Genomic DNA, 144179 nt, shown 5'->3' with positions numbered 1-144179 from the left:
GGAGAGATGACAGATGATAGATAGATGATAGATAGATAGATAGATAGATAGATAGATAGATAGATAGATAGATAGATAGATAGACAGATTAGATGATAGATGGATAATAGATTCATTTGAGATGCAAAGAGTTGTTTCAGGGAAGAAGAAAAACCAAGGTAAACATTCACTGACAGATTTAGATTTTAGAAGCAGCCTTGTCTATCAAGAAAGTCTTCAACATCTATATCCTGAAATATTTTCTGTACTTAAGCTCAGCACTTTACCATTTTTTCCAATTTGTAGAAACATTACTTAACCATAATGATTTTATTATCACTTAGTGTGATTTGCTAAGATGTGAAAATTGTAAAAGCTACTGAATTTTCACTACATAATTTTATTACTCTGAACTATTCAGGAGAGTCAAGAAGATATACGATATTCAGAGTTGCACCACTTATTTTGAGAAAGAGGCGCTCTCTAGGGGTGCTTTCATTTCCCTTGGCTTTATCTTCTCTGCCAACCCCACAGTCATTAAATAAATCACTTCTTACTGATAAATGGTTTCATCACGCATTTCTTCCTATTTCTACTCACCATCTACACCAGCCTTATGGAATCTGTTTTTACCTCAAAATTTTCCATAGTTCTGACCAAAATACTCAGCCCCTTTCTCAAGCACAAATGTTAGCCCTTTGTATGTAATGTTAAATCACAGCTTCCTAACATCTTCCTTAACCTGTATTATGAATATCTATATTGTGATCTCCCCTTATAAATCAATCTGCTTTAATAAACAGTATAGTTTTTTTTTCAGCTGTATGTTATGACAGGTTCTCAAAATATTTTGAATACATGATTTATTTGAATACATTTTGAAAAATATCTTATATATTATCTTATCTATGTAGTGTGTAGGCAGATAAATATACTTTAGCCAATAAGTTAGGGTTATAAGTTCTTTACTTCTTGAATGCACATTCAGTTAACCAGGGATGTAATCTTAGAGATACTAATAACTATGTACTATCACTGAAAATCACCAAATCAGAAATAAAATTAGCAAGAAATTATAAATATGACAAAATACAAGACCAAAGTAAATAGAAGGGATACATATACATTAGTGACTGTAATATAGAAGGCAATGGAGAGCAAGAGAGATAAATATTAATTTATTATAATAAATTAGCTTATGGAATTATAGAGAGAGAAGTTCTAAGGGTTGCTGTCTGCAAGCTGGAGACCCAGGAAAGCCAACAGTATAAATTCTAGCCTGAGTCCGAAGGCCTGAGAACCAGGAACATTGATGTCATAGGTCCCAGTCTTAGGGCAAAAGAAAACTAATGCCTCAGCTCATAAGTCAGGCAAAAGGAAGAGCAAATTCTCCCTTCCCCCATTTTTTCATTCTATTCAGCTCCTCAATGGCTTGGATGATGCCTACCCACACTGGACAAGGCAATTTACTTTACTCCTCTACTGATTCAAATGCTGATCACATCCTGGAACACTCTTATAGACTTACCCAGAAATAATGTTGAACCACATATCTGGGCACCCTGTGGTCTAGCCAAGTTCACACATAAAATTAGCTATCACATTATCTACATATTGATGTCTCCACAATTTATATCTCAAGACTGGTACATTCAGTAAACTTTTGAACGGCATATCTAGTTTCCTCCTCCATATATCATCACTTAGAAGACTTATCTAAAACCTAGCATGTTCAAAGTTCTCTCTCCAAAATTAAACCCTCACACTGAAGTAGTCCTTCTTCACTTTCCCCCAACTCAATTGATAGATTTTCCTTGAAGAAGTGAAAGAATTAAACATCTTACACTCATCTGGTACTTCTTTTTTTCTTTCATATTCCAAATTTCTTTTGCCTGTGATTTTAAAATATTTTCAGACTCTGACAATTTCTTATTACCTCTACTACTATCACTATGGCCCAAACTACAATCATGACCAGGTTATTGTGAATGTCTAAAAATTGATCTCTTTGCTTCCATCATTTGCCCATTCTGTTCCCAACACAACAGCCCTGAAGACTTTTTAACGTAAGTTAGAACATGTCACTTTTCTGCTCAATATCTTCTGATGGTATCCCATCTCATTCAAAAGCTAAAGTTCTTCTATTGACCCACAAAACTCTCAATGATCCATTAACACCAACCTCTCAAACATTCTCTTTTCCTAATACTTTATGCCTTATTCACTTGGCTGATCCATACTGACCTCCTTGAGCATATACCAACTTGGTGGGCATAGTCTCACAACAAGGACTTTAAATGGCTGCCCCCTCAACCTAGAGCTTTCCCTTACTCTCCCAGCTCAGAAAGCCTCCCACTTATTCCTTTACCTACTATGGGCTTTTCCTCTAATATTTTCTTCTTTGTGAGGTCTCCTGACAATGTCACATAAAACTGTAACCTGTGTTACACTCCTGATCTCCCTAGCTTACTTTTAGCTATTACAGTTATCATCATCAAAAACGCCTGTGTGTGTGTGCGTATGTGCGTGTGTGTATGTGTATGTGTAGAACTAACTAACTGGAATCACTGTCTTATCCCCCATGTAGTCTCCTCTTTGTTTCTTAGATTGGCAAATGGTGATTTCATATGGCAACCATCAAAGTCAGAATCTTCCACTGCCTGATTTTACACTTTCAATTTATTGCAAAACTTTTTCAAACTTATTGTCTGAATACCCCATTCTTTCTATGATTATAGATGCTATCTTTGCCTATGAACTAAAAATTTATTAGCTGTAAAGCTAGAGATCTTTCTGCTTCTAGTCTTACCTGTCACAGATACATTCACCAATCATGGGCCAGAGTAATCTTTCTACTAAATCTTGTCACTCCTTGGTTAAAATTAGTATCCCATTTGTCTTTCTAAACTCCTCAGAATGACAGTCAAAACATTTTACTTTATGTTCTTGGGCTATCTCTGTGTCTCAGTTCTGCTGCTATTGTTCCAGACCTGCTAAATGATTTGCATACAGTTTCCAAAGCATACATTGCACTATCTTGACTCTAGCACATGCTCTTCCTGTGTATCCGATGCCAGTACTCTCTCTTTTCCTGACAAAATTATGTTGTCCATAATCAGCCCACTTACTCCCTTACATTCTTAGAGAAGAAAAAAAAAACTCAGTAAAAATTTCTTGGGTATTACTTTATCTGATCTCCCAAGCCATTTCATGTGAATGTACTCCATAGCACTTGACGCATACATTTATACTATCATGTAGTATGCTAGCTGACACATATCTGTTTGTCTCTTTGCTCTTCACTGCCCTCAAAATGTGAAATTTGTGAACAAAAAAGACCATGTTTTACATCGATGTGTCTCTAAGACACAGCTCAGTGCCTTACGGTAGGTGCTCAGAAATGTTTGCTGATAGAATAAAGGCAATCTGCAAAAATGGTATTATCACTAGGAGACAAAAAGAAAAAAGAAGGTCTTCCCATTTGAATGATGACCATGATCACCATGCTTACAGTTATGTGGACCATGAAGAGTATTATCTGGCCTCAAGTTGTTCAAACTTAACATAAACCTGCTTTGATGCCAGAACTGGCTTACAGATGCAGGTAATCAATTGGGCTGGTCCTGAAGAGCATGTTTCATGATTTATAGAACATATCTTTCAGGCTAAATTTTCCAGAGGCTGTTTTATTTCTTTGTAGAAGTAAGTGAGGTTGAGATAATTAAATCAAGAGAAAAGATAATAAATAAATTCACATATGTACGTCCCCTCCGTCAGTGTCTCACCTAGTTTTAATCCACTGTAAATATATGTTGTCTAAGTTATGTTTTTACAAAGAACTTATACAATAAATAATTGAAGCTCTGAGTTATGTTTTCTCATCTTATTCTTTTTTCTGAACTCATAACAAAAAGAGAAAACATTGCTTCTTAGATTAAAAGCAAACTACCAGACAAAGCAATTCTTTTTTTCCTACTCCTTTATTTTTCTTTAAGTTTACTGTTACATAAATTGAATCATTTCTGTGGATATGAACATGAATTTGATTTAAAATCCTTCTTTGTAAGCTCCTAGGCTACAAGCAGTAAGAACAAGTAGAAACTGTTCGTATAACAATAAAAAAACAGCAATTTTGTTGAAAACTTAAGATAAATTTAATGATTTGAATAAAAACAGAAAGCTTATGTAAAGTAGTAATGTGTCAGTTCCTCAGTGTGTAAATAGCAAAACTGAAATATTATGTATAATTATCCCCATTATATACATAGAAAGACTGAGAAGAGAGATATAATAACTAACTATACAAACATTAAACTTACAAATTTAAATTCACTCAGTGAAAATGAAACATGGCTAATTAAATAATGAGACAGTATTGAAAAGAAATTATTAATATATAAGCATATATGTGTGTATGTACATACGTACTTGTATATATATTATATGCATATATATGAGAGAATCAGAGTCATTCTGAGGAAATATAAGAGCAAATGTTAAAATGCATTTACTATTACTATCTTTTAGTGTATTTAACGCAAATAATTCTTCCACTTAGATCCATTGTCTTTCATTTATCTGCTTAAATAAACATTGGGCAGTTTTATAAATCCTCCAGGTTGCAGGCGTATCTGCATCTGTTAAATCATTTGTGAACTTTCCTCTTAAAGCTCTTTAAACTGCAATTTCTGTAAGTGCTTTTTCTTAATATAACTGGAAAAATACAGGGAGAAAAGCTAAACATAAAACAGAAAGACAACAGATGTAAACGAAATTTATGTTTGCTTACATTTACAACATGGCATTTCTTGGATTCATATATCTCTCAGTTTTGAATTGCAAGGTCTTTGATGTGTGAACTTTATTTGTAGACTATCACATTCATTATTTATGCTTTATAAATAATAAATGAAAGCAATAATAATGAAATAAAAATGTATGAGACTGCTTCTAAGCTGATGAAAAACAAGTTTAAAAATTATTTGACCCAAAAGCAATATTAGCAAGAAAAAAAACCCCAAAAAACTTTAAAGATAACTTCAAGGAATAGAACAAAATTGCAAGATTTATTTATTTATGTATTTATTTTTGTCTAGGCGAAATTCATATATGGTAAGGTGTTGGATCTTAACTTTATAATTCAATGAGTCTTTTTTTAAATGAGTCTTAATAAATACATATATACCTGTATAATTATGGTGGAGGAAAAATAATTTCATTTGACCCTTACAATTCTTCTGCTGGACTAATAATCAAATTAACATGACACAGATTAACAGCAGAAAATGACCAAATTTAATATATATGTACTTACTGAGATGCCATAAGTATATGGAAACTGAGGACAGATCTGGCAGTTATAGCTTATGTGCCATCTTCAGCTAAGGACTAAGGGATTATGGTTTCAGACTTTAGTTAATGAGCATATAATAATCCACTGACAAATAACATCTGTGCTTTTTTTTTTTGAAGACTTAAGCACCTCTCTCAGTGTCAACTCTACTCCCAGTTTTGTCTATGTTTCTCAATACTGGATGCAGGGAGTTTTCATTAAACAGAGACACTAAGCGCAACATGCATTTTCTTCTGTCTTATTAGAGTCGGTCTTTATCTTTTCCTTATTTCTCCAGAATATCTACACGTTTGATACTTGTTTACTGATATCATCAATTAACTTACTGCAGTGAACGTACAAATTTTTTCTTGATGGCATCCACGATATGCTGTATACACAGGAAGAGTTTTGTAAGCTTGTGTTTCCCATAACGAAGGTAGCCAAAAGCATCTCTATGGCTCCAGAGGTGTAAATTAATTAAATTGTTTAAAACAAATGATTGCATTTTCACTGTTTGGATTACTTTATTTGAGTCCTCCGTGTGTGGCAAACACAAATTGAATTCTGCCCAATTTTTTTTTAGAATATTGATGCACAATATATAAAAGGGATATCTGACCTTTTATTTTAATTTATATATACATATTTTGTGGGGGTTTTTTGTATCTATATGAGATGCTGGATGTTAACTAAACTTATTGTGTAATCATTTTGCAAATATATAAGCCAAGTTATAATGTTGTACACCTTAAACTTATACAGGGCTGTATGTCAATTATACCTTAATAAGACTGAAAAATTATATATGTTATAATTGTATATTAAATTATAAAATTGTAATATAATTTACAGAATTTACTCAGACTGAACAAATGCTGGACTTAATGACAAAGTAAGCATGCTGGGTAAACCACATTGATCCAACTTTGTACAAAGCAGAAGACATAAATCACTTCTGAGAAGAAAAAGACAGAGTCAATTGTTTAGAACATTTTGATTACTTAATGTAATCTTGCTAAATCAAAACCAATATTCTACTGTCATGTGGAATTTAACAAGTGAATCTGAATGACAAGGAGACTAAATTTAGATTCTATGAATCTAATTTTTAGATTCCATAATTTGAGATTTTGAAGTTTTCTGATTATCATGAAAACATCTGATTCTTACAGCTGTTACCTGTGAGAAGTAACTCAACCAATGAGATAAAAATAAATTCCTTTGATCCTTAATGCTAAATTGTATAAATGACTGTTCTTACTCGTTCTTTTATATAAAGTAACCAAATCTAGCACTGGTTCAAGAAAAAGACATATATAAGTCCCCTCCAGAAACTATTATAGTTTTCTTACCAGTTAAATGAACTGTGGGAATTCAATTGCTCTACCAGTCACATTTCATGAATGTCATATCAATATTCCTCACTCTGCGATATCTCTACACAGGAGAAAAATTTAGGAATTTAGAGAAAAAGGAAAAAAGAGAGGAAAGTAATAATCAAAGTTGATATCTATCCTATATAGTCATGCCATATATGATAGATAGTATGTATATTTTCTTAAAGACTTTTAGTACAACATGGGTGTATGACTATACCCACCAAATTATATACATTAAACATCTGGGGTTTTTGTATATAAATTACACCTCAACAAAGTTGTTTTAAAAAAGATAAATAGATACAAAACATCATGTAAATCTCAGTATTGTACTGAGTAGTAGTAATATAGTAATAGTAGTAGCAATAATAATGAGTAGTGATTAGAGTATAATTGATAAAAATTTAGAATTCAGGGTTTATAAATTAATCTAATCTCAACTCTGTTATCTTACTCATTCTAGTAAGAGCAAGAAATATATTTCTTGTTTAGTAAGAATGTCCAAACCATAGGCCTAAACAGTAACATACTCAAACTTGAGCAAAGGGCTAAGGAACCCACTCTGGCCCTCCTCTGAAAGTTTAACTCCCCATGGAGCAAAGAGTCTCAAGAGTCAAGGGATATTTCCAACTAGATCCTTGACCACCACCTATAGACAATGGCCTGGGTAACTGAGACCCCTGAAGGCTGTGTGTATATGACTCCATGCCTACTCCGAGGGCCTACCTACTTCCAATGTTCAAATCACTAAACATGAGGTCATACAATGTATACTTGCTTGCATGAGTATTGATGGATCTTGGATTGTAGAAATAAAGTAACTATAGCCATGCATATAAGTATGCAGGTGCACATAGCGATCAAAATGGAGTGAGGGATTGGAAGAGAAGAAGTGCAAATTTAGACCAGGGAACTGGCTCCCCTTGTGCTAGCCCATCCTGATGAGGGAAACTCAGGAATTTGAAATTCTGCGTTTTAACTTGGCCTTCTTCTGGATGTTATAAAGATCTATTTGCCAAGGTCAGAAGATTAGCACTTTTCAGTGTTTGTAAATATGGGATGCAGGTCTTTATTGGCACTCTTGCTTTAGGCCCTACAAAAACAGGTCTGGATTTTGATTATCTGTAATTGGAGGGTCACAATCCAGGCTATAAACATTGAAGTGATAATATTGTTCACACATTGGGAAATCAATGAAAACAGAAACTGGAGGATAGTGAGGTAAAAGACCAGAATCCGTCAAAAGTATTTTCCAGCCAGCAGCAGAAGCTGAGGCATCATACTGATTGGAAAGGCTACACTGAACATCACAAATGTTCTCCAACTTGCCTTCTGCTTCTGAGGAAAATCTGTGTGTTTTTTCTTTTTTAATAAAACATCATATTTTATAATTTTAATAATTTCCATAATGTTATGTATGATCATTTCACAAGTTAAGATACTAATAGTCTATTAGGAAATTAAAATATATTGGAAAAAGTTCAAAATTTGGAAGTGCACATGGGAAAGGGAAAGATAGAGTCAGGGGTATAGTAAACAGAAATTATTTCTGATGGTGACTGAGATTCTGCTCCACAATCACTGTGTGTGGAGATACAGTTTTGTTAGAAACATTTGTTTTCGAAATGTTGTTTTTTTTCTTGTGTTTAAAATATTTATTCAAAAGTTGTTTATCTTCTTTAAAATGTACAGGTTATGACTGTAAATACAAGTTAGTACAGCTATCGTGCTGGAAAAAAACCTGCTGAGATTCTGCCAATGTTCCCTAAATTCAGGTGTTCATAAACGACCTTCTGGCAAATAGGAGATTAATAAATCCAGACATAAGAGACACTAGGATCCCAAGTTATCTTGAGCATAATAAAAATAGTGTGGGCCCGTATTTATTTTGCGTACGTGGCCCTTCTTCAGCTGTTGGCCCTAGCGTGCTCTTGCACCAGGAGGACATATTCCCCAGACATCTCTTTACGCATAATACTGTGGGCCATCTTTCTTTCTCCAAATATGTCTCCAAACATTTGTGTTAATTGCTAAGTATACCTCTTAGAATCATCAAACTCTTTGCTGTTCTCATGAACTTTTCAAGTTTTGAAATTTGGAAAGAGAGGCAGCAGTCTGAGTGAGTTTGCCCTCACATTCAAAATAAGAAATCTCCACCATGTTTCCCCAGCACGTCTCAATAGCTTAATCTCGCCCTGCTGTTACTCCCATAGTCTGTCAGAGTTGCTACCTTCCTTCTTCATTATATTGAGTACTAGGAACATTTATGTAAAAGGTAGGAAGTAATTACTGTCCATTTCATCTCTTTGTATCAAGTTGTACTTCATTTGCTTATCATCAGGGATGGTGGCTGAAATATGCTGCCACCATGAGATCCCCCAAATTTTGCTAAACAATTAAACAGTGTTCCTCTAAGAATTGTTCATGTATATTTAAAAAGTGTAACTGTCTTCATTGCTTTATTTCTTAAATCAACCCCATGTGAATTAGATATACACAGCATGGATTTCTGAAGTGCTATATAGTTGCAGAATGTGAGATGCAAGTTTGGCTCTAAATTTTCTACTAATGAACTGAAGGGGGAAAAGATCATTGTGAATCAAAGATAAAAGTTTTTCCTAAAAAATACCTGACAACCTCTCTCCAGTTTCTGCAATCACATTTTTTAAAAATACCCCAAATAAAATAATAATATCCAGTATTCCACAAATAGTACTATCTCCACTATTTAAGATGACTTGCAAGGCAAGGGTGCAATGGTTAAATTGTTCTGTTAGTGGCTTGTCAAGACTCACTTCTCAGTTTCTTTAAGCCGGTCTAACAACACAGCTTTACTCTTCTTTCCTGCTCCCAAACCTTGGGGTTGTCATGGCCTTCTGCTTCATTTCCCAAGTAGGGAAAGGAAAGTATTCTTAATGCTTAGATACACATGTGATCTTTTCACAGATTAAGAGTGCTTCATTTTTTTTCAGCAATACTCATCTATTAATTGATTTCTTCATTAATTAACTTATTCAATAAATACCCAGTGAGTATCTGCAGGCACTGTTCTAGACACACGGAAACAGAACAAAAAATCTCTGTCCTCATGGAGTTTACATTCTAAATGGATGGTAGACAGAGGAGATGAGGATGAAATGCATAAGACACCCATAAGTGAAATATATAGTTCATCAGGTGGTAGGTAATAATATTGCTCAAAGTATGGTAGAGAAGTATAGAGTACTATGGGGGGTAAGGCTGAAATTTGAAATGCTAGTCTAGGAAGACCTCATGGAAATGGTAACATTTGAGGAAACATATTAAACAGTAAGAACCCAGTTGTTCCTTACTGTGTTTTCCTTCCCTGTGAGTCTCCTCTACTATTCAAATAAAACATTTCATTTCTGATCTCCAAATGTGTGGTGATTTTTCCCCCTACCAAGCAATTTCCTGCAACACCAGCTGGTGCGCTATAATTTAATTAAATTCTGATACTATCTACCTAGAGTTAACGTTAGATCCCACTAGATAAGGGCTCAGCCCCCAAGAATGCACACACACACACACACACACACACACACACACACACACATACATTGCAGATACCAGTAACAAATCCAGGTTGTGACCTGTACTTCTGACCAACTGGCTACAAAATCAGAGGTTCCCTCACTTCTCAGGTTTGATTTATTTTCTAGAGCAGCTCACAGAACTGAGGAAACACTGACTTACATTTGCCAGTTTTTTTAAAGGATATGATGGAAAATAGAGATGAACAGCCAGATGAAAGAGATGCATAGGACAAGGTATGTGGGAAAGGGCACGCATGGAGCTACCATGCCCTCTTTGGGGACCTCACTCTCCCCGCACCTCCATCTGTTCATCACCCTGGAAGCTCTCTGAACCCTCTTCTTTTTTTTTTTCTTTTTTTTTTATGGAGGCTTCATTATGTAGGCATGATTGGCCATTGGTAATAGAACTAAATCTCCAGCCCTTCTCTACTCCCCGAGGTTAGGAGGTGGGACTAGATGTTCCAACCACCTAATTATAAGGTTACTGTGCTGTCAAATAGCCCCTATCTTAGGTGCTTTCCAAAAACACCCCATTAACACAACAAAAGACATTTTTCTTGCTCTCATTATTTGGGAAATTCCAAGGGTTTTAGGATCTCTGTGCCAGACCAAATATATAGGAGAAATCTATTTTGGTCATCTGAATAACCAAATACATATTTCTAATACATCACAATAGTACAGTAAGTAAAGATCAAAAGGCTAGGAATAGAGTGAGTGAAACTTAGAGGCATGGAAGGTAAGGTCACAGAAGTAAGCAGGAGCCCAGTGGTATAAATTATTGTAAAAAATTTGGTAGTCACCTGGATAAGACATCACTGGATGATTTTGAGCAAAGGAGTGGCTTGACTTTATGTGTACACATATTTCAAATGGATCATATGGGTTGCTGCATTGAAAACAGATTGAAGTGGGAGGCAAGGCAGAGCAGGAAGACCAATTAAGATGTTATCACTATAATTAGTGTGAGGGATGCTTGTTCCTTGGACTAGACAATAGAAGTGGAAAAGCAAGAAATAGTCCAGCTGACATGATTTATGGATGAATTGTATTTGGGTTTGGTAGGAAGAAGATAAATTGGGTGGCCCTAGGATTTGAACTAAAGAAGTGGGAGGGAAATGGAGTGTCCATACACCAAGTTGAGGAAAATTGCAGGAGGAGTTGGTGGTACTGGGAGGAAAATATCAGCAATGAATAGTAAGGTTATGTTAAGTTTGAAATGTCTATTAAATATGCAAGTAGCGATGTTAAATAGGCAGCAAAAACCACAGAAGTGGAGTTCAGGAGAAATATCTGAGATAGATTGATAGACAGATAGATGATAGATAGATAATAGCTAGCTAGCTAGATAGATAGATAGCTAGCTAGCTAGATAGATAGACAGATAATTTGGGAGTTCTCATCATGCTGATGGTATATGCTGCTATGAATCTGGATGTGACCAGCAGGAGAGGATTCAAAATGAAATTTCCTTGCTAAAGTCATCAAACAGAAGATTGATAACTATAGTGAGGAAATGAGAATAAACAAATGAAACACTGAAAAAAAAAAGACTAAGAACAACAAAGAGCAGTGTGGGTAAAGGAGAGCAGAGTGTTTGGATGGCTTCAAGATAAAGGGTGATTAATGCTGCTGAAAGGTCAAATAAATGAGGGCTTAAAATTGACCATAGGATTGAATACCACGGAGACTTGTAAACTTGTCAAGAGCAGTTTCAGTGCAGCAATGGAAGCAAAAACTTGATTAAAGTGGCTTCAAGAAGGAACAAAAGGGGGAAAATTAGACCTTGACCTGTTCTGAGAGTTGCTCTTATAAGAAAAAGGAGATAATTGAGGTGTTACCTATGAAAAATATCGTATAAAGAGATGCCCCTGACTAGACAAGAGATGATGTGGTACACAGATGGAGCGCCTGGCTTTTGGTAAGACCACAGCCAGTAATGTCAGCAGCAGGAGTGAAGATAATATACAGATGTTGACAAAGCTAAGTAGATATGATGATGGGAGCTTGTGAAGGCCTTTTAATTATTTTATTTTATGATTATTATTTTTTAAAATTTTTATTGGGGAATATTGTGGAACAGTGTGTTTTTCCAGGACCCATCAGCTCCCTGTCAAGTCGTTGTTTTCAATCTAGTTGTGGAGAGTGCAGCTCACTGGTCTATGTGGGAATTGAACCAGCTACCTTAGTGCTATGAGCACTGCGGTCTAACCACTGAGCCAACTAGCTATCCGTGAAGGCCTATTTAAAAAACTTCTACTGTAATTCCTGAAATAGTCATCCAGGAGAATGGGAGAGTGAATGGACTGAGGCCCATCTGAATTTAATGGTCTTAATATGCATATAAAGAAAGAATAGTTTAAATGGTTGTGTGTGTGTGTGTGTGTGTGTGTGTGTGTGTTCTCAATTACATTCATCTATGACGGTACCGGCTTAAAGTGGGCAAATATTGATTTTTCCCTCCTAAGATTGAGGCTTTGCCAGAGAATTTATAATAAAGGAGAGAATGGCAGTGGACTTGAGAGTGTAGTAATTCAAGCTGACAAAGGATGGAAAGTAAAGACTTGATCAGGATAAAGAGTGATGAAAGAATAAGTTACTTGCCCCGGTGGGGCCAAACAGTTGTTTGAGTCAAAGTGTGACAGGAAGTCAGTTGGTAAGATAATGGATGGAAACCTGTGCGCTAGAAATGGAGATTATGAAAGAGTGCAATTATTGCTAATGACAAATCTGGGATATCATTATAGATAAGACTGAGTAACTCAATGAGAGTATATAACTAGGACAAACCAGAAGGAAAATGACATATCTGGAAATTGAAATAAGAATTATAGTAGGAGAGGTACTAAGATCAACATGGAGGCAACTAGTAAATCTTCAAGGAATGAAGAGAAAGATCTGGGCAAGTAGTCACTTGCTACTGGAGAGCTAGTAGGTGACATAGCCTGATGATATAAGAGTCAAAGAGAGGTGACCTCATTGCCCATCCTGAGAGACAGGATTACAGAAAAGAATTGGAGAGCTGTATGGAGATTTAGATAACTGAGATTTTTTGTAATAACTGAGGTAAATGGAAAACATACTGTGCAATAGCTGAGGTAAAGACGATGACGTCTGGAGTTAGATCAATAAAAGTGAGGATGAAAGGGAGATTTAAAAAGGTATTTAAAAGTACACCTTACACAATTAACTGATAGAATGAATATGGTTGAATAGAGGGTGGGGGATAATCTGTTCAAATGAGGCATGTTGAGTTTGAGATGCCTGTCGTATGTCCACATGGTAGTCAGTGCACAGCCTGGAACATGTTTCTGGAGCTCAAGCAGGTGATACATGCAGGGAATCAGTGGTGGTAACTGAAGCCATAGAAACCCATGGACAATTCTTAAGTGACGCATGGGCTTTGAGGCCTTAGCAGAGATGAGTGGTCCAATAAAAACTTTGTTGAAGTAAGCCTTATTATTAAAATAGTATCAGTAGCAGTAGTGATGGTAGTGATAACATACAGGTAGCTAGTGGTAGCAGTAGAAATAAAAATAAAATATTAATTTTAAGGAGCAGTTAAATCAAGAGCTATTGTATCATAGGTTTACTAAAAATCATGTCTTATTTTTATCAATTGTGTTCACCTTAATATCAAGCACATTGCCTGACTCCATATAGGCATGCGGTAAGAGTATTGAGTGGGAAATAAAATCTGAATATTTTCTCAGAAAGAGCTGACCAAAACTGTGCATAAGTGGAACGGCTTAAATAAAGTCCAAGAATCTTCTACCTTGCCTTTAGTCCCAAAGTTTTGCCACATTATGCTTAGTTTAATGATCTGTGTGCGACTCAGCTCTTTCCTATTTTTTTAAAGCCAATCACTAGGGCAGTCAGAATCAATGTCATGGGAGCTGGACAAGAAGAGCAGCATAAGAACAATGAAGATGTCAAACCCACCATTTTCTGATCGTAACCACTCTGACCATACAAACCCCTGTAGCTAGTGTTCTATGGTTTTCCCTATTCTTTTTTCTCATGTTAATCTTCACACCTATGTAAACCCCAGTGGTGAATATAGTTTAGACTCAGTCTGAAACCCGCAGCATATGGATTTGGCAACTGGAGAAAATAAAAATCAGAAGAGCTGTTACTTGGAAAGAGCCAGGTAGCAGGTAAACTGTACAGCTCTGAGTTTAAGTTCTACTTGCTGATGCCAAAGTCCAAGCATCGTCCATAGAATATGTGTCATTTGGAACTAAATGGTGTTCTTAAAATATACCCAGTTTATAGTGATTTAAACTTTTATTAATTTCTTCTTACACCATATGCCTAACAACCCTGTTGGCAAAAATAGCATTGTATTAAACAATGTAAACTAAAAACAAATTACCTGTGTTCCATGATACCAAGCTACCTTAGAAAGGCTGTGTTATGCAATGGAATTTGTCAATAATTTATGCACACAATAGAATGTAATCAGCTGACATCAATAATTAAGAAAAAATAGAGTTTTGAGTCTTTGGTTCAGGTTTCACTTGTTTATATAATGTTACTGTTACAATTTAAAGAAACATGTAAATAATGTTAAAGTCCTATATAAATTATACTATAAACCTTGACATAAACCTTATATAAAATTAGACATTTGATGTCTTTCGTTCACAAATTGAGTTCCTTACAGAAATGGACAGAATGTTTAGTACCTGGCAAAAGGAATGTTTTTCCTTTATGAACCATTTTCCTTTATGACTACATCTCTTGGTATTTATATATGCTAACATATACTCACGTGTGTCTGTGTGTGTGTGTGTGTGTGTGTGTGTGTGTGTGTGTGGTGATAATTTGTCTTACTATCCATAACATACAACATTTATCAGAGTTTAATCCCTTTTTAAGAAACTATTAAGATCATAGTTAACTGGGACATATTTTAAATTGTTTTTAACTTAGAGACAAATTAGACAAATTAAAAAACAGGAAAAATTCCATTCATTATAACAATTTTAAAATAAGCATGAATAAAAGCACTTTTAAGGTCTAAAATTAAGTTTGTTATCAATTTGGCAGTTGTTTTATAATTATTATTAAAACTCATGAGAAGAATCTCTAAGCCTTTCTATGTATGCAAATTTTGCTCCGAAACATGCTTCTTTGGTTTTGATAAATTATTATGCAGACTCCTAAAACTTGGAGGAAAATTTCCAAAGGGATTAACCAAAGTCAGTAAAGTATGTATTACCTATGTTTAATATCTGGGGGAATAGTAGATGAGTTTCATTTTCTTCATTCACTATTGTTAGGTTAATTTTCTGTTATCATATTTGAAAATGGTGACATTTCTTCTGTGGTTTATATCAGCCCAATCTACACAGTCTAATCTATCATAAAGGTGTTTTAAGGCTAATGGGTGACAACTGGATAGATTATGAGCTAGAATGGGGGGGGAAAAAGGATCTAAAGGGAGCTCTAATTTAATAGATGTTGGAATTAAAAACTTTTTAAACCCTGAAATGTGCAGAGACTTGATGGTTAAATGAAGCTGATTTTATAAATGAGTGTAGTTAATGGTTAAACACAGTGGGGAAGCATTGTATTCTTTTTATTATTGTCCTTATTAAAAGGAAAATAGCAAAGGTTGTTACCTGGTAAAATATATCAAACATACGTGCCTCTGTAAGTTTTGAAACTTTAAGGTGGGGGGAAGAAAAGAATATGTCAGTAATGAAATGAATCTTGAACTTTGGCAATGAAGGTAAATTTGATGCTTTGAATGAACAGACATCTTGTTTGACTAGAAATGATCATGGTTCCAATTTCTTGTCAAACGTGTTAGTTTCTTGCTGTCAGGGAATGCTATTCCATTTCTGATATTTCAACATCAGTCTTTTCCTATTACAAAACCAATGCCGTTGGCTGTCAGGACTTTACAGTTTCAATTGGCAGACTTATCTGTCTTTGGCAGAATTAGACAGAGATATTTCTTATTCAGAGGCTGCTCCAGTGGAAAATGGCAGCAGCCTCAGGAAATTTGAGTACATTAGCTTCAAAGGACCTGTCTGTCACCCTTCTGACAGTAGACTCTGCAAAGTTCCTTCCAATCTCCTGCTCCTTGGGCGGTTTTCTCTGCATCTTAAACATGTATTCATGGCATTACATATAACCTTTAGCAATTTCTATGTTTTAATATTATTTATATAAATACAGGGACAAGCCATAAATTTTCTCTTAATTGGCACTAGTCATTTCTGGGAAATTGCATAAAAAACATGGGGAACAATGATAGACAATGTGTCTCAGATAAAAATATTTTGTGAAAAATCAAAACAATAGGATGAATGAGAATTTAATACCAATGGCCTAAAACTTTAAAATAGTGCTCTCCTTTAAAAAAGTGTTAACTAGTAGTTTTGGTTACTATGTAATATTTACAATACAGAGGAGTTGTCAGAGGAAGTCATGGTGCTTTAGTTATTTGGGGGAAAAGTGGCAATTACTTCTGATCTTCAGAAAAAAACTGCTTCCAAAGATCCCCTCTGTATTTTTCCTTCTTATTTTGTCCTTTCTTCCTCCTCACTCCACTTTCCCCTCCCCCCACCCCAAAAAAAAGACCAACAAAGCTGTTAGAAGTTGAGGGTATATGTGTGCACGCATGTGTGTTTCCTTTTACCAACAGACTACATCTCTTGGTATTTATATGCCTCTAAATTTTTATCAAGTGCTTTATAATCTATTCACTGAATATTTTATTACTCCATAAAATCTGCAAACATCTCAACTCAGAAAATCCCAACCCTTTCTGTAGCATGGGACAATAGCCTCTAACACTGAAAAATGTCAGTGACCACAGTTGGGTTTGACTGTTTATTTTCGTAGAGACAAATAAAATTTAGAGAGAATATTCATTTAATTCTTATTTTTAATGTGTAGTGTTGGTAAATTGTAGGGTCTGGTTTGGTTCATTTATCATTTTTGCTATCATTTTTGTTTGTTTATTTTGTTTGCTTTGGCCACCACACTTTCAGAAGGATACTAATTGATGAGTTAGTCATATAGCTCACTGTTTTAGTCAATGTCTTCGCAAGAAACAATTCAAGGTCTTCCTTCCTCATATGGATAAAATTTAAGTAGACTTTTAAGGCATCACAATAAAACACAGTTCATGAAACAATGATAATCAGAAGCCCCTATAGTGAAAAGAAAATAAAAAAGATAATTTTGCATCCTACCGTATATGCTTTGCTTCAAAGAGAGATAAAAGCTACTCATTTTTAATTAACACACAATTTTAATAACATACGATATACCACGATCTATGGCTTTATAACTCAAAGTAAATGAAAACCTAACAAACAACTGCTTAATCTGATCAATGGAAACAACTGCTTATACTGGATAATTGTTATTTAATACTGATTTATTTCTCACGAGGGCCCAAGAAAATATACAATGCAAACATGTGGCTCTGTCTCTAAGGGGCTTACTTCACATTCACGTATTTGATTATTATTAAGTACCTTGCCCTCATACACATTTGCAGTTACCCCCAGTAAAATACACATACTAATTACATTAGGCTTTTCTCATAGGAATGTTGTTCCCTGTTTTATAATCATCTTTAGTGCTTTTCTCTGGCAAAGTCTTCCATATCTCAGTTAAGCTGTAGAATCTAAATTAAAAACATCCCAGTGATGTCATTAGCTTATTATCCACTATGAAGATTTTACCTCTCTACATTACATAGCATGGATCCAGGTAATTTATTTAGAAAGCATTTATCAAATGTTTAATTTCTGCCAGGTACTAAACATTCTGTCCATTTCTGTAAGGAACTCAATTTGTGAACGAAGGACATCAAATGTCTAATTTTAATAAGGTTTATGTCAAACTACCATTAGGTATTAACCACTATGGGAGCACAGAGAGAGACCAATTCATTCTAAAGAGCTTTGCAAAGTGCTACCATAAAGGGAAAAATATCAAAGAATTTAAAAATTATGAAAGCTTTTCATCTTTGAGTGCAATTCTTTAAAAAGAAGTTTCTCTTTTTCTGAGTGTGTGTGTGTGTGTGTGTGTGTGTGTGTGTGTGTGTGTGTGAACAGAAAGCAGTATTGGATAAGAGATTAAGGAAAATTATTTTTTTTCCTTTATGAACCATAAACTACAGATTATATACTTAGTATTGTAAAAAGAATGATTTTAGACTGAGGCTTTGGCACATCCTTTGTACTCCTAGATAAACAAGGAAGAATCAGTTGCCAATTCAGTAAATGGGGAAGTGTGGCTTAATAGTTCATCAAATATTCTGGAAATTTGACATGGCTAACTATTCATTTGCCCCTGAACCTACAACAAATATGTTTACTCATACTCATCATCAAAAAAAAGAACACAAATTAATTAGAGGTGTTTCATTCTTATGCTTATGTAAATGGTCTATGCTTGACTATACAGAAGTTCTGATTCAAAAAAAAAATTTGAGTATTTATCAGCCTGAAAATAATAATTTGCATATTGCTAAGCTTGTCACTTTTTGTAACTATTGATGCCCATTGCCTTTGCTTTATTTACATAATCCTAATTTCTATATTTTAGAAATCAAAATTGCTATGAAATGAAATCTTTAGGTCAGAGAGAATAAAAGTTGAAAGGGGGCACATTTCTAATATTATCACAGAAAATGATCTATTTTCATTTGCGATGCGATGATCCAATCTTTTTTCCCCTGTAAGTGTCACTCTCGAAAGAGTGAAGCAGCTTATTACCTAATATTTAATGTCTCTCTAAGTCATTTCTTATTATAAATTACATTGCTTAAAACTGACATTTTCCTAATAGTAGTATGTTTTTTCCTATATTTTATGTCATTAAAATTATATATGCCTCAGCAACAGCATATCCCAGTTGAGTCATATCAATGTAAATAAAAATGCAAAGAGGCAAAGTCGATAATATTACCAAAAATTGGTGTTTAGGGTGTACTATGGAGATCCATACTACACAGATGTTCAGCAGAAATGAGATCTGCACCTCAATTGAGTCAGAGTATTACCTGTTTTATTGCTCTGCCTATGTACAGCAGGCAAGGGTAGGAAGACTGTGACCTTGAATGTATCACAGGAGAACAGACTGCTTCACAGGAAAAAAAAAAAAAAAAATCACCACTCCAAGGCAGCACATTCAAACAGGAAGGAAAAAGAAAAAAACTAATAATGAAAAATAGAAAGTTAAAAAATTTAAACTAACAAACATAGTAGCAATATCTAGTGTTTAAATCTAGCTGTGACTGCATACATTTAATCAAGACAAAATAAGTGAAAGACAAGATATTTTATTTCTTCCGTGAGATAGGTGTTCAAAGAACATACCAATCCCTAAAATTTCTGCTATCATCCAATGTGATTATTGTCCATATTGTCTGGGGGGATCACTCAAACTTTCTTGATTTCATGGAGTTTATAGCCAACTTACTTTCTTCTAAATGTGTCTATCTATCTATCATCTTTCTATGATCTATCTACATTTATTTAAAGTTTATATTTCCCAATTCCTGATGCTTTGAAAATAATAGTCAGAAACAATAGTTACCAATTTACTTCAAAAGGGAAAAAGCTAATTTCTAGTAAAATTTGAGCAACATCAACACACACACACACACACACACACACACACCAAGAAAGCTCTGGTATTTCTCTAATTCAAGCAGAGTCACCTTCCTAACCTCCCTCCTTCATTTTGGCTTAACCTTTCTTCCAGCAGCTAGATATCTAAGGAAATTATAGCATTAATTAGGTCTTAAAGAGAAACATTTCCTTCAGCTTGGCATTTCTTCAATTACAGATATAGACTCTGTCACCAATAAGCGTAACCAATATTTTTCTATAGATATATACAGATACATCTTGCCAGGATGAAGACCGGGACCAGTGCCTCCTCAGAAATCAGACTTTTTCTTGCTCAAAAAAAATTTATCTTATATGATCATAGTTGTTCAAGAGAATCTCAACAGACATCTTACACGTTTCTCACACTGGTGAATATAGATACGGAGGGAATTTATAATGTCTGTCACCAGAGTATGCAGAGTTTAGTTGACTAAAACACACCTCAATGTGACCAGTTTCAAAACTTTCCTTGCCCCCCATTCATTCTCATTCAAATGTAAAATGTGAAAGAAGGCCACTCTTCTCCCGGGGGTCCTCTTTTCTTCTTTCCTTTCTGCCATGAAATGTCAGTAAATGAGAACATCATTTTCAATCTCAGGAAAAACAACGTCAGCATTTTCATCAAAGCGTAGACATCAGTTTATTTATCCCATGATTCTAAAGACTTAGTTCCATGTGACAACAAGCTTGTCAAGGCAACTTTTAAAAAAGATGTATGTCTACCTACTATAAGTCCATTTACTGCCTGATAAGAAATGTTTTTTCTGTGTCTTTAGCTTGATAAAATTTTATATAGTTTTAGTTATAAAACAACTATCTCTAAGGTGTTATGGGGGTCACAGAAAAATTATTCAAGGAAGGTTTCATGGAGTAGGCTACACTTAGGTTAAAGATTTAAAAACAAATATGACTTTAATAACTAGACAAGCAGTAGCCAAAAGGCTGCAGTCTATCTGGCATATAATTTATGTAGATGAATCCTAGGAAATATGACTGAATAAAATGCCAGATTTTAAAGAAATTTGAAATGTAAGCCAATAGAGACCTACAGGATAATAATCAGAGAAAATTTGTAGCCAGTATATCTCTATGAAAAGTAATTACATGCTGTTTATGTGTGAGATTTATTAATTGGAAAAATACAAAAATACCAAATAAAAAGCATTCCACAAGGTCTTTCTTTGACAGCTGTAGGACTCTGGACAAGGAAAATGGCTGAAACCCTTCTCCACCCATCTGATGAATCCTTTTTGAGCATGCTTAGCACCAATGTTGCAATAGCTATATGTATTAAAAGTAGTAAATATATGAGGACTCCAATTTGAGGTAGATTTTCTCCATTCTCCCATTCCTCCCATTTGTTCCACAAGAACAAATATCTTCAATGTCTACATCTTTACTTTTAGGATGTGTAAGGCTAGAAATGTTTGTGATGAATATGTGTATGTATATGAATATGTATATATGTGTGCATGTACATTATTTATATATTTTTACATATATATGACGCCCCCCCCCCCCATCCACACACACACATGCACAAAACAAGAGAGAAACAGAGGAAAGAGAGGCTGATTTCTGTTTCTTCTACTTCTGCTTTGGGCCAAGATGGAAAAAGAGAGACTGGATTTATTCTCCCACCAAAAACAAGCAAAAACAGGAGAAAAATATATAAAACACTGATTTTCAACATCAATCATCAAAAAAGTGGTCTCTCAGAGAAGCAATCCAGGTGAAGCTAGTTATTGCTCCAGCTCACTGCCTTCAAGGAGTTTCTAGGCCACAGCACAAGGAGAAATGCATTCATTGGCCCAGTGAACTCCTTGAATTAAGAAGATGGAGCTGCGTGTCTAATAGAGTAAACCAAAGTTAACAGGACAGAGTAATGGAGAGAAGAGAGCTGCACAGAAAGAGGACTCCAGAGATCTACCAAGAGCCCCCCACCCACTGAGGTATTTAGCAGAGTACTGACCAACTCAGACAGGTAAGAATAATACCCAAGTCTGAGGAAAGAACCACCACTACCCATCAAATTGGGTACATTGGATTTTATTCAAATCAAGGCACAATTTGGAGAAGGTGTTGGCAATACTTAAACCTAACAAAATATTTGTATTCAGGATATACATAAAAAGCCTATGCATCAATAGGAACATTTCAGACAACTCAATGTAAAAGTAGGTGAAATAAAATTGAACAGGCACTTTACAAAAGGAATAATCAAATAACCAACAAGCATGCTGAAAACGTCTCAAAATAATTTTTATCAGAGTAATACAAATTAGAACCATAATAAAAAAAGGTGTGATGTATGCACATAATGGAATACTACTCTGCCATAAGAAAAGATGAAATAGTGCCATTTGTGACTACATGGATTGATCTTGAGATTATTATGCTAAACGAAATATGTCAGACAGAAAAAGTCGCGAACCATATAATTTCACTGACATGTGGTATATAAAACTGAAAACAACAAAAGAACAAGACACAAACTCATAGACACAGACAATAGTTTTGTGGTTACCAGAGGGTAAGGGAGGAGAGGGGTGGTAGATGAGGGTAAATGAGATCAAATATATGATGATAAAAGGAGAACTGGCTCTGGGTAGTGAACATACAACATGATATATAGATGATGTATTACAGAATTGTACACTTGAAACCTATGAAACTTGACTAACAATTGTCACTCCAATAAACATTAATTAAAAAATAATGAAACTAAACTAAAAATCCAACAGAATGTCTAAAGTCAAAATGAATGACAATATCAAGTGTTGATCAGAATGTGAAGCTAGCAGAAGTCACATGTTACTAGTTGGAATATAAGTTGTTACAACAACTTAAAAAGATATATTTAAATATTTGGAAGCATCAACTAAAGCTCAACATATGCCTACCTTATGGCCCAGCAATTTGACTACTAAGTACATTCCTAACACAGTTGAATATTATTCTAGTTTTTCTAGATGATTAGCATTTTTAAAAACACTTTAACTCTGGGGATTTTTTTTTCCATAAGAAAAAGAAGCTAATATTTACTTAGCACCTACTGCATGTATTCACACTGATGTTTTAAATGTGCTATCTTGTCGAAATGATAAATTGAAAAAAAAAGTAAGACTAGGTTTTACTCACAGTAGGATGTCTTTTACTTGTAATTTATGTTAGCCAACAGTTCTTTTTTATCTATCTTGCTACTGTGGAATTTATTTACATGTAATAGTTTAAAATCACTTTGCTATACAGTTAAGCAGTTCCAGCAGTCTCCATGATTCTTCATAGATATGTTTAACTTTTTCACTTTTATCATTTTTTTTTGCACTTTCAGATACATTTTATGTATAATTTGCAACAATGTCTATCACAATTTAAACTTATTTTTATAGTTACACTGGGTTTTATATTTTTGTATATCCATATTATAATTCAAATCATTCATGTCATTCATTGTAAGGAACGCAGAAGTCAAAACTGATTACAAGGTGAGGATTATATCAAGGTCACTATATTTGAACCTGTTATGAATTGTTATATAATGCTTTCTTTTTTTAGCATTTGTCATTTCACTTTTTCAATCACTGAAAACCACATTTTCTGCTGTATCACTTGCATCTGCAGTAATCTCTATCTTATATTTGCGTAGTTTGTTCTCGTGATATGCCTTTGCATAAAAAATACAATTTTTCAAATCAGGCAGAAATTAAATTAAGACTTTGGAAATAACACCTGTGACTACACATTTAAAAAGCTTTATTAGACATTTAAAAACATGCTTCCTTTGGAAGTAAAAAACTTAACATGGCTAATTCAGTCACTTTTGCAAGTATCACTACATTATTTTAAACTAATCAAAGACCTTGTTTTTAGATAACAGGAAATTTATAAAAAGAGTGTAAACTGAATTTATTTTTCAAAATGCTTTATAAAACCTATGTTAGATGGCAATAATCATGATTTTTTAATTTAAGCATAACAGTATGATTTAAATAAGTTCAGATACAGCATGATTTTGTAAGTCTATTATTTTCTTTTGTTTTTTTTAAATCCATGTGTATAAGACTTAAACTAATCCCTAAATAAAATCCAGATCTGATTAATCTGCATATGTTTTAAGACTTATTTCACATATGTACACTATAATTTGTATGCACATAAATCAATTGGTGAAAATCCCCACATCCATTTATATGTGGTGTGTGTGGGTGTGTTTATAGGCACATTTGTCCATGTTTGGTATGCATAAACAAAGAGAAAGTCTACGAATATAACCACAAAAGGAAAAATGACTCCATTCCCTCCCCACCATCAGAAACTACAGATCAGGTTGGTCCTTGAGTAATTACTGAATTTGTACAAGCAGTAATATAAAGCTAGGATCTTTGTAACCAAGAAAACAGTTATTAGAAATCAATTTGACTCAATAATAGGTTTGTATTTTCTTCTTTCTGGAACATATTGAAGGGCAAAAATTAAAAGCAAAAGTGGAGGTTCAAAAAAGATAATTAAATAAAAGAGGACTTTTGGTCTGCCCACCTATAATTTCTTTTGAAATCTGCCTTATCTCACAGCCATCCCAATACTACCAAATACTACCATTTAGTGGAGCTGGCCTCATTCCCCCTGCCTCAGGACTGGGAATAAAAAAAAAAAAAAATTGAATTGTCTAAGAAGTCAAGACCTCAGACACAGCAATTGGTTCAGAAATGACATACAATCCAAGTAGGAATAATAAGGAATATTCTTAAGAATATTTCTGGGCTGTAAGAAAACATAATACCGACTCTCTCCTCTCTTTATTCCTGAAGTTTTGTTGTTATTGTTGTTGTTGCTGTTGTATTTTCTTTAAGATTCTGACCTTTAAAGATGATATGGTCTTGGATTCCCAATGACCTTATAACCATGATAAAGGAAGGAACCTAAGAATTAAATTGAACAGAAAGAGAGAGAGAGAGAGAGAGAGAGAGAGAGAGAGAGAAACCATTTCAATGGCAATTTATCTAGAATTGCATCTTGTCATACTGAGTCATATCCATTACTTGAATTTCTCAACTCTGTATACATACATGAAATCATGAAATTAGAGTTGATGATAGCCAGCTAGCTAGCTAGCCAGCTAACTAGATAATAGATATCCTATATGTTTCTTTTAGATCTCTATCATTTACAAAGTCCTAATTAATGGGAAATTAAAAAATTAAGTGAACTACATAAAGAAATGTTCTGTACTGCTCCCACTGTGAAATAGTGGGTTTACAAATACTGGGAAGACTTTTCCTATTTCTTTGGGAATTTAGATTGTATTGTCTCTGAAGTAATATTTGTCCTTGGGAAAAACATAATGTGGGTATCTCCTTAATTTTTTTACGTGGTGGACAATTAGAAAAATAACCAAGCATTCCTACAACTGACAGGGATAGGAAGGTCTAGGAGAGCAATGGACTCGGGATACTTACAGCTGTCTTGATGTGTGTTGCAAGACCTAGAGCCCTAGTGAGCTCTGTAGAACTGGAGGTGCTACAAGTAGCCATGCACTGTCCTACTTAGATCATTATTCTATATTGGATATCTCCCACTATTGGGGGAGGTATATAATTAAGATCATGTTAACACTGTTTGACTCTCCAGAAGGACTTTGGCAATTGGAGGCTCCTCACCCCTCTCTGTCCTTGGAGTGTACATTCCCATCATTCCCACAGTGGGAGCCATTTTCAAGGATGCAGCCTTGAAAGAATAATGTGTTGTTGAAAACATCTGTATGGACTGAATCCCATAAGGGTCTCTGTATAAACTTTTAAGGTTCTGGTGGGGGTGCAGTGATCTACACTTCTGTGGGTGCCCATGACAAACCGCGTATGTAAGTTCCCTTGCTTATTAAAATTACCACCTAGCTGTCTTGAATGGTTTTCCTCTTCCTTTGGTCTCTCCTTGCCCTTGTGTACAGGGGCCAGTTTCAGATTTCACCTGCAAAACTCCTGAGTTTGTGAACCAACAGTTGATGAACCAGTCAGGAAACTGAAGAAACAGATCCTGGGAGAGAGACATTTGAGGGGCAAATCCTGAGTTGGCCACCAACCTCTATGTGGGAAGGGGTGGCCCATATATTAGATGCTTGTATATTGCCCTGTGACTACCAGGATGCCCCCAAAACACTGACGAGTCGGATGCACTAGTTTTCAGAACTGCCCATAGTGCACTGTGACAAAGAAGGAAAGTGAATGTCTGTCACAGTGGGCTACCCTGTACAGTGAGCAATTCAGCTGGTCACCAATGGCCAACAAGAGGCTGACTTAGAAAGTTGAAAGTAGAATTCAGGTTAGAGAAGGATGTTTGGTTGTCCACTACTCTTCTAGCTTTGGGGCTGGCAGACAAGGTAGAAGAGTAGCATAATAAGTTGGAAAACTTAGTGTGCTGTTTTGCAATGCTCAAAGGGTACAGTCTGCCACGGATTAAGATCCAGTGCTTATGACAAAGCCTGAGTGGAACTCTAAGGGTAGAATTCCTGGGAAAGTGCAGTGTGAAACGGAGGGCGTTGTGGTGATTGACAATGAAACAGATGAAATGCTCAGTGCTGTCCAACAACTAATACAAAGGAAAATAAAAGCATAACAACAGGGCCCCAGCAGGGCAGCCTCCAATTCAGGAAATGTTGATGATAAGACAATATTCTTCCCCAGAGCATAGTGATATATCTGTCAAGTTTCAGCAAAAGGACAGGGAAAATATTCTGGAATGGTTAGTGTGACTATAGTATACGGGGGCAATGACATCTCTCTGACTGGGCAAGAGGCATCATCACAGACCCTACCTGCCAAAGTGCCTGCATGGTGCTCAGGGGTTCAAGATGCTCGCTTCCTTATAGATTGGGTTGTTCTAGACTGCAGGGGGCCTGGGCTCAATGCAGAGGATCTCCCTGGGCATGTAGGACTCTGGAAATCTATAGAGGAATTACAACAAATTCTTAGGAAGTTGTGAATGAGACAGGCCATCTATGTTCCTGTCTTTGCCGATGAGGCCACATTCATTGCAGGAAGGAAAGCCAAGGTACTGTAATCCTTCCGTAGAACCTGGTATGGGACACTAATATCCATGCTGTGCCCAGTTGTGAGATAAGACATTTATGATACTGGTCAACCCATTGTCAGTCTAAGGGAAACTGACAAATCCCAGGAATGGGAACAGCCTGTGGGAAAAACCCAAGACAGAGGGGAACTTAAGAAACCATCAGACTATTAAAATTGGTTATAAATGTTTTGCTAAAAGTAACCTGGCAGCAGATGTGGTTTGAGCTCATTGTTGCCGGGACCCCACCTGAAAAGATAGATTGGCAACCCAATGCTGTGTTGGTTGGTCTGTGGACAGCCTTAAACCTAAACAACACTTCCGACCTGCCCTACCTGCCCCGCTAATCCCTGATGTCCTGCCTGCTCCAGTAGAGGCCTCAGGGATCCAGTCCTTTTTGGGATGGGTACCTCTCAAGCTCCTAATATAGAATGCAGGATCAAATTGCCTCCAGGTGAGGCCACTGGAAATGATCGGAGGTCTCATATTGAGTGCACTATTCACTAATCCCCCAGAAACAAAAGGTGACAGCTCTGGTTGATACTGGAGCTGAATATACTCTAATACATGGTAACCCTCAGAAGTTTTCTGGTCCCCTCAGTGTCATTGATGGTTATGGAGGGCAAACAGTTATGGTCAGGAAGATCCCTTTCACACTGCAAATTGGGCATTCTCTCCCACAAGAAGAACATGAGGTTTTATGCCCAACACCAGAGAACATATTGGGCCTCAATATCCTACAAGGTCAAACTTTGCAAACCTCTATCCAAGAATTCTGCCTCAAGGTTAGAGTAATCAAACCACTGTTTAGGAGAAATGACAATTGGGAACAAGTAAGTGTACTGACCCTGTGAAGAGTGTCAACTGTCAAACAATATAAATTGCCTAGGGGCATAAGGAAATCAAAGAAACTCTTCAAAAACTACACCAGTGGATATTGTACTCCCTGCCCATAGTACTTTCAACAACCCAGTATGGCCAATAAAAAAGAAAGATGACTCATGGTGGATGACCATGAACTAAGAATTGAATAAGCTAGTGTATCCTATCCATGCAGGTGTGCCCAAAATTGCCACCGTTTTAGATACGTTGTCTTTGGTCCTAGGAGTGTACCCTGCTGTATTGGACTTAGGAAATGCTTTTTACATTATGCCCTGGCCACCGAGTCACAAGATTAATTTGTCTTCACATGGGAGAGGAAATGATAGACCTTTCAAGTGCTTCCCCAAGGCTACCTGCACAGCCCACAATATGTCATGGAAGGTAGCCCATGACCTGTCCCTGTTCTTTTTCCTGACATCATTAAAATGGGCTCATTACATTGATTATATAAGGTTAACATGTGAAGATTTGCTTTGGATGCAGGACACTCTGCAGACTTTGCTGGAATGTCTCTGAGGGAAAGAATGTGCAGTAAACAACAGAAAATCCAAGACCAAGTTACCACCATAAAGATTTTGGGAGGCCTTTGGTCAGGCAAGACACACATTGTTCCAGAAGCTATGACTGATAAGGTGCAAGCCTACCAACCCTAAGAAATAAAAGAGGTATAAGCCTCTGTAGGAATTTTGAGTTTTTGGAAGACGTTTATTCCCCAACTTGCACAGTGTCTCTGTCCCTCATACCTGATAAAAAAGGACATGTATGGGACTGGGGATCAGAGCATCAAGAAGCCTTTGAGAAGGCAAAAATACTAGTGAAGCAGATTAAAGCTCTGGGCATCTCCCAGGCGGGGATACCATTTGAGTTAGATGCATCTGTGACAGGGAAGGTATGGGTTGAGCACTGTGGCAGAGACAGCAGAAGGAGAGAATATCTCTAGGATTTTGGTCTGGAAGGGGACAGAAACCTGATATACTCCAATAGAGCAACAGCTCTTAGTAACAGGGCTTCTCAAGTACAGCCACTCAAAAAGGAAGAGCGTATCATAGTAAGAACTTCCCTTCCTATCAAAAGGTGGGTTGAGAATATGTGCCATCGTCCTACCTCTGCCACGGTTCAATTCCCATGTTGACTAAGTAGCATGCCTATTTGCAGAAGACAGGAACCCTGTCCTCTATTAACACTGTCTCTAGAAATGTGGGTGCTACTAGGTCCCATAGAGTGTGTGAATCCTCCAAATGTCCACACCCCTTTTCCTGTGACAGCCACTGTAGAGGGACTGGGGAAAATTCCCACTGATGCCTGGTATAAAGATAGGTCTAGTTGGGGCAACCCACCCACCCAGACTACAGCCCAACACTGGCACTGTCTTGACGGAAACAGGAATGAGCCACAGCAGCCCAAGGGCAGAACTCAGAGCAGTTTAGCTGGTGATCACTCATGAGAGCTGCCCATTAACACTGCACTAACCATTGGGCTGTTCTGAAGGGATTAAAACCACGGCTTGGACAATGGAAAATGAAGGGGTGGATGACCATGAATAAGCCGATGTAAGGTCAGGATATGTGGGTTGAGTATTGCCAAGGATGCTGGATTGCCATTGAAATACAATGTCTTGGGTAATACACTAACAATATCCCACGTGTTCTAAACAGTGCCCAAGGCAACTGCCAAAGGAATCTGGGGCCAGTCACTGGAGTTCCCAACGGAGTTATATTGGCCCCGTCTCTCCAAATTAGGGTGCAAAGTATGCCCTGGTTTTGCGGGCACTGCCTCTGTCCTAATCCAAGCTTTCCCCTATCACTGTGAAACCCAGGCTGCCACGATTAGGGGATTAGAGAAGCTGAGTACCATATATGGATCCCCTTGCCCAATAAACAACAGTGGGTGTCACATTTCAAAGGTTATGATGTACAAGACTGAGCAAAAGAACATGACATTGAGTGGAGGTCCCATCTTCCCTGTAACCCACAAGAAGCAGGGTTGGTAGAAAGAAAGAATAGAATATTAAAGCTGCAGATTAAATTACTAATAGGTAAAAGCACCTTGGTCAATGAACTAAAGTACTCTCCTAGGCTTTAATACACTTGAATTATACACCAGTATGTCCTGTTGCCCCATATCCCAGACTGAGGACCACGGCTGAGACACCTAATAACCAATACTATAAAGATATGAAGTCACAAGAAACAGCTGTTGCCCTGACTTTCACTGTGGATGAATGTGCTATGCTGCTGAGAACACCAAGCACCATCACACCTGGGAAAGATGTTGTCTACTAGAATCTGCCAGGAGATGTCCCACTGGAACAGATGAATCACTTTGCTCCCCTGGGTAAGGGGTAACTGCTCATTCCTCACTGGGATCCCATTCTCCTGCTGCAAGCCAAACCTGTTGAAACCTCCTATACCTGGAATGGAGTACTCACCATTGAAAGAGGGAAGAAGGTGGGAATCCTGGTCAGGCATATCCCCCACCCTGTCCATCTCTTCACACCTGACATTGCTGCCTCCCTTGGCCAATATGTATGGTATACACAGCTAGGTCAAGTTCCTGAAGCTGCCAACCTCCTTCTCCTCAAGGCAAGATGTGAATGTTCTGTTTTCCACTGGTATGATCATTTGGCCTCCATCTTTGTCCCCTCCATTTGTCCAGAGGACATTATAGCACACAAAAGCTCTTATTAAATTCATCCAACAAATCGTAAATGATAGCTGGCAAAACTTGTTCTTGCTGAACACTGAAATATCTCGAAGGAGAAAAGCTGTCCTCTAGAGTAAGATGGCATTGTACATTATTACTGCCTTGCAAAGAAATACCTATGCCATTATCCAAACAGAATGTTGTGTGTTCATACCTAAAGAGTCTGCTAGTTATCATACTTATTAAATAACGTGAGGGCACAGTGAACTCCCTGAGTGATCTGATTCCCACCCTAGGGAACTAAATAAATCAATGATTTTTTTCTTGGTTGAAAAAATTGCTACTTATTTAGGAATCATTATTTTAATCTATGTTTTCTCTTGCATATGTCTTTATTGTTCCTGTGGTATCTGCATCCAAGGCAGTCAGATAACCACCAAACAAGTCACCTCCATGCTAGTAAAACCCTTTGCTGACTCTTCATGGCACCTTGTAGAACACAGGGGCATGTAAGATTGTAAAAGCCAGTCATGAGATGTGGAGTATTGGAGGAAGCCGTCGAGAGCATGTGACCTCTGGTTGACCTTCAATCTAGACCAGCGCAACTGAAGGATCTTTACTCCTCTTCTGTCCTTGGAATGCACATTCTGTCCACTGTTCCCAAAGTGAGAGCCATTTTAAAGGACACAGACTTGAGAGAGCAAGGTGTTGTTAAGACCTTCTGGACAGTGGATGGGACTGAATCCCATTAAAACCTCTATATAAACTGAAGATTCTGACGGGTGGGTGTGGAGATCCACTATGGAAAACAGTATGGAAGTGCCTCAAAAAATTACGAATAGTCATATTACTCAGCAATCCCTCTTCTGGATATCTACCAATAAAATCTGAAAACATTTATCTGTAAAGATATATGCATCCCTATGTTCATTGCAGCATTATTCACAGTGGCCAAGACTTGGAATCCCTTGCTTTTTAAAACTAGAAGCTACAAATATGGAGTGGTCTGTTTTTTTCCATTCTGTTTCTCCTTGTCATTTGTGTATGGGGATTAGTTTGCAAACCAACACCTACTTGGAAAAGCACACTTTATTATTGCAAGAAAAACAGAATTGTGTCTAGAATAAATTCACAGATATTAAACAGGATTTTCCAAAAGTGGTTGCAACAGTAAAAACAAAAGTAAGCCTTTTTTGGAAGACTTGAGGACATGAGACAACATAGCAAGGGTAGGATCTAGAATGTACACTTTAGGTATATTCTTTTTGACTTCAAGGGGGAAAATCTTTTACATAAGGAGTTAATTTTTAATGATAAACATTGAAATTCTCTTTAATTATCTAAGCAATTCATTGAATACTGACATATTGGTCTAACACCTGTGATGTTATTGTGTTCAACTGCATAACCCTTCGAACGGATTGCAGTATTTTACCTAAAGAATATGCTGCAATTAGAGGCCGGAATCAGAAATCTATGGCATAAACATGTGAAAAGGTACTTTACTTCACTCATAAAAAGAGAAAAGCAACAAGCACTGAGTGATTACATTGTAAGTATGTATAAAATGTGGAGTCATTTACGTTATAATCTTTAGAACGAAATAATATATGCATATCCTTTAACCCAACAATTTCTGATAGGAAAAGATGTTCAAGATATGTTTATATTATCTATCTATTATCTATCTATCTAGATATACATATGTTTATATACCCACATACACATATATTTTGGATGTATTCAACATTGGATATATCTTGTGACTTGTCAATTTTTAAACTTATATACCTTTTCCTTTTATTGTCTTGTGCAGTTATTATTTCTTTAAAATGAATTAAATTCAAAGGAAAGAAAAACACATAGACATAGGACTGATGTTGTGTTGAAAACTCTAATCACATACACTTTCTCACTTTTTTTTTAAATATTCACTATTATCATTTGTATAGGTATTTTTTCAGGCTTTTTATAAGCATTTGGAAACTCTTGCCACTTGTATTTTAACATTTTTTATGATGTCTTTCTGTGGCAAAGACATTTTCTTTCTTTTTTTTAAATTAAAGTTTATTGGGGTGACAATTGTTAGTAAAGTTACATAGATTCCAGGTGTACAATTCTGTAATACATTATCTGTAGCTCACATTGTGTGTTCACCTCCCAGGGTCTAATATATGGTGATGGAAAAAGTTTTCATTTGATGGAGTATAATAAAGAACTACCTTTCTGTGTCTTCTTTAAAAATAATGAGTCAAAATTTATTCATTGCTTATTGTGTTCCAAGAATCCTTCTGTAATTTTATATGCATTAACTCCCTTAATCTTTGCTATACCATATATTAAAGGATCAATTTACAATCTTATTTGCAGATGAAGAAACTGAGGCACAAAAGGGTGAAATAAATAACTTACCCACTATCCAGGAGATGTTAGCTGTCAGGGCAGAGATTTAAACTCACAAAATATTTTCTTATTTTTCCACCTAATACTTTTTAAGAAAAATCTTTTTATTTAAGCAACTAGGCATTTATTTTTGTGAATGGTTTGAAGAAAAGATTAGACATGTTCTACGACTGAGCACACTTCTACTATGTAGTTTTTTTCACAAAGTCCATTTAAATCATTGTTTTCAAAAATAAGTTTGGAGAGGAGCTTTGCACCAAACATAAATTGGTACGTTCCCTTTCTGTTAATGATTCTTTTTATTTAAGACTTTCAAAATGGTCAAATAATTTAAACTTTGGTTGATCTTGACTACCTGTTATATTTGAAAGTATATTAATGAACATAATCAGACATTTATTTCAGTGAAATTAAGTTAACACTATGATTTGGCAAGAAAAGCATAAGACTTAACTAGATTGAAGCTAGGTTTTTATCTCAGTTCCACCTTGAATTACCTAGCTAACCTGGTATATTATATTAGTTTGGGCCCTCCTAGAAGATTTCAAGACTGAATTAGACTTGCATGGTTATTGGCAAAATCATCTTAAAGGATGAAGGAGAAAGGCAGCAGGAGCAAGGAGAGATTCAGACCATAATAAAACCCTGATGCAAATGATAGAAACGTTTGCTGGTTCTGTGTAGTTTGCCAAATAACCAGTTTGTTATTTCTTTCTGATTGTGAAATCAATACAACCATATTGTGGAAATATGAATATGCAGAGAAAAATATAAATAAGAAAACTAAAATATATTAACGCTATATAGCAATAGGTGATGGTGGTATGTTTTACTTTTTTTTTTCAAAATTGTCAAAATCCTAAATACATATTTCTAACACATTTGTATTGCTTTCCTTTATAATATTATTACATTTATATAGTACATATAATATATTTATAATGAGGTAAACTCAAGTTTACCAAGATTTAGTCACATATTCAGAATATGTTGCCAGTAAAGACCAGGCCGCTTATGTTCTTTATTATATGAAAGACATGACTCCAGGACAAGATTACAAACTATTCTCCTAATTCATGGTATTCTCCTTTCAAATGTTGATAAAATTTAAATGGAGAAAAATTATTTTTGTAGGTTTAAAAATAAAGGACTTCTTTAAAAAGCCTTGTGTCTTTAATGAAAGAATTTCTATAGTTTCAATATTTACAAATCAATATTTGTTGCCACGCAACAGCCTACCCATCTGTCTCCTCATACCTGTCCCTAAAGAAAGGAGAGTTTGTAAGACTAATCCTTTCAGGGACTTTGCTTTACCTTTGTGCTTACACCTTATATCTCTCTGTTTGGCCCCAGGGGATGGCTGGTCAGCCAGTGATGGGTAAGATACCCCACGGGGGGAACAACCTAAGCCAGGCGCAGTCAAGTGGGGACCAACAGGAGAATCCATGGGGTTCATAGAGGTGTGCACAGCCCCCCATCTTCCCCCTGGCTAAGGAGAGCCTCTGCCTCTGTGGCTGCACTCCTTCCCACAGGAAGAGATTCAATGATGTGCTCTCCATCTATTCATATGCATAAAGGTTTTGTCCCTTGGGGGAAGTACATACATCCTGAGACTTACGGTTCTGCTGCCTGCAGGCAAGGGTGATTGGCTTGAATCAGTTTCCTATTATGATGTGTGGGATTCACAGATCTTGAGATTGACAAGCTTTATCTCCTTTACTTCCCCACCTAACTAAGAAAAGTTATGCGGATTAGGGGCTCAGCCCTTGAGGCTGGAGTCCCTTGGCCCAGCTTGCACTATATTCTTGGCTGTCTTTCTTTTTTCTTTTTAAATTTTATTTTAAATTTGTTTTTTAAATTTATTGTGGTGACAATTGCTAGTAAAATTACATAGATTTCAGGTGTACAATTTTGTATTACATCATCTATAAATCCCATTGTGTGTTCACCGCCCAGAGTCAGTTCTCCTTCCATCACCATATATTTGATCCCCCTGACCCTCATCTCCCACCCCCCACCCCTGTACCGCCCTCCTCGCTCCCCACAACACTCGTGATGCAGGACGCAGCAAATATTTATAAGACCTTGACTATATACTCAATTGGCACAGAGTATTTTCCAAGTACTAGTGAATGACATTGGAATTGTTTGATTTTAATTAATTAATACCAAAATAAAAATTATTTACAGAAGCTTAAATGCCATATGTTTGAAAAGGCTGATAATCCCTCAAAAACAAACATTAAGTTATGAAAAGTCATTAAAGGTATTTTCTTGGGAGTGATTCTAGATTTTCTCCTTTTATGCTACATTGATGATTGTTTTTGAATAAACATTTGTTTTTCAGAGTAAACATTAGTTCTCAGATTTACTTTATAAAATATACCTTTTATAACAGTATAAATATCTGAGAGGATCACTGATGTTTTCCCTGCAAAGTTGAAGTTCTTTCTATATGTTTTGGCCATTGGCCTCTGGTACGCTGAGTATGTCACCAAATGTCAAAATAAGCAAGATTGCCATGTCCACTGGTTTGAAAAACACTGGATTGATATTGCTCTTAAGCGTATTATATGGAACCCTAAGAACTTGGAGGAAGGGGAATATAGATGGGAATTTTCAAACATTTATAAAATATTTATGTGGTACATGGTAATGGTATCATTAGTGGTCTCTCTGTATCCTTTTGCAAAGGGACTTTGAGCTCCTCCCCCTACCAGGTGGAGTCTTCTTTGCTAAGGCCTGAATCTGAGGTGCCCTGGTGACTTCCTTTGGCCAATAGAACACAGCAGACATGTTGGTGCGGTATTTCTGAACTTGAGCCTCAAAAGGTTTTGTAGGATTTCACTCTCCTTGGAACTCAGGCTCTGCCATGAGAACAAACCCAAGCTAACCTTTAGAAAAATCAGAGACTTTGTGCAGCACGGACAGTTTGCTCCAGTTATCCCAGTCATGGCCCCAGACATATAAGATAATTTATCCAAGATCAGCAAAACAGCCTTACCTAACCTGTGGCTGACCACAGATACAAATGTTTGTCACCTGATATTAGCGAAGCCCATCTCGCTCTGATTAGCTGAAATGCCCAACCAAGTTATAGATTTTCATAAGATGTTTATTGTTTCAGGCATTTAAGTAAATGCTTATGGCTTTATTGGAGTGGTTTGTTATACATTGTTTGATTGCTAGTATTTTATATAGAATGTTTTATGTTAAAAAATTATTAAATAGAGCCCAGTTTTTAATTATTTTTATAATTGTGATGTCTTCTTGGAAGCACATTTTTAGTGTTCAGAAAATATTTTCAGTGTGACAGTAAAGGTTTGGTAATAATTTTTTATCATTTATGATTAGTTTCTATAGTATCCTAAAGACAACATAACTTGTTTATTGTATGATAGGTACTACAGCCAAGTTTACTTTTAGATCTCCCTTCCAATATTCTTTACCCATCACTCAAGACCTTGCTGGGAAAGAGTAGCCAGCCAGTAACAAGTTATATAAAATAACTGGAAATTAAAATGAATTCAAGAACATGGTGACTGGACACTAATATGGCTTCTAGGTTCCCCTCAATCAGTGATTCTCAAAGGAGAGAAGGGTGATTTTGCCCTCAAGGGGAACTTGTCAAATTTTCTCAGACCTTTTAAGAGGCAATTCCAATTGCCTTGCCCAGGTCAGAGATGAGAGTGGTTTGGAGAAGTGAGGAATCAGCAGAATTAGTAAGAAATGATCAGTTGTATTTTGAATGTAGAGCTATTAGGATTTCCTGACATATCAGACGTAAGGTTGCAAAAAGACAGTAATTAAGAATGACTCCTAGACCACAAAATAAAAGAAAATATAAAGTAACTCCTTGAAATACAATAAACTGAATTTATGTGCAGCATAACAGACATTTATTTATTTATTTTTATTTTCTAGTACATATTTATGTGACAGTCATAAGTAGTAGCTTGGGTGAAAACATAATAAATGCAGATAGAAGCTGAGCAGCACTTGAAGAATTTACCTTAATCTTAGATGGGGGGATTTTTCTTTTTTTCTGTACTCCCCTAGGCAGGCTGGAATTGTAATGATGATAACTGTAATAACAGAGTTAGAGAAATTAATGAATACAACAAACCCTAAAAGGTAATTTTTACTGGGAATCTAGACGTAGAGTAGGGATTGATTTTCATTACCCCTATATTTTTACCTGAATCAATTTTTTTAACCTGTTTGGATCCCTGAGGAGAGCAGCACACTCCTGGTCATGATTATCCTTCACTTCTGATGAATATATTTATTATATTGTACCTCACATTCTCCATCTTTGCACTGGAAACATATTCAAATGCACTCTGATATTCTCAAATTATATTATTTCTATCGATAATTTAATTGCTATACCGATAAGATAGTGTTCTTCCCTTCTTTTTGTATGTGTCTGTTAAATACCCAAAACCATCTCACTAATCAGTGTGACAACTGATGTTCTGTGTTCTGGGCCCACTTAGTTATTTTGTTTAAATGGCATGCTCATAGCACAAGCTGCTTGCCTGAAGAAAGCAAAGCTTTCATTTACCATGTGCTAGTTTAAATGATATGTGTATATGTATTAAATGCTATAATTAATCAAAAAGGTCAGAAATAGAGGACAATATGCCTTTTTTTAAATTCAAACTTATTGAGGTAACAATTGTTAGCAAAGCTACATAAATTTAAGGTGTACAATTCTGTAATACACAACAGAATACTATTCTGCCATAAGAAAAGATGAAATAGTGCCATTTGTAACAACATGGATGGATCTTGAGATTATCATGCTAAGAGAAATAAGTCAGAAAGAAAAGGCAGAGAGCCATATGATTTCACTGATATGTGGAAACTATGCCCTTTATAAAAGTTTATTGTTGCGGAACAAAAGAAAAAATAGTATAGATATTATGGGAAATGCGTAACAATGAAGCATACAAATTCAAATTTCACTTTGAATTTTTCTTAGGATTTGTGTGTAGAACTTAAGTTCATTGCACCCACATCCATGTTGTACATTTAAATGCACTAGTTGGTAGACGCTTTGATTTTAAAATTCACGATGAATAAGAGAATATCAAAGTGACTTTGAACTCAATTATATTTTGGTGGACTACTTACCCTTGGTCAGAGGTAGAACATTCCACTCTGTATTTTCATAACTACAGTGAAGAGCATCCACTCAAGGCTGGCTCCTCCATGTCACTTGCTGCCTCTCACAGAGTCAACTCTGATGTTGCAAGTATTTGCACCAACAAGAAATCACATAGACATCACATACTTTAAACACACATAAGTACTGTATCAATCTAAAATAAAAATGACTGACAGTAAATAAAACTTAAGCAAAATTAAAAAGTGAAAAAAAATTTATTTGAAAAACACTATTCATATAATAGCAGTTTTAAGACTCCTCTGAATAATAACACCTTTTTTTTTTTTTCCCAAATTAGTAATTCTTGATTATCCTGGGTGGTAAGCCAATGAAAAGAAGTCCGTGCTGTGGTAATGTTTCTGCATCAGAACTCAAATGTGGTGCAAGATTAAGTATAGGTTCACTAATTGTAATAAAGACAGCTAATTTTAAGATAAAATATGAGCTAACTTTTGCATTATTTCAAATAATGTTTTAATGTGTCCCTTATTTTGTGTTTTTATATTTGGAAATTCTCTGTATCTATACAACTATCAAGTTGTATATAACTGATATAAATTTTAGTTTCCAACATACTGGAAAACCATCTTCATTATACAAAGTTCATGTAGAAATTTAGAAATTTTGATGTCTTTAGTATATGACTATATTATATTTTACTAACATTCTTCTATGATATGCTATGATAATATTAATATAACTACCACTTATTGAGCATCTTGACACAGTCAATCCCTTACTAGGTAAACACATTATCTCAGCTAGTTAATTTGGAAAATTAAAAAATTGTACATGATAAAAATGGCTCCAAAAAATCACATGAAGAAAATTGAATTGACATAGCTTTGAATGCATGGTATATTATCCAACTCTTGTGTACTATCCAAGATCCAACAAGGTATATTCCTAAAGTTATTAAATAAGCATTTCTTATAGCAGATATTTCGCCTCAGCATGAATGAATACCAACAATATACCTCTCAATGGGTAGGTGTATCAATCACATAGAGTTCACTAACAATGATATAACTATGGAAAGGACATACTATAAGGCATACTACATGGAGATTGATGCAAATTAGAATATTCTGAAGTGACTATAAAAATATTTTATGTATATAGATACTGATAATTTCAGTAAAATTATGAAAGCCAAATTTTTCCACATTTTCTCTCCTTCCACCAGTTGCACACATATGGTATAAAATGGTATGTTACACCCTCAGACTTTGCAAAGTGGGAGTTATGTGTGTGCATCTCATTTTTTTACATATTCATGAAGAATATTAAGCTTTCATTGTCCAAGGACTTTGGAAAAGAGAAAGATAAATTTTTGATTTGTCCAATCTTCCCATGCAAAATGATGCTATTATTTTTAGTCTTCCTTTCAGTAGTTGAGTAAGAATTGCTTGGTGTTAAATTTTCAGTTCAGCTGTAACCCTATAGAGGATAGAAATTTCTGTCATGAAGTTTGGAACTTGCTTACATGACAGACCTGGTTCTGTCCACATATTAACTGCCTTTATTACAGTCACTTTCTCAGGACTCCCCTATTTGATATCATAACCCTCACTGGTTCCATCCCACTTCCTATCTTTAGTTTTCTCCTTAGCATTTATCAATATCTGACATAGTATATGTTTACAGAATATATTTACTGTCTCTCCCTAATCATTAGCATTAAGCTATAAGAGTGGGTGTTTTGTGTGTTTATGTTTAATTTCCTAGAATTGTGCCTGTCACATAGCAATTGCTTGATTAATATTTTAAAAGGTTCACAGCTCAAGTATGTGTATATCACTCCAGCATTTTTTTCTCCTACCTTTTTAAAAAATAAATCCTCCTGGATTATTCCCATCCATATGCAACATGTGCTACTCATATATTAAATTAATACACTCCCAAATAAAGTATGCCTCCCCCCACACACACAAACACACACACACACTTCTGATCTTACATTGGTCTACATCCACCTCCCTAATTCTCCACTCCACTATTCAAAAAATTGTTTAGCACATTTGTCTATTGTGTTATCTACAATTTCTTTCACTATCTTCACTGCTAATACCCTAGTCAAACAGCTATTTTTGATATTCTAGATTACTCTAATAGTCTCTTAACTTTTCTATTTCAGACTCTCCTTCCCTACAGTCTAATCTCTTCACAGCAGCCAAAACAACCATGATATTCTCTTAAAAACAGAAGTCATGTAATGTCTCTACTAGGAAATTTCTAATGTTCTTTTACCTCACTCAACATAAAATGAAACTATCATCCTTTACATGACTGAAAAGGCCATACATATGTTGACCACCCAATTATCTCCATGTCTACTCCTTTCAAGGCTCATTGATGAGCCAGGTCCCCTCCCGCCTCAGGGTACATTCATTTCCCTTTCCCTCTGTCAAGCTCGGTTTCACCTTATCCAGGGCTCTGCTAAAAAATATTACAACTGAAAGGCATCCACATCCTCAGTTTCCTAATTTTTCTTTTTAGATTCAGTGTCCTTTTTATACACTAAACAGATGAATGCTGATTTTTTTCAACCTACAATAAATTTCACTGAATTGGAAAAATAAGATTTTCCCTGAACACCCAATATAACACATATTTTGCTTCCCTAGCACATTGACTGATTTGTTTATGAAAACAGAACAAAATGTTTTCTCCCTTCCTCTCCCTGTCCCCCTTTCTTCCATCCACTGTCCAGTAGCCACGTTCTTCTTCTTCTCCTCCTTCTCCTTCTTCTCCTCTTCTTCCTCCTCCTCCTCCTCCTCCTCCTCCTCTTCTTCTTCTTCTTTTTTTTACTTCTTCTTCTTCTTCTCCTTCTTCTTCTTCTTCTTCTTCTTCTTCTTCTTCTTCTTCTTCTTCTTCTTCTTCTTCTTCTTCTTCTTCTTCTTCTTCCTCCTCCTCCTCCTCCTCCTCCTCCTCCTCCTCCTCCTCTTCTTCTTCTTCTTCTTCTTCTTCTTCTTCTTCTTCTTCTTCTTCTTCTTCTTCTTCTCTCTCTCTGTCTCTCTCTCTCTCTCTGTCTCTCTCTCTCTCTGTCTCTCTCTCTCCTCTTTCATAACAGGCAATCAATAAGTAATAATTAAATGAAAATGTTATCAAAGGATCTGTCTGTTAAATCTCTTTGAACAAATCAGAGAAACATAAATATACAACCCATAGACACTCAAATACATTGATTTGTGTTTCCAGAGATTGAGCATCTCCCTCCTTATCTACAGGCTATCCTTGTTTATCCTTTGTGTTTTTGAAGACTGAATTGATACTTTGGGTTTGGTTTCCTTATGTTCTTTTATTCAGAGTTTCTTTTTCATCACTCTCTACTAATTTTACTCATACCTTTCTGGATAAAATTCTGAGTCTCTTTTCAGATTCCTTTTCAGCTACTTAAAGAATGAACATCATAATTCCTCTAGGCATTGTTTCCTCTTCTAGTCAATGACTGTCGCGTCCAGCGCAACACGGGCAGTGAGAGAACAAGAAGGGGCGGCAAAGGGTTAAGAAAGAAACAGAAATCAAGAAAGTTTTGAAACAGGGGCAAGGGTCTCACAGCCTCAAAGGACTGAGAGCCCCAAATCGGGCCACTTTGTGGCTTTTATTGATGCACATACAAGGAAGTAGCATTGTTTTTTCTAGGGTCTGTGAGTCTCATACACCATACCAGAAAACTGGTTCAAACCAATCACCCTTGTCTGTCGAAAGTCCCATGATGTATAAATAATTATTGTTTGCACCTCCTCAGGGGACAAAACCTTTATGTTGAAAACTTACTGAGATGGAGAACTGATGTTATCACAGAACTAGAATTACTTCCCAAGCAGGTTGTGGGAAGGAATACAGCCACAGAGGCAGTAACTCTCCTTAGACGGGGGGAAGGTGGGGGGCTGTGCCCACCTCTATCAACCCCGTGAATTCTCCTGGTGGCCCCCACTAGACTGTGCCTGTCTTAGGTTGTTCCTTTTTTGAAGAATCTTACCCGTCCTTGGATAGCCAGACATCCTTTGGGGCCAAACAAGGAGATGGCATAAAGTTGAAGCAATGTCCCTGAGAGGAATAGTCTCACAGACTCTTCTTTCTTTATAGGGGTAGGTACGAGGGGACAGATAGGCATGCTGATGTGTGACAACAAGTGGCACTTAAAACAATATTCCTAGCCCAGAGTTCTCCTCTGACTCTAAATCACTGGATCCAACTGTCAAATATTTCAACTCAAATTTATCAAGTCTGCTTCAAAATTAAACAGACTTATAATCACAGCCCCCCCCCAATAAAAAACAAAACAAAAACTGATGCTTCTCCATTATTCAAAATCTCAATAAATAGAATCCATGTAAGAAAATTAGGAGCTACAAATCTTTCAATTTTAATTTTACCTTCTAACAGTATTTCAAGTATGTCTTGTTTTGACATAACATTTGTGGAACGTATTACTGCACGACCTCTAATTGGGACTTCCCACATCCTCTCCTTCTCTCTCTAAACCATCCTTCTGCAACTAGACTTGTTACCTTTTTCTTTCAATAAAGGCCCAGAACTGAAAATGGCCTATATTGCCTTACGTGATCAAGGTCCCGCTCGGAGGTGGAATCCCCACGAGGCAGCTTGTTCGCAGGTGATCATAGAGCATTGGCAGCAAAAATAATTTTTAAAATATTCTCATATTTCAAAAAATGCATCAACCTAGTCTCCTAAGAGAAAATTCAAACTTTGCTAATCTTTTTTTTTTTTTTTTAATTTATGGATTGGTAGATTTTGTAATGGTATTTGAGAAAAATCAAATACTACAATATTTCCAAATCTTACGCCCTCTAAATATCTTAATCTAAATATACATATCCACTTTTATTTTCCTTTTCTCTCTTTCCACCCACACTAGCTTTTTTTCTTCATTACTAAATATCATGCATGCAACATTTACCATAGACCTACGATGCTGTTATTCTCTTTGTCCAAATCCTTTCTCCTCCTTGCCTTCCTTTGATTTATTAGCTTGTAAATTATTTCAATCATCAGTTCTTAGGTAGAGTCATTTCCTTAAGTCACTTTTTTTCTGATCTCCAAAGACTGATTCAATTTCCCCCCTAAATACTCTCGTGATGCACAGCATATACTGGATCTGTAGTTGTGCAATTATTTGTTTATTAATTTGATTAATCTTAATTTCTCCTATTAGATTGTAAACCCCATGAAATCTTATCACATAGCTGGCACTCTGTATTTGCTACACAAATGAATGACCCTTACTGTAAAGAGATAATGAACTTGACATCTATTTCTCCAGTTCTTTTAAACTTTTAAGGTTAACTATTGAGTTAATTAAACCTTTCTTTGTCCTCTGTCAATATGTTAACACAGGTAATGCTCTGCCTCCTTGAACACAGCTGAATTCTCTAGGGCATAATTTATTCCTGCTCTGCCAGCTGAATTACGGATTCTATGACCTTCTCTTTCCCCTAGGGATTTGGACATTTATTTAGTCATTTATGGTTATTTAAGTGTCACATTATATTATTCTCTATATTTGCCCCATAGGACACTGCCAAAGATACCTCAGGATCACGTTACTAAAGGAATGGGAGCAGCATTTACAAAAGCACAAGAAACACAAATGAAAAGCACATTACCAAAATGTAATTTCTACTATAAAACAAAATGACCTCTAAAACCAGATTTGTCTTAGTGAATATATATTTTGATTGAAACAAAAGAAAGCACCTCATTTAAAAAATAGAGAAAACTAATATGTATTTGACCTTCTAATATATATCACACCATTATGAAAGCATCAATAAAATTAATCATAGAATATAAAAATGGCATATAAAACAATTGGAAAATATAATAAAATCTAACAAAAATATGTTCATAAACCTTGGCACTTTTATTTCAGATTAGCCAGATGGCTTAAATTATTCTTAATATTAAAAAAATGAATTTAATAATATGCACAGGATACTTAACTAAATTTGTTTCTGGTCATTGCTAAAATGTGTATGTTTACTAATAACATATCAATGTAATATGGTAATTCCTGAAATAAACTAAGGCAATCCCTTATATGCAATATTTTAAGGATTAATTTTTAAGAATTTCTCTTCATAGGGGTCGGCTTTAGGAATATTCTTTGTGAAAATAGGTGCCAAAATAGCTTCCCAGGAAACTCACAAGGCCTCAGAGGGCTCTCACCAATCATCTAGTGCACCTCATCATGTTAAAAATAAAAGAGGGCTACCTTGAGAAGTTAAAAGGTCACATAGTCTCTGGTCAGTGTTCTCTAATGCCGCAGAGGAAATGAATGGGTGTGGGATAGCAGTAATGAGAGCTAGCACTGCCTGACTCACTCTTGTAGTTTTATAATTCAGTAGAGCAGAGAGAGTTGAAACCAGCCGGCTCTGATTTCTCACTTCATCTAAGTATGATGTTAGTTCCCACCAAAATGGCAAATAATAATGGTAAATCATATATATATGATGCCTATATATATATATATATATATATATATATATATATGATTTTAAAAACCTTCCATGTTTAGTTACACTTCAGTTTGAATAAAAAAGACAACTGCAGGGGCGTTCGGGTTCAGATAGCTCAGTTGGTTAGAGCACGAGCTCAATAAGAAGGTTGCTGGTTCAATTCCTGCATGGGATGGTGGGCTGCGCCCCCTGCAAACTAAAGATTGAAAACAGCGACTGGACTTGGAGCTGAGCTGCGCCCTCCACAACTAGATTGAAGGACAATGACTTGGAGCTGATGAGCCCTGGAGAAACACACTGTTTCCTAATATTCCCCAATAAAAAATTTAAGAAAAGAACACAACTCTGTTATTTGCAAATTTACAGAATTGCTGTATATGCTAGTGAATAATTAATTACTTTATGTAAATAAAGTAATTACTAATAACCATCTTTTGTATTTTATTTTAGCCAATGTATATTGAATCTATACTAAGGGCCACCCTGAGAAAAAAAAAAAAAAATTATAACTATGACCTTGTGGTATGGACCTGACCTATATCACTATCCCAAATTTTCCAGGAGAAATGAGGCTGCTAAAAATTAATCTGGCAAAAGTCACACTGCTAGCAAGCAGCATAAATAATAGAGAAACACAGAATATCTTAAGTGATTATAACGTTCTTTGTATTATACAATAAGTCATCATCAAAATATATTTTTTAAAAAATTCCTACCAAAATTGTTGGAGGCAATCTCTAAATGACCCACAATAATCCCATCCACTTGATATTACCCCCTTTGTTATCTGCTCCTCTTGAGTATGGGATAGATGTATTGACTCTCGTATAATGACTAGAATACAGCTGAAGAAATGAAATAGCACCTTAGAAATTAGGTTATAAAAAGACTGTAGCTTCCATTTTTGTGCTCATCCCCCACTCACTCTTAGAACAGCCAGCTGCTTTGGTGTGACGTCCTCTGTAGAGAGGCTAATGTGGCAGGTTGCTGAGAGAAACTGGCCAAAAGTGAGACACTGAGGTTCTGAGTTCTACAGCCTGAGGTTTGCACTACAGGATTGACGCTCGTGATGCACTAAATCCTTTCACTCCACATGATGTTTGAAGCAGATCATGCCCTGGTAGGACTTCAGAGAGAGGAAACAAACTGACAGCTTGATTGACAGCTAATGAGACCCTGAGCTAGGGGCATCCTGCTAAGCCACATCGACATCCCTGACCTACAGAAACGAAGAGATAATATTTGTTACTGATGTCATTAAGTTTTAGAACAATTAATTAAGCATCAATAGAAAACTATACAATAAATTAACTGCATTCCATATAAATTTCTTAAAATAAATGTATGAGTGTATATAAACTATAAAATATTTTAATTACTTCTAAAATATTATCAAGTAAAATATACTGTTGCCTTACAGCTGCCAAGCCGTTTGTTCCCCGTGCTCTTCCCAGGATTTCACAAGGGAGTGCCTCAGCAAACTGAGGTCCGATGGAGAGATATCGGAAAACCTTCTTTGCGGGGAAGTCTCAGCAAACTGAGACCAGATGGAATTATATCGGTCCCTCCCCTTCAATGGATTCCTTGGAGATGTGCGTGTGTGTGAAGGCAAAGTACAAGCTGGAACACAATGGGAACTTCGGAAAGACAGCCAGCAGGCTACTAACTCACAGATTTTGAGATTAACAATCTTTTACCTCTTTAGAAGTTTACCAATAAAAACTATGCGTTGGCCCGGAGCAAGTCCTTGAGGCTGCAGCCCCTTGGCCCCACTTGCACTCTATTCATGGTTACTGTCTTTTCTTAACCCTGCGCCACCCTTCTCCCTCCCCAAAACCCTTGTTGTGTGGGACGCGACAATGTACCTATTTGTAATTTTTAAAAATATCAAAGGAGTGACATTGCTATGATCTTTACAGATGTTAGAGGATTATCAATTATATATACCTCAGTCAGAGTGACAAAGTCTGGAAGAGCAAGTATAAAGAGGTTTAAATCTTCTAGCATTCAAAAAACAAAAATTGTTTCTTACTAATAAAGACCTTATTTCATAGCCTAATAGTAATGCATTATTAGTGCAACAAGCCATCTGACTTGTCATTCTTTCTTACAACAAAGGTGAAAAAAATAAATAAGACAAGAATAAGGTGGAAATAAATTCTCATACTCTCATAAATGTAAAAATGATCATGAGATTTTGTTCCCAAACATATGGTAGACAAGATCAGAGAAACCTATCCATTAAAGACATTTTGAAAGACTGAACTGGATGCAATGTAAGGGGATTTTTGAAGGCCAGATTCCTTGGGGATAAGCAAATCTTGAAGCCAGCATCTGTCCTAGGGACAAGAGCCTATTCTTGTCCTAGTGCCTAGCATAAAGTTGTGTCCCAATTGTAAATATTTCACTGAAATGATGACCTCTGAAACTATCCCAGGGGAGATAAACATCTGTGCTAGTATGCAATATTCAGGCATTCAACAATTATGGAAAGGAACAATGCTTACAACGACAGTGGCCTAGCTTAGTAAGTAGCATTGATGACCCACAGAAGGATAATAAAAAAACAAGTGTGAGAGACAGAGAAGTGTAAGAGATAAAGGGCCATTTGACAGAGTACCTAGAGGCAGGTATCTCCTGCTGTGGAAGAGGTGTTGCAGCTGAGCAGCAGACTCAGAATCTGGTAGTTATAGCTACAGATCTCCAGAGATTCCAGCCAAGGCAGTCTATTATGCAAACACCCGTGTTCTGATGGGCAAAACCTAGTATCCTAAAATCTGTAATGGATATATTAAATATATTCTGCAAGATAAGCAGATCTATCAGAGGATTGTGTTCCAAAGGAGAGCTCAGAGGACATGTCATCCTCCAACGCCATCAGAGATGGGCTGGTCAAAGGCACGCCAGTAGCACTATAAAGCACATCTCTTCTACAGGCTAGAGATGATAATAGAAGTGGTCACAGACCTGGTTACATTAATATCCATGGAGGCGTGGGACCTCAAAGTAGTAGAGGCCAAATTTTGATACAGAACCTCTAGAAAACAATTACTCTAACAATCTGCAAGGTTCAAGGAGCAGCCAAGGGGCCCTGACCTGCAAGAAATTGCAGAGACTGCTAGTGCATCATGAAGCCGAGTGGTACAGTTTACAAAGGTGCTGGAGAATATCTATAACCAGAAAAAGAGTAAGGATTGAGGTATTAAGGGTGGTTGCTGCCTCCCAAATCATGATCTCTTTCACAGTTCCTAGATATTAGCCAATTTTTAGGTCCAGAATCCATGGACTGAGAAGGTGGTGAAGTTCCTAGGAGAAAGCACCCTGCAACATTCAGCAGATATATACTTTAATGATTCCCTCAGTTCTCTCTCTAAAGACATACAGACATTGCTGGAGTGACTGAACACTGGGTAAGAGATAATACTCAGAATTTTCAAAGGATTGAGCTGGTATTACTATGCATAGAATCAAAGTGTCTTCACAACTGTCCTTCTCTATTAAAATTAAAGTTAAGGAGAAAAAGTGTTAAAGAAGCTTGGTGTTAAAACTTAGCTCACAGAGGGGTGGCCGGTTGGCTCAGTGGTTGGAGCACAGTGCTCATAACACCAAGGTCTCCTGTTGTATTCCCACATGGGCCAGTGAGCTGCACCCTCCAGAACTAGATTGAAAATGACAACTTGACTTGGAGCTGATGGGTCCTGGAAAAACATGCTGTTCCCCAACACTCCCCAAATAAAAAGAAAAACAAACAAAAAACTTAGCTCACAGAGGACTCATCACGTCTATAGACCCACTTATTGGTCATGTCTCCAATCCCAAAGTATAGTTTTATTTGATATACTCAGAGAAATCTCCATATTGGGTTGTTGGCCAATGGGATAAGGACTATCATATATGGAGAAGGCCAAGAGGAAAACTCTGAAACTGCCCCAACCCTTGGCTAAAGTAGTAAATTAAAAACACTACTGCATTCCCAAAGGGATGGTGGAGATTAACCACCATTAAAGACCTAAAGTCTGTAAGGGTGACGGTTCCTTATATCTCTATCATTTCCATCTCCAGTTTAGTCCCTGCAGAAATTACAGAGATAGTGGGGGATGACTGTAGAATATCACAGATTCCCTCAGTTGATGCTAGACTGACAGATGAGTTATCATTGCTAGAATAGATGTCATGTAATACCCTGTTTCCCCGAAAATAAGACCTAGCCGTACAATCAGCTCTAATGCATATTTTGGAGCAAAAATTAATATAAGACCTGGTATTATAGTATATTACATATTATATGACCTGGTCTTATATCATAGTAAAATAAGACCAGGTCTTATATTAATTTTTGTTCCAAAAGATGCATTAGAGCTGATTGTCGAGCTAGGTCTTATTTCTGAGGAAACATGGTAATTAATTTGGCAAATGCATAATTTTTAGTTTCCAATTAGAAAAAGTTTGCATCCACATGGGTGAAAAACATTCACTTCCAGGTTTGCCTCAAGGCCATGTTAAATCTATCACCCTCTGTCACGATGCAGTCTAAAGAGATGTTCATGGCCTGGGCATCTTACTGAATATCACCCTAATCAATTACATAGTAATTGATGACATCATGGTGATTAGACAAGACAAACTAGAGGTGGCTAATATGTTAGAAGCCTTGGGAAAACACATGTGCTCTAGAGGGTGGGAGGTAAATCCTATGAAAAGTCAGGGATATATGATTTTATTTTAGTTTGTAGACATCCAATAGTCAAGGGTGTGCTAGCACATTTCTTGCAAAGTCAAAGACAAATTGCTGCATATTTCATCCCCTACCACAAAGAAAGAAGCACAGCAACTGCTAGGTCTCTTTGGGTTACATCTTGGAATAATGAATTTGACTGATACACTGGATGGTTGGTGGAAGACGGCCAGCACTCAATGGGGCCTCATCAGGAAAGATTTCTACAGCAGGTCCGCATTTCATTGCAAGCATCCCTGCCACATGGGCTATAGAAACTGCAAGTCTATGACATTGGAGATGTCAGTGGTAGCAAAAACTGCAAGGTGAAGTATGAAAACATGCTCCAGTGGGAGAATCATACACAGATTCTTGGGTGTCCCCATTAAAAAATTATGTACTTTTGGATAAACATATACTCCATGTTATGTGGCCCTGGTGAATTCAGAATGCTTGAGCATAGAGTACCACATGAAAATGTGTGCAGAACTGCCTATCATGAACTGGCTCTATTGCTCACACCAAGCCACAGAATAGGATGGGCTCAGAAACAAAACAATCCATTATGAAACGGAAATGGTTCTCCCAGAAAGCATGAGTAGGAACAGAGGGTATAAGTAAGCTAGCTGCATTAACAGGTAGCCCAGACCCCATGTTCCAGTGATAGAGAAAGCCTAAAGTGAGTTCAAGAAAAAATTGGGATAAAAGTGAGGCCATAGTTCACGAGAGATAGGTCCATGCAAAGTAAAAATTAGTCGGTGTATGATATAACGTAGAGTGGGATGGAAGTGTCTTACACATACAGGTGCCGGATAAAAATTCATTTGAATTTGATCTGAACTCTAATACTCACTTACTCAGGTTAAGTGGAAGAAAATAGGCATAGATATAATGCAGAACCAGCTGTTGGAAAATGGTTACAGTAATAGTTAAAAAGAATGCATTTTATCTAGAAAGTGAAGATGAGTATATAGAAATCTCATTATGTTTCATTATTTCATTAGAGACTGTCATCTCCTTCTTTGATATTTCATTCCACCAATATTGAATTATCAATATTTAATGATTTCCATTTAATATATTTTATCACAGAAAATTTCATCTAGGGTTTCTACCCTTTCCTTATTTTAGTGATGTAAAGTATACAATTATACTAGAAAGCAATGCTATAGCAAAAATATATACTCAAATTGGAATATATAAACCATAATGCTATAAAACGTTTTTCTCATGCTCACAGCTTTTCATTTCCTTTAAAAGAATAGCTGTTCATACAGCCGTTTCATGCATTTGCCTCTTTTTTATCTTCCTCATTGGCGGTTACAGGGAATATGTTTGTCCATTTTATATTGTCAGTTAGATTACTAAATCTCTCCCCACATGGCCGATTTGGCATCACATGAAATGTTACACAAGGTCAAAAGGTAAGCCTACAACCAATAAGCATCAGGAAAAGCTGTTGAACTCTACGGTCTCAAATCATGTGGTACATACACATTTATAGATGACCTAGACAAAGGGATTCCAGTTGCTTCTGAAAAGGGGGAGGGAAGGTAGATATTCGAATGTAAGGGATATCATGAGGAGTAAAAGAAATATTGCTTGAAAAATATCGATCACACTCTAGGCTTATGATAGTTCTGGGAGTTTATAGTCAGATTAAATAGCTAAATTCAATTTCCGAAGGAAGAATCCTCAGTGAATAGTTTCTTGTCTCATTATCATTGTCTATATATGACCTGTATATTTTTATGTACTACATTTGTAATAGAATACATAGACTGGACTGGAGTGAATATTATTTAATAACTAGTGGTCTCAATCGTGTATATGTCTAAGAGTCTTTTTGTCATTGAAACCACTAGATAGGTATTAATCAAATAATGGCAGAATTTGTGAAGCAAAAAGATGTAGTACAGACAGTTTAGTTTCAGATCTTCATTTCACAGAGAAAAATACCAGAGTCCAAATAATTTAAGGGAGCTGTACTGGATAGAGAGCATGTATAATCTAAATCTCAGTTCAGTGGTATTTATTGTCTGGCAGTGACATCCTAACTGAGAGTTGAAAAATCTGTTATTGTATGTTCTGATAAACTAGACCACCTAGAATATCACCATGTTAGATGAAAAATAATTTTATATTTAAACGCAGAGTTAACATTGTTCATTTGTGGTTGCTGCAGGTATTTGAGGACCTCCCTTCATTTTGAAATTTTCCCACATTGTGAGTTTTGCACTGCCAAGATCTATGCCTCCCTCACCACGAATGCAGATGCGTGGCCTAGGACTAATCCACAGTCATTCGTAAAAGACCTGAATGTCAAAATGAGCAAAGCAAAGAGTTAGTCATGTTTACCAGAATTTACCATCTGTCAAATACACTGTTGAAAGCACCGGTTTTCTAAGGGGTGAAGGTTGCACAACCCCTGATATAAAATGTCAAGTGCCATTCCAGTGGCAAAGATGACAGTGTTTTCTTACAGAGAAACTTTGAGGTTGTGATTGAGACTTGTTGCTAGTTTTCTGCCTCTCAGGCCCTTTTGGGTTTCCACGAGGTATCCGACGTCACTTAATTCTTTTCTCTGCTTCTTTGCTTTTGGTGACTAAGATCAATGGGCTGTATACTGAGTACTGTTTTTTGAATTTCTACTATAAGATAACAGTGACACATGCTATGGAGAATAAAAGATGTAAAGACAGTTCACAGCTCTTGGGAGCATATGCAGTGATAAAAATACTAGCAACTAGGTAGATCATATCAAAGGTTGTAATGATTGCAGAAAAAATAATGTCTTTAGATTTTAGAGAAGGGAGGTTATATTAACACTAGTGGTGGTGATTAGTGTGCGGCTTATAGTTCTCTGAAATTATCATGTAAAGTACAGACTCCCAGGTCCACTGCCAGAGATCATAATATTACAGCTGTATTTGAATCTCAAGAATTTTCATTTCTATTAAGACTCCAGCTGATATTGATTAAGCTGGTACCCTAACTCCACCTGTTAAAAAACAATACACAGGTTAAAAAACGGGCAAAGGAACTCAATATACCTTTTTCAAAACAAGATATATAAATGCAAATCAAAATTGCAATGATATATCAACTCACACCTGTCAGAATAGCTATCATCAAGAAGACAAGAGATAATAAAGTGCTGGCGAGCATGTGGAGAAAAGAGAACCCTTGTACACTATTAGTGTGAATGTGAATTGGTTCAGCTGCTATGGAAAACAATATGGAGATTCCTCAAAAAATTAAAAATAGATCTACCTTATGATCCAGAAATTCCCCTTTTGGGTATATACCCAAAGTAAATAAAAACAAGATATCGAAGAGACATATGCACTCCCATGTTTATTGCAGCATTATTCAATAGCCAAGCTGTGGAAGAAACCTAAGTGTCCATCAATGGATGAATGAATAAAGAAGTAGCACATATACACAACGGAATATTATTCAGCCATGAGAAAGAAGGAAATCTTGCCAGTTGCAATGTGGATGGACCTTGAGGGCACTATGCTAAGTGAGATAAGTCAGACAGAGAAAGAAAAATGTATCACTTATATGTGGAATCTAAAAAATTAAAGCCGGTGAAAACAGAGTAAAGTGGTGGGTACCAGGGGCTAGAAAGTGGGGAAATAAGACAGATGTTTTTTAAGGGTACAAAATTGCAACTAGCAGTAAATCAGTTCTAGAGCTCTAATGCAAAATATATTGAATATAGATAATAATATTGTTTTATAGTATTCAAAATTGCTAAGAGACTAGATCTTAATTATTCTAAATATAAAAGACATGATAATTACATGATATAGTAGAAGTGATATCTGTCCCTACAATGACAATTACATCACAACACATAAATGTATCAAATCAACATGTTGTACACCTCAGATTAACACAATGCTGTATGTTAAATATATTCCAATAAAAAATTTATATGACAAAGAAAATTTAAATAAAATAAATACAAAACAATAGAAGGTCGGAAAAAATTTTAGGAAGAACATAATCCCTAGAAGTCATGCTTCTCAATTTTTTCCAATTTTTCTTTGATGATCATGAGCTTTATAGACACCTTTGTTTTCTCTCTCTAAATGTTGCCTTATTTATAGTTTCCAACTATGACATAGTATTATTCCAAATAATACTGCATATGTCATGGAAACTTGGGAAGGTCTTAGAGCCAGGTTTTGTAAAATTAAAGAATAACCAGAATCCCAGAGGATGGACTCAAAACAGTCTAGGCAATATCATGTTCATAAAACAACAATGTCATCTCTATTTTTACATTTCTCTTTGCCTAACAATGCTAGCTTATATTCTAGTTACCTTTCACTAGGTCAGTCAGTATAGGCCATGTTACAGAGAAATAATACAACAACCCTAAAATGTCAATGTCTTAATTTTCTTAAAGACTTATTCCTCACTCACGCTTGAGGTCAAGTGCCAGCTACATGATGACACTGATGTGGATGAATGTCATCCTTACTCTACGAGTGATAGTGGTGGGGCAGCTACTGTGTGAAGTGGCAGAGATAATAAGCAGCAAAACATGTCCTGGTTCTAAAATTTTCTACCCATAATTTTTGTTTTGTTATTTTGTTCATAAGGTAAGTAAGTCACATGGCTGCTCAAACTTCACCTGGGCAAGAAAATGGAATCTTACCAAGTGCTCAGAAGGAGAGAGAGTTGGCATATTTGTGAATAGCCTGTCGTCTATCAAATGGAAAATTGCAAAAGCCTCCTAATTGATCTTTCTGACTCTTCCAAGATTCTCCTCCAGAATCCAATCTATAGGCTATGGCCAGATTAATCTACTTAAAGTATGACTTTGACTGCTTTGTTCTTTCCCGGAAAACATCAAACTTCCCTCCTGTATACTTAATAAAATGTAATATCTCTGAGATCCCACACTGCTGCTTCTCACCCGTCTCCAGTCTAATGCCTAAGAATTATCATACATGAACCCTGTGGTCCAAGCATTTGTATTACTGAACATTCCTCAAATTTGGTTTTTCTTTTCTTACTCCATTTCTTCACTTACATTGTCTGGAAACCTGAATTCAGGCTTACTTATCATTCATTAAATGGTGATTATATGTCAGATAAATTTTTTTGTACAGTAATCATTTTGTTCTCATATCTACTTACCAAAGTACTAGCAAGTCTTGAATCTTCATTTTAAAAGATACCTCCTTGGAGAAGACTTCCTTGATAGTCCCAATTAATTGAGATCTTTAGCTGTTTATGACCCCTAAAGTTTTGGATAAAACTTCATTTTCACATAGCATATACTCTGCCTTTTATTATAAATACCTGACAACTATCTAATTTTCAGATGAAAAATACAAACTTTTCTGGTTTAAGAATTGAACTGCTTTTAAGTCATTGTCTGTTCAGCATTGTGTAAATAATGGTATTTATTAAATAAATCTTGATTTACCTTGTTGAATAAATATACATAACAGCACCTGGATATCAACAAATGACATATTTCAAATTGGAAATTATTATTTAAATTTTATCATTTGGGGATTCTTTAAGGCATAGTTACAGGGTTAACATTAACATTTTCCCAGTATAATCAAATACATAAGCTAGTAAATATAATTCTGAGTAGAAATACACACTCATATGCATAATAGCTCTAACAACGTCTAATTTTCATTTTTATTCAGGTTTTTTTAGTTCATTGGGGACAATATAGAACTCAGGATATATTTCACCTACCTCCTCCAAGTTTGGTAAGTAGGACTCTCTTTTGCAGTCCATCTGAAAAATTCTTCATTTGTGTTTCAAAATAGTCATCAGCAGCACTAACAATAAAAGGAAAAGATAGGGCAGTCAGCTACCAGATGGGAAATTGTTTCAACTCAGCGTCACATTTATTCATAATATTCAGGTTATCACATAAAGCAAAAATGGCCACGGGGGATGTTATTTTACTGCCTATAAGAAACTCTTCTGTTTTTTTGAGGATTATATTTTTCCCTTGCTGTATTTTAGGCATACTTTACCACTTAACAGGCTTTCTGTAACTCATTTAAAGTACTTGCCTTTCTCCCTTTTCAGGCACCTATTATTGAGGTTATTACTGCTAACAGCAGTCAGATTAATATATAATTCTCATGTGTGTAATATAACAAATGAGATAGACTCATAGTTTGAGGGTCATGCTGTTCCAGAATTGATGGTGTGATTTATATTTTCTCCCTAAAGTGTGATATCTATATTTACAGAAGGAACATTATTCAGTTTTTATTGAATAAAGCAGTTCTCTTCTCAAGGATACTTGGATGACATCTCAGACCTCATGTGAAATTTTATATTCTCTTAAGAAATAGCATTGTATCTTGATATATGATTTTTCACGTTATCCTAAAACAAAGTGAATTAATAATGACTTGTTTTATATCATATAGATAAGCTTATCATATACAGAAACGATGTTTTGATGATAGACCCAAATAACCAAATTATGCCATCTCTAGCAGTATCCACCATGGGTAAGCAACATTCATTACCAAGCCAAGAACAGCTGTGCTAAAATCAGAGCTGTCGCTATGCTTACAGAGGAGATAAAACAGGGAGAAACAGCAAGGGATGTGAAACATTTACACACGCACACACCCTCCTTTTCTTTCTTTAACCACACTGAATCTGTCTTGTACTTGTACACTGGACATGGTTGCTGGGGTTAGGGGTGGCCACATGTTCCAAACAGTCCTGATTTGTTTAAATTGGAATGGAGAAAAAATACGTAGATCCTCTCTGGGGTTGGAAAATATAAGATAGAACATGTGATAGTTCCCCGTGTTTCCCACCATGTTAACTAAGCCAGTTAGCTGTGAGCAAGAATGAAACCCACAAACAAAGAGAAGCAAAGGGAAGAAACAGGTAAATTTTTTACAGCATCTGAGTTGTTGGATCCCATTGCTTTCTAGGCTCACCTGTACCCTATCCTTCACATAGTTTCTTTGTAAACTATTCTGTAGATTAAATAAGCTAATAAATTTCCTTTTGTCAAGCTAGTTATGTAAAGACCATTACTCACAAGAAAGAGCTTTTGCACAAGATCAAAAAATAGTGAGACTTGAGGAAGCTGGATGGCACTGGGAGTTGAACAAGTAGCACTGCATTTGCACTGATGCTAAAAGCCAACTAGACAAGATGGACTATAATGAGTAATAGAGTAGAAAGAAAGGATAATGGAATTGTTTGGGTTACTGTTTAACGATGCTCTCCCTCTCTTTGAGGGTAAATTATTGATCCCTAGCCTATGCCTTTAGCCAATGTAATGTGAGTGGATATGTTGTGACCACAGATTTTGACTTGTCCTCTTTCACTCCTTAGATCCATGATGAAAAGTTTATGCTCTATTTATCCTACTTCTCCGTGAATAAAGTGGGAACAAGTGCTGCAGATTGAAATCAACCTACAGCTGATGCAGAGCTACCCCAACCAAAACACAGACAATTAGTGAGAAAAATAAATACTGGTTGTAAGCTACTGAGTTTGGGGCTCGTTGGTTACACAGCACCTATTCTGGTAATGGGTAACTAATAAACATGAGTAATTAGTCATAGAAATTACAGGCAAAGCAAGAGTATGAATGAGTAAGAAGACAACAGGAGGTGAAATGAAAAAGAAAGTGAACAAGGGAAACAAGAAAGAATTGCAAATAAATAAAAATGAGGCGAGCTGAAATATGAGAAATAGTGAAGAAGAAAAGATGAAGGTTCAGGCAGTAAATACCAGTGGGCTGACACTTATAAGGTTGAAGAAGCAGACTTATTACAATATACAGGAATGAGAGAAAGTGTAGAGTATGTAGTAAAGATAACAAGATTATTTAAATAGGTGAGAGAAGGGGAGTCAGGGTGGTGCTTGGAGAAAAAGAGCATGCAGTCGGCCGGCTAAAAGCACATTAGAAATAGCATATACTAGATACAGAAGTGAAAGAATGTGGGAAGCGTATGACATGTAAGAGAAAGACAAGAAAGGGAAAATTAGAACAGACTCTTACAAATGAGTTTGATTGCAATTACCTGATTCTTCTTACTTGTTAGGATTTTGATCAATAAAATTATCTTCAACTCACCTACAATGAATACCTTGAGTGTTTTCAGAAAATTTTCTACTCAAATAAAATAGACCAAACAATAATAGAATGTGCAGACTTTATTGAGAACACTCAAGACAATGGCATTGATGGTTTAATGATTATGTAAACTTGAGTGAAATTTTCAAAAATTCATCTTGCAAATGAGATTTCCTCTACTGAAGGTGTTTTTCTATTAAATTAGGAAAGAATTGAGAGAAGAAGAGAGAAGGACAGAAAGGGAAGAAGGAAGGGAAAGAAACCAAGTTCATACTGGTCTTTGGTCAAAGAGCATTTTGTTGACTCATAAATCATATAAATCAAAGTCACTTTATATTGGTTTGCAAAGTCCTGATATATTAGACTCATCTCTGCAAATAGAGAAGTAAAGCTGATACTATTTAGTTCTCCTCTTTTCTGCCTGGGTCTTTAAAGGAAATATCTAATAAGAAATTATTAAGTGCCTAATCCTTATAGGATGGTTTTGAGGAAAGTAATCTGTGAAAAGCTGCTCCCATTTGGATGGACAGGAAGGCAAGTATGCACATAAAAGTGTTAAATGATAGTGATGTTTAATCCAGAGCAAAAATCAGACTCCTGAACATATGTCATAGTCCCTCTGAATGCATGAGGGTCTAAGCAAATTTCAATTATCTTGCCTTTCACAGGATAAAAAGAATGGGACCTAGATAGTTGAACCAGAATGTAGGGAAACCTAACAACATCACACTATATATTACAGCTATCTCAAAAGGAATCATGCCCCCCAATAGAAGACTCTGCTAGGGTAAGTCTAGGGAAATAGCTATTTTTGTCTATGTATCCACTACCTAGGCTACATTTCTTAGTGAAATTTGTTAAAAAGTGCTTCAGTCAAGAAAACCATGTAGATGGTTTAAGAGAATTCAAAGAGCATATAAATTGTGCATTAAAAAAAATTATGTGATATAGCAATCATATTTCCAGATTCATTAGGAAAATAATTGAATATTTTGAACATTTAGGGTATTTTATATAAAAGAGTTTAACATACTGATGTTTTTTTTTCTCTACTTACTGGTAATTTGATAGATATTACATTAAAATTTTTTTCAAAAAAATCTCGAGTAAAATTCAAAGATTTTCATTGAAAATTGTGGAACATCTACTTGAATATTAGATACATTTTCCTTTTAAAAATAGTATAAATTGGAACTTTGTTTTCTTAAAAATGTATATATTTCAGAAGAAATTATAGCCATCACCGTGCCTAACATTGTGATTAAATATTTCGCAAACATATGGCATGATATGTTTGTCAGTCCTGTATATAGAGATTAGCCACAAATAATTAAACTTATTGCATACAATTCAAGTAGCATTCAGAGTATTACTATCTAAATATGTAATAAAAACAAATCAGAAGAAATTCAAAATCGGTTTAGTGTACAACTTATGCTTAGTGAGCACACAACAAATACTTTAAAAATTGCTATCAGATAATGTTGCACATAGTGAAAAAGTGTATTGATGTATTTATAAAGATAATAAAATTCCAAAGCAGAATAAATAAACCCTCATTCAAACAATGATCGGAACATAGAAATATTAGCTAATCCCAATTCTGTTTAAAATAATGTAAAACACCTCATTGGTTAAGTGAAATAAAAAAAAAAGAAACACTTCTCTAATTGAAAAGTAAAATCTTTAAATTAAAAAGAAAAAATCATTGAAATGTTTTTGATTTATTGCCCACAGCACCTACTGTTAGCACATATTTTGATAACTGTGACTAATTGCTGGTCTTTTGTATTTGTACAGTAAGAGGTGTATGCATGAGTCAAAGCCTTGATTGACATCAGAATGCAAATGCATTGGGACATTTCTTCTGGGTCAGCAGATATCTAATTTCTTAATGAATTAAAGTGCTTACAGTGAAAATAACCCTAACATAAAACAGATTCTGATATATGTTTCAGACAACAATAATTAAAATGTAGGAGAGAAGATGTGTTTGTACAGCTTGTCACGTTGATTTGGCCCCTACTTGTGTTGATGTGCATTTGAGTCCGAGAGAGAGAGAGAGAGAGAGAGAGAGAGAGAGGCTTGAAAGTTAAAATTGAGTGACCTCTTCCCACATAACAAGCTTTAACATGTCATGTCTATAAAACAGCAATAATATGTGATCAATACAGGAAAATATAGCACAATTGGGTTGCCAGGGACACTAATATGAGTCAGTGCTGTGGGCCACAGATGTTAATGCTGCTATAGACATAGTGAAATATTCAGTGCTCGCAGGGGGGATCAAGGTGACCCCTATGGCATTTAGCAGAGAAATGTTATGCTGAGAACAGGAGTGAGCACACCACAAAACTGAAAATCCTGAAGATCATAGCTGTCACTGGGGATGTGAGGACTTGTTTCTGATCATTCAGGAGGCATTCGGGATGAGTAGGTATGAGTGGGAGGGACCTTGAAGAGGGATGAGTCAGTAACTATGATGGGCCTGAGATTTTACACTATTTCTAGCTAACGAGCTAGTCATTATGTTCATTTGACCAGGAGAGATGGACACTACCAGCTTCAAGCTTAGTTGATTCTTTGACCTGGGATAGTTATATCAATTATTATCCAAACAAGACACCTTTGAGAGTGAAAAGGATGATACTATAATTATGCTAAGTCAAGAGGTATAAACCAGGTGGGACATTTCTTGGAAATCTGCAAAGCATATTTACCCTATATTATAGTACTGTAGTAAAGGAAGAGAAACCCTCTCTTCTACCACCCTTACTTAGATCAACATTTTGTGAAGCTTGTAATGGGTTAATGTGGATTGTGTGCATATCCTGGGTGGGGACAATGATCCTGGCAAACAGAATGGAGTGTCATGATTAGGCTGTCTGTTTTCTCTTTCTCTCCTTTTCTAACACTATGCCTCTCTCACAGCATCTGACCTCCTTCTAATTAAGAAGACCAACTGCCCCTTATGTCCTAGTTTGTTAAAACCTGTTTCTGGCTCTGTCTTTGAAGGACTGTGGTAGATTTTTATACTTAGAGAAGAAAATGGATGATATATACCCCCTCGTGGAAGAACATAATAAGTTATTATTATGAAAGACCTTCCTACAAGCAGTAAATGTAAGCAGGAATGAAAGGGATGAAAATGTCTGAGTACTCTATTCTGTCACACACACACACACACACACACACACACACACACACACACACACACACACAAACACACATTTGTATTTGGTCTCTTGAGTTCAAACCTTAGTTTGAAATGATTTTATCAGGATGATTTATTTGTATGGATACAGCCAAAAATAAGCATTGATTCTCAAATGATTAACTTTCTAGAAGCCAAAATAATGGATTAAACAAATATACTAACTGAAATAGAGGTTGGTAATATTAGCATTTTGTTAAAGATAAATGAGAGTTGTGATCATAATAATTTATCAATTGCTACCTTCATCCAAAGTAGTAATTAGGTCACTGCAAACACATTTTCATACAATTTGCTTACACATACACATTTTTTCTGCTCTTATTTTTATTATTAAGCAAAAGTTTCTTGTTCAAAGAGCAAACAGTTACCAACCTGCTGTCTAAGAAGGAAAGATACATGCCAGCAAAACTGGAGATCAAGTTGGCCTATAACATTCTGAACATTTTAAGAGTCTGCTATTACAAGACAAAATATATCTATACTACGACAAAATAATTTATTTACTTTCAAAATATTTGGGAAGATCTCTGTTGGTAGAAATAAATATCCTATGAACCTGAATTAGGAAATAGTCTCTCCTCTTCTATTTAATGGAACATTTTGTCAAGAATTGGTATTAATTCTTCATGTTTGGCAGAAGTCACATCTGGTCCTGGCTGCTTTGTGTGTATGTATGTGTGAAATGTTTTGGATTACTTTAAATCAAATTTTTACTTGTTATAGGTCTACAATATTTAAAACAATTTCTTCGTGGGTAAAATTCAGTTTGTGCCTTCCTAGAAATTTATCCAATTCATCTAAGTTATCCAATCTGTTGGCATATAATCCATCATAGTATTCCCTCAATTTTTAAAAAAATCTCTGTAAGGTTCCTAGTAATATCCACTCTTTCATTCTATATTTTTGTAATCTCATTGTCTTTCTTTTTTGCTTGGTCAGTCCAGCTAATGGTTTGTCAATTTTTAAAAATCTTTTTAAGATCTAATTTTTGGTGTTTTGATTTTTTTTCTATTATTTTTCTATTATTTAATTTGTTTCCTCTTTAATGTTTATTATTTTCTTCTGCTTGCTTTGGATTTACTTTGCTCTTCTACTTATAGTTATTTTTTTTTAAGATAAAAGGTTAAGTTACTAATTTGAGATCTTCTTTTACAACACAGGTATTTATAGCTATAAATTTCCTTCTGAGCATTGTTTTAACTGAATTTTCACTAGTGTTGATATGATGTGTTTTTCTTTAGATACATCTCAAAGTATGTTTTTAATTTCTTGAGCTCTTCTTTGACCCATTGGTTATTTAAGTGTGTTGTTTAATTACAAAAAGTGTGAAACTCTCAAATGTCCTTCTGTTATTGATATCTAGATTCATTGTATTGTGGTCTGAGAATAAACTTTATATGAGTTCAATCCTTTTAAATTTATTAATATTTGTTTTATGATCTAACATATGATCTTTATTAAGAATATTTCATGTAGACTGGAGGCACCTTTAGCAATGGGGCATTAGCCCCTGCCCCACTGCCATCTTTCTTGGACAACTTGCAAGAGCATACAGATAATAGGTAGTCAGCAACTGACATTGCTGTGCTGTGAGCTTTTATCTGAGTAGCTCCAGACTCAGTACTGGCACCAAATCTGAATCTACATTAACCTGGTGAAAACTACTCTACCATGGTGATGCCCTAAGACTCCACCTCACTCAACTTATGTACTGTCCAAGGCTCTTTCAGTGGCTGAGTCTTATGGGCAGCTGGCAGGAGGCAGCAGGCCTCAGAGTGCCCTAGATCTTTTGCTGAGCTGTCCCAGGCCTGGTACTGGTGACAGTGGCCTCAGCTCACAGTGTAGTTTCCCCCGTGTGCCTCCAAGTATAGCACAGGCAGTGACTAACTGCAGATTACTCTGTAGCTCTACCTGGTAGCCCCAGAGGTGGTAACAGGCAGTGACTGACCCTGGCATGCACGAAAACCCTCCCAAGAGGTCCCAGAACCAACACACCCAGAGACCTACTTCAGACCACAATGGAGCACCACCTGATTAGTCCCACAAGCGGTACACCCAAACCGTAGTCTCCACAGGTACCAGAGCCTACTGAAGCAAATCTCACTCCAAGGAGTCAGCCCCTGCACAGCAAATCCTAAGCTGTGGTCATGGCCAGTCCTCACAGCCAGTCAGTCTCAGAGTCAATCCCATCCACTGACATGCAAACAGCAATCAAGGCTCAACTACAAGAGGAGAGCAAAAGCAGACACACCCAAAGGCACATGCAAGGGACACTCCTGGAACACCTGGCACAGGTGGTCAGGGAGAATATGCCACTGGGTCTCACAGGACACCTACTATATAAGGCCACCTGGCCAACTCTGGGAGACGTAGCAGATCTACATAATACATAGAAACAAACACAGAGAGACAACCCAAATGAGGAAACAAGGAAATATGTCCCAATAAAAGAACAGGAAAAAACTCCAGAAAGGAATTAAACAAAATGGAGGCAGGAAACCTACATGATACAGATTTTAAAATAATGGTTATAAAAATACTCAAGGGACTTAGTAAGAACTTCAACAAAGAGATAGGAAGCATAAAAAAGGGACAGAGAAACCATAAAAAAGAACCAGTCAGAAAGGATGAATACAAAAACCAAAATGAAGTATATACTAGAAGGAATCAACAGCATATTAGATGAAGCAGAACATCAACTCAGATATTTGGAAGACAAGGTAGCAAAAACCACTGAATTGGAATAGCAAAAAGAAACGAGAATTAAAAAAATGAGGACAACTTAAGGGACCTCTGGGACAACATCAAGCATAACAACATACGCGTCATAGAGGTATGAGAAAGAGAAGAGAAAGAGTGAGGAATTGAAAACGTATTAGAAGAAATAATGACAGAAAACTTCCCTAACCTGATGAAGGAAATAGACATATAAGTCCAGGAAGTGCAGAGAGTCCCAAAGAAGATGAACCCAAATAGGCTCACACCAAGATACATCATAATTAAAATGCCAAAACTTGAGACATCATCAAAATGGCGGCATGAGGTGAGCCTCTGTAAAGCTTCTCTGGAATTTAAAACTAATCAAACAACAAAAACTCCACAAAGGACTCCCTGCACAGCAGACAGGCAAGACGAAGAAGCCCACTACTGAATTCACCTAAAGGTGGGCGAATCCTACGAGCTGGGGAGGAGGAAGGGAGAAGTGCGGAGACAGAGCCACGTGGGCGCAGGACGCAAACCTAGCTCAGTGCTCTGAGCTTGCTGCATCCCAGAACTACCGCAGCTGCAGGAGAGGGAAGAACTTGGACTGCTAGGGCTCTGCTTATGGCCCGCAGGGCTGAGAGGGCAGCAATTAACATGGCTGAACCCAACGCTCACGGCAGAGACCTTGGAGAAAAGACTGAGGGAAGAAGGCTGAAAACGATGGTTTAAGCCCTCACTGCTGAGCAGAGAACGGAAGCCTTAGGTACTGAGACTAGCCGTACCCTCCCTACCTTCCCAGAGCTCGCCCTGCCCCCACCAGTCCGGTGCTGGAGGCGGAACAGCGGCAGTGTCAGATCAGAAGAGCAGAATATTTGCTGTTCTGAGAACTGTGGACCACAGACACAAATTCACAGCCCAACTAGTTCTGGCAAAGGGGAGGGAGCTGTGGAAACAGGAATGGCTGTGGTGGTGGTCCCCGCCATTGCTCTGGGCCACCTCTCACAACTCACCCTGCCCCTGGCCCCACCTATCTGGGCGGATCTCTGCAGGAGTAAACAGAACTGCTGAAACATATGGGCTCTGAATCTGGTGCAGGAAGAGCTTTGGAACATCAGAAGCTCTCCGCATACCCACACGGACACTGTGCCCTGTGACCCAGGCGACTATTAAAAGAGGAGAAGCCCATCTCCCAGGGAATCACTCCACTGTGTGAGAAGCTGGATTAGTGCAGAGAAATCATAGCACTACCGTGTGAGAGAGAAAAAGGCTGCAGTTGGAGAGAAAATAATACATTCTACCAACAAGTACTGGAAAACAAAAGAAAGACCTCTTCCTATCAACCTGTTGCAGAAGCCACTCCTGTAGATGTCTAGGAAGAGAAATAATAAATCAGTAATTGCCATGAATAACCTAGGCAACAACACAGCTCAGAAAGAAAGTGAAAAGTCTCCAGAAAAGGAACTTAAAGATATGGAAATATGTGACTTAAATGACAGAGAATTCAAGATTGCAGTTCTGAAAAAACTCAACGAGATGCAAGAAAACACAGAAAGGCAGTTTAATGAACTCAGAAACACAATCAAAGAACAACATGAGCATTTTACGAAAGAGATTGAAATTTTTAAAAAGAACCAAATAGAATTTCTGGAGATTAAGAACTCAATAGAAGAAATTAAGAATGAAATAACCAGCTTAGGTAGTAGAGTTGACCAGATGGAGGAAAGAATCAGTGACATCGAAGATAGAAACCTGGAAATTACACAGATGGAAGAAGAAAGAGACTTGAGACTTAAAAGAAATGAAAGAACTCTACAAGAACTTTCTGACTCCATCAGAAAGAGCAATATAAGAATAATGGGCATACCAGAAGGAGAAGAAAGAGAGAAGGGAACAGAGAATATATTCAAACAAGTTGTTAATGAGAACTTCCCAAACTTGTGGACAGAACTGGATCCTCGAATCCAAGAAGCAAATAGAACACCTAATTACCTCAATCCCAACAGGTCTTCTCCAAGGCACATTGTATTGAAGCTGTCTAAAATCAACGACAAAGAAAGAATCCTCAAGGCAGCCAGGGAAAAGAAGATAGTAACCTACAAAGGAAAGCACATTAGATTATCATCAGATTTTTCAGCTGAAACTCTACAAACCAGGAGGGAGTGGAACCAAATATTCAAACTATTGAAAGAGAGAAATTATGATCCAAGAATAATATATCCAGCAAAGGTATCCTTTAGATATGAAGGAGGAATAACGACATTTCCAGACATATAGAAGCTGAGGGAATTTTCTAATACATGCCCTGCACTACAAGAAATACTAAAGAAGGCTATTCGACCACCATTAACAGGGACAATTTGTGCCAACCAAAACATAAAAGGGGGAGAGTAAAGGCCTGAACTGGAATATGGGAATGGAGAAAGTAAGCGTGCTCAAGAAAATGGCATACTCTAAATATCAAACTTTCTTTTACATAAACTTAAAGGTAACCACTCAAAAAAAATCCAGAACTGAAATATATACTGTAATAAAAGAAGAAACGGAGGGAAACATCATAGAATACCACTACACAGAAATAATAGACAACAACAAATAGGCAGAGAAACAATGGAGATACAGCATTACCAGAAAACTAAAGATAGAATGACAGGAAATCCTCACATATCAATAACCACCCTAAATGTAAATGGACTGAACTCACCAATAAAAAGGCACAGAGTAGCAGATTGGATCAAAAAACTAAACCCAACGATATGCTGTCTCCAAGAGACATATCTCAGCTACAAGGACAAGCATAGACTCAAAGTGAAAGGGTGGAAATTGACACTCCAAGCAAATGGTACACAGAGAAAATCAGGTGTAGCCATAATGATATCAGATGAAACAGACTTCAGAGTGAAAAAGATGAGACAAAGATGGGCATTTCATAATGGTAAAGGGGACTATACAACAAGAAGACATAACAGTCATCAATATTTATGCCCCCAATTAGGGAGCCCCGAAATATACCAAGACACATGTGTTCCAATGTTCACTGCAGTTTTGTTTACGGTGGCCAAGACATGGAAACAACCAAAATGTCCTTCGATAGATTAATGGATAAATAAGTTGTGGTATATATACACAATGGAATACTACTCGGCAGTAAGGAAAGATGATATAGGAACATTTGTGACAACATGGATGGATCTTGAGAGTATGATGCTAAGTGAAATAAGTCAGACAGAAAAAGCAAAGAACCATATGATTTCACTGATATGTGGTATATAAACCAAAAACAACAAAAGAACAAGACAAACAAATGAGAAACAAAAACTCATAGACACAGACAATAGTTTAGTGGTTACCAGAGGGTAAGGGGCTAGGGGGTGGGAGATGAGGGTAAGGGGGATCAAATATATGGTGATGGAAGGAGAACTGACTCTGGGTGGTGAACATACAATGGGATTTATATATGATGTAATATAGAATTGTACACCTGAAATCTATGTAATTTTACTAACAATTGTCACCCCAATAAATTTAAAATAAATAAATAAATAAATACTTTTTTTAAAAAAGCCAAAGTTTAAAGACAAAGAGAGAATCTTAAAAGCAACAAGAGAAAGGCTGCTACTTATTTACAAGAAAGCTCCCATACGCATAAGACTGTCAGTTGATTTCTCAACAGAAACTTTGCAGACCAGAAGGGAGTGGCAGAAAATATTTAAAGTTATGAAATACAAAGACCTACAACCAATACTACTCTACCTACCAAAGCTTTCATTTAAAATTAAAACAGAGATACAGAGCTTCCCAGATAAGAAAAAGCTAAAGGAGTTGATCACTACCAAGCCAGTGTTATAAGAAATGTTAAAGGGACTTTTTTAAGGAGAAAAAAGGAGGCAGGGGAAGAACATAAATATGAATAATAAAATTGCAATAACTCTGTACCTATCAATAATCACTTTACATTTAAATAGATTAAATACTCCAGTAAAAAATAGTTTAGCTGAATGAATAAGAAAACAAGACCCACCCATATGAAGGACGGACAATTAAGTTTGCAACCTTTCCACAGTGGAAAGTTCGCAACAGTGGAAAGGTCGCAACAGTGGAAAGGTCGCAAACTTAATTGTCTGACCTCGTATGCTGTCTACAACAGACCCACTTCAGATCAAAAGACACACACAGAGTGAAAGTACAGGAATGAAAAAAGATATTTCATGAAAATATAAAACAAAAAGCTGGGGTAGAAAAACTTATATCAGACAAGTGGACTTTAAAACAATGACTATAAGAAATACGTAAAGACATTACATATGATAAATGGATCAATCCAACAAGAGGATATAATCCTAGTAAACATCTATGCACCTAACACAGGAGGACCTAAATATACAAACAAATATTCACCCAAATAAAAGAAGAGATCAACAGTAATATAGTCATAGTAGGGGAATTTAACACCCCATTGACACCAATGAACAAATCTTCCAGACAGAAAACCAACAAGGGAACAGCAACCGTAGGCCAGATCTATTTAATTGATATATTTAGAGCATTTCACCCTAAAGCAGCAGAATATGCATTCTATTCAAGTGCACATGGAACATTTTCTAAATTTGACCGTGTTAGCCCACAAAACAAGTCTTGATGCATCTAAGAATATTAAAATCATATTAAGCATCTTCTCTGACTACAGTGGTCTGAGACTAGAAATCAGTTACAAGATAAAAACTGAAAAACACACAAACACAAGGACGGTTAATAATATGCTACTAAACAATGAATGGGTCAACAATGAGATCAACGAAGATATCAAAAAAATACCTTGAGACAAATGAAAACGAAAACATAATGGTCCAAAATCTATCAGACACAGCAAATCAATCCTTCGAGGGAAATTCATAACATTACAGGCCTAACTCAAGAAATAAGAAAAATTTCAAATAAACAATCTAAACTTACACTTAAAGGAACTAGAGAAAGAATATCAAACAAAGTCTAAAGTGAATAGAAGGAAGGAAATATTAAAGATCAGAGTGGAAATATACAAAATAATGTCTGAAAAAGAAAATACAGAAGATCAATGAAACCAAGAGCTGGTTCTTTGAAAAGATGAACAAAATTGACACACCTTTTACCAGACCCATCAATAAAAAAAGAGAGAGGACCGAAATAAATTAGAAATGAAAGAGGAGAAGTGACAATGGACACAACAGAAATACAAAGAATTATAAGAAAATACTACAATAATTATGTCCCAACAAATTGGATAATCTGGAAGAAATGGATAAATACAATTTTCCAAGGCTGAATAAAAAATAAACAGAAAATCTGAGCTGACTGATTACTACTAAAAAAATCGAATCGGTAATTAAAAAACTCCCAACAAATGAAAGTCCTGTACCTGATGTCTTCACAGGTGAATTTCAGCAAGCGTTCAAAGAAGAATTAACATCCACACTTCTCAAACCATTTCAAAAAATTCAAGAAGAGATAAGGCTCCCAAGCTCATTCTATGATGCCACCAAAAACATGATTCCAAAACCAGAAAAAGATATTACACAAAAATGAAAATTGTAGGCCAATATCTCTGATGAACGTAGATGCAAAAATTGTCAACAAAATATTTTTGCGTCTACGTTTGTCAGAGATATTGGCCTACAATTAAAAAGATCATACACCACAATCAAGTGGGATTCATTCCCAGGATGCAAGTTTGGTCAATATCTGCAAAAAAAGAGTAATGTATGCACCATGTAAAAAATGAAAATTGAAAATTAAATGATCATATCAATAGGTTCAGAAAAAGCATTTGACAAAATCCAGCATTGATTTATGATAAAAAACTTTCCATAAAGTGGGAATAGTGGGAACATACTTCAACATAATAAAGAGCATATATGACAAGCCCACAGCTAGCATTATGCTCAACAAGTAAAACTAAAAGCGTTTTCCTTAAGATCAGTAACAAGACAAGGATGTCCATTTTCACCATTTTTATTCAACATGGTTTTGGAAGTCATAGCCACAGCAATCATACAAGAAAAATAATAAAAGTCACCCAAATTGGAAAGGAAGAAGTAAAACTAAAAAAATTATTTGCAAATGACAGATACTACATATTGAGAGCACTGAAGTTTCCACCAAAAAACTATTAGAACTCATAAATGAATTTAGTAAAGTAGCAGGATGCAAACTAATATTCAGAAATCTATTGCATTTGTAAACACTAATAACAAAGTATCAGAAAGAGAAATACAGAAAGTAATCCCACTTACAAATGCATTAAAAATTACCATGGAATAAATTTAATCAAGAAAGTAAAAGATCTGTACTTGGAAAATTGTAAGATATTGAAGAAAAAAATTGAAGATACTAATAAATGGAAGAATGTACTCTGCTCGTGGATAGGAAGAATTAACACCATTAAAATGTCCATACTTCACAAAGCAATCTATAGATTCAAAACAATGCCTATCAATATACCAATGACGTTTTTCACAGAACTGGAACAAGTAATCCTAAAATTCATATGAAACCGCAAAAGATCCCGAATAGCCACAGCAATCTTGAGAAGGAAGAACAAAGTTGTAGGTATCACACTACCTGATATCAAACTATACTACAAGACAACAGTAGTCAAAAGAGCATAGTACTGGCATAAAAACAAACACATAGATCAATGGAACAGAATAGAGAGCCCAGAAATAAACTCATACCTATATGGTTTTTTAATCTATGACAAAGGAGCCAAGGATATACAATGGGATAAAGACAGTATATTCAATAAATGGCATTGCAAAAACTGTACAGATACATGAAAAAAAAAAAAAAAGAAACTGGACCACTTTCTTGCACCATACGTGTATACAAGAATAAACTCAAAATGGATTAAAGACTTAAATGTAAAATTTCTAGAAGAAAAGATAAGCAGTAAACTCTCTTAGTACTATTTTTTTCTGATATATCTCCTCAGGAAAGGAAAAAAACAACAAAACATATGATAAACAAATGGGATTACAACAAACTAAAACCTTTTCACACAACAAAGGGAACCATCAACAAAATGAAAAGACATCCTACTGAATGGGAGAAGATATTCACCAATGATACATTTGATAAGGGGTTAATATCCAAAATTTATAAAGAACTCATACATATTAACACCAAAAAAAGAAACAATCCAGTTCAAAAATGGACAGAGGATCTGTACAGAAACTTCTCCAGAGAGGACATATAGATGTTCAATCGATATGTGAAAAGATGCTTAAAGTCACCAATCATCAGAAAAATGCAAATTAAAACCACAATGAGATATCACCTCACACCTGTCAGAATGGCTATCATCAATGAGTCAGCAAACAATAAGTGTAGGTGAGGATGTGGAGAAAAGTTGGGAACCCTTGTGTACTGTTGGTGGGATTGCAAATTGGTGTAGCCACTATGGAAAACAGTATGACAATTCCTCAAAAAAATTAAAAATAGAGCTACCTTATGATCCAGCAATTCCATTTCTGAGTATTTATCTGAAGAAACCCAAAACACTAATTCAAAAAGATATATGCACCCCTATATTCACTGCAGCATTATTTACAATAGGCAAGACATGGGAACAACCAAAAAACCCATCAATAGACAATTGGAAAAGAAGTATTTATATATATGTATACATATATGTATATGTATATGTGTGTATATATATATATATATACACACACATATATGTGTGTGTGTGTGTGTGTATATGTATATATCTATATCTCTATATATAGATAGATATAGATATAGATATAGATATAGATCTATATATAGATAGATCTAGATATAGATATATACATAATTTGACCATAAAAAAATGAAATCTTACAATTTGCAATGACATGCATGGGCCTCAAGGGTATTATGCTATGCAAATTAAGTCAGACAGAGAAAGATAAATACCATATGCTCTCACTTATATGTGGAATCTAAAGAAAAAAATAAATGAACAAACAAAATTGAAATAGACTCATAGATACAGAGAACAATCTGATGATGGCCAAATGATAAGCTGGTTGGGAGCTGGGTGAAAAAAGGTGAAGGGATTAAGAAATACAAATGGGTATTTACAAAATGGTCATGAGGATGTAAAGTACAGCACAGGGAATATAGTCAATAATATTGTAATAACTACTAGTATGTATAGTGCCAGATGGGTACTAGACCAATCGGGGGATCACTTTGTAAATTATATAAATGTATAACCACTACGTTGTACACTTAAAAGTAGTATAAAATAATATTGAATGTCAACTGTAGTTGCAAAATAAAAATAATAATAAAAAAGCTATCATTGAAAAGAATGTGTATTCTGCTATTGTTGGTGTAATGTTCTATTGAAAGCTCTCATGTTTAGTTGTTTTATAGTGTTGTCAAAGTTTATTTCCCTGCTGAACTTCTGCTCAGGTATTCCATCCATTATTGAGAGTGGGAGATTGAAGTTTCCAGGAATCATTGTTGAATTATCTTTTTCTTCCTTTTGTATTTTGTCAGTATTTGCATTTTGTATTTTGGGGCTTACTCAGTAGTTGAACATGAATTTACATTGTTATATCTTATTGATGTATTGACATTTTCATTATTGTAAAATGTCCATCTTTGTAGTAATTTTTGCCTTAAAGTCTATTTTGTCTGATATAAGTATAGATACTCCAGCTTTATTTTGGTTGCTGTTTGCACTGTACATGTTTTTCTATCCTTATACTTTCAGTTTCTGTGTATCTTTGTATATAAAACGATTTTTATTATATACAGCATATAGATGGGTCATTTTGAAATCTATTTTTTATCACTGCCTTGTGGTTTGAGAGTTTAATCTGTTTATATTTAATGTAATTATTAATAAAGTAGATCGATTAGTTTTTCAGGGCTGCTACAACAAGTTACCACAAACAATGGCTCACAACAGCACGAACGCATTCTTTTATAATCCTGAAGGACAGAAGTCTAAAATCAAGGTGTCAATAGGTTTGGTGCATTCTTGAGGCTTTCTGAGGGAGAATTCATTCCATACCTCTTTCCTAGCTTCTGGTGGCTATAGACAATCCTTGACATTCCTTGGATTCTGGATTCATCATTCCAATTTCTGTCTCCAGGTTTACATAGCTTTCTTCCCTGTGTCTTCCTTCTGTCTCTTGTAAGGACATCACCCACCATTGGATTTAGGTCCCATCCTAATCCAGTATGAGCTCATCTGGAAATTCTTACCTTAACTATATCTGCAAAGAACCTTATTCCAAATAAGCTTACATTTTTATCTTCCATGTAGATATATCTGTCGGAAGACACCATTCAACACACTATAGCAGGATTTATTTACATTTATCATTTTATTGTTTTCTGTATATTTTTTGTTACTCAATTCTCCCACTACTATCTTCTTTTGTGTTAAGTAGATATTTTCTAGTGTACCATTTTAATTCCTTTTTGTTTCTTTTATTATATTTAAGTTGTTATTTTAGTGGTTTCCCTGGGGATTAAAACTAACATCTTAAGTTATAGCAATTTGATTCATATTAATATTAACTTTCTTTCAATAGTGTATACAACTTTGCTTTCATAGTGCTAATCTTCACTTTTTTCTATGTTATTATAGTCACAAATTTTAACTTTATAGTCATAAATTATAATTTTATTCATTTAGTTTCCATCAATATAGATTTATAAATATTGCTTTATGTGGTTGCATTTTAAATCAGGGATCCCTTTAGTTTTTCTGGTAGAGCTGATCTGCTAGTGGCAAACTCTGTCAGATTTTGTTTATCTGCTAATGAATTATTTCTCTCATTTATGAAGGAAAATTTTGCTGAATATATAGTTCTTTGTTAAAATAATCAATAATTTTTTGGATATGACATCTAAAGCACAAGCAACAATCAAAAATAAAGAAATGGGACGATATCAAAGTAAAAAGTTCTGCACAGCCATATAAATGATTAAAACAAAGAAAAGACAACTTACAGAATGGGTGAAAATATTTGCAAACCACACATGTGATAAGGAGTTCATATCTAGAACATATAAGAATTCATATAACTCAACAGTAATAAAAACATGCAAATAATCAAAAACATCCATGCTTAGTAAATATTTCTGGGTTCAGAAAGCCCATAACATTTATTTATGACTTATGGATTACAGAATTAATACATAAAAATATTTGTATGTTTTATTGGTCCAATAATTGTGTTGTGACAAACATTGCCAATAATAACCCTTCTTGTCTCGGTAGCCTCGCTGGCATGGCACATGGGGTTAGGTAGATGGATTGGAATGGACAAAATGTCAAAGTTATTCTTCTCAGCCTTTCAGCTGCACTATCAAAGGGCAAATTTCACAGGTGAAAAATGGTGTAAAATATCAGGCTGAGTTCTTATTTTTTAATTCCCTCAGAGTCTTAGACCCACAGGTTCTTCCTAACTTGGTAGTTTGACAATGCTTTTAAATAGATTTTGAAAAATATTTTTTCCTGATTTTCTGGTTGTTCTCTGTGGAAGATTTAGTTGAGAGAGATACTATGCCATTGCTGGAAGCTGTTTTGTTGTTGTTCTTGTTGTATTTAAATATACAGAAGAGATACACTTTCATTCACCAAATTGTGTATTGGGGCTTCACATAAGTATGTAACCTTTTTAAAGTCATTTGAGTTTATTATTCTTGAAAGAGCAAAATCATTAAATTAAATATGGTGGGCACTTAAGTGGAGCTTTGTGAAATAGCTATACAAGAGCTAATGTTGGGAATAAGAAGAAAACAGAAGCTTGCATGCAGAAGCTGTACACTGCAATGGTCAACTTGTGATTTAAAGGTTTCTTCTTAATGAAAAGTGGCTTTTATAGGATCATATACAAGGCATTTTCATGATAAGTACATGGGCACTAACACACTTCTTAGTGCGGCGTAAAACCTAGGACATCTCACCAGCATCCATGGAGTGAATCAGAAATGGGGATCAGAAAGTCTGAAGCCACCGTGAGCTCTGTCAGACATGATTCTGAAAACCAAGAAACCAGGGATCCATTTGATGGTCAGAGAAGAGAAGTTGAATACTGCAGGCAACAGTTTAAATTGAAAGCCAAGTGGGCTATAGCAAAAAAAAAAAAAAGGATTTTTCTGGGACAGAAAGTAGGAAGACCAGATTCAGGCATTGTAAATAAGGCTGGGAGAAACTAATCCAAGTGCTGGGAATTTTTTTTAGGGTTGAGTATTTATGTAGGGAACATCAGTGATTCTAACAAAGAGGATTTAAATGATGGGAGAGCAAGTGAAAGTATTGAATCTGAACATTAACAACTAGTGTTTTAAAAATATAATAAAATAAACATAATAAAATCCCTAGAAAGGTGGTATTTTCCCCTAGACTGAAGCAGAGTAAAGTGGGAAAATGTGCAAAGCAGGCTGATCAAGCATTAGGTAAACATGGTGAGAAAAAGAAGCCATTGTTTGCAGAAAAACCAGTGGGAAAGGGCAGAGAGAGACACTGAGAATCAACATCCAGATTCCAGGATGACAAAAACTGGTCTATCAGGAATGGTTATAGTAGTTTTCAACTTCTTTCCTATGTTTTCACTATCCCTCGATATTTTAGACTCTGTATCTGCCATGTTCATATCACTAAATGAACTAATTTAGTTCATTTAGAACATTTAATTCCATTAAAATGCCTTGAGTAAGCTTTACTGTCTAGAAATGTAACCAGGGTCCATATCATAACAATGCCCTGGCCCAGTGCACTTCCACTTTCCTACTTCTCTTACAGCCCGCCATGCACTACAGATTATTGTTTGTATCCATAACAGAAGGATGTGACTGTCTTGTTCATTTCTACATACGCACACCTCTTTTCATAGCACTGGATACAGAGGCAGTGCTCAAGAGTTGTTTATTAATAAATAATTCAGTCATTGCATATCAATTCACCTGTGGATAGGCTTAAGCAGATCTTCCCAAGATGGAACAAGAGAAATTGGACAGATTATTACTCCAAAAAGAAAATAATTAAATGTAGTAATACATTGTGAACCTCCAGTGAAAAGAAACACTGTTATGTGTCTACTCTTGTCTATAGAATGATCCTGTTCTACAGAGGAAAATTCTTCTTTATCTCACCTAATAATCCAGACCATGCAAATGAATACTGGCAATCAATGGAAACAGATATTACAGCCAGATGGTCAATAACTTGGAAGTTGTTAACTTGTACTCAGGTGGTTATATTTCTTTAAAAGTGTTCTACAGTCAGTTATTTTTTTTCCCTCAGTAATGAGTGGGCAGTTAAATATTTTATGCTGTTATTTTAATTAAGGGTGTATTTTAATGAAGACTAAAGAGAAATGATTAGAGTTCTGATGCCCTGGTGTAATTAAAACAACTTAATCAAAGCCTTCAAACCTTAATCCTATCACTGACCTTGCAAAACCAAATTTATTAAGAAATAGTATATATTGATTACTGAGAATCTCAACAAAACATTTTTATTTGATACATTCTCTGTTGCAGAATGTAAGAAAATTTTAAATATGAAATGGACAGGTAAATTTGGGAATTAAAATCAAGGTTATTACATAAAAATGGAAGCTCCAGCGATACTAAGAATGAATCCTACAATAGAAACCTAAAGTTACTTTCCCAATGTGTCTTTTACTTTCTCTGTCTGTCTTTTGCACCTTGAAGCACTATTTCAACAAACATAACATTATCAGTAGAGAAAAAATAATAGCAGGTCACAATGGTACAATAATCAGAGATGGTCTTTCAATTTGAAGAAACAGAAAGCCAAACCCAAGGCTAGAAAGGAAGGTAGCCCTGCTGGCTACAGCTACTAACTTTGTACCTTTTATTAATGTAACTGTCACTCAAACATTGGTAAGAACATCCATATTTTGAATATGTGAAATAAAGACTGAAAAAATGGCAGCTGTGAATACATTCTGTGGGTGTATCAATCTATAAAGTGATCTATATGGAGTTTTTAAAAAATTTGGTCTTCATAGACATCATTTTATTATCACTTCACAAGAATATAAATTCAAGTAAATGCTTTCCAAAAGACAGCAGGCTTATTTTATTTTTAATTATTTTATTTGGCCAAAGTCTTAGCTTTTTACATCCAAGATAGCGCAACAGTATGGTAGAAGAGCAACAGTCTTCAAATTAAGATTCCAGGCACGGTTCAGCAATTACTAACCAGGTTTTATTATGTATATTTTATGAATGAGGAAAAAGAATTCCAAAGTCCTTTCCTGGAAAAAAAGAAAAGTGGGTGTGGGTTAGGTGGGAACAAGACGGTCTTTTAATTACTGGGTTGTTCTGATTGTCTTATATTAATCAATGTTATATAATCCATGGCCTAAAGACAAAGGATCCTATATTGTCTGGCTTTTTCACCTAATGATCCAAATCAACTATCCTTGCCAAAAACAAGTTCTTTATGACTAAACCCAAATGATCCATTTAGTCCTTATTTTACATTATATTCTAGAGTTTATTTTCTTCTAGAATAAACTTCTTCTTGAGTTTATTTTCAATTGTTAGTAATTTTTTTTAATGGTCTCTTGGTAAAGTTTTTCTGTCATATCACACTCTTGGTTTTCTTCCTTTTCCCACTAAGTGCTTCCTTTTAGGCAGGTTGCTGTATAATGATCAAGACAAGCATTATAAAGAAGATAAAATTTGAGCAAAGCCGTCAAGATAAGGATGCTAGCTAGCTAAGCAGATATCTATAGGAAGAACAAGATTTTAGGAAGAAAAAACAATTAGAGCAAAGTCTCTAAGATAGGAGTATAGCTATATTTTCAATTGATAGCAAATACATAAGTGTTATTGGAGCTGAATCAAGGAACAGAAGAATTGTAGAAGATGAAGGCAGAGAGGTCCTAGGGTTACCATATTGCGTAGAGCTTTGCTTGCTACGTAAGGTCTTTAACTCTAAGTGAAATAAGGAGCCAACAAAGTTTTGATTAGAGGAGTGTGGTGACTGACTTACTTTATTTAAAGGTTTACTTTGGCTTTCTTTTTTTTCAGGAGATTTTTACAGGGCAGAATAAAAGAAGGAATTTCAGTTGGGATGGAATTGCAATAATGCAGATGAGAGATGAAGATCTTTCCATCGCAAATGAGAGGGTGGAGAGGGTAAAAAAGACAGAATTCTAGAAATACCTTGAAGATAGAAATAACAGGATTTCCTGATGCCTTGGATGTGAGGTATGAGAGAAAGGATTCAAAAATGATTTCAAGATTTCTGATCCGGGCCCCTGGAAAACTGAACTGACATCAACTGAGGTGAGGAAGGCTATATAACTGAAGCAGACTGAAGCAGTAGTGGGTGTTTGGGGTACAGGACAGATCAGGAACTACATTTTGAACATTTTGAATTACATATGGCTATTAAACATGTATGTGGAGATACTGAGGCAGTTCAATACGTGTCTGGAGTTCAGAAAAGAAGTTTGGATTGAATATATTGAGAGTAAACAGCATATGGAAGAAACTTAATGCCATGAGCCTCGATGAATTAATCAGGGGCGTGAATATAAATTGAGAAAAGGACAAAGAACCAGCCTTGAGCAACATCAGTAATAGGACGTTGAAAAGAGAAAAACAATCGATAAAGGAGATGAGAAAGAGTAGACAATGAGATAAAAGAAAACCAAGAGAACCTGGGTTTCTGAAATCCAAATGAAGAAATATTGAAACAAAAGAAATAATAAGCTATGTCCACTCCTTCTGATTGGACTGGCCAAGTGAAATAAAAACTGAGACTTTATCATTCAATTTAGCAACTTGGAAATCATTAGTTACATTGGTGAGCATAGTTTCAATAGCATTGTATCATGAATGTTTTATTAGATGCTTTCAGGTAAAATGGGAGAAAAGGAACTGAAAACAGATTCATACTCTGTTAAAAAGTTATAACAGCACAAACCTTCATCATCACTTGATTTTTTTAAGTCAACTCTGTATTTTACGGGGTACAAATCTTTGTATGTCATGATATTGCAAATGAGTGCCATTATTAAGGAAAGGACAGTTATGAAGAAAGAATAAGGTGTTGCTATCACACTGAATGCCTAAGAAGTTACAGGTATGCTGGTAAGAAAGGGGGCCTGGGGCTCAAATACTGTGTGTGTCTGACAGTAGCTCTCTTCTTCCACAAATGCTTCAGTCATTTGAAGTATGCGCACTATTTTAACCAAACATGTAAGGTAGAAATGGATTTACAAAGCAGGAGCTAGAGAATATTCTGTAAAGTGAAATAAGTCAGACTGTGAAAGACAAATACCATATGATCTCACTTCTATGTGGATTCTGAAGAACAAAATAAACGAACAAACAAAACAGAAACAGACTCATAGAAACAGAGAACAAACTGATGGTTGCCAGAGGAGAAGGGGGTTAGGCAACTGGGTAAAACATGTGAAAGGATTAAGAAATACAAATTGGTAGTTACAAAATCGTCACAGGATGTAAAGTAAAGCACAGGGAATATAGTCAATAATGTTGCAACAACTATGTGTAGTGCCAGGTGGGTATTAGACTAATCAGGGGAATAACTTTGTAAATTATATAAATATCTAACCACTATGTTGTACACCTGAAACTAATATAGAATAATATTAAATGTCAATTGTAACTGAAAAAAATAAATAAAATAACAAAAAACAGACTGTCATTCTTTACTTCATAAATACATTCTAAAACTTTCCAAAATCTTACATAGTCACACAGCAATCTGAAAACCGTGACTGTATATTTTTATCTCACATAATACAATCCTTTGATAAGGGACAGTTGCAAATATGATGAAAAATATTAATCTTCACATCCATGAAGCTCAACAAATCTCAAGATAAATTTTAAAAGATTCATATCTAGACATATCAGTCAAAATGCTGAAAGCTAATGAAAAAGAAAATCTTAAAAGCAATAAGAGAAAAATAATTCATCTATAAGGGAATTCCAATAAGATTAAGCATTGATTTTTCATCAGAAACAATAGAGACCAAAAGGCAGTGAAATGACATATCCATGATGCTTAAAGAGCTGTCAATCAAGAATCCTATAAGCAGATGTATGTTGCCCATATATTCATCACTTTGGGTGATAAATCTAAGTAACAATCTAAACATTCATCGTCCTGAAAATTTTCGGTGTTTCATGGAGAGATAAAGAAGGAAGAAAATTAACTTTAATCAAATGCTTTAAATTTACTATAATTTAATACTATAAACTTATACATACATTGTTATTTTTTTCTTATAAAAACTGTAATAGATTTTTTTAAATTAATTTTTTAATACCATTTACCCCAAAATATAGCTGGGGTCTTCATGAAGCTGCTAAGATTCTATATTCTATGTTCTTTCCAAAACTCTTTAATGTAAGAAAAAAAGCAATGTAAAATTCCTATATAAAGTAAGTTCATCAAACTTCTATGGCATAAAATAAATATAAAGTAAGATTTTGGAATATGATAGATATAATACTATAGTTTTAAATATTTTAAGTCTATAAAAACATAACTATTCACAAATAAGAAAACACACACTACTTTAGAAACCAAGTTAAAATGTTTAGGTCATATTCTCATTTCTTTTTGCAATATCTAGCCCACCAGGATATCCTCTACAACAGAGCAAACTTTGAAGTTCACAAAATTTGATTCAACATTGGCATATTAACTTGACTTCAAAGGGATTTACACTGCTGAAGAATTTCACTGAGTTCAAGAAAGAAAGGAGAATCTCAACTTCCTGTGAAATCTAACTTCAGAGTACCTGGTTCCTTCAACAAAATTAGATACATCTGGGTGTCAAAAACAGGGATTTGAAAGTATAGCTCAATTCACACAGAGCATATCTTTTTAATTTCCTGTTTGGTGAATATTTATTGTGATATGACAATAGGAAAACTAGAAGTTGGAAGTTTAGTATTTTGAAGATAAAGCTTTGCTGAAACACATATTTAATTCTTGGTAAACACATTGGCATAAACTTGTTTCTTTCCTGCCCATTTATATGTGCAATATGATTGAGCAATCTCATTTTTATCTTCCCAAAGTTTTTCCCTAAAACTCCACTTATTTTTTCACAAACATGAGTTTGGGAATTTAATATCATTTAACTTAACACTTATTACTTTCAGAAGTTTCCTTCCATGTGTCTTGCACTTTCATTTTTCTCTTTCTTATGGTCATGGTATTCTCACCCCACTCCCACCACTTCTTTCACCCCCCCCCCACTCCATTACAGTAGAGCTAAAATTTATAGCTATGGAAGTGTTACTTATTCTTAAAAGCCCACTCAAATTTTCCACATAGTCTGCAGTGTTGCTTGTTATTTACAAAACTATATATTTTAGCATGTTAACATTCACCTGCATGAATGAAAGATTATATTTTATTTTACCTCCCAATTAGTCCTTGTCTCTGATTCCAGTGAAGACAAAAAATATTTAACTGTTTTGCATCAAACTGTTAGATTGGGTCTTTCCAAAATTCTTCCCATTATATATCACACATATATGAGGTGAGCAGAAAGTAATAACTAAATTTGTAATTACTAAGGCCATTTTCTTGAAAGATACTCTGCAATTAAAACAATGCATATATCTTATTTTATACAGAATCACTTTCTATGCATTATCTCCTTTAACTCTTATAACAATCCTATTGATTTTACATAAATGAGGTATTTGAAAAAAAGTATTACTTTATGGGAAGTTTGAGAGATTGATATCCAGTAATAGAAATTTAAATAACTAAATTTTATTCAACTGTTTTATAGGTGAGACAGTATGCTGACCTATAAGGAATGTGCTTTTAATAGCCCCGTCTTGTTAATGAGGACATTAAGATTTAGACAGATTAAATCACTCACACATCATCACAGAGTCAGTCAACATTCAATTCCAGGTTCTTTCTCTCCAGAGCAAAAGTTCTTAACTACTGCCCTTATTAGAATTTAGACCTGAGGGTATCTCAGAAATCATTTAGTCTAAACCTCTCATTTCACAGATAAATAAAGTGAGGCAAAAATAGCTTTCTGCACAAATCCACAAAGGTCTTAAAGAAAACCCACCTGTCAAGCCTACATTTATCAACTCCCAATGGCTGCTCCCCACTGTCACCCCAAGGTGACACCCCATAGTTCACACCTCCTTTCAATTAATTTCACTTGCTATTGTAATAAAAGAAATAAGAAATGAGATTTCTTGTCTGGTGTTTGTATTTGATGTATACTGATTTTTAGGGAAGAATCGTTATGTTTGAAAATTAGTTTTTAACTGTAATAGTTACATCTTCCTTATAAATGAACTATTTTTAATTTGAAAATTAATATTATATGATTGACATTTCTCTCTATTTTATGTTTTGGTGATTTTCTTCCATAATACAACTGTCATACTAATAATAATAAACTCAGAAAATCTTATATATCTTACATTTTCTGATTATTAAAGTACATAGCATACATCTACACCATGGAATATTACTCAACAATAAAAATTAATAAACTACTTACACATAAAAGAACTTGGAGGAATTTCAAGGGAATTAATCTGAGAACAGAAAAATAGGAACTTACACATTGCATGATTAAATTTATGTAATATTCTTGAAATGACAAAAATTATAGCAATGGAAAATTGATCAATGGTTACTAGGGCTTAGGAGCAGGAAGACAGAGAAGGGTAGGAGTTATGTGAGTACAATAATAGAAAAGCAATACAAAGCAACACAGAACCCTTTTGATGATGGAACTGTCCTATATTTTGACTGTACTGGTAGATATATGAAACCACAGTAATAAAATTGTATACAACCAAATACATATACACACACAATGACATTCTCAAACTGGGTAGAATACAAGATATTGAGAAACAATGGGTCAGCCTTGGCAATATATACTTGATTAAAATATAATCAATCAAGAAATAAAACAAGGAACTTAGAAATGCTGCATGAAAGGTCTGATTTAGAGCAATAGATTTATTTGAAGTACTGAGTCCAACCAAATTTTTGAAATATATTAAAACATTGAAAGAAAAACTACTTACTGCAGAAATATTTCTACAAGTACAAAGGACCAAATCATGACATCCAGAGCTGGTAAAAATAATAGATTGATGAATACAAGCTAGTGTTTCTATTATTTAGAGAAGGTGTTTAATAGAGACACCTTTATTGTGAAGGATATAGAAAAAGTGAGAAACTCAAAATGACAGATAAATGAGTTAATGGTGAAACCATTCACCTAGATGGGGATTATAGGAAAATAAACAGATCGATAAATAAGAAGATAATTATTTTGGCCATGTTGACTTAGATCCCATAGGTGGAAAGTGTGTAGTAGGCAGGAACTATATATGATATTACAGCTCAGGGACATAGAGGCTAGTATTCATGTTGGAATAACAACCACTAGAAACTCATGGTATGAAAAAATTGTCCCAGTGTGAGTGCAGAGTGCAATTAAAAAAGATGGGGGCTAGAACAGAATCTTGGAAAACAGAATATTTAAGGGATATGAAGAGGAAGAAATGACCGAGAAGGAATAAGTAAAGATATTGAAGGAGACCTAGTAGAAGTAGTGCAATGGAAACCAAGGAGGAAAGATATTCAGAAAGGGAGTGATCAAAATTATCAAACACAAGAGAGGTCAAACAAGACACACAATTGAAGAGAACTCCTTATAAAAATTAATTGAGAAAACAATGTTGACTTTAGTTAAAACAGTTCCAGTTTAATTATGGGATTTGAGATGGGAGTAGAAGTATTAGATAGACAGGTAATTGTTTTCATTTGAATAGAGTGGGAGGTGAGGAAGTGATGATAGTAATGGACACTATAACAGTAGATATAAGGGCCCCACAGGAACATCGAAGTGACTGAAGCACTTATACATATATTGTGGGAAAGTAGCTAATAAAGAAAGATAATTTAAAAATATGAGAATGAAAGAAAAAGAGACAGAGAGAGAGAGAGAGAGGCAAAATTACAATGGAGCATAACTCTGTCCTTAAATACATAAAAGTGAATATAATCCAATTTATATTTTACATATGCTTTTATTTCTGGAAATGAAATTAAAAAGATGTACTGGCTGACTTTAATTTACGTTTTCAACGTCCTATGATTTATATAAGATTTCAGAATTGAAATGTAGTTCAAATAAAGTAATTCAAAATAATTACACAATTGATGAGATTAATGGGCTGTGACTATAGTGCCGCATAATTTATTTAGCTCAACACTTTTAAACCTTGTCATCAATGTGACAGCCTATACTTGTTCTTTCCAAATAACACTTGATTAGGGCATTTTACAATCCCAATCACCGTCACTGTGTGACATTCCATGGCCAGCAGTGTGCTGTACTGCATTAATTCACACAAAGATGCACTAATGGTACTTAGCTTTCAGTGTGAATCGATAGTTCACATTTCATGCTTTGTCATGTCTCATTGCATTAATAGCCATGAGTGTGATGAGGTCCATAATCTATGGCTATTTCAGAAAATTTTTAAACGCACTTGTCACAAATGGAGTTGCCAAGTACTTCATTAAGCAATGCTGTTTCCAGAAGGCATGTGTCTCCAGAAATCAGGTTGGCATTTGAAGTAATGTAAGTTGCTTTTATTTGCAAGGTTGAAAAGGCACATGTAATTTTAGTAACTCTTGACTTACATCACATCTGTCTTTCAGAAGTCAAATAGCATTCTTATAAAACCTCTCATTTACCACTATCCCCTTGCTTTCTACTGGGTGCATATGCTCAGCTCTATCACTAGCTTTTTGTAACCTTAGGGCTAGCACTTAACTGCTTCAAGTTTCTGTTTCACAGCTGTAAAATAGAACTAAATAATAGGCTTATTATTAAGCTTATGTGAGATAAGATAATGCAAATAAAGACCCTAAACCTGGAAAATAATACACTCTAAAATCTACATTTATTTCCGTACTATAAATGAAAAATAGGATAGTGATGGTATTTTGAAACCACAAGGAACTAGATACCATGCTCTAAAATTGGTTATTTACGCATTCTGGGTTCACCATAACTTTATGAATGTGTGTTTTACTCTCTTTAGACTGGGATTTTAGAGAGACTCATGGAAAACTGTGGAAGTATTATAGATTTCTGTTTTACTGATGATCGATTTTATTGATAGAATCCAAAGGTTTTTTTTGTTGTTATATTTGCTCAGAGGCAAAAAATTTAAAGCTTTGAAATACCTAGTATTGAAGACATAGGGAAGTAACTTACGGATGCTTCAGGAAGATATTTTTTTGAATGAGACCAGGAACTCTGTCATCTTCTCAACATAGAGAATGAGATAATTGGCATTGGTCTTTCTCCCACAGAAACTAGCCAAATATTGGAGAACAAGACCCAGAAAACATGTATCCGTTTTGTATGTGTGTGAGTGTCTTTGTGTGAAAATCTAATAACTGTGTGTCAAGAACTATATGAGACATTTTTGTGTCATCACCATCATCATCACCTAAGTGTTCATCATGTAGAATATCATGTCCAAGATTTGTGTTAAAGTGGATAGGTTATTCTTCCACAGGCATAAGGTGAGTGATATTTCATGTAAAATTAATAATTTGTTAGTTTTCTTGCTGTTTTATAATTTTGCTTTCAAAGAATTACGTTACCATACAATATGCCTCTCTCAAAATTGGAGAAACTGCATATCAGCCTATCTTCATAAGTGTTATTTATTAAAAATTCAACAATGTTTTCAATACCGTATTATGAATATAACTGTAATACTGTATGACAAAAATTATATAATGATTTATTCATTAGTGTATAGTCTAGGCTACTGTGAAGCAATCATATTGTAACAACAAAATATTGAAGGTGAGTGAAGAGAGGGAGAGAAATAAAATAATTATAATGCATACCCAGAATGGAGAAAGAGAGTGATAAGAAAAAAGAGAGGAAATGAGAGTGCTGGAAATAAAAATATTGGATCTATCTTCATTGAACTAGAGGGGAATTTGAGCATTGTTTATGGAGAAACATTTGTACATAGTACTTCATTACAAGATCAGGGAAAGGAAATGTAATCATTAATAGATTGAAATTGGCAGTAGAAATTCTTTATTAGCAAGGAAAAGAAAGAGGAATAAATAACACCTTGAACAAAGAAACAAATTAAAAATGAGGAAACAATAAAATAAAATAAGTAATAAAAATGAAGTAAAATAAAGTAAATAAGACCTAGTATATCATTTCTTATATATAATATTAACAGACTAAATCTTTTCATCAAAATAGAGAAACATTGAGGGTAAAAAAATAGCCTATATGGTGTTTACAATAAACCCACCTTACGCATGGTGAAAATTAAAAGTTAACATTAAGAAATTAAGAAACAGATAACGGGCATATGAAAGCAAAAAGCAAGCAAGAGTGGTGATATTAATATTAGACCAGATGGAATCTAAGATTAAAAGCAACAAACAGAATAAAGGAAAACACTGAGTAATAAAAACCATGCTCATGAAGGAGATTTGAGTCACAAATCTACATACACAAAATAAAAAAGCAGATACAAAACAAAAAGTCAAAATTAGATGTGACTGAAGCTGATGAAAGTATAGTTCTATTAGGAATCATCACCATAACTCTCTCAAAATTGGGTAGCCACAATAATGACTTGGATGGTTATAAATCAGTTCCAGAACTCAGATGTTCCCTGTTTTCAAGAGGAGGTATGTAAAATAAAACATAAGGGGATCAAACACAATTAACAAAATAAAATTGATGTGATTTGCTTCTGTTTATAGTCTTGCATTATATTACTCCAGAAAGGTTAATCTTAGTCTACTTTGAAACGTGAAATAATTAAATTTATAAAATATTTGGTCCAGGACCAATCTTTATATTGTTTCCTTCTTATCTGTCTTGTTTATGAGTTCATGACAATTAAATACATGAACTTATCCTAGAAAAAGTGCTACATACCTCATTGCTGAATATCACTGTGGTCACCTTTGAAGTACTCCCCTTGGGAAGCTATGCACTGATGTCAACCCCTAGTCTATCCTTCAAAGCAATTTTAGAAATCTTTTTCTGGAATGGCCATCAAAGCTGTTGTCATATTACCCCGGATGTCTTGAATGTCATCAAAATGTCTTCCTTTCAATATTTCCTTTATCTTTGAGTAAAGAAAGAAGTCATTGGGGGCCAGATCAGGTGAGTAGGGAGGGTGTTCCAACACAGTTATTTGTTTACTGGCTAAAAACTCCCTTACAGACAGTGCCCTGTGAGCTGGTGCATTGTCGTGATGCAAGAGCCATGAATCGTTGGTGAAAACTTCAAGTCATCTCACTTTCACGCAGCCTTTTCAACACTTCCAGATATAAACTTGGTAATTGTTTGTCCAGGTGGTACAAATTCATAATGAATAATTTCTGTAGTATCAAAAAAGGTTAGCAACAACGTTGCAATAAGTTCAGGATCTTAATTGTCAGACCTCATATATTCAAGCAAGCCATGAGCCAAGAAAAAGCAAACAAACAATAGGAATCAGTCTATTGTAACTACATATTTAAAATATTCATGTCACTGATGTAATCAGTATTAAAAATGAAGCATACTATAAAGAGAGTATAGTGTAGTCATATTTTCTAATGAAGGAAACTAGGAGAAGAGAGTTAGAAAGTTGTTTACTGCTCTTTTGACTTTGCTTTTAGTTTGTAGGGGATATATTTCCCCTGCTGAGGGAAAACTTGCAAAAGCTCCAGTGCTCTGATGTACGATATCTGAACTCCAAAGAGAATGTAATCTTTGTGGCAAGCGATCCAAAAGAAGTCCTTGTGGAATTTGAGCAAGCTCTGAAAAAATAACCAGAGCAGCAGGATGTTTCTCTAGAAATGAAACACTTCTAAGGACAAACAATAAAGAGCGCAGTCCTAGTTTATCCAGTTTTTATGTCTGATGTGTAATAATAATTTCTGTATTTCTAACAGTCTCGGGATGATCAGAGGGATTTCCTCCCAAAATATGGAAAAATACAATTAGACAAATGTGTAAGTCCAACTCCTGGAGTCAAATTATAGGCTTTAATGTTTGAATTTATAATACCTTATACCTAAGGGATTTTTATCATTTCCATATTAGAAAAAAAATCAGAATATTTACTACAGAAAAACACTTATTGTAAAGATATATACACACTTTTAATATCTAGCAAAATTGCAATAATATGAAAGCAGCTGTTAAATTAATACATTTAAATATATTTTATTGCAAATTTCTTCTAGTGATATTTATTAAGAAGAATGAATATTAATAGATAAGGTATTTATAATTTTTATATATAATGTGAAATATGCAGTATATTGAAAGCCATACCTAATTATTTATGTTTTATGACTAGAAATTTAATGCTTGATTAGATGACAGAGTTTTCAGTTTTATGTGGATTTATATGGCCTGATTAAAAAAAAAATTTAACAAGGAAATACTGATTCGCTTTTCTTTTATTAAATCAATTAATTTCATTCAATTCATATATAAAAGATCAAATACCAAAGATAATTCAGTTATGAGTAATTCATTATACATTATCCACAAATTTATATAAATTTTGAAACCATATACATATATATGTGTATATATATGTATATATATGTTTTTAAATTAAAGTTTATTGGGGTGAAAATTGTTAGTAAAGTTACATAGGTTTCAAGTGTACAATTCTGTAATACATCATCTATATATCACATTGTGTTCTCACCACCCAGAGTCAGTTCTCCTTCCATCACCATATATTTGACCCTGTTTACCCTCTTCTAGAGTCTGCCTCCCCACTTACCCTCTGGTAACTACTAAACTATGAAACAATTTATATTTTCACAGTAGACTGCCTACTCTTAGGTTGGGTCTCCTTGGAAACCCACCTTGAGACATGGATTTGAGCACTCATAGTTTATTTGTAAGAAGATCTGGTATGATCCAAGGAAGCACCAGTGCGGCAATGGGAAAGTGTGACAGGCCTAGGAAGTAAGCCAGTTAAAGAATATGTTAATTAATGTTAATAAGTAAATTATCACTCTGCATCTGAGACTCAAGCCCCTTGGGATCTCAAGACATAAAGAGCATCTTTCACTACCTTTACAGTTGAAAGGGATGAAATTTAGTGTTTGAAGCTGCTCCCAGGAAAACTAACTCCTTAGAACTGCCTTGTAGAAGGACCTTGTCACCAGCGAAAGTTCTTGGGCAGAGAATGGGTCACTGGAGCGTGTAATAAGAAGGTTTTGGGTTGGCATGCAGGAGGTTAGATAAGGGCGGGCACTCTGGTGCTTCTACACGTTTTTAGGGCTTAATGAAGTCCATGACATCTGTTTGTTTTCTACTACAGAAAATGTAAAAATAGAAAAATAAAACCACAAGATTATGTCAGCTAATTGACTAAAAATAAATTTTACCTATTATAATAAATGTTAGTGTGGTATAATTAAAAAGAATGTGGATTTTATTTTTTAGTAGATCTAGGTTATAAATCAAGTTCCATACATGTATTCTTATCTCTGCATGACCTTCAGAAAGTCTCTTAATCTTTTGAACCTAAGTTTTCCTCAGTAAGGGAGAAAAGGCTATGTCACATGAATTACATTACAATGAAATGAGATTGAATTATTTAAAATATCCAAAGCGCCTAATGTAGCCCAGGTATACCTCAGGTACTTAAAGAATTAATTTCCTTCCTAATAAGATCTGAAATTCTGGCTGAAGTTAAATCACTCTTCTACTATTTGTCATTTTAGGCCCAGTTTTAGGTAAAGCATGGTGGCCTAAGGCTAAACTTCAGCACTTGCCTAGAGTGCTCCCTCTGAGCACCTATTTTGTACCAAATTCTTTACCAAATGTATCTATCTACTTGTAAAGCAATTTGTCATTACCCTTGACTATGAACACTTGCTGTAGTGATGATGATGATTATTATTCTCATTCTATACATAGAAAAATTGAGGCACTGAGTATTGGAATAAGTAATAGACTAGAATCTTAACTCAGAAAGCACAAATAAGATAAAAATGATAAAAATCTGAGAAAATATCTTTAATAAGTAAGGTAAGATGAAAAATAATAGTAACTGAAAGTCAAAAGGAGATGGCAGGATAAGCTGAAAGCATAACTATTAAAAGAAAATTAAAAATATAAAATAAATCAAAATGATTAATGGGATAAAAGTCACCAAGGAGATGCTGAATACAGTAAGGCAGAGGAGTTTTGGTATGAACAGTAGACAGAGTGATAGAAAAGAAAGGAAAGACACTTTCTCAGAAGACAATGGAAGGATACACTAATGGAATTATAAGGGGTGAGAAAAACTGTAACACATAAGCACATTTTTAAATTTCAATGTATAATTAAACCTAAAGGAGAGATCTGAAAAGTGGATAAAGAATCAGTAATTCCATTTCCTATGTTGCATTTTATCTTCTCAAAAGCCATATGAACAAGTAGACAAGCATACTTGCTGTCAAATGATATCAAATCGATGGCATCTATAGGATTTCAAAATATGCTAAATCTTACATATCCACACAAAGACATGCACATAAATGTTCTTACCAGCATTATTCATAAATCAAAATTGGAAACAACCTACATGTCCATCAGCTGGGGAAGTCATAGACTTACTGATGAAATACCATACAATGGAATTTTTTTCGATGGAAAAAAGAATGAGAATGAACTATTGATACATGGTGATAGAAGCCAGATGAAAGAAACTACATATTTCATGATTTCAATTTATATGACATATCTAGAAAAGGCAAATCTATAGACGAAAAGCAGATTAGGGGTTGTCTAGTGTAAGGGGTGATGGGTGGCAGGGTGAGATTAAGTTAGTGGACATTAGGGGTCTTAATAGAGTTATCAAAATATTCTAATTCTGATTTCTGGTGAGGTTTGTACAACTTGGTGAATTCATTTTAAAAATAATTGACTTGCACACATAATATGACGTGTAAAATATGCTTCAATAAAATCATAAAAATGTTAAATTTTATACAAAATAACTAGAAAAATACTGAAGCTCTAAAAGTTAAAGACAAGCAAAAGACATTTTAAAACAAATAACTATAAGTGAAAGTCTACAACACATTCACATTTTAGATATTGCACTAATGCCTAAATTCTGCCGTTACATGAGCAGTTTTTTATCGAAGACATAGAGATTTAAATCACTTTAGAAGAGTGTCTGATGACAAAAGAAAGACAACTTCACACAAAATGACTTGTGTATGAAAGTGACAGTCCCAGGATGGATATGATCTCAGGGATCTCTGAAGCAGTGGAAATACATCTTAAGAATATCCTTATCATATCCCTTAAAAGCTGATAATAAAATGTGCTGTTTGTGTATCTGTCTTGAGTACTAAACTCACTAAACTGTAAGATCAGTCCTTGAGCGCAACTGTGTCTTATTTAATTTTGTCATTCCAGGAACTAGCACAGTGACATAGTAGGTGTTCAATAAATATTTGTTAAAATTAATTAGTTCTTAATTTACTAGTGTAGTTATAAAGCACCTATCTGTGCTGTGAATGTGCATGTTGGGATTGGGGTGGATTGATAAACAGCCTGTACTCCTTTTTGTATTTCTTTTCTTGCAGGGTCATCTATCTATTGCCAGCTATTCAATTACCAGTTATAATGAAGCACACAGCTTGCTTCCAGGGAAATATTTGTGTGCTAAATCGGTGAAGCAGACAATATTTAGCCCTTGCCAGATTGTGATTAGTCTTAAAAGGGAAATATAAATGTGCTTGAGTATTCTCGCCAAGTATTTATAAATTTGGGTGCTTTAAAATCTCATCCAGATAAAGTCAGTTATCAATATATAAAGATAAGATCATTTATTTTGGCACTCAGGGTTTTGCAAATTTATAATACACTGCACCTTTTGTATATTTTTCTTGAGTTATCCCATGAGTGACTTTTTCTTGAAGCTTTTCAAGGCAATACAAGAGGTTTCCTTTATCATGTATAGAAGTTACCCATTTATTCATCTAAAATTTAGTAAGAAAGTAAACAAATTTTATTGATATTAAAAGTCAAGTTAAATTTTGCACTGTAGCTTATCAAAGTTAATTTTTTCTAACAGAATGTTGTAAAATTTGTGTAGACTGAAAGTAATTAATATCACAATTGTATTTATGTGATGTATGATATAAAATAATTATCATTTTGCTCCATTTATGGTATATTATTTAAGTTTGTAGAAGTTTTATTAATCCTAGAAATAAATTAATTAATTTGAAAGTTCTGACATTTTAAATTTCTTACACTTTTAAGACTATTTTTCTTTGATATTTTGAGATAGCATATAAAAAGATTTGATAATTTGAGCAGTAATAGTAATGCTTTTAATGATACTTTGTGCATTTTAATGCATTGTTCAAAAACCACATGACAACTTAATCACTATAACATAAAACTGAAATAGGAGGCTGAGTTATTAATTAGAATGAGTAAAAGCAAGATTATAGTGGTTTGCAGAAAATGGAGAGAGTAAATGAAGACTTTAAAAATATATAAGAAACTCATACAACTCAAGAACAACAAAAAAACAACCAATCTAATTAAAAAATAGGCAGTGGCTATGAATAGACATTTCTCCAAAGAAGAAATACAGATGGCCAATAGACATATGAAAAAATGTATAACATCACTAATCATCAGAGAAATGAAAATAAACACCACAATGAGATATCACCCAGTCAAAATGGCTATCTTCAACAAAACAAATAATAACAAGTGTTGGAGAGGCTGTGAAGAAAAAGGAACCCTCATACACTGTTGGTGGGAATGCAGATTGGTTCAGCCGCTGTGGAAGGCAGTGTGGAGGTTCCTTAAAAAATTAAGAATAGAATTACCACATTTGACCCAGCAATCCCTCTCCTGGATATATACCCCAAAAATCTGAAAACATTTCTCCATAAAGATATACGTGCTCTAATGTTCATTGCAGCTTTATTTATGGTGACTAAGACATGGAAACAACCAAAACGTCCTCCAACAGATGAGTGGATAAAGAAGTTGTGGTATATATACACAATGGAATACTATTTGGCACTAAGAAAAGATGAAATAGTACCATTTGCGACAACATAGATGGATCTTGAGATTATTATGCTGAGCGAAATAAGTCAGACAGAAAAAGTCGAGAACCATATGATTTCACTGATATATGGGATATAAAACTGAAACAACAAAAGAACAAGACAAACAAATGAAGAAACAAAAACTCATAGACACAGACAATAGATTAGTGGTTATCAGAGTATAAGGGGGGAGGGGGTTGGTAGATGAGGATAAAGGGGATCCAATATATGATGATGGAAGTAGAACTGACTCTGGGTGGTGAACACACAATGTGATTTATAGATGATGTATTACAGAATTGTACACCTGAAATCTACGTAACTTTACTAACATTTGTCACCCCAATAAACTTTAATTAAAAAAAAAAAACTGTAGAAAAGTTAAGCAAAGCATGATGAAGATGTGGCATGGGAAGGAGGGGTCATTCTGGAGACCCCTATTTCAGGTTAAATGACGGGAGCTAGTGTAAATGAAGCCCCAATAACATCACATGCTGGATTACAAATATCTTTTTCCACTAAAAAGAATGAGTGCTTCTTAGAGAAATGGCTGAGGCCAGGGGTAGAGCAAGGAGATTACAAAATGAGCCTGGAACATTCATTGTGCCAGAAAGCAAGGCAGTTCTTAAAGACGAATATCGACATGCTGAGAGGACAAAGCACCTAGTATGAAGGGTTTTTCTCTGACTGGCCAACTCTGAGACAAGGTATCAAAATAGGTTTTTATGCACTGAAAGAAATGAGGATGCATGCAACCACACTGCAGTGCATAAGTGAATAAACTGAGAGTTTGATGAGCAATGTGTTATTCCAAAGCACCTCTCCACAAAATGCGTAATGACAAAGGGCAAAAGAAATACTTCCACAATGGAGAAAGCCACGATGATGTGACTGTTAATGAAAGGATCAAAGTGGACAACAGTAATAAGATAAACCTGAACCTGTGTACAACTGATAGAACGCAATGAGAACACACATTGCTTGTTTATTATTCTTGCCAATGAAGCATAATGTAAATCTAGTTATGAGACAAAACAAAATTGAGGGCATTTTACAAAATAACTCATCTGTATCTTCAAATGTCAAAGTTGTGGAAGTCAAAATAAGATTGAAGACGGAGACTACTAAAGATATGGTATCTAAGTAGCATCATTCGACTGTATCCTTTTGTTATAAAAGACATTATGGGGATAAGTTACAAAATTTGAGTGGGGTCTGAAGATTAGATATGGTAATATATTAGTGTTAATTGTCTTATTTGATAATTGTATTGTGGTTTTATAAGAAAACAATTTTGCTTTTAGGAACGGCCCACAATATATTCAGGATAATGAGGCATCAATTTGGCAACTTATTTTTAAATGGTTTTGGAAATAAAAGTTATTTGTACTATTCTTGTAACTTTTCTATAAGTTTGAAATTGTTTGAAAATTACTTTAAAAATAAAAATAGACATGAAGGAATTTTATGTGATCATGGAACTCTTGCATATCTTCATTGTATATATATTTGTTAAAACTCAATGAACTGTACGTTTAAAATAGGTGCATTTCATAGTACACAAACTACACTCATACAAAAAATATTCTTGGTTAAAAAAATACATAGCTGTGTTTGAAAATAAGAGAAATATCTTGATAGAAAATAAAAATGAAAATCACTATGGTGAGAAAGTCTAGATTCCATGATTCGATGTGAGATATATGGCATAAGAACTCAAGAGCCAGCTGTGGACAGAAGTCAAGCACTTTGAATTTGTCAGGAAATTATTATAATCAGAAGGCATTCATGAAATCTAAATCTGGAATTGTATGGTCCATATATAAAAGGAGACTGAAAGAGCTTTAATGGACTATCAAGTGTGAGTATGAGACCAAAACCTAAAAGCGTACCACCCATAGCCACAAGCAAAGCTTCTAAGTTAAAGACCATTCCACAGCACCAGGATTTAGGCAAACACCAAAGCACCATACAGGGTTGGACTTGCTCAGGAGATTAGCTTTTAAACATGAAATACCAAACGTGACAGAATTCCTACTTCTATGGAAGACGTTCAACAGATTGAACAAAATGTAAAAAAAAAAAAAAAAACAACAAAAAGATAACAGTGATATGAAAAAGACCATAGAGCAACTCTGCTTATAACCCTTACATAGATAAATAATAAAATAATATTTACAAAAACCACTAAAGTGCAGTTATGAAACTAAATACAAGACAAAATTATATAGAACTTTGGAAATTTAAAAATGGAATAAAAATGCCAACATATGGGATAAACTTGATACAACTAAAAGAGAATTTAAAACTGAATAATGCTTAAGAAGAATGAATTGATTCTTGATAATGAAGAAAATAATTTTTTTCACATTTATTTTTTTAATTAAAGTTTATTGGGGAGACAATTGTTAGTAAAGTTACATATGTTTCAGGGGGAAAATCTTTAAGAATTAATTGGTGAACTGAATTATTTCCTGAGGAGAATAGTTATTTATTCATGAATGATAAAATTCACAAATTATTTCTGGCACACTAAAATAAAACTTAATATTGAAATTCAGGTAAAGACAAATAATGTTCCCTTATGAATCTAATTATAAGCATCATTTCAAAAAATTATTTTTACTTCTGCTTTGGCTTAGTGACATTTTAATTTGTAATAATTATTTAAAGATCCAAAGTTAAACAAGATATAGGTTTTCACCTTTCTTATTTTATAAGTTAAGGATACACTTCCCTGATTCCTTTTATTACATTCACTAAAGGGGAATATCATTGATAATCAGTGAGAAATTAAATAAAATTATCTTATTCTATTGCTTTATTTGGTGGGTTAGTTTTTATATATTGCTTCAGTTCCTTTAACTGAAGTTTTTTTAACCTATCCAGATTTACTATTTCTTCTTGTGTATATTTGGTGGGATATTTTTAACAGCAAAGTTAAATAATGAATGATAATAAAAAAGAAATTAAGGGAACTGAAAGATGGAGCAAAACATTTCAACATGCTCTAATGAGGAAGTGGAGACAAGTGATATTTGACCAGATAATGATAGTGTATTTGTGTTATGTGTACATTTCCCCAAATCCACCAGGAAAAAAATTCCACATGTTGAAAAATTTCATGAGTTAAAAAATCCACAGAATATATAGTTGACTTTTTTCAATTAATATCTAGACACATCATAGAGAAACTATTGATTATGAAGAATTAAAGAAAATACCCCAAATTATCAGAAAATAAAGGAGATACCATGAGAAAAGTACTGAAGGAATAGAATTGTAAATACAAAATTATATGTACTATAAAATTATCATTAAGACTTCGTTTAAAATAAAGACATTTTAAGACATTCAGACTAACAAATCATCCCTTCAACAAAAAGAAAAATCAAGCCAGAGGAACAAATGTGATCAAGAAGCACCAGTGAGAAAAGAGTTCATTAAAACATGGTGAGAAACAAAATAAGAAGGTAAAACCACACATTAAGTTGAACAATGAATAAGCATGGATTTTGAATAAGCAAGATAAATAAAATTGGTAAACTACTTATAACACTAAAATTAAGCAGACAGAGAATGCTTAATAAAATAATATTAGTAATAAAAAGTATCTACAGATATAGTTACATTTAAAATGTAACAGTTGTATAAATTTAAACATTTAAGATATATATAAAAGAAAGGTTTTTCTTTACAAAATAAATAGTATCACAATATACACAAGCAGAAATAGTAAATCCCGATAGGTTAAAATAACTTCAGTTAAAGAAATTGGAGCAATATATAAAAATATCCCACCAAATACAGTACTAGAATAAGATAGTTTTATTTAATTCTTCACTGATTATCAATTATATTGTATTGCCTATTCCCCTTTGGCAAATGTAAGTAAAGGGATCAGAAAAATGTATCCTTTACTTATAAAACAAGAAAAGCAAAAACCTATATTTTATTTAACTTTGGAATCTTTAAATGTACTTCAATTATTAGAAATTAAAAATACCTCTAAGCCAAAGCAGAAGTAAAAATAGTTTTTTGAAATGGCACTTATAATTAGATTCATAAGAGGAAACTATTAGTGTCTACCTGAAGTTCAATATTAAGCTTTATTCTAGTGTGCCAGAAATAATTTGTGAATTTTATCATTCATGAATAAATAACTATTCCCCTTAAGGAAATAATTCAGTTCATCAACTAATGTCTAAAGTTTTATCTAATATTTTCCTAGGCATAAAGAGAAAAATTGACCACATTAATTAGTAACCATTTACTGGCACTTAAAAAACAAAATATAATTCATAAGCAAAGATTTATGTTTTTAAAAGTATATGTTTATGCTTTGAAAACCTTTTAAATCTTTGCAAGTGTGCTTTCTATAGAAAAACACAAATGTGTAGGATTAAGTGTTTGTTACAGTTAATGTGACCTATAATCTTAAAATGCATTGATGTTCTAAAATTTCAATTATTAAACATATTTCATAAAATGGTATTCCAAACATCTGGGGAAAAATCTAACAGATCAAGTGTGATATTCTTTTCTTTTGTTCTTATGTTCCTACTTAAGCACGTTTTGTTCTTATGTTCCTACTTAAATGCTACAATTGCAGGCGTATTTTTGATGGTGGATGTAAGTATAAATCTATTTTTCTGTCCAAAGAGAGGTCAACTAATCCAGCTGGTCATTTGAACAAATTGACTGTATGATTATCTCAAGCTTGTGTCTAATCTAGTGTTTTGTGGAATTGAGTACCTATTTCATCTCCTAACTAGAATTTCTCCTTCCTCTCAAAATAAAGAACATCTGCAGGCCACAAGTTTTAACTATCTTCTGTGGACTTTGGTTCCAATGTCACTTCAGTATTTTAAGTATTTGAAAGACTATTTGGCTCTCTTCCAGATGAGCTCTACCACTGGCAAGTGGAAGGCCTGTTAGTCCAATTCTCCAAGACTTGGATATTCTTATAGCATCAGATCTACGCATTACAGCCCAGGAGTGAGCTCAAGATTTTATATACAGCTTTGTGGGGTCTGCTTTCTCCAAGTAACCCCTTCTTCACAATCTCTCCCGTATTTTCTGGTTCTAAGGTTCCCCTTTCATTATTGGAACCAGAAAGACGCAGAGTCACTGGAGGGCAGAGAAGAAAAATCACTAACAGAGGTTCGCCACACCCTCTGGGGCCAGAGTTCCACTGATCATAGAGGAAGGTTCCCTCCCTCAGATTTTGGGTCCTCAGGACTCCTGTTGATAGGGTGGTCGCTGCCACTACAGGATGGTTTGAGGTCTAGGGTGCAAGCGAATTGAGAAAAGGAGAGAATGGAAACCTGGGGGTTTCCAGGCCCCTTGAGCCAGAATTACAGGCCTTTGGATCTCTCCCTATGTCCCAGTGCTTCGAGCTACATTGAACTTAGGTAGAAAATACCAAGTGAAATGAAAACAAAGGTATACTCACCTTAGGTTCTGAATTCTGGTCTTCTTCCCCAACCTATCTGCGCCTTACTTTTCAGATCCTCAAATCACTGGTCCGTACATTCTGTCCAGGTTTTATAGCTGCAGTCATTGGTAGAGGCAGGTGAAGTAGGCTTACTCAGTCTTTCCCAGAAAGAGAACCCTCGGAGGAAAATTAGAAGAATGAGTGGAACAAACAATTCCCACCACAGTAGCTGGATTCAAGGCCACAAATAACATGCATCATCTTCCCCTGTAATATCTTTTCCAGATTTCCCTCACCCTCAACACCTCCTCTGGTCTTGGTTGCTTTCCTGGTGGCCTGATGTGAGGGATCCAAGCACGTTGCCACCGTGCTCTTTTCAGACTGGTGTTGCTACCCCTGTCCATTTTCCATCAAAATTTGGCAAGTAAAAGCTAAGAAGTGTTCATACGGATCATGTGGAAGCCAAACAAATTCCTTCCTTACCCCAAACCCTTCATCCTCCACATGATGAGGCTCAATTACACCTGTCATGATATTATTATTAATTTTATTTGAGGATATGATTTTGAAGGACAGTTTCTCCTTTGTCAACAATTCAGGATGAAAGGGCAGTAATGCAGTTATTAGGGGGTGTGGTTGCTAATCAGAAAGGCTAGTGTCCAAGTGTAGGTTGCTTGTTTGTCACTTTTGGAAAGGCTTTGCCTATCTGACCTTAGTTTTATCATCTGTAAACTGGGCATAAAAATAGAACTGAATTGAATGGGCTAGATATATGGATTATGTGATATGACCTATGGAAAATACTTCCCACAATACCTGACACATACGTGCTCTTGTGAAATATTTAATTATTATTCTTCTTCATGACATATCACAAGTACGGCCATAAGTCCCAGGTTTTCTCTGCACACTCGTTTATGTGTATTTACCCAATAAAATTAACAATAGTGGCCCCTTAAATTTGAAAATTATCCCAGTTTGGACACTAGTCTTTGATGTTCACCACTGCTCTTTGTTGGCCTCTTGTACACTTGAATCTTCTTCCTTAACATTTCTAAAACCCATCACCTTCTTTCTAACTTCATTTTCTTTGCTTCTGTAAAAATTTTCAGAATTTTTTGCATGGATTACTGCTATAGTGTTTCAGCCAGTATTGTATTGCCCCTTTGATCCTGTTTCAACACTGACAGTTCCAATAAATTTATATCACTAAGATTGGTCAAAGAATTGCTAGAGCCATCTTTATACAATTTATTTTTTTTTATCATGGTGAATACAATTCATTATGATCTAAAATCTGCCTATATCTTCTCTCAATAGGCCACTACCTTGGAACTCTGTTATCTGAACCTGATGGAGTAAAGGCATTGGCTTTTCCAGGTAACATCAGTAATCCTTTCCTCAAAATTAGACAATGCATGAAAATTCCAACTGGGACCTCATTTCCCAATGGGAAAAAAATCAAGTATAACTTATCAAGCTAAAACCTCTAATCAATTTTTGGAAAATGTAACTAAAACATATTTAAAAGCTTAGATTCATAACAATGACAGTGTTAGGATGCACAATGCTTAAAATATCTCCCATCACTAAATAAACAACATGTTTGTTAACAAGCAGTTGACTTTTCTACAGTAGCATATGTTATTTCTACGTTAGGATATAAATTTTAACATTTGCAATATAGCAAGGTAAAAAACATGCAAATAAGTGAATTTTTTGTTAGAAAAAATAAAAATGTTCAATAAAAAAGCAAAGTTATTTCACAAAATAACTTTACCCCAAATGAGAAAGAGAATTGAAGCATGGAAAAGTTGCTGCCTCTCTCAAGGCCAGTACCAATGGAGATGTATATCCCCATTGCTGATTGGTTTTTAAAATATCTACACATTAATCTGATATTCTACCAACTGTATTTTGATATGTAATTGGCAACTTCTCACATATTGTTTTGCTTTTAAGGACATAAATACAAATTTTTCTTATGTAAATTTTGACCCAAGCCCTTTAACTGATAGATATGTTTGTTCTATGAAGTTTAGATATCAAAATAAATGGAACAAAATAAAATAAAAAATAAATAGAGGTATTTTACTGGGGAATCATTAATAGAAAAAAGATCTGCAGGAGAATCCTGTAAGTTTTAAATGTCTGCCTAATCTGGGTTATCTGCATGTCCTATATTCTCCTCCTCTTACCTCTGTCTTAGTTATGACAACATAGGATCTAGTTGTCTATTTATTTGTCTTTATTCCACATATTCCTCAAATTCCCTGAGGGCAGGAACAACATCCAACTCATTCCTGAACCACCATGTCTAGCAGAGTGCATAGCACTTGGTAGTTCTCAAAAATATTCAATGAGAGAAGGAGGAGAGGACGACATCCAAACTGAGCAATTATCTATAACAAGCCTGTGGCTCAGGCAAGAAGCCAGAGCTGCTGATATGTATTTATAAATCTTCTGTGTGGAATAGATTGAAGCTTACAAGCAGGTTAGATCACTCCATGAGAATGTACATAGCTGGTTCTCAAGTCTGGCTCCACTTTAAAATCATCTAAGAAGCTTTGAAAAAAATAAAAATGTCCAAGATGCATCCCCCGAATTTTGAAACATCTATGTGTGAGGGGTCAAACGATCCAGTTTTGTAAAATCTTCCCAGGTGATTGTAATGTGAAGTCAGTTATAAACTTGGTAGAGATAAAAAAAAAACCATACACACACAAAAAACCAAACAAACCAAAAAAAACCGACAATCAGTTGAATGCAAAAGCTGTTAGAACAAAAATATCTAAAGATCAGGATAAAAACAGTATAACCAAATAACAAACATATAAGAAACTGAGAAAGATGACTCAGAAAAGTAGTAGAACCTGAAGCTGGAGTGTCCCAGAATCCAGGAGCAAAGGGTGTGCTGGGAAGCAAGCTTGTATAATAAAGTGTAAAATGCCAGACTGATTCCCTGGACATTAAAACACTAAAATAAAAGCAGAGAGAAAGTGACAGATTTTGGAGGTCATTGGCAACTTCTTATTCAAGACTGTTTAGGTGGTGAGATGCTAAGAAAGGAGTCCAAATTAGAGTGAGTTAAAGAACAAATTAAATGTAGGAACAATTAATTCCCCTATAAATCTTAAAAAATATTTGTCATAAAGTATTACATCAATGTTTATTGGATTTCTTCCTTTAAGATATAGTCATTTTTTATTATTCCATGATATACTGTATGCATTTTCACCATAAAACATTCTATAATACAAACCTAAAAATATAATGTATCCCCCAAATAACATGAATCACAAAGTTATCTGCTTTATACTGAGTGTAGGTAAAACAGTTATAAAACTGTGGGAAGAAAGAGAAGGGAATTAATTATTATTATACTGGGTGAGACAAAAGGTGATTTGCATATTTTGATTTTGGATAAGGAATGTCTCTCTCCTTACTCCAACTTACTTCAAAATAATAAACACTAAAATTTTCCAGATCAAGTTATCTTTTTGCTATTATTGGTTATATAAAACCAAGATAATGCAGGTGAGAAAGTGTAGTGAATTGTCAGCTTCTTACTGATGAACAAGTAATTATAATATATGTCAAGATACGCTTCAAACTAATTTGTCAACTGTAGAAAATAGATAATATCAGATCTCAATAAAATTCTATGTAAAAAATTTTGAAAGCCTATTTTAAGCCACAACATGCAAATTATAATTGTTTAAGGTTAATATATTTTTATTTGTGAGTATTTCTTCATACAAAACAGAAAGGCAAAGATATGCACACTTTACGGTCCTAAATTGTGGTTCCCAATGTTTCCAGTTTGGAGAATATCTTTATGTCTTTATTTATATCACACATTAAAGGTGTAGTGCCTTCATTTATTGGTCTGCAAACAAACAATGCTTATACTAGATGGTGTGGAGCCCTTACCAAAACACCCTGGTCCAGTGACTCACAGATTGAGAAACTGTGCCAGAAGCCAGGGGAATTTGTTTCACTCTCTAATTACTGGTCCCTGAAAAAACACTTTTGTTTGACAAATACATGAATAACACTTTAAAACCTTAAGACTTCTATTTAAATTAAAAAATTTAATCAGGTACCATGCATTTCTGAAATTTGTTATATAGCTCCAGATTTCTTATGATTTTTCAACAATGTCAATCTTTATCTCCTATTCTGTCTCTGCTGCTTGGAATAAAACTTCAGTTATATGTAAACTATCCCTCAATGAAAACATATATATATATATATCGGGGTGCCAAAAAATGTATACACATTTTAAGAGATGTTATCTATGCTCAAGCAGTAATTCGCCATAATCAGAAGTGTCTGGGTGCTGATGGTAACCACTTTGAGCACCTCTTGTAATTGTAGAAGTCAAACGTGAGTTGTATTCATCTTTTGTTATCGGTATATATAGAGTATTACAATTAATACAGTTTTTCCTTTCCTAAAATGTGTATACCTTTTTTTTTTTTTCACCCTCTGTATGTAGGGTCTAGCTACATATATCTTGACCCTACATTCCTCTGTAGACATCATTCCTTTCTTTATTCTTTCACAGCTCTTTGCTACTTCTTACTCATCTCTTTTCATTCTCTTTGATCTCACTTCAGTAGTATTGCAGTCTCTGCTTACATTAAACAAAAAGTTGGTCAGGTCATTACAACAAAGTGTTTGAGCCCAGGACTCATTGTTCAGTTCTCACCATACTCAACCCTTTAGTACGATTTGATGGTTCCATTCTCTTGACTCCCTGTCTTCCATTGGCTTCTAAGACATCACCCTGTCTGAATTCTTTACCTTACTGATGACTTTTCCCCAGTCTCTTGGATTTTTATCCTCTTCCAAATATCTAAACCGAAGAATGCCAAGGTTTGGTATATCAAATTGCCTAATTGACATTTCACTGGATGTATAAGGTTCAAAACCAATTAGTTGATTCTTACCACCATTGATAAAAGACAGTATTTCCTAAAAATCATTCCTTTACCTCAGTAGCTCAAGCTAAACATTTCAATGCCATTGCAACATCTCTTTCTCTCATACCTCACATCCAATTCAGAAGCACTCTACCATCAAAATATATCCAGTATCTGATCTTTCCTCACCAACTCTGATATATTATTATATAGCCATTATTTCTTGCCTCTATTATTGCATTATCCTCTTAGTCTACTTCTAATACCTAAAGTATTTCAAAAATGTTTTAATTTATTCAAATCCCTGTAAAATCTTCTCATATCAAAGTAAAATCCAATGTCTTTATAATTGTCTATAAAACAATACATGATCTGGCTCCCATTCCCTTTCCTGTCTTATATCTTTCTACACTTTCCCTTCCTCACTTTGCTAAAACCACATACTCTTTTCTCTGCTTCCATTTTCACAATATACACTTATCTTCAGGCAAGAGCAAGTAGGTAACCACCAGATCCTGAACGCTCATCATTTCTTTTGGATACTCAAACGGACTGGAACCCCAGAAATTGGTAGAGATATCAGTTATGGAGTTCAACTCAAAACAATCTTTGGTAGTATCTGGATAAATAAAATCATCTCCCCTTTTTTGAAACTTACAGATTCCATGATTAAAATTCTGTAGTGAAAATTGAGCTGTATAGTGACAAAATAAATCTCACTCTTCCTGTGGGAGCCACTCTCCAAAATGACTCCAAATGATCCTTCTCTCCTGATAGTCACATGATTGTATAGTCTTCCTCCACATTATGGGTTATAGTTGGTCTCTATAACCTATAAAATATGATAGAAGTGATGGTGCATGACTTATGATGCTAAGTCATACTGGAAATGGTAGCATCTGCCTCTCTTGCTCTCTCTTGGATCACTCAGTCTTTGATAAGCCAGCTACTGTGTCATGAGGACAGATAGTATTTCTATGAAGGGACCCATATTGCAGGGAAATGATCTTTCAGACACTAGCTATGTGAGTGAGCCGTGTTATAAGCAGGTCCTCCATCTCCTGTCAGGACAGCAGATTTCTGCAGCCCTCGTCAGGTCTTTTAAGAGAGGCTATGAGATATAACCACTTAGCTATATTGTTCATGAATCCCTAACTCATAGAAACTGTGAGATACTGAATATTTATTTAGTCATTCATATTTGGGAATAATTTTTCTTATATTTATAGGTAACTAATACACTTCTCACAATTAATGTGCTAAGTGCTAGTTTAGTGTATATTTGAATAACCTTCTAACAATCAGATGACTCCAGCACAGGAGTCTAGGTGATTGCCTTCCACCATAAAGGCCAAAAAAAAAAAGGGCAGACATTCATTTTTCCAGAACCTTCTAACACCCAACACTGCAGCCTGAACACCGATATGTGACAAAACTCATGCACTTTTCCCTCGGACTTTGAGTCAGAAGTTAGTTGTTTAAGAAATCAAAGGTAATGGAAAACAAACTCTAGTAATAGCTGCAGAGACCACCACAGCCTCAGGTGTCTTGGTGTGACAGTGGCAGCAGAGCCAGCAGCAATACCCAGTGGCTAATGCCTGCGGCAGTCAAAATGACAGTTTCCAGTGTTCAGCTGTGAAAACAGAAGTGTCTTCACCCAACTGACTCAGTGGTGAGATTGGGCTGTGGTTTTTACTTTTACTTTTCCATTATTGCTGCCAGTGTTCCAAGACTGATCATCTAGAATTCCAACAAATCTATCAGATATTTATCAGGTAAGGTAACTGCGGCTGCTTTAATAAATCACTCAAAACTTCAGTGGCTTAAAACATGAAGCTCATTTCTCATCAACTCAGTGACCGACCATAGAAAATATTCTGGTCAGTGGACGGCTCAGGTGATTTCCATCTTAATGCTCTACCACCCACTGGGACATTGTCGGCATCTGCAGTTAGAGCAAGAAAAATGAGAATGGAGAAGTCAGCCCATTTTAAAAGCCATTCCATGGAAATGACATACATCACTTATGCCCACATTTGCTGATGAGACCCAGACACCAGACCCACCTGGATTCACAGGTGAAGGAAGAGGTAGTCCATAGCTTGCAGTCAGTTCTCAGTAACACTCTAGTCAACAGACTAAGAAGTACAAAAGTCTGTTTATAGCTGTTCATCTCTGTCACATTGAGCTACAAGCATGAATATGTTACAATTTGTTGGTTTGTTTTGCTTAAATCAGTCAGAGGTAGCTTGCTTGCAACTGGGAAGTCTGCTTAATACAGCTGTGTTCTCAGTTACTTGATCAAAATCAACCTATAATTTGGCCAGTTAGTATAAATTAAGCTGAATTAACTCTTTCTTGCATTGTTAAATTTTCTATGTTTTGAATAACAGGCTGTTTATCACTAAATAGTTCATGAAACCCACTTTTACCTGTAATGCTATGAAAAAGTTGCAAGCCTCTGCTTACAGCATACGTATTTAAAAACAAGGAAGGGCTCTAGTTATAAACCTTTTCACTTATGGCAACATTATATTCTAATAAAACCTAGAAGCATCTTATTTCTTTTACCTCCGTTAATAGACACACCAATAGCCGACACTACCACTAAGCACACTTTTTTTTCAGAAATAATTTCAGATAATGGAAAAACATTTTCCATTAGGGAGTAATAATAGTTAGGGACTATTTAACAATACATTATTTATTAAATTTCTTTAGTAATTAAATAACTAGTCACAACATTGTAAATAACTATATCACAAAATTATAGTCACATGTTTTATTGCTATCGAGAATTTCTACAAATTATGAATACAACTTAAAATTGCTGTATTCATAATTTGTAGAAATTATGTATTGTTGGTCCTTAAATTTATTTTCTTGAAAAATAAATCACTGTTAAGAGAATAAAAAGACAAGACACAGACTGGGCAAAAATATTTGCAAATACGTAGCTGATAAAGTACTAGGATCCAAAATATATAAAGAGCTCTTAAAACTCAAGAATAAGAAAACAATCCAATTAAGAAGTGGTCAAGAGTTTTGAACAGACATCCCACCAAACAACACATACAGATGGCAAATAAACACATGAAAAGATGCTCAGCAAATTGTGGCACCAGGGAATTATAAATTAAAACAATGGGGGGTGGCTGGATGGCTTAGCTGGTTAGAGCACGAGCTCTGAACAACAGGGTTGCCAGTTTGATTCCCATATGGGCCAGTGAGCTGGGCCCTCCACAACTAGTTCAAGGACAATGACTTGGAATTGATGGGCCATGGAGAAACACACTATTCCCAAATAATATTTATTAAAAATATATAAAAAACAATGGATACCACTACACATCTATTAGAATGGCTAAAATGCAAAATATTGATAATACCAAATGCAGGCCTGGATGTAGAAAAACAGAAACTCTCATTCATTGCTGATGGGAATGGAAAATGGCACACCATTTGGAAGACAGTTTGGCAGTTTCTTACAAAACTAAACATACTCTTGATCCAGCAATTAGACTGTTCAGTATTTATCCAAAAGAGTTAAAAACACATGTCTAAACAAAAATCCCCACACAATGTTTATAGCAATTTGTTGATAATAGCCCAAACTTGGAAGCAACCAAGATGTCTTTCAGTAGGTGAATGGATAAATAAACTGTGCTATATCCAGATAATGGAATATTATTCAGCACTAAAAAGAAATGAGCTATCAAGTCATGAAAAGACATGGAGAAAACTTAAATGCATAATGCTAAATGAAAGAAGCCAATGAAAAGACTCAATGAGTATATACTGTGTGATTCCAACTATATGCCATCCTAAAAAAGGCAAAATTAGAGAGGCAGTAAAAAGACCAGTGATTGTCAGTGTTGTGGAGGGAGAGATACAGAGGGATGAATAGGTGGAGCACAGGGATTTTTAGGGCATGAAACTATTCTGTGTGTTAAAAGCAATACACGCCATTATAAATTTGTCAAAAGTCATAGAAGGTACAACACAAAAAGTTAAACTTAATATAAACAATGAATTTTTAGTTAGTGTATCATACTGGTTTATCAATTGTAATAAATGTACCACAGTAATGCAAGATGTTGAAATTAGAGAATTGGTGTATGTATGGATGAGGAGTTATACGGAAACTCTGATGTTTTGTTCACTTTTTCTGTAAACCTAAAACTGTTCTAAAAATTAAAGTGTATTAATTAAAAAATAAATAATTAAATTTAAGTAACAGGGTAACAAGTTCTGGGAAAGATCTTCATTATGCTTTATTTGTATGTAATTCATTTATCTAAAAAAAGAAAGGAAAGCTATTACATTTCACTCTGAAATCAGATAGTTCTAAATATCCTGTAAAGTTCAGAGGTGATGGATAAAAAATCCCATCAAGCAGTCCAAATGTTATTTCTGTCTACCACCAACTCATGCAATTTGCTTACTGACCTCTTATTGGCCCGTATTTCATGTGTCCCTATTTTTAACAACTGCTTGATCCCTGGTTTATGTGTCTGGCTCATTTTCTAAGCCTCCCCACATCTTCCTGTAGTTTGGTTTTACTAACATTGACTACCAACTAGAATAATATTGAGTTTGTTCTAAGTTCCCATTGTTCTGTGTACCTTAGCTCTTAGTTCCTATTTCTCAGGGTGGGGGGGTGGAGGGGATGGAAATCCTGACACAGTGGGAACGTTATATTGTTCAGACTCCTGAAAGGTATTGTGACTTAATTATCTGATTTATTGACACTGGAAAAAGTCAAATGTGTTTTATACAATAAATGTATATTGAAAGAGTAAGAAAAAATAATGATGGGTATTATATTATATTATATTATATTATATTATATATTTTACATTACATTGTATATTAGAAATATACTGGCAAGCAACTATATATGGGCTGTATTGGATAGAATGAATGTAAGAATAAATAAGAGATGACCAGTTTCCTTAAGGTACTTCACAGTATAGTAGGGAGACAGAAATGTAAACAGATAATTATGACAGCATGGTCTGTACAGTGTTGAATCTTTTAGCATAATGTGTCATCTCCAAATAGTATTAGAATTTTATAAAGCTTTTGTTAAAATGCCACTGGAGGTAATTCTTAAACTTGAAACTAAAAGAAATCAAATAGAAAAGGACTCTATTGTCATCTAGTGGCAAAACTCATGCCCTTAAAATGTTACCTTGGATATCATCTATCTGTGAGAAGCTATTTTGGGGAGAAAAAGCAATTGAGCACAATTTTTTGCAAGTTTTTTTCAGATCTTAATACATGAAGGAAAACTAATGCTCTAAAAATGAAGATAATATCAGTGTTCTTTCAGGAGCATTTTTTTTTTTTCACTCTCTCATCACAGATAGAAATGATTTCAATTTAAGAAACTGTCCCAGATTAAAGGAGGCTAAATAGACATGATAACTAAATGCAGTTTGTGACCTTGGATTGGATATTAGAAAAGTTCATGATATTTAAATAGGTCCTGTTGCTTATTTAAGAATATTGTATCTGTATAAATTTCCTGGTTTAGATAATCCTACCGTGGTTATGAAAGACTTTAAAATTTTGGGAGGCTGAGAGAGTCAAGCACATAAGAATTCTGGGGTTATTTTTGCAATATTTTATAAATCTGCATTTATTTCAAAATAAAGAATTTTTAATATTAAATAATAAAAATGTAATAAAAATTGCAAAACTGGTTTAATAATGTATTTTATGTTACCCCAATCTAATAATATATCCTATAAATATTTAAGTATTCCAGTTTACCTATACTTATATTTCTCTCTAAATTAAACATTTTGCAAGGTCAGTGTGAAAAAATGTAACACAATATTTATAGTTTTTGATTTTTAGTTTATGATGGAAAAACGACTATTATTTAAGTCCAGCCTTGATGGCAGTCTTTTTACAAGGAACCACAATTAATTTACCATTTTCTTTGTATTGTTAACTCCAATAAAACATGCTAGATTCTCAATCCAACAGTGATATCTTCTAATGGTGATTTTAGTTTTCTATGTTTTCTGTACTAACATTGTACCCTAACATTTCATGAACTCAAAGAGCTATTAACTTTAAATCACCTTAGTGGACTCCTTAGGAATCTTGGGGGAAAAAGATATCAACTAGGTCCATCAAACTGGACACAAAAACATAGGCAATGACCTGGAACCATTCCAGTTTTTAATGATAATATGCTTATGACTGACACGTGGTCTGGGACCACTATATGAGATGCACAATCTGTAGGAAATCTCTGACTTTCATCTTCTTCATTGAACAGGTGAAAGGATGAACAAAAATTAAAAGACATATATTTGATAGTACAAGTATAGGAAGGAGGTAATTATACTCGCTTAACACAAATCTCATAAAACATATTAACATTATGAAATCTTCCTCACTAAAAATAATGTTTTAGCCATCTGAATGCAAATACATTGCAAGATGGAAAATCCACTTTAGCATTTACATTGACTTTTAAAAGTTAAAAAGTCTAATTCAAAATATTAATTAGGTAGCTATTTGTTCAATATCCAAGACCTTGTTGAATATAAAATAGATGATGTTTTTGATTAAAGATGACAGTGTAATTTTGCCATTCCTTCTATCAAGAAGTGACACCTATTTCCCTTATTTCTCTTTGACTGTATTTATTTCTTGCTTTAACCAACAGAAGCTGCTGGAAGTGATGCTATGTAACTTCCAAACCTGTGCCTAAAGAGATTTGTGATTTCTACTTTACATAATTGGGACACTCCATTTTAGAAACCAACCTGTCATTTTATGAAAAATGCAAGCTATAGGTAGAGGACCCCTCTACTAATAGGAAGAGAGACACTGGTGTCTTTAAAGCTATAGGAAAAGGCCTCACTCATGAAAACTACAGCACCTTGATCAACAGCCACAACTGAGTTCTCAGCCAACAGCCATTACTAAACTGTCAGATGTGCAAGTCAGCCATCTTATATATCTCAAGCTCAAAGTAGCTTCTAGGTGATAGCCCCAGTCAATGCAACATAGAACAGAACGTTCATCTAAATATGCTCAGACAAGCCACAAAACCAAGAACTCCAGTAAATGGCTGGTGTTGGTTTAAGTTTTGAGGTTTGTTATACAGCAATAGATAACCAAAATAGAAGGTATGTTCTGCATTAACCTTATCCCAGTATACAATTTCTGTGATCACAAAGGCAGCTCCCAATTTAATTGCCTCTATTATAATACAATGTCATGTTTTATTTCACCTCATTCTTAAAGCATTTTTATATGCTTTTGATAACAATTTTCTAATTTAAAATGCATTCTTCAAATTACATTTATTTCAGTTCAAAAATATTTGTTGAATTTTGTGCTTACCACTCAATTTAGTGAAATAAGAAACAATAAAATATTATGACATAGCCCTTGTCATTAAGAGACTCATTGCTATTATAGAGACATAAGGTATACTGTATATTTATTTAAAAACAATTACAAAGCAGTGAGAAAGAGATTATCAGTAAGTGCAAGAAGGAATTCAGAAATTTAAGTGGGATTGAAATGTTTTTGGAAGCTTTTGGGGATGAAGAAAATAAATGTTAAATCTTCAAAAATGTGGAGAACTTGAAGAGTAAAAAGAAGAGAAGTGAGGGTGATGCAGATTGTGAAATAACCATGTGCAAAGGTAGGAGCATGGTCATGGCCATTGGCAGGCAATGAGAAAATGAAATTCCCTAAAGCAGAGAACAAAGGTGAAAAGACAGTAGGAGGAAATCAACAAAAATGCAACTGATTTATATATGCAATTTGATTTGTTTCAAAAGTCTTTGTTCATAATTAAATATCTTTTTTGAACCTCACCAAAGAGAAATGTGGCTCTTGGCCATAACCACAAATTTTCTTGCATGGAAGCAAGCATGCCAGATTTGCATTTAAAATTCAGGAAGCAAAATTTCATCATTTCACACAAGTCTGAGTTTGCAATGGCATAGATTCCTGATGGCAGAAATAGAGGTTGCTAGTTAGAAATATATAGAATGTGAAGCATATAAATGATGATGAAATGCAAATTTGCTGAAATAGTATTACAAAGTTTTCTCCTTCCTTTTCAACTTCATTTTTTATATCCTTGACTGAAGACTACTTATCCTCCATCTGGAGAAATCATCCTCTGGTACTGTGTGGCAAAGCAAAAGGAATACTCATGAGCACTGAGCAAGGACATAGACACTTATAAGCCAGCCAGATTACCACCAGCGTTCAGAAATATGAAAGATGGTTCAATTAAATCGTGCTTCCATGCATTTAGTTATGATATTACGATCATTCTGAATCTTGGCAAAAAATTCTAGCTACTCCATGAAAACACAATTAGTATCTGAATAGGTATATTCTTTTTCTTGCACCATTATGTATTGATTTATATCGAGTGAGAGGCAAGGAGAATAGTTTATTACATAATCAGAGATTTGACTTAAAAAAAACAATGGATACATACGCTATATTTGCTATTTAGCACTCTTAATTTCAAAAGTAAGAAAGAAGACTCCATGTTATTTCAGTCAAAGCTGCAAGTGTTCTTATTTTCTCAATAATAAATGATCACATTAATCATCTTTTTATCCATTATTCATTTACACCTACTGCTACTGTGGTAGGCACTGGGGCACAAAAATTAGATGTGATCTGTATGCATTTTACCAATTAATATTATTTTTAATCATTTAGCTCCATCTGGAAATAGTTAAGAGGCATTAACACACCTCACTTTTGATGCAAAAATGCAAGCACACAATTTCTTAGGTTGTCTGAACCCTGAAAAAATAATTTTCATATGGCTCTTATATCTAGAGATGTGCTTCATATATATTTACCCTTTAAAGCACAATTACTGAGTACTTATTTACCAAACATAGAGCTAAATACTGAAGACATAAATAGGAATACGTTCCTATACTCAAGAAAATTTTATGGTCTAGTAAAAAGAATTCAGTTGTGCAAATAAATACAGGCAATAGGATATCAAAGTGCAACAATACAAAGCTTTGCACAGAAAAAAAGTGGCCATTGCTACTCAGGAAGAGTCAGAAGTTGCTTTATAAAAAATTGATACTTGATCTGAGATTTGAAAGCTAAAAATATATTCAGCAGGCAAACAAGCATGACAGAATGGTTGAAACCCAAAACACGTTACTATCAGAGCAATTTGCAATTGCTTTTATAAGATGTAATATTTGAAAAATCATTGTTCATGTACATCAACATGAATGTATACATATAAACAAATGTCTGTCTCACTGAATGTCGGTTAGCCTTCCAAATAGGAAGGGAACCAGAAACCAGAAGACACTATGTTCTTTTTTGTGGATGTCACTAAAAATATTGAGTTTAATAATTTTAAAAACTATTTATAGATTCACAAATATGACTCATTAAGTCAGATGTGCCTTGCTAACTTATTATTTTCCTTTAGGATTCCTATGTAATATTACCCCTAGTTGTTGTTTTTTTTTTTTTAATTAAAATTTATTGGGGTGACAATGGATAGTAAAATTACATAGGTTTCAAGTGTACAATTCTGTAATACATAATCTCTCTATATATATCACATTGTGTGTTCACCACCCAGAGTCAGTTCTCCTTCCATTACCATATATTGGATCCCCTTTACCCGCATCTATGATCCCCTTCACCCCTTACCCTCTGGTAACCACTTAACTATTGCCTGTGTCTATGAGTTTTTGTTTCTTTATTTGCTTATCTTGTTCCTTTGTTGCTTTCAGTTTTATATCATATCAGGGAAGTCATATGATTCTCCACTTTTTCTGTCTGACTTATTTTGCTTAACATAATAGTGCCATTTATGACAACATGGATGGATCTTGAGATTATCATTACTCCTAGTTTTTAACAGAGTAACTGCATTCTTTGACATAAACCTCCACCATTTTAATATCTGTAAAATAGTGATAAGGACACCCACTTCCCAAAATTATTGAGAAAATTATTAGGAAGAATACTGTCAGATCTGAATACTTATGGATCTGATTTTAAAGAGAGAAATATGCATGGAAACTGTGTATATTATATAGAACTCCCTATTGACCTGGGAATGGAAGAAGGGGCTGTAAAAAACAACAACAAAAAACACCAGCAATAAAGAAGATTCCTCTCAATTTATTTAAAACTATAATCAGAGAGTCAGAAACAGCAATTATATTACCAGATGTCTATATATCAATGCATAGCCTATATATGTTAAATATGAAATTATACAAAATGTTAAAATAGTATCATAGGTGCTTAGGCATTTTTCAAAACTAACCAAAAGCAACAAATAATGCCTAATTTAAAATAAACATATTCATTAGCAAAAGGTAGTTCTAGTATTGTATGAAAAGAAAGTATACTCCGTGAAAATCATGAACAAGATAATTAAGGTACAATGGTACACATTTGGATGAAATTAACGTGAAATTAGAAATTACATTTTTGTAAAAATGTGCTATGCAATAAATAAATAAAATTTTAAAATATTCTCTAAAGTTATATATATATATATATATACGTATACATATATATACGTATATATATACGTATACATATATATACGTATATATATGCATATATATGCCAAAAAATATACCATAAAGAGAAAAAGGAGTAGTGTGTATAAGATTTACAATGATAGCTACTTCAAATGAACTAGAAATAATCTGCATCTAATTATATGACATTCAAATCCTCCTATTGTTCTGTCTCATTGGTGGATATACCATATTTTATTTTATTCCAAATCCCTGTGCCAATTGATCTAATATGTTGCTTGTTAGTCGATATGAAAATATGTTTACTTAATGGATGAGTTAAGCTTATTTGCACATATTGATATGATTGATACGAGTATGCTTGTCCTCTGTTCTGTACTAATCATTTTATATCACATTTTATTATGTGGTTTATTTATTTACTCAATCTTTATTTCTCTATTTAGGAAGTTTTTTGTTTTTTGTTTTTGTTTTTGTTTTGTTTTTTAATTTAACTACTTACTTTTCTATGAATAGCTCTGTATAAAGTCAATAATCTTTTTTTCCCTCACTATTTATTGTCACCCTAGTATAAGCAATAAGGAAATTAGCTTTTACTCAATAAATTTCTCTCCCTTCTCTTTCCATGGCACCTGATATAAAATAATAAATTTTACTCTCAATTGATAGGTATAAAACAATCAAAAATTTGTTCTATCTTTCCTGTGAGCACCTCACTTTCGTCTTATTTTTGATGGTTATAATCCCCCTATATCATCAGACATATGGTTATGATATACTTTACTTTATAACCATTAATATAACCACTTATCTCTTCTCTAACCATTATTTAGTCTTGGTTCTGAAGGAAAATGTATTTTTATGTTCATCATCAATACTTAACGTTTATGTCTATTCTGTCATTTGGTAATGTAATCTAATTCTTTAACAGATTCCTCAGGAAGTGTGCATGGAAATAATATTTCCTAAGGAAGTTATTGTGGAAATATGATGTACTTGTATATTTATAACAGCGTGCAGTCTTTATATTTGAAAGTCGGATACAAAATTGTTGGCTCACATTTTCTTTCCTAGGTATTAAAGGTGCTATTCATTGTCCTCTGGTACAAAGTTATTTTATTGAAATGTCTGGTAATAATCTGATTTCCCTCACTTATAAATGATTTTTCCTAGAGGCCCAAAGGATATTTTACTTTTATTATATCTAGTAGTTTTATCAGAATGTCTGTGTTTAATGTTCCATATACATTTTCCCAGATATACAGTATACTGTTTCAATATTTCATTCTGGAACAATTTTTATGAGAAAGTATTTAAATTCAATTTTTACATTTGAAAAAAAATTCAGGAATTTATTTTAAGTGTACATTTATTTTTTAATATTTTTTAAAATAAATTAATTTTTTTTAAATTCAGTACTTTTTTCTGTGCTATTGACTTCATCTACTTCTTTGAGGATTCCTAACAGAGCTAATTTTTGTACTTGTAATAATAAATTAGTGTAAATTGATCCAACAAGAAATATGAACTGTAGGATGATTCCAAATAATAAGGCCTAGAAACTGCCTAGCAAATCTGACTTCTCTTCCCTCCTTTCTACTGAAACTTTGTACAAAACTCCCTAACAACTTTTTTACCCCAGTATCTAGTGGCTTCTTCTGAATGATCATTTTACATCATTTCAGCTCTGATGAATTGCTTATGTTGACTCCTTCTTTCTCAGGCTCTGTTCTAATTTGCATTCTTTGATTGCTCTTTCTTGATTCTTTTTTTTTATTGCTCAATTATTCTTTTTACTTCCTTTCTCTAGCTCTTAAATGATTGATCCCTTAGGGTTCAGTGTTGATTCATTTTTCTTTTTTGTTACATATATCCCACTGGGATGTCATCTGCTCTTAAGTCTTTGGCTGAATTCTTCTGTTGAAGATTTTCTAACTTCCATCTTATGTTCCACTATGTATTTTCTACTGCTTATTGAGTATTGTTGTCTGGGTAATACCACAACCCTAACATGTTCATAATAAATCTCGTTATCTGTCTCAGATTTCAAACCTGCTTTTCTTATTCTAGTTGCATCAGAATTTTGCAATTATTTTATGAATTATCATTTGGCTTCACTTTTCTACTTTTACTCACATCTAGTTTCTTTCTGCATTACCTTAAAAATGCTTCCTAAATACATTTATTACAATCTACACTACCACTGTCTTTAATTGAGGCTTTTTCAGATCGCCTGCCTCCTAACTGGTGTCCCTGCTACATGTCTGCTTCCTCCAAACTTTATGAGATCATCAGAACAACACTTTACACCACATAATTCACATATCTTTCCCCTTCTTTAAAACTTGATGGCTCCCATTGCATATAGCAGTCGGGTTATCACTATATTTTAATAGTGGTTCTTTATCATTGTGTCTGATATGAAGTTCAGAGATAAAAGCTGTTTCTCTGGCCAAAGCAGGAATGGGAGCGGTAGAAGTTGGGGGCCCAGAGTTTGCCCACTGAATGTTCTTATTCTCTACAACCCAGGGCACCTCTGATGAAAAATTCAACATATAGGGTCTGCAATTGCCTGGTCAAAAATCTCAAACTTTTTAGCATGTTATTAAAGATCCTTCACAAACTGGTTTTACCTATTTATTTTTCTGTTTTCACAATTTCCATACCATTTATCCTGCATATTTGCAATCCAACCTACTCACAGTTCACTGAATAAAGTAAGCATTTCGTGACTATTTTCTTATTCATTATCCTCTTCCATTTTCCTCTTTCTATGCTTAATAACTGAAGTCCTGCCTTTAAAGACCAGTGTAAATATCCCTTCTTCTTTGAAGCCATCCCTCAAGATAAAACTAATTTTCCTTCAATGCACTAATCTCTGAGAGCATTATGCTTAAACATTTCCTACAGCCCTGATTATGTTTTGTTATCATGTATCTACATGCATATCCCTCTAGGAAAATGTAAATTCTTCAAGTATAGGGTCCATGTCTTAGTTTTATCTATGTGTTCCCAATGCCTCACACAGTGCCCAGAATTTAAAAGCTGTTTAATAAATGTGGGCATAAGAACTGACAATAACTGTGTAGAATAAAATATAAAATCATTAGGTATTCATGGTCTATTACACTTTACAATGAATTTAATTTTCTACTCTATTTCATACATTCTGATATCCAGACTCAGTAGTCATCTTGTCATAAGCCCGAGGATCCCTTTCATATTAATTTTGTGGCATATTGTATTTTTCAAAGATGGCTGAAACAATATCCTTCACCCTCTTCTGGAACAGAAGGTGGCAAACTACCATATCAGTCTAGATTTACACTAACTTTTTTTTTTTTTTTTTTTTACTGCCAATGAGCTATGAATGTTTTTTACATTTTAAAACAATTATAAAGTAATAAAGAATATGTGACATACTTATAACTTATATTTATGCTTCTAGTTCTTGTGAAAACAGGTTGAGTCTTTTTCATTTACTGCTGACCCAGCAGTTTCTGGCAGCTTTGACTTCAGAAAACCCTTTTGATCGTGGAGACCTTATAAAAGTGTCTATACTTAAGAGATCCTCTAACTCTGCTGAAAAGTCACAGTCTCTGGATTGTTTCCCATTAAAGAAGTATAACAGCTTAGATTTCAGCCTGTTCCCTCTCTGCAGGCATGGAGTCTTTATTAGGAATTCTTCCTAGCACATAAGACAGGACTTCATCAAACCGCATCCTGCTGGGTACAAAGAACGTTCTTAGGTTCCCAGAGAGAAGTATCTTTTGCAATGACTCCTCTGTCCTTTTTCTCATTTATAGGTCACTTTCAACTTATTCTTTATAATACATGGATATTAATCATTCAGCTTCTTTGATGACCATATACTCTTAATCAGAACAGCTGCAGCATGGTTCTGCTCCTCAGTTGTCTGCTAACTGCACTATTCCTTTTGACTAGATACCATTCCTTATCATCATGAGGCTATTTCACATTTTATAATGTTTTTATATTAGAACTTGGCAGTTTACTTTTTCTACCTTTATGATTCTTCTGACTAAAAGTAGCATACACCCAGCATAAAAACAATTGACAAATGCAGGAAATTATAATAAAAATATCTGAAAAGCAACTGTAAAAGTTAACATTTATATACAGCTTACTCTGAAGTACTGTGCAAATTGATTTACACATATTAATGCCTACATATTCATATCTTACCCAATCTCACAATATCTAATTATGTAGTCACAGATATGGTTAAAGAAAGACAAACTGTTTGCTTAAAAATCACATGGCTAGTGAGTGGCTGAACAGGGGATTGAATCTAGATCTTCCAAATACAAAACCCCAAATCTCTCTTCTATCTACTATTTTAAAATAACCATGTTTATAGTTTAGTGTTTTTCCCTCATGTAATAAACACATGTGTCTCTAAAACATTTTTTTATATAATTGGGATTATTTTGTACAAATTTGTACTTTGATCTTATCACTTAGCATTATATTATAACAACCTTCTCATTTGATTAAAGTTTAAAGTAGTCAAAATCTGTGTTTTCTGGGTTATACAGTATTAAGAACAGTTTTTGAAAACTTCAGTGTCTAACAACTCTTCATTTTTCATACCTGTTACATCAGGTTTGCGGGTCAATTGGTACGCTGCTGGGCTCTGCTTTGGATGAGCTAGTCTTGACTTCATATGTCTCTCACTCCAGAATCCTAGCTGGAGGAGGAGCTTCTACCTGGGAAAATTGCTAATGGAGAAGAACCAGAGCAAGAGAACCCCAGTCAAGTCATTCAGCTGCAGTTAAACTTATGTTCAGATGTGAACAAAGTCACAACTGTTCACAGCAAATTGGCAAAAGTGTACCACGTGTCCAAGCTCCAAGTCAGAGGTACAGAAAGCATGGCAAGTGTGGGGGGGGAAATGAATGATTGTAGGTCAGGAATACAACCTACCATGTTATTCATCTCCATACTGCAGCAACATATACACTAACTCCCTTCACGAAACACTCAAATGTCGTTTCTAGAAACAAAAATAGGCTCAAAGCCCAAGCAAGACCTTGTGATCTAAATTAGATGCTGTTAGAGCCTCTCTTGAATCGAAGAGCTTCCAATTAAAAAGACAAGCATTCTGCCCCCCCACCCCCATACTCAAAAGACAATGAGGAAACAGTGACAGGATAATCAAAATGAATATTCACACAGAAGCAGATAAAAATACATTCATCGTAATCACTGGTTCTTAGAAATTCTTAAATCCCACTGTGCAAATGTGAGATTGCGCCTAACCTAGGGAATTCTTCTTGACTAGGTCTCAGTTCTGTCCTATGGAATTAATAACTGTCTGTTGTACTCCAGAGCACTCAGCTCTGTCTTTGGGGATATTCCCTCTGGCTATGGCTTAAGAAAGTGTTGGGGTGTGCCCTTCTTGCCATTGAACAACTTTTTCTACCTATAAAGAATTGAGGGACTAAAGGAAATTCTATGTCTAGAATTTGTGGTCTTTTTAATCACGATACATGGCCGCTTCGGAATTCATCTCTCTCTGAAATGTTGCTAGTTTTTGTCTGTTTGGTTCTAGTCAGCTCTATGTGACAATAGCCAAATGCCAGTTTACCAGTTCGTCCTGAACTACAACTCTCTCGCAGTCTTTCTAGACTTAATTTAGGTTCTTTGAGTTTATCAGGCTTCCATGAGACCACAACAGTGTGCTCTCACATTTTAAAAGAATTGTCCAAATGAAAGGATTTACTGAGGTCCATTTAATAAAATCAGATTTAAGGAAACTTTTGACATTTATGCCGTTAATTTAATCTTTGTCTCCAGTTTATGTTTCTATGACCATACCTTTGATTTGATTTTTCCTTTGGTTTTGACCTTAATTTGAGAATCTTTTAACAGTGATGAAGAATAAATCCATTTTGAACTCTGCAAGTCTCTAAGTTTCCGTATTTTTCCTTCTTTTTTACTTAGAAACCACTTTTTTCTGAGCTCATTTCTCACTTGAAGTACCTTTCCACACGGAGCAAATAATGACCCATTCAGGTTGCCATTGTTTTGCTCAAAACTTAAAAAAAATTTTTTAAACTATTTTATCTTCCAGCCTACAGTGCAGACTTTGGGAAAGTATTAAGGATGAATTATATACGTGCAAAACTTGATCAGTTCCATGGGAGGTTGTATTTCAATTTTCATGAACAGTCTAAAGAACTAGAGGAATATTAAGATGTGTCATCACTGACCCACTTTAAGTTTTTCACAAATAGTCTGTTCCATTTATATAGCAGAAGCATCTGCTGGGTGACTAACATAAAAGCAGATTTAACTCAAAGAGTAGCAGGAACTTCGCTTACTGTTTATTGCCACAGCTGCAGTATGAACCATAGATGCAGGGCCTCTACCCCACAGACACAAAGAGAAGTCCAAAAGGCACTAGCCAAGCAGATAAGAGTTATTTTAAAAGGGTCCTCAGGTGCAGGTCCCTTTCTGCATATCTTCCCACAACAGAAAGGCCCTTCACTGCCAAAACCAATGCAATCATTTGTCATGCAAATGATACATTTCTGAATGCCAGAGAATGAAAAGACAATGACACCTGGAATCAGTGCATTCACCAAACGCCCATTATAAAATGAGATCATGTTGGAAAATATGCAGGTGTGATCTCCAACAGCTTTATTCAAGGAAATGAAATTTTGGGCATGGAGCCACAGGTGTTTGTTTCAGCCTTTCTCTCTTGTTCTCTTTTTAACTATCTAGAGGCATATTAGGCTGACTAGACGATACTTTCAAGGGTTTATTGCCTTATAAATTCTACTTTGTGGAACAATAAATTGAAATAGAATGGAATTTTGACCATGCAAATATTATAGAAGGATGTTACTTACAAAATGACTAATTTATTCACTTTCATGCTGTTAAAATAAATTCTCATATGGTCAGCTCAGTTGCAGTGACCTCCCATTTCTTCGAAAGACTTAAAAAAAATCAGACTAACCCTAACTCCATGAGCTTATTCTCTATGCAGTATTTTTTTTTTTTATTTCTCGCTATTCTATCGGGTATGTGTAAGCCCACTTTAAACTAGGTATCCATAGCCAATTATTTCACCAGTCTGCTGCCTTCAGCCCTTGGCCAAGTCCCCAGAAATCCTTCACGCTGTTCCTATACCCATCATACCAATTTCTCTGAACATTCTGTTTTCGGAAGGTAAAAAATCCAACAAATGTGTCAGCATTTAACCCCATTTTAACTCCATAAAAATCTGACCATAACTATTTGCTCCAGGAAACTCCCCGTTTTCCCCCTAATGCACAGGATGCAGGAGCAGAGATGCTCACCACTCAGGGCTGTTATCAGTCCAGCTATTCAGCAAAGTCAGGATCTCTCCAGTGGGGGCCTCTCTGAGCCCTCAGACTGCTGCTAAAGCTTCACGCTGGTCCATATCATCCCAGAGCAAGGACATGGGAGAGGAGAGAGTGGTGTCGAGAAGAACATGACGCTCTTTGGTATTGTACTCTTGTAGAGGGGCTCCCAAAGTATTTCAGGGCTAGGTAAAACTTCTCTTTCAGTTGTTTATTTACAGTCCCTTCTCTCCCTGGGACTCAGATATATGACTCTAATAGCAGTCAGCATTCTTCTCAAGATCCTTCTCTGAGGACTTTGATTTTGTCATAAGGTTAAGATCTTCATCCCTGACTTCTTCCCTTAGTACAAGTACCTTCAAGAAACGCTCCTTATTCCCTTGAAAATATGCTTTTCTTGAGCAATCCTACCAGTTTGCCAGTTCTATCTAAAATCCAACATGAATTCAGAAATCAACAAATATTTATTGAATCTCTATCATTGACTAGATACTTCAAATAAGTTTTTAACTATTCACAAAAATTTATCCACTGACTTTTATTTGCTAAAAAAGTATTGGTTGTTAGAAACAGAATCCAAAACTAGGAATTTATTTATTTACTTTTTAGCCAAAAAAAAAAAAAAAAAAAAAATCGACATAAAGATGAAATATATTTGCTCCAAATATTACGTCTTAGCTTACTTGGAATTTTGTGCATGTATGCCAGTACATATTGTTGGCATTTTCTGAGTGTTAGCTTGTGTCAAAGCTTCTCTTAACCTCCCCAATCTGCCAGCTTGCCCTTCTCCAAGGAGTGGGGAACCACACAGTACACTTGCATATGTACTCTCTAAACACATTCTCTCAATAACATCATCAAACCTCCAATTAATTGAACTCCATCTTATTGCAAGTGGTGACTGATGAACCTTGACTTTCAGAACTGGTTTCAAATTTTCTTTAAAAATCTTTCATAGCTAACCTGAAATTTCAAATCAGTATGTGAGGGTACTTCACACCTATTGAACTGGCTTTTGAAGGATCTGTTAAAAAATCTGAGACAAAAGGGAAAATTTTGTTACATGCTATTACAGTCCCTTTTTCATCCTCTACCCTATTAGTATAACTTTGTTTAGGCATTTGCTACAGGGTAAGCTAATGTGGGGCAAAGTTCAGCCTTCTTTTTGTGGCACATGAACTTAGAATCCACTGAGGAAAGAACAGAGATTGACTAAATTTCTCACTAATTCTTTCTTACCATTTCTCTCTGTTGTGACACTTTCATGGAATAATATTTAAGATGCTATTCTCTCATCAGTCAAATGAAATTTCCACTTCTTAGTTCCCCACTTTCCCTTTTTTTTTTTTTTTTTGGTTAATAATGAGAAACAGTATAGATCTTGGTATACAGGGTAAAGGAGAAGAGGAAAAGGAAAGAAAAGCCGGATATCAATGGTATTAAAATACTATGGCTTAAAAGTAAACTTGTAAACCATTCAGACAATGGCTTAGCATTTTTATTCACTAGCTTAAAAAAATACATTTTTTTAGGTTCTTTTCACATCAATTTCCCTTTTCCAACTCATCACCTCACTATGAAAGAATTATTGTAGATGAAAGCCTTTAAAACGATCTCATCCAGATACAGCATGAATCTTCTGCTTCAGGAGCCTTTATGTTTTTATCTAAAATCTTTATAATATTCTCAACTCCCCACCTTTCAAATTAGTAAAACTAGCCAAAAAATAAAAAATATATATATACACCAGAGAAAACAACATTTCACAGACACCAGCAGGTATACAATGTTTCAAAAATCCATCCATTCTTTAAATGAAGTGATTGTGCTGTGAAGACATTTATTAAACTCAGCATAAAGAAATAATCTATGAAAATTATTCTCTTCACTAAAATATTTCAAAAGTAGATCAGAATGAAAATCATATCCCAGGGCTCAGTATTTGGAATGCACGTGGAGCTGGAGGCCTAGACATCTTTAAAATATCACTCAGCATGAAATCTTCTATAAAGATAAAGCTAAGTCTTTAAAGCATTAATTCAGGTATTTAGGTTGGATAAAGTTCCAAAGGAGCAGATAGTTATTCTCAGATTATTATGGAGTTAAAAATCGCGTTAACTGCAGACGTACTTGTTAGATTTTTTTTTTTTCCCCAGAGACATATCATTTGATGGCAATCTAGTAAATGGTACACTAGCGGATTAAAAACAAAAACAAAAACAAAAAAAAAAGGAGCAATGTACATCCATGGAGAAAAAAATATCATAAAAGAGCAATTCACTTTTAGATAGCACCGTACAATATAGAAAGAATTTTCACATTTTTAATCTTGCATTCTCAAAGTTTCCAGAGTTCATATTATTATCTTTATTTCACAAACAAAAAGAATACGACTCAAACAGGTAAGATTTTCCCAATATCACATAATTACTGAATGACTAGCTGGGACTCCAACCCAGATTTCAACTCTTTTTGTACCAATTCAAAGGCTTTTTTTTTTTTTTCCCCCGAATCTATAGCCACCTCAGGTAGAATTCTCATTACCAGATTAGGAAAGAAGCTAAACAAACGTAATACGTTTGTTCAACAATGAAGTTATCAACTGGCTACCAAGTAAGGGTAACAAAGAAAGATATATCATTGTAAAAACCTCTAAAACCTTTGAAATGGGCAAACAGAGTAATGGGAGCCCTTTAAATGTAACGCAAGCATTTGCTAGCGATCCTTCTAGAGTTACCTTAATCTGTAGGGGTCTGATTCTTCTCTTGAATTGGGCCTTACAACTCTGCAAATTGTGATTTATTGGGCTCTATTTTTACCAATAGTATCCCCTACAGTATGCATATGAGTGCACAATATATCCCAAAACTAAAAACTGTAAGTATATTGGAGCATTTTATGTGTTTCAGAAAATTGGTCAATTTTTGTATCACCTGGGAGGGCCTGTAGATTTATTATTTTGATGATGAATAAAAATCTCTCCATAAACAATATATTCTCAGGCATTGGCAAATCACACAACATTACAACTGTATTAGTGATTCTTAAAAGTGAGTTAATAATTTGGGAAAAAATATCCTAGTACATGCCAAATGAAGGAATCATCCAGGGAATGTGTGATGCAAGGCAGCCCTCAGAAGAATATGTGGTCTGAAGGAAGCTCACTGACCATCGTGATAACCACCCAGAGAACCCAGGTAACCACCTGGGGGTAAGGGAGAAGTGAAAATGGAGGGATTTATTTCAGGTTAGGTTGATTCAAAGACTAGTACGACTGATGAGAATACTAGGTTTACTGAAATAGAGACATTAATCTGACAATTTAAAAAAAAAAACACTTCCTTTCCCGAAGTATTTTGTAGGTTGAATTGTGTTTCCCAAAAAGATATAATGAAGTTTTAACCCCTACTACCTGTTAATGTGACCTTTTGTGGAAATAGAGTCATTGCAGATGTAATTAGTTAAAGTGAGATCATACTGGAATAGGGTGGGTCATTGATTCAGTATGAATGATGTCTTTATAATTTGGACAGGAACATAGAAGAAGACAGCCATGTGACCTTGGAGGCAGAGATTGGAGTGATGCATCTACAAGTCAAAGAAAGTCTAGAGCCACCAGAGCTGGAAGGAGCAAGGAAGGATCCTCCTCTAGAGTTTTTGGAGTTTTTCTGTTACCATGTTGATTTCAGACTTCTCTGCCTCCAGACTATGAGAGAATAAATTTCTCTTGTTTTAAGCCACCTTGTTTGCTGTAATTTGTACAGCAACACTAGGAAACTAAATCCCCTCATAGATATGGTACTAAAGTAACAACGACTATTTGAAGTAGCTTCTTTAATCTACTTACCTTGGTGATCATAATGATAGGATAATGTGTGGCATAATGTTATTCGTATAGGAAAAGAAAATATCAAACTCTTGTAGTATGGTTGTTGTAAAATCTATATAACAATTTGGCTAATGATGGTAACAATGATTGTAGCAAGTCATGTGCCTCATGCATAATTTTTAATCTCCTCCACAACTATAGGTGGAAGGCAATATTGTCCTCATTTTATAGTTGAGAAAAATGAGGCACAAATAGATTAGGATTTCTCACAAGGTAAAAACCCCAAATTCAAATTCAGGTCTATGCAATTCCATGCAATGTTCTTTGCATACTGCCTTTAGTTTTTCTTATAAATCTACATAATAACAAACAATTTGACAGATTTTTATAAATTGAATTGATTGCATATTTGGGTATTTAAAGTTTCATCAATAATTTAGTGGTTACCGCAGGGTAAGCAGGGGAGGGGGATGGTAGAAGAGGGTAAAGGGAGTCAAGTATATGGTGATGGAAGGAGAATTGACTCTGGGTGGTGAACACACAATATGATATATAGATGATGTATTGCAGAACTGTACACTTAAAATTTATATAATTTTACTGACCATTGTCACCCCAATAAACTTAAAAAAAAAGTTGCATCCTATAACAAATCAATGAAAATGAACTCGCCCAAATATCACTGCATTTATCTGAATTTTTCAGTTCTGTCAATCAGCGTATAAGATAATTACCAGAGAACATGGTTCTTTTCCTATTCACTAGTCCTCCATATGTCTAGGGCATGTCTTACATGTCCCAAAAATCAAATGATTCTGATGACTCTTTAGGGAAATGCCATAAAATATTACTACAATGAAAATGGACTTTGCTATGTTACAGTCCTCGTGTTCCACTTTCAGTTCCACCCCTTAGAAGCTGTGTAAATGTGGCTGTTTCCTTGCACCCTCAGCACCCCAGTTTCATCATGATAAAGTGAGAGTCATAATGCTTCATAGCATTAATATACAAGTTAGCTGCTTAATATAAAGGCAGGCACCTACTAAGTTATTATTATAATGCCTTCAATAATGTACTTTACTTAGAACTAAGAAAAGACGTTGATTATATAAAATTGACCACAAATGTATTGAGTTACATAATTTAAAAGACCAGCTTCCCAGTTTCTATCATCAAAAGGAATTTTTAAAAAGACACAGAAATCAAAGAAAGTGTTTTCTTTCCTGTATTATTTAAAGAATTTCCTGCAAATCAAAATATAAAATACTTTTGAAAAGCTAATGTTCACAATGAGAAGGAATCTGTAAAGGTTCAAATTCAAATTTAGAAAAAAAAATGACTTATATAAGCAGATTTAGCATCAAACTGTTTCCAAATTCCTTCCGATAATGCGTAATTTTCACGTATTTCCCATCCAAACTATTTTTGCATCACAATAGGAACCAAATGGTAAAAATAAAAGGTATTTACTGGGATTTGCTTTTTATTATTACAAATGTAGTCTATCCAAATGATTGAATACTCCCCACAAATGTTTTGAAAGTAAAATGATGATGGTATTAAGGTATTAAGGGGAAAAATATTTATATATTTATGTCTACACGTATTTTTTAAATGCTATCTACTTTCAGATTAGTTACTTCTTAAATTTTGTTTTTTGTCATCATTAGTATTAAAGGCAGTGAGGCAGCAAAGTGTAGTGGTTGACAGCGTGGACTCCGGAATCAGAGTTTTGGATATTATCCCATCTCCTCTGCTTACCAGTTGTTAGAACTTGGGAAGCCATATGCCCATACTTTCCTTCAGTTCCCTCACATGCAAAATATAAATATGAATAGTACTAATCTTATAGAGTAACTGAAGGAATTACATGGATGCCCATAAAATGTTTTCAGACAGTGCCTAGCCCATAGATAAGCATGCATTTAATGTTTGCAATGTATTATTATTATTATTATTATTATTATTATTATTAAATCTTGTAGTGGTCTTACAAAGAAATATTAATCTAATAGCTATTAAAAATAAAGAATAAAAATAGCTACCATGTACTAAACCCTTATTCTGAGCCAGGCTCTATAATGAGTACTTTTCATGGATATGTTATGCCATAGACACTATTATTATCCCAATTTTACAGACGGTGCACCTTAGGTGTACCTAGAGGACTTCATGCTTGCGCACTCAGCAACCAGAAGAGCCAAGATTGTTGTTACCACCCCTCAACTGTGTACCAGACACTGAGAAAGGCACTTTGAATAAAAAATCCTCGTATCAGGCCTCTTATCTTATCCCCAAACACAGATAGGACTTTCACTTTGAACATGGTTCTAAAATTGAATTCTCTAAAAGAAGAGCCTGGAATAGTGACTTTAGTAAAATCGCTTGTGAAAGAGATTTAGCAAGGGAGTACTTTTAGGAGAAGGGGAGAGAGGAATGCAAGGCATGACAGGGAAAGAAAAATAAGCAAGGGTATGGTCTCAGCTGGAGAACAGCTTCATACTGGAGTATCAGGGGCAGCACCCAGTTGTTGCCACTTGAGGCAAGGAGGCCATCCCTTTGTACTTTCAGTCAGTCAGTCAGTCAGTGGCCTCTAACAGCCCCAGGAGTTGGGGGTCAGGCAGGGCCTGACCAAGGCAGCTCCCATTTTTCATAACCAATGCTCTGTACAAGGGACAACTGCTAGCCCTTAGAAACCACCAGCCCCAACATCTGAGGAAAGGCACATTGGCCCAACAAAGAGGCATCCACAGCATATACTGTCATCCACCCTTTGATACAAGGTCTCTCTTCAAGGAGACTCAACCTCTTCTTTAGTCAGAGTTCTATGACTGAGCACAGGCTCAATTCTAGAAAACAGGCAAAGGATTTTGACTCTTCATTGGGCAGCTGATTTCTGCACTCTGTGTATTCATTGTATATGTAATATGCATTGTTCTACAGCATTTTATATAAGAGATTTGGGCATCCATAGGTTTTGCCATCTATTAGGTGGTTTGGAACAAATCTCCCACAGATACAAAAGGAATGACAAGGTTAGGGGAAGCCAAAAGTTAAACACAGATTTTTTACTACCTGGGGTTCGGCTCCCCTAACTCCCATGTTGTTTAAGAGCCAACTGTTATCTATATTTTCAGTACATTTTTCTGGCTACCTATGTATTTTGACCTGGGAACACCATGTTCTGCTAGCATTTCCATAGATCAGGGTGAGCCATGGCTACTATTCTGACCTTGCTGCCCATTTTGGTAATTACACCCACATTATTTTCTGGCATTAAAGTGCTACCCCCTGGCTTATGCTCTTCTGGGTTCCTGTCATCCCACTGATACAAGGGAGCATGTGTCTGCAATGGCATCTCCTCCCATCAGAGCTGTGGAGAAAGGACAACATCAGCTGAATTCTCAGCGATGCTGGTATCCTCCTTACAAGAGCATTTCTTTTCATCTTGGGAAATAGTCACCTTGTGGAGTCCAAACTTTTATGGTAGACTCCATCTAGTAGGTCCAATTCTTTGAGTTTTTGTCCTTTACTCCATCTGTCACAGATTTCGAACTTCTCTGCTTCACTTAGTGTGGGCCATTTAATTTTCCAGGATTGTAAGAGCCAATCAAATGGTATATTAGAAAGACTTTACAAACCTTTTGCCAGGGTGTTATATCCTGTATCATGAGAGAAAGCTCTCATATCAAAAAACTCCATTTTTCAGCTTACAGTCTGTCCTCTTTGATCCAGCACCCTCAGAATACACTCCTGGGCAGTTTCTTTTTCCTGCTGATACAGGCTAGCCAGGTTTTGCAGCCTGTTTGGCAAATAACCCATCTCTTCCCTTAGAAGGCCAAGCTCTTTTGCTTAATGCTGGTCGATTAACACGGTTCATACTAAGTATAATAAGTAAGGATCAGCATTCCCATAAAAACATAAATGCTATTTACTCAAATGATTATTTTTACGCAAACATTTCTCTAGCTAGGAAAATGGTTTCACTTGAAAATGTTTCACATTATTCTCTAATTGTAAATGGCAAGGAAGGCAGGTGTTGTCAGATCCCGAGAAAGACAAGCATTGTTTCATAAGGTATTTGCTTTATACGAGGCCTGGAGGCCTCTCCATGGGGGGGAAGCAGCGTGGGTTAGTATTAAGACTAAGTGGTGAAGCTGAAGGTTCCAGGGTCACAAATGCATCAGCCTAGATCAACCTAGATATGCCAATCTGAAGTCTCACTACCCTCTCCTTTCTTGTTAAGGCTCTAGTTTGGCATAGGATACTTGCCAGGACTAAAATTGCTCTTTACAGATTCCCCAATCTCACAACTTAGTCCTGGGCCTGGCCTGCAGTTCTATCTACCCTCTGGCTATGAGCAGGAAGAGTGTCTAAAAAGCTGCCCAGGAAGCTTTCCAACCCTCCCACGGGGTGGTTAATTTGGGGCCTTTTCCCTTGCTTGCTTGATACTAATTTTGTTCTATTCATCACCTTCCCTCCCCACTGTCACCGCCATCTATATGTTTTTGCTACCTTTTACTCAGTGTCTTTCTGCATATTCAACTCAATTATAAGCTCCTGTAGTGCAAGGGATTGTATCTTGTTTACTTTTATGTTTAAGATTTTAAATTGTCTAGGGAAATCTATAGCTTCAAGTATGGATTTTTACACCTCCAGATTTTTCTTTATTTCATTGTCAGAATTGTGACTGAGGCCAGCCTTTCTGCCATCAGTCTACACCACCAAAAATGACGCCTTCTGTATGTTGTTCTCTGCTCCATATGAAGAGTTCTCGGTCAGTACAGTCGTTCTTGATTCGGCTCTCTGAGAACACAAAATTTAAAAAAAAAAGCCAATGGATCTCTTGCTAGATTATCAATATGAATGAATTGACTCTTTCATCCATAAATATAAATTTCCATTTATATCTTTAGCAAAACCAAGAGCACAACAAGAACAGCATCTGAAAGAGCAACAGGCTAGTGCATCAATTGCAGAAGAAATGCAAGAAGGAAGACTTGCCCAGGCATATCACACAAGACTTGTGGATTTTTCAGAAGGCATTGATCGCTTAAAGTGAGTGATATAAAGGGCAATCTCTTTACACATTTATGCTCCAACAGTGACTCCAGACCTCCGTCTTTTGAACATGCAACAGCAACAAAGAGCTGTAATGGAGGATAACACATGCAAGTTCATAGTCCACCACCATCAAGGCAATACATTTGAATACTGACACTCACTCCACCTGCAGAAGCCTGGACATACCAGGGAAGAGTCTGGGGGTTGGGGAAAGAAGACAAATTTGCCTGTTAATCCTGGTAGTTGAGGGCCTTAATATTATACCTTGAGAAGCTACATTATTTTTCCTCCCAAATTGGAAACAACTCAGTTACCTATATGTGTTATGATTTAAAAAAAAAAAAAGTTATTTATTAGATTAGTAAATCTGAGAGAGAGTAAATGCAAACTAGTATGCAAATTTGATCTGTGAAATTCTAGTAACAAAATGTATGAGCTTAATAGTGCACAGGTTAATGTAAAGAAGTTCCACAATATTTCAGAAGATTGTAGGCTGAAACTACCCCACGATTGCTTTCAATGTCATGTTAGAAATGTGACTCTTTGTTCTTGACATATGTGATCAGACTACTAATACCTGTGCATAAAGAAAATTCGTTACTAAGAAATAACACAGGAATCACCAGTAACATGTTCCACATTATGTGATTATATTCTTGTTTGCTTAATGTTTAACAGGCTCCAGGTAAAGGAGATAATGAAAATGCTTTAATAGTTTCCACACTTAAATTTAGGGGATACTGTATTTCTAATTAGATTGCATATTAATGACCTCTATAGAAAAGAAACATTACATCAGAAGGACATGTTAGCTTTTTAAACTCACATTTTTATGGTCAGTCAAGAAGATACTTGTGGGCATTTCCTCATTCTCAAAAGTCCTTCTCTTTATACTACATCTTGCAAAATCCTTTTGTCTCTTTAAAATGAACTCAAACTTCATCTTTGTGAAATTTTCTCTGTTCCCACCAACTCACTCTCAAATAGGATTAATCAGATTTTGTTCATTGTCTTTATTCCACTTGCATTATTTTTAAAAATAATTTTATTAAATTTATTGAGGTGATGTAGGTTAGTAAAATTATATAGGTTTCAAGTATATAATTCTATAACATGTCATCTATACATTGCATTGTGAGTTCCCCAAAGTCAGTTCTTCCATCACCATATATTTGACCCCCGTTACCTTCTTCTACCACCCCCTCTACCCCTATACCCTCTGGTAACCACTAAATGGTTGTATGTGTCTATGAGTTTTTGTTTGTTTTGTTTGTTTGTTGCTTTCAGTTTTATATCCCATATATGAGTGAAATCATGGTTCTTGACTTTTTCTATCTGACCTATTTTGCTTAGCATGATACTTTCAAGATCAATTCATATTGTCACAAATGGCAATATTTCATCTTTTCTTATAGCTGAGTAATATTTCATTGTGTATATGCACTGCGTCTGCTTTATCTAATCATCTATGGAAGGACACATTGGTTGTTTCCATGTTTTGGCCACTGTGAATAATGTTGCAATGAGTATAAGGTTACAAATATCTTTACAGATAAATCTTTTCAGATTTTTTGGTGTGCGTACCCAGAAGAAAGATTGCTGGGTAGTATGGTAATTCTATTCTTAATTTTTTGAGGAATCTGCATACTATTTTTCATAGTACTAATTTACATTCCACCAGCAGTATATGAGGGTTCCTTTTTCTCCACAGCGTCTCCGACACTTGTTATTATTTGTCTTGTTGATAATAGCTATTCTAACAGTTGTGAGGGTATCTCATTGTGTTTTGGATTTGCAATTTCCCTAATAGCTAGTGAAGTTGAGCATATTTTCATATATCTGTTGACCATTTTATGTCTTCTTGGGAGAACTGTCTGTTCAGGTCCTCTGCCTATTTTTTAATAGGACTTCTTGTTTTTTTGTTGTTGTTGAGTTGTATGAGTTCTTTATGTGTTTTGGATATTAGCCCCTTAGCTGATGTGTTGTTTGCAAATATCTTCTCCCATTTGATTGGTTGTCCCTTTGTTTTGCTGACAGTTTCTTTTGCTGCACAGAAGCCTGTTCATTTGATATAGTCTCATTCATTTATTTTTGTTTTTACTTCCCTTGCCTTTGAGGTCAAATTCATAAAATCCCTCTGAACCCAAGATCCCTAAGCTTAGTACCTATGCTGTCTTCCATGCAACGTATTACTTCAGGTCTTATTTTTAGGTCTTTGACTCATTTTGAGTTTATTTTGGAATATAGTGACAGATAGCTTTCTAGTTTCATTCTTTTGCATGTGGCTTTCTGATTTCCCCAGTAATATTAATTGAAGAGGCTTTCTTTCTCCATTGTATGTTTTTGGCTCCATTGTCAAAAATGATTTGCCCATATATATGTGGGTCTATTTCTGGGTTCTCAATTCTGTTCCACTGGTCTGTGTGCATGTTTTTTTCCCAATATCATGCTGTTTTGTAGTATAATTGAAGTCAGGGAGTGTGATACCTCCAGCATTGTTCTTTTTTCTTAGGATTGCTTTGGCTATTTGGACTCTTTTGGATTCCATACCAGTCTGATGACCTTTTGTTCTATTTCTTTTAAAAATGCCTTTGGAATTTTGATGGGGATTGCATTAAACCTGTATATTGCTTTGGGTAGTATGGTCATTTTAACTATGTGGATTCTTCCAATCCATGAATACAGTATATCTTTCCGTTTCTTTGCGTCTTCTTCAATTTCTTTTAACAATGTCTTATAGTTTTCAGTGTATAGGTCCTTCACATATTTTGTTAAATTTATTCCTGGTATTTTATTCTTTTTGCTGCAATTGCAAAATGAATTTTTTTTCATTTCTTTTTCTTCAATTTTGTTGTTAGTAGATAGGAACACAATGGACTTTTGTACACTGATTTTGTATCCTGTACCTTTACTGTTTTTATTTATTGTTTCTATTTTTTTTTTTTTTTTGGTGGAGTCTTTAGGGTTTTCTAAATAAAGAATCATGTCATCTGCAAAAAGTGAAAATTTAACTCCTTCATTCCCAATTTCGATATCTTTTATTTCTTTCTCTTGCCTGATTGCTCTAGCTAGAAATTCTAATACTATGTTGAATAACACTAGTGAAAGGGGTCATCTCTATCTTTTTCCTGATTTTAGAGGAAAAGCTTTCAGTTTTGCACCATTAAGTTTGACATTAGCTGAGAGTTTGTCATATGTGGCCTTTATTATGTTGAGGACTTTCCTTCTATATCCATAAATGGATGTTTTAGCTTGTCAAATGCTTTTCTGCATTTACTGATATAATCATATAATTTTTATCCTTTATTATATTTATATTTATTATATTTATATTTATTGATCAATTTGTGTATGTTGCATCATCCTTATGCCCCAGAATGAAAGGTATTTGATTATGATGCATAGTCTTTTTCATGTATTGTTGTATTTGATTTGTTAGTATTTTGTTTATGATTTTTGTATCTGTATTCATCAGAGATATTGGTCTGTAGTTTTCTTTTTTGTGTGTGTTATCCTTGCCAGGTTTTGGTATCAGGGTAATGTTGGCCTCATAAAATGAGTTAGAAAGTACTGCCTCTTTTTCAATTTTTTAGAAGAGTTTGAGGAGGACAAGTATTAAATCTTTTTGAATGTTTGGTAGAATGGGGCTATCTGGTCATGGACTTTTCCTTTTGGGGAGGTTTTGGATGATTGTTTCAATTTCCTTTCTGTTGATTAGTCTACTTAGATTTCTCAATTTTTTGTGATTCAGTCTAGGGAAGTTATATGTTTCTAAGAACGTATCCATTTCTTCTAGGTCATTTAATTTGGTGGTAGACAGTCATTCATTCATAGTATTCTTGTATGATCCTTTGTATTTCTGTGGTATTGTCATAGCTTCTCCACTTTCATTTATGATTTTGCTTATTTGTGTATTTTCTTTTTTCCTTAGTGAGTCTAGCCAGCGGTTTGTTAATTTTATTAATCTTTTCAAAGCACCAGTTCTTTGTTGCATTATTTTTCCCTATTGTCTTTTTGTTCACTATTTCATTTAATTCTGCTCTAATTTTTATCATTTTCTTCCTTCTACTGACCTAGGATTCTTTTTTCTTTTCTTTTCTTTCTTTCTTTCTTTTTTTTTTTTCCTAGTTCTTTAAGATACGTTATGTTTTTTATCTGGGATTTTTCTTGTTTCTTAAGATAGGCCTGTAATTATAAAATTTCCCTCTTATTACTGTTTTCGCAGTATCCCAATAATTTTGGTATGTTGTGTTTTCATTTTCATTTGTTTCTATGTATCTTTTGCTATCCCCTTTTATTTCTTTTTGACCCAGTTGTTCTTTCATAATATATTGTTTAATCTCCACATATTTGTTGTTTCCCTGCTTTCTTTTTGCAGTTGATATACAATTTCAAAGAATTTGGTTGGAGCACATGGTTGTTATGATTTTAATCTTAAATTTGTTGAGGCTAGTTTTGTGTCCCAACATATGGTATATCCTTGAGAATGTTCCATGTACACTAGAAAAGAATGTACAGTCTGGTGTTCTGGGAAGAAAGGCTCTGTAAATGTTGATTATGTCCATTTGGTCAAATGTGTCATTTAAAGCTGATATTTCCTTATTGGTTTTCTGTTTGGATGATCTATCCATAGCTGTCAATGGTGTATTTAGGTCCCCTACTATAAGTGTGTTTTTGTCAGCTTCCTCCTTTAGTTGCTTTATATATTTTGGTGTTCCCTGATTGGGAGCATATATATTAATAAGTGTTATATCTTCTTTTTATATTGTCCCCTTCATCATTATGAAATGTTCATCTTTGTCCTGGGTTACCTTTTTTTATCTTAAAGTCTATTTCATCAGATATAAGCATGGCAACTTTTCTCTGGATGCCATTTGTTTGGAATATCATTTTCCATCCCTTTACTTTGAGTCTATATTTATCCTTGCAGCTGAGACGTGTCTCTTGGAGGCAGCATATGGGGGGTTTACTTTTGGTTTTTTCATCCAATGTGCTACTCTGTGCCTTTTTATTGATGAGTTCAGTCCATTTACATTTAGGATGATACTTGGTATATGAGAATTTCCTCTAAACATTTTATCTTTTGTTTTCTGGTAGCTCGGTGTCTCCATTGTTTCTGTGCTTTTGTGTTTCTGAGTGTTATTTTAGCTTGCTGGTATTCCATGATTTTTCCCTATGTTTCCTCTTTTTTTATGCTTTGTGTCTCAATTCTGGATTTCTTTTTTGAGTGGTTATCAGCAAGCTTATGTAAAAGAAAGCTTCTTATATACAGTAATCCTTTTTCTTTAGCACACTTCTTATTTCCATTCCCCTTTGCAAATTCAGACCTTTATCCCCTCCCCTTTTATGTTTTTGTTGTCCCAAATTATCCTTATTTATGCTGTGAATTCATTTCCAAGTTACAGTAGTAAATTGTCTTCTTTTTTCTTTTTTCATGATTTTGTCTCCTTTAACCTTTGTGTTATATTTAAGTGTATAGTGCCCTATTTTGTGTAGGGGTTGCCATTTTTTGCTTCTGTCTGTCTATTAGCCATCTTACTCATAGTTTTGTATTATTTTGTCTTTTTGTTTCTGATAGAATACCCCCTCCAGTATTTCTGCAATGCAGGCCTCGTGGTGGAAAATTTTAACCTGACACCCTTTAACCTGACACTCTGCTACAGTTTCTTCTAAGGCTCATTGCTAGCTCTGGGAGGGTGTGGGGAGGCAAGCTCTGAGACGGTGGGGAGAGGCAGCTAGGCTCCATGGTTTTGTTTTCTGCCTGGTAGTGAGGGTTTCCAGACCACAGCTGTCTCACCTCTGTATTTAGTTTCTCCCCAGGTCACTGACTTCACCATACTGTATGTTGATCCCTCAGGTAAGCTTGTGGGAGCCACAGAGAGTACACAGGCAGTCTCAATCCTCCCCTCTCCTGGGACCACGGTGAGATCAAATATGCATCTGTGACACTTGTATGTGGTCTTCTCTCTTCCCTCTTCCCCTGTTCACCCTGATTAGTCCACCTTCAGAGGTTTTGATGTGCAGATTTCTCAGTTGTATTTGTGTATTTCACAGGGACTCCTTTGTTGAATTATAGCTGTTCAACTTGTAACTTCAAGGAGAGAGATCAAGGAGGATCCTTCATGCCACCATGTTTCTGATATCCTCATTATTTTATTATAGTACCTAAAGCATTAAGTTGCAAATATCATTTACTAATTTGATATCTACATGAGTTGGTGATTTCCTAAAAGATGGGTACCTTTTCTTGTTCTGTTTACCAGCAACTTGCACAGTACCAAAAACTTATTGGAGAGTGTTCAACAATTAATTTTTTTAAATAAATGAATAGATTTTATCATGAATTACTAAAGGAATGTCTAACGCTCTCTACCGCTTTATTTCCAGGATTCAGCTGTGATCAGTACTCAGAAAGGCACAGTCTTTTTTTTTTTTTCTTAAATAAAAGTTTATTGGGGTGACAATTGTTAGTAAACTTACATAGATTTCAGGTGTACAATTCAGTAATACATTATCTGTATCTCACCTTGTGCGTTTCCTACCCAGAATCAGTTCTCTTTCCATCACCATATATTAGACCCCATTTACCCTCTTCTAGAGCCCTCTCCCCCCTCCCACCTTACCCTCTGGTGACTCCTAAACTACTGTCTATGTCTATGAGTTTTTGTTCTTTCAGTTGTTTGTCTTGTTCTTTTGTTGTTTTCAGTGTATATACCACATATCAGTGAAATTATATGGTTCTCTATGTTTTCTGTCTGATTTATTTTGCTTAGCATTGTAATCTTAAGATCCATTCATGTTTTCACAAATGGTCCTATTTCATCTTTTCTTACCACCAAATGGTATTCCATTGTGTATATATACTACAACTTCTTTATCCATTCATCTATTGAAGGACATTTTGATTGTTTCCATGTCTTGGCCACCATAAACAAAGCTGCAATGAACATTAGAGCACACTTGTCTTTATGGGTAAATGTTTTCAATATTTTTGGATAGATACCCAGGAGAGGGATTGCTGGGTCATATGGTAATTCTATTTGTAATTTTTTGAGGAACCTCCACACTGCCAGAAAGGCAAAGCCTTGATACACGTTAGAATACATGTGCCATATGCCCTTCTTTTCTGTTTTCTCAATTTAGAAAGTCCTAAATTTCCTTTAGCACCTTCTCAGACTGCTCATTTAAACAATATGTACAGACTAACTAAAAATCACCATGACTGCTGATTACTGCTGGGAGAAAATCACCATGACTACTGGGGGAAATAAAGGGAATGAATATTGTCTTCTATTGGATTTAAACTTTCAGTAACCTCTTAGTTAAATTTCAGAAGGATGGTTCTTCCTGAAGTAGACACCATCCATGCCAATTTTATCTCTCCTCAGTTTTTAACCAAAAATGTTATTAGAAAAATGACTTTCAGCCAATTAGAACATTTCAAATGGTAATTTTTTTCTCATGTTTATAGATCCTTGAAACAATTGTCAACATTGATGTTTCAAAATTTCACACATTTCAAGCTTCGCAAATATTGTATTTAACTTTCTCATTAGCTTGAAAGTCTATAGTATCTAATGACTGTCCAAGGGTGTTGTGTAGAATATTTTTTATGAAGCATCATCTGTATGATAAGTGAACTTTATAACTACTAGGAAAGATTTAGCAACTAAGGAAGGAAAGTTAGGCTGTCCATAGGGTTGAGCTCTACAATATTGCAGTCAATTGTAGTTGATAAGTTTTTGTTGTTTAGAAATTGTCAACAAACTTAATTCTTCAAATGACAAAGGTTCTTCTTAAGTCTGTACTATAAAAATTTTATGCCCTGGAAATTTTTATTTCTGTTTTAAATGTTCAAAATCATCTTTATTGTAAATGTTTTCTTGGCAATTTACTTGTTATAAATGTCTATTGCACTGACAAACTTGTCAGGGAACAGTGTATGTTTATTCTCACTTATTTATGAATTTGTAAAGAGATGTTACGATAATAAAGGTAAAAAATATTATGACTTGCAACCCTTCAGATGTTGAGTTTTTTGCTGTTGTTGTAATTCCATGTACCAAAGTCTGAACTAAATCCGAAGTTCAAAAAGAAATACATTATGATTCTATTACACTGTGAACACATAACTGACTTGGAATTAGTCAATATCCCAAGAATTATAGAAAGATGTTACTTTTTTTTTAGTATAAGTTGAGAAACAGTATGAGTTGTGAGTGTATATAGAGAAAGATAAGTCAATATAAGACAGGTTTTTTTTGTTTTTTGTTGTTTGTTTGTTTTTTGTTTTATGTGTGTTTTGTTTTGTTTTGTTTTGTTTCTTATACAACAACACCTTAAAGAGATGGAAAGAAATTTTGGAAATAGAAGAGTTTGAATGTTTACTGCCTTATATAGTTGTGTGAGGTGAAATAAAGATAAACATAGAGAAATAATACATATTCACATCTCGTTTCAAAAATGTAAATTTATTATAATTGTCATATTATGTCAGGATGCTCAGTCTTCATCATTATATGGAAGTAGCCTGTAATGCCAATCATATTATTGTAGATTATGGTCAGAGCAATCTATATTTCAAGAACACTCATTTATTTATTCGTGCATCAATTCATACAGCATGTATTTATGCAATTAGCTGTTCTAGGGATTTCTACTCTCTTATAAAATATTCAGTTGTGGCTAATATTCTAGAATCTCTTTTCTCCAGTTTTTTACATTTTTTAGTTGATCGTTACAAATGGTCCATGAAAAATAATGACAAAGAAAATATTGTCTATATCAAGTATCATCAATCAGCCTTTCATTTGCTTAATGTTTATTCAAGAATTGCACTTGTATGAAATTTGTTTATCTTAAAGAGAGGTGAGAAATTTATTTTATTCATACCCTCAGTAATACACTCAGTCATCAAAATAATACCTGCTATTTTGATGTTTTATTTCAAAATCTTTAAGTCTAAATAAAATTAGGTGAATCATATGGCAAATGTAACACATTTCACACATATTTGACATTTAAGTGTTTTTCATATTTAAGCACCCTTCCTGTGTGATACTGGCATAAAGAAAGACAAATAGATCAATAAAACAGAAAAGAGAGATCAGAAATCAATCCATACTTATGAGATATCTATCTATCTATCTATCTATTTCATCCATCTATTTATAAAAGTTGAAAACAAAACAATGGGGAAAGTGAAGTGCTTGAAGGGAAAAAAACTGAAATAACTCAATACCCACATATGGAAAAAAGTGAATCTTGACCCCTATCTCACATTATACATAGAAAGTAATTTGAGATTAATATAAACATAAAGCCCCAAGTAATCCCAACCTTTTCTGCTTAATTTTTGTCATCTAATGCACTATGTATTTTTTCTATGTATCAAATTGTACCTTTTAAAATCTGTTTATTATCTGTTTCCTTCATCTACAAGAGGTTGAGGTTTTGTCTACTTTTGCTTTCTTATACAAAGGTGTGATCAAACAATATGGTGAACATCTAAGTAAGAAAATGTATTACAGTAAAAGACACATTGTTATTAATGCCCCTCAAAATACTCTCCCTCGCTTCGAACACACTTATTTCATTGTTCTTGCCACTTTCTGAAACAGTTCTCGAAGTCATGTTTTGTGATTGTCTTTAGTTGCACTGTTGTTGCTGCCTTAATGTCTTGAATATATTCAAAACATTTATCTTTCATGGTCATTTTGACTTTCAGGAAGAGTGAGAAGTCTAATGGTGCCAGATCCGGTGAATAAGGTGGATGAGGGGTCACTCTAATGTTTTTACTTGACAGAAATTGCCGTACCAGAAGCAATGTGTGACATGGAGCTTTGTCATGATGGAGGATGATGTAAAGAAACTCACAATAGAGGACTTCCAGAACTGCTTCAGAAAGTGGCAACAACGAAGAGATAAGTGTGTTCAAAGCGAGGGGTGTATTTTGAGGAGGATTAATGGCAATGTGTCTTTTACTGTAATAATTTTTTTCACTTAAACATTCACCATGTCTTTTGAACACAACTTGTACATATAAGATACTCAATAATAATTATTGAATGAATGAATGTTTTAGGGTATTTACCTCTGTACCAGGAGGTAATATGGGCCACAATATGATACAAAGGTTCTTACCAAATTCTCTAAAGAATTATGAACCTTTCAGCTTCATCATAAAATCAAATTCTTACATATTAATAATACCCACTCCTATGTATTATGTTCTTCCTGTCAGGGACCATGTGAGACAGTTTACATTGATTATCTTATTTTTCTTTTTTTAAATAATACACCATAAAATAATATCAGATTAAGAAAGTAGAGCTCCCAGTAGCTAAATAAGGGCTCCCAGTCACACAAGTAAATGATTGAGCATGGACTTAACCTAGGTCTGATTGAAACAAAACTCAGTTGTTTTGTTCACTATGTGAAACGTAATATATATAATGCACTTAAATACACCATGTAACACATTAGGTGATATGAAATCTTAAGGCATTTTATTCTTAATTCTAAAGTACATCTAAGATACTATAAAAGTCACGGGATTATCTAGAATTAATTCTACCTGTGAACATATCATCCCCTATTTATTCCAGATTAAGTCAACAAGTTTACTCATAATGCTGAATCTGAGAAATGAAAGAAGTTCCTCAACAGCAAAGCTTCTTTTTATCCAATAACAGAGAAATACTAAATGTATTGGAACAGAAAATAGTTCTTCATTTCATAAAAACTTAAAATCAAATAATTCTATAATGAACATGGTTCAGTTTACTTAATGTAGTTGAAAATTTTGAATGGATACTTAATCAGTTCTCAATAGTCGTTTTAGAGCAAATTCTGTTTTGGGAAAAAGACGATGAACCATTCTGCAAAAAGATATTTGTGTCAGTAATGAAATAATCAAATAACATCATAGAAAGAAAAATAGCCAGCATGGGCTTCCAGCATCTTCAGAACTAAATAACTGTTCTATCAGTGACCATATTTTCAGAGGGAGTAGCGGAAAATTAAGCGAAGGAGCAGTTACTTTGAATTTGTACGACTTAGACAAGAAGGGTATGAGAGAGCACTGGATGTCTGAAGCTTAGAGATCATACATGTAAAGTTGTAAACAGAAGTTTTGAAGAAGTTTCAAAACTTAAAGAAAAACTCAAATTTAAAGCCTCACCAGTCTAACAGTTTCGCATCCTTGACAATATAAATACTTTGGTCCAGATAATTTGCTGTGGAGTACATTGTGAGATGTTTAGTCATATCCTATTCTCTCTCTCGATTAGATGCCAGTGACACCCCAAGTTATGACAACCAAAAATGTCTGCAGATATGACTGATGTCTCCTGGTGGGCAAAGTCATCCCCAGTTTAGAACCACTGATCTCATATGTTGCTTTGTATTTCTAAAATTTAAACAGTTTGGAACTAAATTTCATACACCAATTATTTAGGAATACTTAAATTTATCTCTTTAAAGTACCTCTGGCAAGAAGTTGAGTTTTCTTTGCCTGCTGATACTAATGTTGCTGGATGTGTGCTGCATAACTTGTCATATTTATATGCTAAGATTTTATATTTATCAGAAAATAAAGCTAGTTTATTAATATTGTACCCAGCATCGTCATTTGTAGAGCTGTGCCATCCATCCTCTCAGCTAACTTAAAATGAATCATTCTCTTACTGATCATTATTTTGTATTGAAATGATTAGATATAAAATGTTTTCTTCAAATAAGTATTAATATGTTAGCCTTACACCTGAAACTAAAGACAAGTCATGCAGCTTAATATACAATACAATTATTTACTGTCAGCCAAGTAAGTTTTGCTATGTGGTGCTGAAATAAAAGGCTGGAGACTTGGTGATGCATGTGAGAGGCCAAGCCTGCTGTAGTTTACTCATTCAGGTAGTTAATCAATAAACATTTAATGAGTATTTACTCAGTTATGCATTGTTCCTGAGGAAACAAATAATGGTCCAATAGCCAAAATCCTCCATGCAGTTTATGACCTAGTTGAGGGAGCAAATAATAAGCATATAAACAAATATAGGAAAAACATAATACTAAGTTGATAAGTTATTTGTAGGAAATAAATCAGGGCAAGGACTAGAGATATTTACCTGGGATAATCAAGCAAATCCTCTGTCTATAAATGATACTATGAACAGAACTCTGGATAAAATAAAGGAATGGAGAATTGGGAGAAGAGAATTCCAAGCAAAGAAGAAATTTTTTAAAAAAGAAGAAGAAATGAAGTGCAAATTCTGAAGTCAGAATCAGCTTAGCCTATTGAAAGAGCAACAAGAAAATGAGTGTGACCAAGAAGTGCATAAACCAAAAACTCATAGGGGACAAGGCTGGAGGGCTGTTCATGAGTTGGGTTATGCAGAGCCACTTACGTGAGGTCAAGTTTGGCTTTTACTCTGAGTGGATAAGAAGATACAGCAGGATCTTAGCAGAGGAATGTGTGATCTGATTTATATTTACACATGATCCTTCTGGCTGCTGTGTAGAAAAGTGTCTGTTGGTGGAAAGAATTGAAACAGTGAGAATCATTAGGAAGACATTGCAATTGCATAACTGGGGGAAATGGGTATAGTTTGGATAAGGACAGAACACTGGGGGTGATGAAAAACGAGCAGATTGAGGAAATATTTAAAGGACTTATTGAAGAACTGAATATGCAATGTGATTGAAAGTATTCAAGACAACTTAAAGGATTTGGGATTGAATGACAATATGAAAATCAGTGCCATTTTCCAAGATGGGAAAAACTGAAGAAGCAACACATATGGGATGGGAGTGCAAGGAGATCAAATGTCTTTTCCAACACGTTAAGTTTCAGATGACTTTTAAGTATTAAACTGTATTATGCTATTTAAAGAGCTAATCAGATATGTTTTCTTTCCTTTTCAATTACCATTTAGTTATTAGTTTTTATACCTATTCTTGTAATAGTGGGGTATTAGTTACATTGACTTTCCTATTTATCCCCAATTTATTTATTCCTTGTCTTCTAGCTGTGCCATAAAAGAAACTTAGGCGTTTTCATAGGTGTTTATTACAATTAGTGATTTTTTTTCTTTAAATACAACATTATCTAAGCCTAGGTAACTCTAGCAATAAACTTCATGAAAAAAGAAAAATATGAGTAAATTAAATTTTCGAGGTCTGCGTTTCTCAGGCATCTTGTAAATACTGGCAAATATTATTTTAAAGATACAAACATTTAATGTTAAAGTAAAACTTTCAATTTTAAAAAATTTGCTTAATTCTAACACTTAGATTATATGCAGAATCTCCTCTTAAATGTATGTAGTTTGACATAAGAATTTAAGATTTTTTGCCTAAATATTTAAAGAAACAATAAATCTAAGTTTAAGGATATTTGGTACGTAAATTTACTGGAAAAGAAAATAAACTTCAACACATAGCTTCATAGTGAAAGTACGAGCTATCGATTTTTACTATTATTAACTGGTATGCCACATTTGTATCTTTTGATCTTTTAATTGAAAATTGAACCAAAATCAGAGTGGTCTGCATTTTACCACAGGTCTAGGTAAAACTCTTTTTGTGGGTCATCCTTTATAAAATGATACCTGCATTGCAAACATTATTTCAGCAAAGGAAGGCAGTAGTTTTTTTTGTTTGTTTTTTTCATCCATTGATACCTTAGGAAGAATGATCTGTTTCTGAGCAAATCCTGACTACTTGTTAAGTAAACTAAATTGAGAAATGGAAAAGGTCAGAACCTGGGCTATTCTTGAGTCAGAAGTGACTATAGTGGGAAGTATGAAGACAGTTTTATGATCTGTTATGCTCAGGGAGAGGAGGCTAGGAAAAGCAGAGAGGGTAAGGGAAATTGAAGGACAGTGTCATATTGCACTATTTGGTCTGAGGTCTGTCCTTATCTTCTACACTGCATTAGCTTATTTTTAAAGGAACATTATATATAGTTTGAAAACACTATTTCCAGGCTGGTTATTATACTTAGGAATTCACTTTCATATTCATGAAACAGAGACAATAAAAATATAAATGAGGCAAAGTTCTCAATGAGTCAGATAAGTGAATTTCATCATATTCTTAGCAAGAAAAGTGGATTCTATTATTTTATTATGCTAAAAGAAACATTAGTGACTCCTGGGGTTTAGTAATAGGACATAATGTGTTTTACCTCTAGGTCATTTGATAATTTTAAGTCACCTGTGGAGACGAAAAGTGTTTTAAACTGTTTTCTATCTCTATGACAGCAGGATTGGAGGAAAGATGATTAAGAGCAGCTTTTATGTATGAAAAACATAAATGAATATAAAAGAGCAATTTATATTCATCTCTTAAGAAACAGCTGACAAAATATGTTTTGATTATAACATTTAAAATTATGAAAATTAACCAAATCCATTAAATCCTTATGTACTTAGTAAATTTTGAATTTGGCCTTTAATATAGGACTCTGAAAATAGTGAACAGCTATTGATGGTCAAATAACACTTGGAAAAATAGCATATTTACTAAATCTTATGTTAAAACATACTAAAGGATGGCAAATTTACTC

This window comes from Rhinolophus sinicus, linkage group LG14 (assembly GCF_036562045.2).
Source record: "Rhinolophus sinicus isolate RSC01 linkage group LG14, ASM3656204v1, whole genome shotgun sequence".
Lineage (NCBI taxonomy): Eukaryota > Metazoa > Chordata > Mammalia > Chiroptera > Rhinolophidae > Rhinolophus > Rhinolophus sinicus.
This window is presented reverse-complemented; position numbering follows the sequence as displayed.